At 34.8% G+C, this 144,179-nt stretch overlaps 3 protein-coding genes across 3 annotated transcripts in view; 1 reads left to right on the top strand and 2 right to left on the bottom strand.

Annotated features, from left to right (window-relative positions):
• The window catches only part of SPATA48 (spermatogenesis associated 48), a 74,982-nt gene extending 72,863 nt beyond the window's left edge, over positions 1-2,119 (bottom strand). The window contains exon 1 of the mRNA XM_044656897.1: positions 1,567-2,119. Within this exon, the coding sequence (XP_044512832.1) occupies positions 1,567-2,119 (553 nt within the window). The remainder of the gene's footprint in view (positions 1-1,566) is intronic.
• A 13,209-nt stretch (positions 2,120-15,328) lies between these two features.
• On the top strand, positions 15,329-110,593 carry LOC123230741 (zona pellucida binding protein). The gene is made up of 8 exons (XM_044656899.1): positions 15,329-15,440; positions 26,433-26,519; positions 32,886-33,011; positions 57,047-57,196; positions 64,266-64,484; positions 69,293-69,372; positions 81,802-81,979; positions 110,502-110,593. Exons 1-8 carry the CDS (start codon positions 15,329-15,331, stop codon positions 110,591-110,593), a joined length of 1,044 nt encoding a protein of 347 aa, XP_044512834.1.
• Positions 110,594-140,697: 30,104 nt separating this feature from the next.
• The window catches only part of VWC2 (von Willebrand factor C domain containing 2), a 191,842-nt gene continuing 188,360 nt past the window's right edge, over positions 140,698-144,179 (bottom strand). The window contains exon 3 of the mRNA XM_044656900.1: positions 140,698-140,849. Within this exon, the coding sequence (XP_044512835.1) occupies positions 140,698-140,849 (152 nt within the window). The remainder of the gene's footprint in view (positions 140,850-144,179) is intronic.

Below are 144,179 nucleotides of genomic sequence, written 5' to 3' on the forward strand. Positions count from 1 at the left end.
TAACAAAACTGAACAACATAAAGTGTGTCTGACAGTAGGTGAAATATTCCATATCTGTAATCCCCCTCTCTGAAATGAAGAGATGTGCCTTAAATACAGTTCTGTTAGTCAATAAAATATTTACTAGGTGGTTATTCTGTACCAGGAACTCTATGCTTAGTGCTAGCAAAACAAGACAAGAGAAAAGACAGTCCTTGAGCTCAAGGAGTTCATAGTCTAATGTAGAAGAAAAAAATGAAAACAATCATATATAAACAAGATGTATATCAGATGCATTGGACATAATCAACAGAAGGGAAAGCACTAGTATTAAGGAAGATTGGGAAAGGCTTGTTATAGAAAAAAGGATTTTAGCCAGGTCTTGAAAGAAGCCACAGAAGATAGAAGGTATAGATAGGGAGGGAAACAATTCTAGCCATGGGGTACAGCCAGTGAAAATATTTAGGGTATGGAAGAGATGCATGAGGAACAGCAAGGAACACTATACCATTGGATTTTGGAGTACCTGGGCAGAATGAGGAGTGCAAGGTAAGATCGAAAAGTAAGGGTATAAAGGAGTTTGAATGCTATTCTGACAATTTTTTATTTGATCCTTGAGGTGACGGGAGTCATGGTAAAGAATTAAGGAATTGGGGAGGGAGGGGAGTGTGACATAGACAGACCTGTGTTTTAGGAAAACCACTTTGGTGGCCAAACTGAGGATGGTCTGGAGTGGGGAGAGATTTGAGGCAGACAGACCACCCAGTAGGTTATTGCAATAGTCCAGGTTTCAGGTGATGAGAATCAGTACCAGGGAGATGACGATGTCTAATGAGACAAGGGGTCTTATTAAGGGGATGTTACAAAAGTCAAGTCTTCAAGTTTAAAAATGTTTCATCAAAGTCTATAAAAAGGCTCTATAAGATAGTTTAAATCTGGGTGTAACTCTTCTATCTTGATATTAAAAAGCAATTGTCCAATTGTCTGAAATTAGGTAGGAAAGTTATATAGGGAAGTATTTTTATAACAAAGATTGTATATAGGAATATACATATGTATAATCTATCTCTCTATACATCTAGTATCTATCTATCTATAATTCTATATAGGAAAAATGATTACTTAATCTCTTTCCCTAAGGGAACTTTAAAATATAAGGCAATCACTTGTGTCCAGTATGGTTAAAATATATTTGTACGTGCCCCTTTGACTCCTAGTAATATCCCACTGATATTTCAACATCATAGCTAGATCTAAGTAATAAGTTATATCAATATTATTATGTGAAATAGGACAAAAATAGGCCAAATTGATTAAGAAGTTAGGAAGTGTATTTTAAATTAGTAACCAATTTCTTCTTTGGTGATAAGTATAATATAGGTGGTCTCATATCCTTTTGATATTGAACACTTTTAATAATAACATAATTACATATGTTTGATAAAATAGAGCCAGCTATTTTATCACTGATTTTATAGTCCACAGTGAAATATTTTGAGCTATATTTTACTTAATTTCTGAATATTTTATGCACATATCTTTTTCTCATTCTGTAGTTAAATAAGAACTTTATATCTTTTTATTTACCTCCAAGTTTAGCTCTGATGGCAGCATCAGGTACTTTCCTGGAATTCCACCTTCGGTCCTCATTTAACTCTTCTAATAGTATTGTTCGCCTCTTAACGTCTGTCTGCAGTCCATAGGCTGGCATAGGAATTCGCTGTTGAGGCTTCACATCACAGTAATTCACTAGGTTTGGGATCTGTCTGCCAACTCCAGGCAGCAATTCAGCATCTCCTCCTGGACTAATAAACCCTGAACAAGGATCATTCAATGGCACATCATCTCGAAGTGGAAATAAAGGATAGTCTTTCCCAGGAGGTGGGGGATAAGGATGGTATAGATGATAGTCTGGCTGCTCAAGAGAAGGATAAGGGTGATATTTAAGAAAAGCCTGACTGTTCTTCTCTTCAAAACTACCAAAGTCGTGTCTATCCTCATTTCCTCTCACAAAAGGCATATCCATTTTTCTTAGGAGACGACAGTAGTTTTGGTAATCCATTTTCTTCGTTGGTATTTTTGCTTCATCGATGGGATGCTGAGGGACAACGAATTGTCCAAATTTATGATCTGATATCATTTTGGTTTTTCTAATGTTTTAATGATCACAAATTAAAATAAAAACATCAAAAACTCTTTTCCATCAAATAGAAATTAGTTTGTCTAGAATAAAAAAAAATTGTTCAAACCTCTAACCCACAGTGTAGTTTAAATTGCTTTCAAAAGGGGAAAAAAAATTGACCTCTTTTCACTGTTCCCAAAAGACAGTTAAGTAGCTAAAGAACATGGCTGCAGAAAGAATGAGTTACTTTGTTGCTTGGCAACAATAAACCATTGAGTACTGAAATATGGAATTTTCAGCATCATAATATAATTTCATGGGGGGAGGGGAGACAATTAGCCTTAGTAAATAATACTCTGAGATAATTTTTTTACTAGAACCCATGAAGGTGTTTTCCTTTTTTTTTAAAATTTAGTTTAATTGTAATTACTTATAGCTTATTTACTAATATTCCATGAGAAAATATACATCAAAATGGGCAATTTAACTGTTAGTTTAAATATAAATAAAAAATATTCCAAACATCTATTTGTTTCAGTGGACAGAATTTTGGACTTGGAATCTAGAAGACCTGAAAACCTTGCTTCAGATACATACTAATTGTGTAAGCCTAGGCAAATCTTTTAATCTTATCTGCCTCATTTTCCTCATCTCTAAAAGATGGGTAATAATATCACCTGTCTCTGTAACAGGTTTTGAAGATAAAATGAGATATTCTCTGTAAAGTGTTTGCTACTCTTAAAGTAATATGTAAGTGCTAGCTATCTTGTTAGCTATTAAGTTCTGTACCAATATATAATAAGCTTTGAAAAGGTATGCTTGATTTGCTCGGGAGAAAAATTGAGATGATTTCTTAACTCATTTAAAGATTTATTTTCTTGCTTACCCTAAATGGCATTCAATCCTGCTTACAACTGAATATATTCTTGTAGGGTTTGGCTTAGAGACACACCTTCATGTCACACTGATCTAGAAAGGAGAATGGAAGTTAGTGAAATTCAGAAAAAAATGGAAGTATGAGAGATTACAGAAGAGCTAAGGTTCACATTGCAGTAGAACCATCTTGGTAGATAGGCTAACCTAGAATGAGGGTAACCTGACAGGTCTCAAAATCACCTGTGAGTTAAGGGGATGTCTACCCGCTGAGTATGTGAAAACTTTTGTCAGCTGAATGGGTGGATGAGAATAATTTTTCCTGTGTCCATGAAAGTGGCTGAAGCAGGTGCTATGGAGTGCTTAGAGCTTGGTCAGACATCGAAAACACCAAGTTATCCACTGAAAGCTGGGCCATCACCAAGCATTTTGACTTTTGTCCTGCCACTGCAGGATGCAGGATAACTTTGCCTCATTGAAATCCAATTCTTGCTCAAATAAAGACATCATCCCTTACCCACTATTTTATCTCAACCTTGTGATGTTATTGGTCTTCTTTAAACATGAATGTCAGAGCCACCCTTCCCAATCCTTGAGATTTACCACCAGGAGTCCTCTCCTCCTCACTCTCTCCTCTCCCACATCCACTCTGTTGCCAAGACCTACAGATTTCACCTTTGCAATGACATTGCCACACCTCTAAGTACAAGTCCTTATTTATACCTTCTACCTGGACTGCTGCTGGTGGGTCTGCCTGCCTCAAGTATCTCTCCACTCTAATTCATTCTCTATTCAGCCACTAAAACGATTTTCCTAAAGCACAATCAGACCATGTCATTCTCCTCCCTCCACCACTCAATAAACTCCAGGGGCTCTGATTGCCTCAGATCTGTCAACCTAAAATAAGGAGGGCTACCAAAGAAGCAACAAGGGTCTTTAATCCAGGCAAGGGAATTGCAGCGCAGTATTTATGTAGCCTGGGAGGTACTGAAGTACCCCAGAAGGACAGAAGAAGCAGGTTTTAAATACACTTCAACTGGGAGGAGTGCTTGTGAGAGGCCTAAAGAGAGAAAGTTGAATTGTTTTACAAAATAGCTGAGGAGGCTTGGGGAGTGGTGAGGAAAAGTAAATAGTGCAAGGGTCCAGGAACAGATAAGGGCTCCAACTGGTTTGAACCTATTCTAACCATGGGGTCAGGGTCAGGTAACCCCTCTGATGGCATTCAACAGATCAAATAAAATAAATTCTGGTATCTGAAGTCCTTAATAATCTAGCTCCCTCCTACTTTTTCCAGGCTTCTTATACCTTACTGTCAAATATGTACTTCATGATCCTGTGACACTGATTTCTTGGCTGTTCCCTAAAAATAAACTCTTATTTCTTGGCTCTGGGACTTTTCTCTGGTTGTCCTCCATTCCTGGAATTCTTTCCCTTTCCTATTTCATCTACTGATCTCCCTGATTTCCTTTAAGGCCCAACTAAAATACCATCTTTTATTGGAAATTTTCCCTAATCCTGCTTACTTTTAATGTCCTCATACTGTTATTTCCTATTGCTTTGTACATATTTATTTATATGGTGTATTCCCAAATTGACTGTAAGCTCCTTGAGGGCAGAAAGTGTCTTTTGCTTCTTTGCTTCCCCAGTGTTTACAGTGGTCGGCACATACTTGATAAATGCTAAATGATTAATTGAAAAAGTAAATCAAATCAGTAAAAATAATGTATAAGATGGAATAATGACGGTAATGAGTGAGTTCAAGAAGTCACAAGATAAAATGATAATGTAAATATTTGAAAATGTGGAAAATAAATGGATTGAATGAAAAATAAAAGTCTTTTATTAGTGTAGAATAGCAGAAATAGTAGAGAAATCCTCTTTTAACATAGAAAATAATCTTAAAGAAAAATGTCTTAAAATTAGAGGAATTTATTGAGAGAGTAAAGTTAAGTATGCACAAGGAACCAAGTCCCTGCCAGCAGGAGAAAAATTGTCTTCCTGGTGAGCAATTCCTGAAGAGGTTAGGATGGCCAATCTGGAGAAGGGATTAGGAGTTATCAGCTGTAAAGGGAAATGAAAGCCAGGATGTCTTGCTCTCTTTGCTCATCTGGCCTAGCTGTTTAGTAGCTTTCCTGCCTAGCTGTTTACATTCTTTTAGCATCTTATTTGAACTATGAGGCAGTCCATTGGCTAGTTAGAAATCTTGAGTGGCCAATTAATAAATTAACTTAAATTTAATATATATATGGCCTCCAGAGAATTTCATTTGTTCCAAGTGGTTATGTTGGCAATGATGTATAAAGCACACTTTAAGTGTCATTGCTTTCTCTGTCAAAAAAAAAAAAAAAGAATGAATTGACCATTAGTAAATATTATCTATAATGGGGATAAGCCAGAAGCTTTTTCTGTGAGATCAGGAATGAAGCAAGGATGCTCATTATCACCACTACTATTCAATATTGTACTAGATATGTGAGTTCTAGCAATATGAGAAGAGAAGAAGTGGACAGAATTAGAATAGGTAATAAGGAAATACAGCTATCACTCTTTGCAGGTGTTATGATACACTTAAAAAAATCAACTAAAAAACTAATCAAAACAATTAATAACTTTAGCAGAATTGCAGGATATAAAATAAACCCACATAAATCATCAGCATTTCTTTATATTCTCAAAAAATGTCTAAGAGCAAAATATAGAAATCCCATTTAAAGTAACTGTACCCATTGCCTACCCTTATCACACTTCTGCCTTGTATTGACTCTAAGATGGAAGGTAAGGGTTTAAATAAATAAATAAATAAATAAATAAATAAAGTAACTGTAGACAATACAAAATACCTGGGATTCTACTGAAGAAGAAGGCTTGTAAAAACAGCCTCAGAGCCACACTCCCTCTCCGCCCACAGTTCACCTTTAGTACTACTACACAAGCCACTTGCTGTCCCATCACATATATCTCCCTCGCCCCCTCATTTCCCCTGACTGTGTCCTGGCCTAGAATCCCAGGTCCATTGCCTCCTCCTGCTTCTGATTATGTTTTGTGTAGTTTTGAAAAAATCTTGAACCCTTTGACTTCATCTCCCAGAATTCTTTCCTCGTCCCAAAATTCCTTTTCACTTTTCCTTCACATGCACTGGATGAACAGTGTTTGTTCGTTTGGCCCCACGACTTGGGCTACGCGGTCTGAGTGGGTCCCATTCTAACTCTTGGTCCCTACATGTAGCATAAAAGTGGGTTTGCTAACCCCAATGATGCCTGGGGCACTCTTAGTTAAGTTGGACTCAAGCGCCTGAGAAGGACACAACAGGAAGGCATGTGAGTGGTCCTGGTAATGGGGCTCCCCATCTTGATCTGTCCTGACCATTGTTCACAATGGGTGAGACTTCCTCAAAACCAACTGTGCTCTCTTGTATGCTCCAGAACTTTAAGCAGGGGTTTTCTGACCAAGATGGGGTTAAGATGACCCCAGGCCGCCTTCACACTCTGTGTGAGTTGGAATGGCCAACTTTTGGTGTAGGCTGGCCCCTCGAGGGGTCCCTAGACCTGGAATTGGTGAGGGCTGTCTGACCGGTGGTAACAGGTACCCCCTGGCATCCTGACCAATTCCCTTATATCTATTCTTGGCTCTATATTATGATCTGGAGTTGTGTCTGTTTAGGGAGAAATGCTAGGTGAAATCCTTTCAAACCAGTTCCCTTGCAGCTACCCCTCAGAGAGAAAGGCAGCTTCTTCCTACTCAGAAACCCCAGAGGAACCCCCACTGCCACCTCTGTCTCCACCCATACTCCCAGATGACCCAGAAGAATCCCTGCTGCTGTTCTCCTATCTGTCCCCTCTGCTGTACCCCCAGCTCCTGGAGCCAGAAGTCTTGGACACCCCTCCACCTTCAATTTCACCAGGCCCAGCACCCCTGTCACCACCAGCCCCCTGCCCTCGGCCATCTATCCCACCAGGGCCAGTCTCCTGTGAGTGAAAAATCCCTACCCCCTTACATGAAGATCTGATTTTAATGTTAGCAGTAGTATTAAATTAATTATAAATTGTAATTCTAAGATAGGTAAGTCATGTTAGCATAAGTGATGATTTTAGTAGGCCTTTTGTGATTATTTTTGTATAAGTTTTAAAGCAAGATAACTGCATGAAAATAGTTAATCTTTGTTAACATGGGCTTCAGTTTTAGCCATAGCCTTGGGGAAGAGAACTTCTCTCTATTAATGTCACTTTGTTCTATCACCTCTCAAAGATCTGAAGGTCTTTTACCACCGAGACGGGCAGGTATAGACAAACCCTTAGAGGAAGGAAGTTGAAATCAAAGAGATGGGAAACTGATCCCCCAGGCGGTGCCTAGGAAATTAAGAAACTGTGGTTGGTTCCTGAGATGTGATCAGGGAGAGCTAGTGGGTAGAGAAAACTGCTTATGAAGTCATACCCAGCAGGAAGGGAGAGTCTTGGAGCTAGAGCTGGGAACCTGAAGGAACCCATGTCAGTGGTGAGCTTTAATCTATCAAGGCGGCAACAGAGTAGTAAACTAAGCTACTCTCTATCTCTTTCCTACATTTTCCTCCCTTTACTATCACTATTTTGGTGTAATAAAGTTATTAAAGCTACTAGCAGCCTCATAATTTAATTTTAACTATTACAGCCTTTAACTTGCTATATCATGCTCCCTCAGCATTCATAGTCTTGAACTTGGGCCTGGGTCTTCATTAGCATATAGGCTTTTGCCTTGGTCAGAAGCCTGGTGACACTCTTTCACCGTTGTATAATACATCATCAGGCTTTTGCCCAGCTTGGGGGCCTGGTACCTCCTCCTTACCCTGGTCATCTTAGAATATACATCATCCTTGACATCATTAGTCTCAGAAAGTAGGGTTCAGGCTCCCCCACTCCCCCTTGTTTATCAAGTGACTTCTTCTACCAGTGAGAAGTATTTCCTGATTACTTCAAACAATCCACATCTCTATTTTTATCACTGTTTTGGATTATTTCATAAATTGTGATATTCTTGGGATATAAAAGAAGTCCTCTCACAAGGCTTGGAGTCTTTTGGTCTTGACCAGAAGTCCGGTTTTATTGTGAGACTGGCCATCTCCCAATAAACCTATTTCTTTATGGCGTGGAGACTTAGTTTCCCTTATTTGCATTCCTGTGGTTAAAAAATAAGCAACATTCCTCCTGTACCAGGTGCCTGGGCCAGTGGGGAACACACATTGCTCCTAGTGACTCTGCCCTCCAGATGCCTCTCTGTGAAACTCAGGGCCCAGTCCTGATAGGGGATGATGGGACTGTCCAACCAGGCAGGCCAATTCTGTATTAAGTTCTGTTTTCTACCACTGACCTGCTGAATTGGAAGCATCCCACTCCCTCCTACTCTTGAGAAGCCCCAAGCCAGGATAGATCTCCTAGAATCCATCTTTGAGACATACAGGCCCACCTAGAATGACTGTAGGTAGCTCCTCCTTACCCTTTTCAATACTAAGGAGTGCTGCTGGATTGTGGTTGAAGTTTGGAAATGGGCTCATAATAATAATCCTGAGGCTTGGGCCTGGGACACAGTTGCAGACACTTCCTAAATGGGACTTTCTTTCTTTCCTTCTTTCCTTCCTTCCTTTCTCTCTCTCTCTCCCTTTGATTTCTTCCTTTCTCTCTCTCTCCCTTTTCTTTCTTCCTTTCTCTCTCTCCCTTTTCTTCCTTCCTTCCTTCATTTTTCTTTCCTTCCTTTCTTTCCTTCCTTTCTTTCCTTCCTTTCTTTCCTTCCTTCCCTTCTTACCTTCCTTCCTTCCTTTCTTCCTACTTTTCCCTTACATCTTAGAATCAAAACTAAGGGCTAGGCAATGGGGGTTAAGTGACTTGCCCAGGGTCACACAGCCAAGAAGAGTCTGAGGCCATATTTAAGCCTAGGACCTCTTGTCTCTAGGACTGGTTGTCAATCCACTGAGCCACCAAGCTGCTCCCTCTGACTAGGATTTTAATAATGAGGACGGGTGGGCAGCCCTCTTGAGATACTGGGAAGCCCTGCTCTGAAGGATTAGGAAATTAGGAAAGGAGGGAGGCACCCTACAAACATGAACAAACCATTGTCCAGAAGTAGGATCCAGGCAACTTCCTTTAGAGAATTTATGAAGCTTACTGTCTTTATACCCTGTTGGACCTGGAGGCCCTGAAAACCAGAGGCTGGTTAATGCCACTTTCCTCTCCCAATCAACCTCTGACATTTGGAAAAAAGATTCAGACGATGGAAGGCTTTGTGGGCATGAAAATCAACCAACTTCTCAAGATAGCTGACAAGGTGTTCTGAAACTGTGATGAAGTAGCAGAAAAGGAGGCTTGAAAATGTGAAAAGCATCAAGTAGTGCTCCTGGAAGCTACAGTTGGGACCTGTCTCAAAACAGGGGAGCCCAAGGTAGGGATCAAAAGCCAAAACTGGGCCGTGACCAGTGCATCTTCTGTAAGAGATTTGGCCATTGGAAAAATGAACGCCAAATCTGGAAAGCCTTCCCTGGTAACAGAGGCCAGTATTCCCTTGAGCCCAAGAATAAGGTTCTGAGTCTCTCCCCAACTAACTCTGATTAGGACAGACCAGGCTTTTTTTTTCACCACTCCCATGAGCCCATGGTCAAAGTAGATGTAGGAGGCCAACCTGTGACATTCATAGTAGTTACCAGTGACTTTTCTGCAGTCACATCCTCTGTAGCCCCCCTGAGTGGCCATGCTACCAAGATTGTGGGTGCCATAGGAGACTGATCTCTTGACCAGCCCTTCTGTGCAACTCAAACCTGCATGTTAGGAGGCCATCAGGTAAACCATAAATTAGGGGAGTACAAAACAGTGTACTCAATCAGGCCTTTGGATAAAGGAAGAATTTATAACCAAACAATAATAAAACAAAAAATAACCAAACAAAACAATACATAGGGAATTTTACAAGATGTTAAATAGGTCACTTAGACTATGTTAAATGTAAGAGGTTTGCACAAACAAAACCAGGACTAGAAGGAAAACAACAAACTGGGAAAACATTTTTAGAACAAGTGTCTCTGCTGAAGGTCTCATTTCTCAAATACAGAAAGAACTGAATCAAATTTATAAGAATGTAATTCACCAATTGACAAATGGCCAAAAGATATAAATAGGCAGTTCTCAAATGAAGAAATTAAAACTTTTAGTAGTATGAAAAAATGATCCAACTCACTATTGGAGAAATGCAACTTAAAACAACTCTGAGTTACCATCTCACACTTATAGACTAGTAAATATGACAAAAAAGGAAAACAATAAATGTTAGTAGGGTAGTGGTAAAATTGGGGCACTAATACACTGTTGGTGGAGCTATGAACTGAAATAATCATTCCAGTCAGTGGTTTAGAACCATGCCCAAAGGTCCATAAAACCATGCTTATCCTTTGGCCTAGCAATACCACTCTTAAGTCTATATCCCAAAGAGATAAAAAAAAAGAAAAGAAAAGAAGACAAGAGAAGAGGAAAGAAAAGAAAAGAAAAGAAAGGAAAGGAAAGGAAAGGAAAGGAAAGGAAAGAAAAGAAAAGAAAAGAAAAGAAAAGAAAAGAAAAGAAAAGGAAAGGAAAGGAAAGAAAAGAAAAGAAAAAAAAGGACCTATATGCTCTTTTTGTGATGGAAAAGAATTGGAAACTGAAGGGATGCCCATCAAATGGAGAATGTCTGAACAATTTGTGATATATGATTGTGATAGAATACAATTATGTTATAAGAAATGATGAGTAGAATACTTTCAAAAAATTTGGAAAGGCTTAAATGAACTGATGTAAAATGAAATGAGCTATATACATTAGTAGTAATATTGTACAATGATCAATTGTGAATTACTTAAAAATTCTAAGCAATATAAGGATCCAAGAATTCCAAAGGACATATGATGAAAAGTGCTATCTATCTCCAGAGAAAGAACTAATGGAGTTTCAATGCCGATAGTATTCAAAAGGTAATGGAGAAACACTGAGCTTGTGGTACTGATAATAGAAGGGGCTGTGTCTCTCCCAGCCTGACAGACTCTACTGGACAGAGTCTGCCGTGTTGTCTCTTTTAACAGTTGCCTAAGCAAACAGTGAGAAGTTGCGTGTGTGTTGCCAACTTCTCTAGCTCTCGACTTGGGGTTGGGTTTGTTGTTGATGTGGGCTAGTATTAATATGCTAGTTGGCTAACGCTAAGATTCCAACTGTGTGAAACAAATTCCCCTTCCTAAAAGCTTTAGATGTTTCACTAATTAGGAAAGAGACTCCATTCTTTGGTTTGAACTTATTAACAGAATTTATTTCTTACTTAACAAGGGGTTAGGAACAAGGAAGTAGGAAAATGGGTTTGGAAGTACTAAGCTAGATCTAAATAAATAGAGGTGAATTGAAATCAATTGGATGATAGGTTTGGTAATAGACTGGAGCTATCTTCTCCCTCTCATAATCCCTGGCTCAGCCAGGCCATGGCACAAGCCAAAGGATAGGGAAGGTTAGTGATCTACTTCTTGTTGGTTGTGATGATGTTTCTCTCAGCTCTATTAATTAGCAGGTGATTGTGTGGCAACTAGATATAGATGCTGGATTGCAGGTCTGGGCCTACCCTCCCTCCAAACCACCCTCCTCCCAAGAAATTCTCCAAATGAGACCCAGGGTGCTGTTGCCCCTGGGTATTTATAGGGTGGTTCCAACTGTCTTCTGGCCCTGGCTCATGCCACCCTGGGCACATTCCAAGGTCTTCAACCAACATTCTTGTCACTCAAGGTGTCCTCCATCTTGTCCCAGAAGTTCCTTATTACAATAGAAGCATACTATTTTTACTTTATTTTATTTTTTTGAGAGGGGAGGGGGGTCTGTTTTCTTTCACAACATGACTGATATAGAAATGTTTTGTATCACTGCACATATATAAGCTATATCAAACTGTTTGCGTTCTCCATGAGGAAGAAAAGAAGGGAGGGAAGGAATTTGGAACTCAAAAAAAAAAAAATGTTAAAAATTGTTTGTACATGTAATTGAAAAAAAAAAAGGATTTTAAAAGGAATAAAATCCCATTTAGATGATCTCTAAAATTCCTTCCAATTGTGATTCTGGAACCTTTATTGCTCAGTCACCTCTAAAGCAAGGGTTTCTCTTAGAAGTTCCATCAGTTCCCATTGGGGAAGGGGGTGTTTCGCAAGGAGGTAGCTTCCCTTAACTGTATGTTTGTCAAATCCTTTCCTATCCAAAGTATATATATTCATAAAGTCAAAATAATACTAAAATATTTTAATTTTTTACCAAATAAATGTCAAAGGGGAGAGGTTACATAAACAAAAGTTCTTGGAAGGGTCACGGTTTCTCAATTTTTTAAGAGTGTAAGGGGTCTGGAGACTAAAAAAAATTGAGAAATGCTATTCTAGGCAACTCTAAGATTAAAAATTGCAGAGAAGTTACTGATGTGCACTGGTAGATGGAATTTTCTCAGAATGGTTTCCCTAACCAATGAAATCACAGGTTGAGACTGTATCCCAAATACTATTTTTAAGGAACCACATGCACAAAAGGAAAAAAAAAAAAACAATCACCCTAGTACCTTGCCTCAAACAGTTTTGAAGCCCTACTGGGGGTAATATAGTACAAAAGGTAAGAATATTCATGATAAATAATGGAGTTTATCCCTAGGTAATAATCAATCAATAAACAATGCCCAAGACAGCCAGGGGATGCCAGGTTTGGAGTCAGGAAGGTTTGTTTTCCTGAGTTCAAATCTGGCCTAAGATACTGGATGTATAACCCTGGGCAAGTTACTTAACCCTATACCTCAGTTTCCTCATCTGTAAAATGAGCTGGAGGAGGAAATGGCAAGGAAATGACAAGCTACCACAATTCTTTGCCAAGAAAACCCCAAATTAGGTCATGAAGTGTCAGATACAGCTGAATAATTCAACAACAATGTGCCAGACACTATGCTAAACACTAAAAATAGCATGGTATTGTATTATGTCATGTCACATCATGCTATATCATTGTTATATCAATTATTTAATAGCTATTATTTATGTAGAAATTTAAGATGATGTTAAATCATTTAATCATCATAACAATGCTGATAAGGTAAGTACTATTTATTACCCCATTTTACTAATGAAGTAACTATAGCTAAGAGAGGTTAAATAACTTGCCCAGATAATAAGTGTATGAGGCAGAATTTGAACTAAGCTCTACCTTACTCCAAGCCCTGTTCCTTAGCTTCTCCTATGCAGGTTAGAAGTGAATTATTAATTATTAATCCATGTATATAGGAAAGTACATACATTAATCTATCAGCCATTCAACAAATGTTTACTATGTTTCTAAACTGTTCTAAGTGATGGAGATACAAAGGAAAAGCAACAAAATAGTCTTTGTTGTAAGGAGCTTACATTCTAATGGGAAAGATGACATGGTCATAGCTAGGCCTACATATGCAGAGAGCAGATAGAAAGTAATTTTCAAGAAACTGCAATATGTGACAAACAGTTAAGTATATACATGATAAAATGGAGAAGCCAATATAACTGGGGGCTCTGCATAAACTTCCTATGGGATAATAGTTGGCATATGGAACCAAGTCTTGAAGAAAGCTATAGATGCTAAGATGTGATGGGAAAGGATACTTTCCAGCCAAGCCAAACCAAAGAAATTGCTTGGAAAGGACTGCTCAGGTGGGAGCTGGGAGGCTTTAGAACCATAAGATTTAGAGCTAGGAGGGATCTTAGAGGATATTTATTCCAATCCCTTCATTTAACAGATGAAGAAACTGAAATCAGAAAAATGTTATATCATTGTCCAAGGTTATACAGGCACTAAAATGCAGCTGCAGCTGAAACTCAGGTACTCAAACCCCTCTAACTCCAAATCCAATGTCTTTACATTTTTCACAAGTTTACCTTGACCTCCATTTTCCCTACTTTAAAATGAGAGTACTGCTGTATGGTTGCATTATTCTAAGGTGTCCGCTGTCTTATTTGTTTTCCTACTAAGTCTATGGTCCTCTCTCTCCTCCAAATCTCTTTATATCAAATAAGCACACACACAAAAATAGTACAATGAATGGTAGCAACTATTTCATTTTTGTTTTATTTTTCAGTTGTCAAGTTTTGTTCTTACCTTCCTATCAATCTCTAATATGCCTCTTTAACTCTTCAGACATTGCCACGACCCTGATGTAGCCCTTCATCACCTCATGCTTAAATGATCGCAATAACCTGTTGGCCTTTCCCCCTGCCTCAAGTCTCTCTCCACTCCTGTCCATCCTCCACTCAACTGTCAAATTGAACTATATAAAGTACAGATCAGTCCAAGTCACTCTACTACTCAATAAACTTCAGTTTATTGAACCCCAGTGGCCCCCTATTATCTCCAGGATTAAATATAAAACCCTTTTTTTTAGCTTTCAAAATCATTCATAACCCCTTCCCCTTCTACCTTTCCAATCTTCTAACTTTATTCCCTCCAAGTACTCTAAGATCCAGTGATTCTGACCTCTATTGCTCTTCTCAAATGACTCATCAGAGATTTCTCTCCCTCCTTATCTCTGTTTTCTAGCTTCCCTCAACCTTTCAGTCTCAGTTAAAAAAATCCACCTTTTGCAAGAAGCCTTTCTCAGTACCTTTAAATCTTAGTGCCCACCCTTTGAGACTACCCCAATTTGTATGTATCATATATATCTTATTTGCCTATTTTTTTGTATATATTTATTTGCATATAACTTGAATATATTTATAAATATCACATTTGTACACAGTCGTTTTCTTGTCCTACCTTGCACATACCTCCCATCTTCCCATTAAGTTGTGAGTTCCTGGAGGACAGGAATTTTTGTTTTGTTTTGGGTTGGGTTTCATATTTTGACCACTGTGCTTAGCATCATGCCTGACAAATAGATACTTAATAGATACTTGCTAATTTCTATTTTCCTAAGGTGATTACATTTAGGCAGTTCATCAAAACAATGCCACTTTTTTTTTTTCGTTATCCCTTAGAGGTGAGTCCATTAAGTGAGTGATATAGCCCATCGAGAAGCTTAGGCACTTCCAAATTCCTACTTCTTCCCTATTTCTCCTTTGTTCAGTTTTCCGAAAAGGCCCTTCCCATTGCAAAGGTCAACCCCCCTACTTCTGCTCTTCCCCTTACCCCTTCCTTTCTCTTGCGGGAATTTGGCCCCTTATTCTTTCTCTTTCCCATCTTTAGTTTTCCAGAGGCCACGCCCCCTCCCGCTCCTTGCGCCTGCGCACTGTGCATTCCAGGGGGCGCAGTCGCATACGAGTTGCGAGGCCGTGTTCAGTTCAAGCTCCATAGTAACGATGTCCTCCGGCCAGGGCTAGCAGAGGGTGCTGCTGGGATGGAGAATGCCCCTCGGGTCTGGTTGTGGCGAGATCGGGAATACGGCTCCCAGTTTTTCCCTCCCTTTTCCCTTCTTCTCTTCTTCTTGCTTCTCCAAAAACCCCCTTCAAGTAAGGAGCCCCCTACACATCGTCCCTTTGGCTCCGGGAGAGACAGTCCAGTCCCTGGGAGGAGGAAGGCAGCCCCGGAGGGAAAGAGAAGGGTGGGGGAGGGGAGGAGCGGGCTTTCTAGGCCAGAAAAACTCTAGAAAGGAAAATGAGAAGGAACTGGGAGGGTGTGAATCTATAGGGAAACGCCCTGGGGCGGTGATGGATCCTGACGGGTTTAGTCAGAACAATTAAAGTTCTGTTGAAAGGTAGTGTGGGGCTAGAGAATGTGTGAGGGACCTGGAGTGTATGTCCCTGTAGTTCGAATCCTCCCAGCTCCATATCTATCTTGACTACTTAGAGCTCAATTTTCTCATTTTTAAAAAGAGACTATTTTGACCTAGATGGCCTCTGAAGTTTATTCTGCCTTATAAGTTTGTCATCTTATGTGTAACAGAGTTACTAAATGTATACCCTTTGTAAACCTTAAAGGGCTCTAAAAATGTGAGTTGTTTTTGCAAATTCCAGTATTTTGCTTAATTTAAAAAAATAATCATTACCAATAAAATAATGTTTTTTAAGAGGAAAATTAAGCTGCTCTTTTATTTTTTTCTTTTTTTTCAAAAGTTACTTAAGCTCTCAGAGAGAGTTAGATTTGATTGGTTGCTAAGATCTCTTTCAACTCTAAATCTATCATTTTATGAGAATACCATTTTCTTATGCATACTAAAATTTTGGGTTAAACGTTAATAGTGCTAATACTTAATTGAAAGGGTAGCTAGGAGGCATAGAGTGCCAGACATGGAGTCATCAAAATCTATTTGAATGTTTCATCAGATTCTTTCTAGTGTATGTAACATGTAGGCAAGTCACTGGGACCTATCTGGGCCTGGGTTTTATCATTTGTGAAATGAGGGGCTTGGACTTGATTTCTAAGTTCCCTTCCAGCTTTAAATCTGTGATCCTATAATGTTTTATAAAACTTTCCCAAAGTAGATTTCTACATTTTTATCCATCTCGTGTATAACAACCCAGCTATCTTATTGTTGGAATTTATGTTCTTTTGAACATATATTGATTATTCAGTCACTCCTACAGCTAGATTTCACTTAGAAGTTTAACTGTCATCTCCTATGGATTCAAATGCCTTCTCTTGAGGTGATTCTTACATCCATATATCTAGCACTAATCATTCTCCTGAATGCTGATTATGGCTGTCTTCTGTATATCTCCTACTAGATGTATCTTAAACTTAATCCTTCCAAAATGGGACTCATAATTTCTTGTGTACTCAAAATATGCCAGTCTTCCAAATTTTCCTATTTTCATGAGGGTAATAGCAAGAAACTCAGTTTTATAACCTTGGAATCCTTCTTTCTTTTTTAAAAAACCCTTACCTTCCATTTTGGAATCAATACTGTGGATTGGTTCCAAGGCAGAAGACTTGTAAGAGGTAGGTAATGGAGGTTAAGTGACCTACTCAGGGTCATTCAACTAGGAAGTATCTGAGGTCAAATTTGAACCCAGAACCTCCAGTCTCTGGCTTTCAGTCCACTTAGCCTCCACCAGTTTGGAGTCTTTATTCTTACTGATCTCCTATAAGATCATTTTGCCAAATCTTGTCAGCTGTTTACCTCTATATCTCTTACAACTGTTCTGTCTCTTTCTTTCTATTTGCATGTCTACTAATTGCAGTTCAGGCCCTCATCACCTTGTTGCTACAATTCTATAATATCTTCTTACATGGTTTCTCAGCTTCTGATCTCTCTTTTCCCAACCATTTTCTACTTAGTTTCCAAAATAATATTTGCTAAGTGATTATTACTTGTTAAGAAGTTGACTTATCATTGCTTGCTGGGTAAAATACAAACTCATTACCTTGACTTGTAAGATTCTCCATGTTCTTGTTCCTGCTACTTTTCAGGCTTATTTTGTATAGTAACTCTTCAGTACCAATACATTTCTGCCAAACTCTACTACTAAATGTTTCCTGAGCTTGATAGTCTATCAATCATTTGGGGGCATTTGCACAAGCCTATTAAAACCAGATCCTTTTCCCACATCTTCATCTCCACAAATCCTTGTCTTTCTTCAAGGATCAACTTAGGTACCACCTTCTTATCCCTTGTGCCACTAGTTGTGGTAGTAGCTCCTTTCCTCCCACAATTTCCTTGTACATACTTATGTGATCATATTTTGTGTCCCCCAGTAGAATGTAAAACTCTTGGGGACAGAGATTCTTGTTTTTACCATTGTATTCCTAGTGCCTAGAACAGATCAAAACTTTGAATAAATGTTTGTTGAATTTACTTCTCACTCTAAATTTGGGAAGGAAGAAGAGATTTGAGACTAGAATTTTCTAGGTTTAATTTACTTTCTTTGCTATTCAGTTCTTAAGTTATATTCTTAAACTTTGCCCATATGTAGCTATTTTTGTTTAATAAAATGTTATGTTTAACATTATTTGTCACCTTGTTACCTTAAAAAACATTAATGATACGAGAGCTCCATCTGTAGGTTTAAGGTGTATACAGCAGGAGTTTTGTTGACAAAATATTTGTGTTTTGGTGAACTTGACTCTCACTTTAAACTCTTAAATTGATGCCTTTCTATTAGTTGGAATCATCTCTCCAGTTTCTTTCTAAGATGGAAAATAACCCAAATAATTTAGAAATACTTATTGTATATTTCAGTAAATAAAGCTGACTAGCAAATCATAGAAAGAGGTTTAAATTTAAATGCTTTGCTTTTTAACTCAAAAGGTATCCTCTAACTGAGAAGACTCTATCTGTATTATTCCTTATTGTCTTATTTTGTTTTTAGACAAATTTTTACAAAAAAGACTACAAAAGCATATTACTAAAATACTTTTGTTGTTATGTTCAATCATTTTCAATTGTGTCTGACTCTTTTTGTCCCCATATGGAGTTTTCTTGGCAGAGATTCTGGATTGGTTTGTCATTTCCTTCTCTATCTCATTTTACAGATGAGAAAATTGAAGAAAACAGGGTTAAGTGACTTGCCCAGGGTCACACAGCTAGTGTCTGAGGCCAGAATTGAAGTCGGGAAGACCATTCTTCCTTACTCCAGCCCTGGCATTCTACTGCTCTACCACTAAAATGCGTCTGAGGAGTTTATTTAAAATAGAAACATTGGTTAAGGTGAGAAAAGTAGTCATCTGGTAGAAGTGTAGATTCAGAATGGTTAGATAGAAAAAATAAACTAATATAATAGGTGCTCCCATATCCTTATGAACCAAAGTTAGACAAAAATCCATTGGTGGCTCTTCCACTATTAGTACCAAAACCATCGATCTTTCTTGACTACATATTAGTATTATTTGTATAATTTCTTCATCACCAGGTCAACATATTCATAAATGGCTTTCTTTGGACTTCCTTATTCTTTAAATGGCACCACCATTAACTTAGTTACCTATATTCAAAACCTCTTTGTATTTTTGTTTCCCTTACTTCTCATTTCCAAACATAAGTTACTAAGTTACTAAGACTTATTGCTTATAAATGCAGATTCTCCATATTTATGTGGTGTACACAGAATGGACAGCATCCTAATTGATTATCCTACCTACTGTCCATTCTTCACACTATTTTATGGTCTTTATATTTTCCTCAGCACTTAGTACAGTACATTGACATATCCTTTAAACATTTTTTTATATTCCTACTGTCATCAGATGGCCCTAGGTTGGGGGAAATAAAGAGTTAAAATATGATATAATGATAGTCTTCATGGTCTTTCAGGTCTTATGAATTAAATCTTTAGGAAACAAACAGTTATTGAAGTGTTTTTGGCAGTGGGTTCAATGATGGGGAGTATTTTTTATTAGACTTGGCTACTGCTCTTATACTCTCTATAAATTAGATAGAGAAATGAAGCTCTATATAAGATACAAAAAGCAATAAATAGACAACACAGACTTTGGAATAATACATTTATGTAGCCCTTAGAAGTTTTAAAAGTATTTAACATATAGCATCATAGTTTACCTTGACAATAATAGTAATAGCTAGCATTTATATGGCACTTTAAGGTTTGCATGCCTTATCGCACTTGATCCTCACAAGGACCCTGTGATGCAGATGCTATTATTATTCCCATATTATAGATGAGGAAACTAAGGTAGAGAAGTTAAACAAATTGCTCAGTCACACAGTAAGTAAGGGAGGATTTGGACTCGGGTCTTGAAGACTCAAAGTTGGTATTAATAAACATTATTTTCCCCATTGAGGAAACTGAAGCTAATAAAAGACCGATAAAAATGTAGCTGACATTATTTTGCACATTTAGGTTTCCAAAATATTTTAACATCTCATTTGATCTTCACAATCCTATGAGGTAGTTACTACAGATACTGTTTTCTCCACTTGGGAAACTGAATTTTAGAGCAGATAAGTAACTTTCCAGGGTCACACAGATAGTGTCAAGGGACTTCAACCCAAATTTTCATGATTCCAGGCTTAGCATTCAATTCACTACACCACATATTTAAAAAGAATTGTTTGGGTATAATTAAACCTTTGGGGGTTGTTGGATAGATTTTGGTTGGGCTGAGAAGACATGATGGGAAGTAATTTATTTTTGGAAGAAAGCTAGCAGACTCTTCTAGGCATGGGAAGTAGCTTTGCAAAGAGTTGGATTCTAGAAAAGGAATAATATATAGGTTTGTCTAACCAGATTAGAGTGCTTGAGTGAAAATGATTATGAATCAGAAGATGATTGCTCTTAGGCAAGATGGGGAAAGGACTTAGACTGGAATGAATTTGTACTAGGTGTTATTAATAGTATGGGCTTGATAAATGTTTATTGAATTCATCATCATCATTTTTGTTGCTATTATTTTAAAATGAATTTTATTGCTGTCTTTTGTTTTTATATCTCAGTCATTTATGGATATTCTTTCCCCCTCACATTCATAATTGAACCTCCCTTCTAACAAAGAAAAACAGCTAAGCAAAATCAACCTCTTTGCCAGGAGTTGTAAGTTGTTTCATTATGTGTTGAATTTGTGTTTAAATTGATATCTTGGGTATTAGAAATTATAGAAACATTTTGAGAAGGGATGTGACCAAATCTTTATATTTTATGAGTGTCAATTAATATACTCTTTTTGTCGTATCAAGATGACCTTGCATTTTTCAGGTGTGGAGTTTCAGTTATTTTCTAGTAGTGAGATAGATGTATTCAATTTACTAAACATTTACTAAGCACCTATGCTGTACCAAGTCCTGTGCCAAATAATGGGGGTAAAAAGACAAAAGAACCCATCTCCTTTCTCCTGGGAACTTTTATTCTGGGTGTGTGTGGAGAGCAAGAGGATATTGTCTGTGTTGAGAAAAGAAAGGGTGAAAGAAGAGAGGAGACAAATTGCATTAAGAATATTTGAGGAGATAGGGAGCACAGCACTAGAGGAATAATAATGGAGGAAGGTGGTATTGGAACCTAGCCTTGAAGGAAGATAAAGTATCTAAATAGCAATGAAGAATATATACATTCCCTGCATTTGGGATTAACCTTTTCAAATGCAAAGGTGGTGAGGGCTGTCAGGTGTCTAATTTGCTTAAAGCATAGCTTAAGAGTAATGTAGAACAATTGAGGTAAATTGGACTCCAGTTGTGAAAGCTCTTGAAAGGCAATATGAGGAATTTATATTTTAATCCTAAAGTTTCTAGGGAACCATTAAAGGATTTTGCGTAAGAAAGTGACATAATCAAGGCTTTGCCTTAGTAGATGATTTTGGCAGCTATCTGGAGGATGAGGGGAGGGACTCAAGCCAAAGGATACCAAGTGGGAGATCATTATAGTCCATATATATATAGATCTGGGGCTTCAAGGCACCTTAGGCATCTGGTCCAGCCTCCTCATTTTGAAGTTAAGGAAACTGAAGATTCTGACTTGTTCAAGGTCTCACATAAGTAAAGCATCAGAAGTGGGATTTGAACCTAGTCCTTGTGACTCCAAGGCTAATGCTGGTTATACTATTCGTGAATTAGGATCATGTCAGTGGAAATGAAGAGAAGAGAGGACAGATGTGAGAAATGTTTTGGAGGTGGAATTGATATGAATTTGCTACTGATTGGATGTTGATTGTGAGGGAAGGAATATGAATCTTGGAGATAGGGAGGATAATGAAGCTCTCATACAGGGTTTTTGGGGAAATGTTGACTTTAAATTTTGAACATGTCAGGTTTGTTGAGGCCATTGATTTATTTTGGCTAAAAATTAAAATAATTAGGGAGTAGTCAAGAATTGGTGTAGGTCCAAGGACATAAAATCTGATAATAATGATGATGACTTAATCTGTAAGGGCTGTTCTTTTCTCTACCAAAGTTTTGTTTGGGGAAAGATTGGTGACTGGTTTTTCAGAAAATAGAATAGCGAGAAAGAGAAAAAAAAAAAAGAAAATGAACAATAACTAGTTATTGCCAAGAGATATGAATTGAAGGGGGCATTGAAAACATAACTGAATTCCATTTAAGGGGTAGCAAGAAGAGAGGTATACTAAATATGTCTCATGTTCAAATGCTGCATGTAAGCGAAAATCATTCCTCATATCTTTTAATTAGAGCTATCTAGATAGAGTACTTAGGAATATCTAGATTTCCTTTCACTTCCTATGAGGCTTTGAAAGACCATGATGGAAAGAGGCTTGTAGAACATTAGATGGGACATTCAAGTGGAAGAGATTACCTCATTGGAATTGTTCATGAAGGAGATTAATGCTGAATTATTTATGCAGAGGTGAAAATTAAACATCTTCTAAAGAATTAGCTCATAGAGTGTAGAATATAGAAAAAAATCTAGAACAGAGCTTAAAGAAAACTCATATTTGAGCATAGATGGGTTTGAGGCCTTCGGTTACCCTTCACCTGGTTTAGCTTGTCTGCCAACATGGTTTTACCATGGTGTGGTAGCTATCTGTGCCATAGCTTCTTGGAGTCACCGAGGTCAGCTGGGTGACAGGAAGACACCAAAGGCAGAAGAGCAGCCCTGAGAAGGGCCTAGTAAGCCTGCACTCCAAGAAGTGTTCATCCTCCCTGAACACCCCATACACTCCAGGGAGAGGGGATGGAAGAAGCCAGGGCCCTGACTGTGGACTTCCTAAGAGTGAACAGTTAAAGGAATGAGACATGTAGGACTTTAGTTCAAGGTGATGGCAAGGCTGATGGAAGACTTATTTGGAAGAGTGAAGACAAGAGAATATAGTTCTGGGGAAGAAGCCATTAGATTAAAGATGAAGAGAGTAGGAATGATCGAGAGCGCAAGGTTTCAAAGAAGGTGGGAAGGGTTTGAGCCTTCCAACGGGTGAAAAGTCTCTGTTTCTGCTCATGTTAGAGCAAAGGAGGTGAAGAATGGAAGAGGTTGTGAAGTGTGGATTAAAGGATATATAATTTTGAATGGTTGGAGGGGGTGTTCAGTAGGAACAGAGATCATCTTCTGCGGAAAGAGAGAACTAGAGCCTTAGAGGACCTGAGAAGGTTTGGAACAGTAAAGCTGTTACAGGAAATGTGATAGAGAGTTACTGAAAAGATGAATAGGAGGGGCTTGCTATACTTCAGTGTGGGTGAGGTTAATGGTAACTTGTGAGTGGATCCAAATGCTAACCAGTAGCATCTCACAGTTTGGGAGGAGAATTGGTGAAGGCAGAAAATGGAAATCATGGGGGATTGGCAAGATATAAACAATGAAATGACAAAGATGCAGTGAATCAAAGGGTAGGACAGTATCTGCTTGAAGGAGATAGCTAGATTCAGTCTGGAATTAGGTGAGACCAGAACAAGAAAGGATAGAGTGAGTGGAAGATGTCAGAAAAACAGAGCTAAGGAAGAGACAGAAGAATAGGAAATTGTGATCAGAGAGAATTTCAGAATTAAAGAATTTGGGGGTAGAATAATTTGGGTGATGGTGAGATTGAGACTGACCACACCTTTGGTGATGGAAGCCAAGATAGAGGTGAGCTAGTATTCCTGGGAATTAAGGAGGTTGATAAAACCAGAGGCCTTGATGTTCAGAGGGTCATGAATGTGAATACTGAGATCTTTAAGGATGATGGCAGGAGTCTGAGAAGAGACTGTGGGAGACTAGACTATAGAGTGTATAGGACCTTAGCCTTGAGTTCAGAAAGCTAAGCATTTGAATTCTGACTCAGATACAAGGTGTGTGAGCCTAAGCAAGGCATTTAGCCTTTCTGTGCCTTATTTCCTCATAGGTAAAGTGAAGAGTTTGAATTAGGTGGCTTCTAAGGTCTCTTCTTGCTCTAAAACCATGATGGCGAACCTATGGCACACCTGCCAAAGATGGCATGCAAATATCTCTCATTGGGCACATGCAGGCCCCTGGCTAGGCTTGACTGGGAGGCTGGACCAGCCCCCAAATGCAGGAGCTGGGCCATTCTAGCCTCTCATCACTGTTGCAGGGGCTGAGAGCCCATCAGTCCACCTATATCCTTCCCAACCCCTCCTCCCCCCCCCCACAGGCTCAGGCCACTCCCCTCAGATTGGTGATTGATTCTACCCACCAATCACCAGGCAAAAGGTACAAAGTCCTTTTAGTCTTTGTGGACACCCTAACTGGATGAATAGAACAGGTAACAGGCCTGCTTTTGTAAGAAAGATTTGATTGGGTCCAGGCCCCCCTGATTGCACTGACCCTAATTTAAAAAAAAACCCTGAGCAAATCTAGGGCTTAGCCCTATTCACCAAGCCCTAAGGGAATATGCTAAACACATCCTCCCAGATTCTTCAAAGGAGAATGGAGAGGAAGTCCCACACCCAGCCCAAACTGAGGGATCCAACCAGCTAACACCTTAATGGGAGGCTCCCCATCCTATCCACCCCCATGTCTAAAACTGGAAGGGCAGAATACAAGGACTCATGTCTCTCACATTAAACCCTTTATTCCCCCAGAAACAGGTGGTTGAAGTGGAGGTGGGGACACCTGTAAGTGGAAGAATTCAAATATCTCTTTCACAGCAGATAAAAACCTCTGCAGGACACTTTGGAATAAGTAGTCCCCTCCCTCTCTCTCTTTGTTATCTTAATCCCTGTTGCTTTAACTCTTAACTCCCAGACCCCATGACTATTCCTCTCCTTACATTCTAGGTGTTTTCTTGGGTTTTGAACTATGTGCACCCAACTACCTGGGCAGATAACTCCCTAATTTAACTGGGGAAGCTGTAGCTAAACTGGTCCCTCCAAGTGTTGGGTATGCATGAAATGTCCACAAATCAAAGAAAATCCTCCCCCCTAAAGCTCCTGGTCTCAGGGCCTCAGAGGCCTATCAAATGCCTAAGGCTTCCAGGAAATTCCATCTACTATGTTCTAGCTGCCCCTCTGTGGGATATCTTAGAGAAGGCCCCTGCTTTCTCATAGGGCTGCCTTTCTCTCTTCCTGAATCCCCCCAGGCCCAGCACCAGGGAATGATGCTCATTCAGCATGGACACTTTCATCAAGACCCCCTCTGGTATAAGTGCTTTGATAAGGGTTTGGGTCACTCTCCTTTTCCTTTTAATATGACTCATGCACTGCGGAGAAATTGCACCTGGAACCAGTCACCTGCAGGAAGGGAATGGCGAGGTATTGCTCTAATTGTACACACTGGTATCCTAACATAACATAGGCCATAGGTGGCCCTCAGGGGGTGAAGCAGGCACTCTGGGGGAGGGTGGGTGGGGCATGGCATGAGGTCCCTAAAAAGTTCCACAAGATTCCCCATTAGTAGTAATAGGAGAGAAGGATGGAACAGCCATAGACTAATTTGATTAGAAATCTGGTTTCTGTGGCAATGGTTTCATTTGTGTGGAGCACCCATAATTGATCTGAATCGGGAATGAGAGGTTCAGTGGCTACTAAGTTTACTTGGGGAAGAAGGGCTGAGCTGTCATTCTGATTTATCTATGCACATACATGCTCTTTGATTCAACACACACACATTTGCAAAACAACTAGTTATGAAGATTTTAGCAGAAATAGAAATTCATGGAATTACCCTCAATTTATGTCTTCTTGCTCTCTTCTCCATTCCTCAGCCCTTATCTATTTGTTGGTAAACTGGGTTCTCTGCCAAATGATATTTGACACTACACTTGGAGATTTATGCAAATTCAACTGATATAGCACTTGTTGGGAGGAATGGAAGTGAAAAAGAGTCTCTGAAACTCTTTGGTGTCTACAATCAGAGAAATAATTCCTTTTCATAGACATTTAAAAATACATATTTCTTTGTTTTTGTAATCCCTAGTGCCTAGTACAGTGCATCGAACATAGTAAATACTTTATAAATGTTGATTTTTTAAAAAATATAGTGATTCCAGATTTTTTCAAGTTGTAATAACCTGTATTTTTGAGAATTGATATATGTTTATTTTAAAATCTTCACCTTATTTTGGGGAACTTCAGCAAATAGTTAGATAGCACAGTACGTAGAGTGCTGATCTTGGATTCAGGAAAACCTAAATTCAAATCCAGCCTTGGACATTTTTCATTGTATGACCCTGGGTAAGTCATTTAATTTCCCTCATCTTCACTTTCCTCATCTGTAAGATGGAAGTAATAGTAGCTCTTTCACAAGGCTATTGTGAAAATAAATCGATATATTTGTAAAGTCCTTTGCAGAACTTGAAGCACTATCTAAATGCTAACTTAATATTATTTCTTAAAAAATTACTAACCCCATCTATTATATTCACCTATAAAAATTCTCTTTTTAAGGTTTTTCTATATGGGCAGAGGGAAACTACTTTAAAAGGAGTTTATTTAAATCCCTGAGGAATCTAAGTTTCCATCTAAGATGTTATAAGGTAATTAGTCAGCCTGATGTAGAGGGAAAGACACTATTTCTCTGAACATTTGATAATGTCTTCTTAACACAAACACTACTAGTTTCAGTGCTACTTTGCAATTTAACAACTGATATAAAATATACTAATAATTTAATTTAGACAACTTGATCTATCTTTTCTACTCTCACCTAAATCACTGTGAATTTCTTTTGAAGTTGGATATCCCTATTCTGAACGGTCCTCAAGACAGACCACTGGGAATACAGACATAGTGAAAGTAGTAGGATCAACAGACACTCCAGGTATTCATAAATTAAATAATAAATAATCTATGCTTTTGAGAAAGTAATATGAATATGTATTATTAAAGACTTTTAGCCTTTGATATTAGAAGGTAGTGATGACTCTTCAAGTTGTCAGGATTATTTTTACCATATGGTGGAGTACATTCAAGTTCAACCTTACTTGCTATATGTACGTATGTGTAGCATCTGGGCAATTAATCCTTTCTCAAAGTTAATTTGAGCACTTAAGGGTCATATATAATACTATAAACTCTATTACAATGTATATAATACAACTATATTACATTATAAAATACAATACAATTATATTACAGTGTTACTTAAATCATTAGACTGTACAGCTAATATATTACATGGACACATACTTCAGCTCCTGTATAAAAATTAGGGATATATTTAATCTCACATTTGAATTAATCTAGCAAATTGCAAATGATAAAAGTTTTACTTAGATATCCACAGAATTTAATTTTAATGAGATTAAGAAAACTAGTGGGAACAACTTTTAAATTTATTTACATATGCTATTTTTTTTGTTAAAAGTAGGCTTCCATTGAAATAATGAATGTTTATTCATTATGAATAATGAAATAATGAAAGTTTAAGTTAATAAATGTTTCCAACCATTTGTGGTTCTTCAAACTTCTTTTTGTGTGATATAACAGATTGATTAAATTACTTGGACTCTGATTTTTGTCAAAATATTTGGTATCTTTTTTTCTTTCTGCCTTTTCAAGCTTCATATTAATACTGTACTACTTTGACTTTTTCCCTGACTTTAATCTCCTGGGTTTTCCAAGGTATAGATTCTTATTGTTCAGTACTTCAAATTTCTTAGATGTCTTAAAGTTAAGAGAGATTGCTACTATATTGGTTAACAGAATCACTATCAAAAAAAATGTTTTGAAGGGTTAGAATTATGGCTTGAATCGAGTAAGATGAAATTTCATAGAGACAAATGTGGTTTGACACATGCATTCAAAAGAGCAGCTTCCCAGGTACATAATAGGGGAGGCATGGCTAGTCATTAGTTCATCTGATAAAGGTCAGAGATTTTTAGTGGGTTTCAAGAGAGAAGAGGGTTTGACATCACAGCCAAAAAATATAATTATATATGTGAGAGTTTGAGTTTCCAAAATCATGTGGGTGATAGCATAACTCTTCTCTTCCTAGGACAAATAATATTTGGAATATTGTTTAGTTCTGGAGGATGACTAGAGGAGAACAGATAGTTTGTGAAAAATCTTAAGATCATGCCAAAGGAAGATTGGTTGAAGGAACTGTAGATGTTAAATCTAGAGAAGTTGCTTTTTTTGTGCATGTGGTGAGTGGGTAGGGAAGAGGCAATGTTTATTTTAATGCTTGTAATTTCAAAGAAACATTAGACCTAATCTCAGACAACCAAACTAGGAGCACTAGGTAGAAGTTATAGTCACACAATTGGGCTTAATATAAGGAAAACATTTTAATAAATAGTGCCGTTCCATGGTGGAATGACCATAGGAGGTAGCCAGTTTCTCTTTTCTTGAGATTTTTAAGCAAAGCCTGATTAATCACTCATTGGGTATTTTGTAGAAAGTGTTCTTATCCAAGTTGAGGTTGGGTTAGATGGCTCCAGAAGTCCCTTCATTTCTTGTGCTGCTCTAAAGAAACTTTAGAAATCATCTAATTCAACTTCCTTATTTTTACAGTTGGTGAAACTGAAGCTTAATAGGGGTTGTTTGACTTGCCACAGATCACAACTAGAAATCTCTTATTTTTGTAGTTCCTTTTGAAGCTTTGTTTTAAGCTCTAGCAAAATACATGTATATATGTGAATTAATATTTTTTACTTGTTTAAATATTTTTGCTTCTTAAATATGGAACACAATATATGGCATGTTGCCAATAGGTATGAATAGCAGCTTACATTATGCATATTTGTTGGGGGAGGAAACTTTTGACTTCAACCCTGTTTTTGTCTCATATTGACCTATTTTGTTCTTCTGGTTTTGACACTTTACTATTGAGGCAAGAGATTCTTAGGAGTAATTATCTATGATATCTCTGTATTTCTGCTGATGTATGTTATGTGTGTTTGCATGTTTATGCATATATGTATGCAAGGCCACTTCCTGGTACAGGCTAGTAAGCATCTAAATGAAAAACTACTGGCAACCTATGATTTTTTTTCTTGGAGACTCAAGGGAATGATTTATTCTTTTTTATTTAATATTTTATTTTTTCTCAATTAACAATAAAAATAATTTTTAACATTTTTAAAATGAGTTCCAAATTCTCTTCTCCCCTTCTTTTTTCCCCTTTCCCTTTTCTGAGACATTAATATATATTTTACATGTGCAACCATGTAAAGCATTTTTCCGTATTAGTCACTTTGTGGAAAAGATCTTGAACAAAAAAAGGAGAGTAAAATATATTTTGGTCTGCATTCAGACTCTATCAGTTCTTTCTTTGGAGATGGATGGCATTTTTCATCATGAGTCTTTGTGTTCATCTTGGATGACTATTGCTAAGAAGATTTAGGTCATTCACACTTGTCTATCAAACAATATTGCTCTTATTATGTACATTGTTCTTCTGGTTCTGCTTATTTCACTTTGCATCAGTTCATTTGAGTACAAGTTTTTCTAAGATCATCCTATGTATAATTTCTTATACTACAATAGTATCTATTACAGTAGTTTATGTTGTTAGTGTTTATTATTGTTAGCCTTAACTGATGGACATTCCCTCAATTTTCAAGTCTTTACTACCACAAAAAAGAACTCCTATAAATATTTTTGTACAAATAGGTCCATTTCTCCTGTTTTGGATCTCTTTGGGACACAGATCTAGTAGTGGTATTGCTGGATTAAAGAAAGGGTAAGCACAGTTTTAGAGCCCTTTTGCCATACTTTCAAATTTTTCCCTAGAGTGATTAGATCAGATCACAATTTTATCATCAGTGTCCCAATTTTTCCATATCCCCTCCAACATTTATCATTTCCCTTTTCTGTTATATTGACCAATCTGATAGCTATGAAGTGGTATCTCAGAGCAGTTTTTATTTGCATTTCTCTAATTAAGAGTGATTTAGAGCATTTTTTCATATGACTGTAGATAGTTTAGATTTCTTCATCTGAAAATTGCCTATTCATATCCTTTGACCATTTAAATAGGAGAATGCATTATATTTTTATAAATTTGGCTCAGTTCTTTACATATTTGAGAAATGAGAGCTTTATCAAAGATACTTCCTATAAAATTTCCACCCCTGCCCCCACTTTCTACTTTCCTTCTAATTTTGGTTGCATTGGTTTTGTTTGTAAAAAATATTTAAAATTTAAATTGGTCAAAAGTATCAAATTTGTATCCTATAATGCTCTCTATCTCTTGTTTGGTCCTAAATTCTTTTGTTATCCATAGATATGTCAGGCAAACTATTCCATGCTCTCTAAATTTGCTTATGCTATCACTCTTTATATCTAAGCCAAGTACCCATGTTGACTTATCTTGTTATATAGTTTGAGATTTTGCCTATCTCTAGGCCCCACCTCACCATTTCCAAGCTTTCAAAACAGTTTTTGTCAAATAGTGAGTTTTTGTACCCAAAACTTGGATCTTTTGACTTATCAGAAACTGAATATATTGTTATATATTGTGCATCTAATCTACTCTACCAATCTACCATTCTATTTCTTAGACAGTACTAGACTATTTTGATGATTACTGCTTTATAATGCAGTTTGAGATCTGGTATTACTAAGCTATTGTCCTTCAAATTTTTTTCATTGATTCCCTTGATATTCTTGACCTTTAGCTCTTCAAGATGAATTTTATTATCTTTTTTTCTAGCTTTATAAAATATTCTTTTGGGCAGTTTGGGCAATATGCTACTGAATAAGTAGAGTAGAATTGTAATCTTTATCACATGACTTGGCCTGCCCACAAGCAATTAGTATTTTCTAGTTGTTTAGATCTGACTTTATTTTGTGAAAAGTGTTTTGTAATTGTGTTCATTTAGTCCTGGGTTTATCTTGGCGGGTAGACTCCTAAGTATTTTATATTATCTATAGTTAACTAAAATGGAATTTTTTTTATCTCTTGTTGCAGGGATTTGTTGATAATATGTAGAAATGCTGATGATTTACATGGATTTATTTTATATCCTGCAACTTTGCTGAAGTTGTTAATTATTTCAGCTAATATTCTAGTTTACTCTCTAGGATTCTCTAAGTGTACCATCATATCATCTGCAAAGAGTGATAGTTTAGTTTCCTCACTGCCCATTCTAATTCCTTCAATTTATTTTTCTCCTCTTATTGCTATAGGTAGCATTTCTAGAACAATGTTAAATAATAGTGGTGATAATGTGCATTCTTGCTTCTCTCCTGATCTTATTGGGAAGGCTTCTAGCTTGTTCCCATTACAGATTGTGCTTGCTGATGGTTTTAGAGGAATACTACTTATCATTTTAAGGAAAGATCCATTTATTCCTATGTTATCTATCTTTTAAAAAATATAAATGGGTATTATATTTTGTCAAAAGCTTTTCCTTCATCTGTTGATATAATTAATTGATTTCTGTTGGTTTTGTTATTGATAGGATCAGTTATGCTGATACTTTTCCTAATATTGAACCAATTCTATATTCTTAGTACAAATCCCACTTGGTCATAGTGAATGATCCTTGTTATATATTGCTGTAATTTCCTTGCTAGGGTTTTGTTTACATTTTTTGCATCAATATTCATTAGGGAAATTGGTCTATGGTTTTCTTTCTTTGTTTTTGCTCTTGGTTTAGGTATATACCATTAGCATCATATATTTATGTCATAAAAGGAATTTGGTAGGACTCCTCCTGGCCCTATTTTCCCAAATAGTTTATATAGTATTGGGATTAATTGTTCTTTTAATGTTTAGTAGAATTCACTTGTGAATCCATCTGGCCCTGGGAATTTTTTCTTGGAGAGTTCATTGATGGCTTGGTCGATTGTGATTCTTAACATTAATGTGTATTTCTGGCATGAGGAATCTACAGTTAGAACAGAGGTTAGACACATTGCTTCTAAAATGTTGATTGTTCCTTTGGGTTAAATGGTTGAAAAAAATCATGTAAAAACACTTCAAAGAGGTCGATATATGTTCCATAGAGGAAAGTAATATCCTTGAAACTTTCTGAAGAGGCAACCCGAAGATAAATTTAATCAGATTGTGTTATGTAGGAAGCAATAGGGTATGAGGGAAAGAGGATTGTCCTGGGAAATAAAAGTTAGTAAGTCAGTCAACCACTGAGCACTAGGGATGAGAAGAAAGAAAAACTTTGTTCTTTCCCTAGAGGTGTTCATATTTCAATAAGGGATGTTAACTTGTAATTACTATGTATGTATAAGTATGTATCTGCTGCTTATTACCCTGTTTTTATGTGACTTTGGGCAAGCCATTTAAATTTTTGAATCTAACTTCAAAATGAGAAGGTTATACAAATGATCTCTAATATTCGTTGTTCACAATTAAACATGGAGGGAGAAAGACTATATCTCTTCTGTCCAAGGACATTGTTAACTGTTTAACCTTAGGCAAATTAATCAGATTCTCTTAACCTTGGTTTCCTCATATATAAAATGAGAAGATTAGCCTACAGGACAATATAATCTCAAAGGGTCCAACCAACTCTCAATCTATAATCTTATGTTCTGATGAATAGGAAAATCATCTATGATCCTTAAAAATGACAGATTATTTCTAAATTCTCTTCAGCTCATAAATAATCCAATTGTACAAGTTGGAAATAATCCTTCTTTGATAACTAAGGAAGCAAAGTGCCTTTGTGGGCACTACTATTTGGCTATATGTTTTCTCACAATTTGATTTTTTATTACTTTATATAGAAAATTAAGCTACACAGATGCCTTTGTTACCTATGAATGTTTTTTATTTGCTTTTCAGTACCATGAATTCCCTTCAGTTTATAAATAGTATTTAGAAATGGAATAATAGAACAAAGTTTAGACAGCAATCTGTGTTGTAATTTCTAATTAAAGAAATTCTCTTTTAAAAAACCATGAGTTATGGTAGGTAAGTAAAATTATTTTTGAATAATAGACAAATTTATTAGAAACATTGAAGGAAATTAGTGGAAAAAGGAAAAAAAACTTTCTACTTAGTTAAATTATTTTTTCTAAATTCATAAGCCAAAACTAAATCATATTTTTCTCTTCCTAGAAATAAGGGCAATTATTATGGAATTAAAGTAACTTTAAAAGACTACAAGAGCTAACACCTTTATTTTTATGGGGGAAGTTTTATAATGCTAATATATGTAGTATGGAAAAATTAATTAATGTAGAAATGTAATCGACATTCTTGAATATTATATTTCAGTTAAAATTTATGTCATGGTGAATCACGTCAGTCCTCATTTACTATGTATAAACAAAAGGCTGCGCAATTTAGAGTTGATAGACCCAGTTTTCCACTGGATTGGACCAAGTGGTAAAACCATCTCAGGTAAGATTTTGTAGTTTTTATTTTAATCACTGGGAGTCATACTTAATGTGCTCAGTAGGGAAGGTTATAGTATGTGCCTCATAAATGAATTTATCCCTTAGCTTCATGTTTTCATTTAATTTTGGTATGAGGTTTTAAAGAATTTTAGAGTATAGGATTTTAGTGACTATTTTCTAAGGAAGATGAATTTGAAGTAAGGAAATGCCGACAGAGCATAAATCACTGAGCCATTTGAGAGAGTTAATGACCTTTAAATATTCCAAAGGAAATTCTTTCCATATTGATTGAAATATGCAGTTTATTTATCTAGCTAAGATTATTTTGTGACCTCATTTTTTGACAATTTTACATATTTTGAGAAGCAGATTTGATCTTTGGTGTCTAAAGAAAATGTAAATATGTATTTAGAAATATTCATAATATTTAGAAATATATTTAGAAAATTCATTCTAAATATCAATATATTTAGAAATATTCATAAATATAGAATCTTATCTTACTTGAATAGGCACATCCAGTAAAGCTGTTAGAGAATCAATTCATAATCACTTATTCTAAAAATATTTTAGCGAATGAGATTTTGGATATAACATACTATTATATTTGTCCTTTTAATTTTTATTATTCACTGAATTATAGTATTCAGTATAATATACAGTATTTCTAAGTATTAAAATTATGCTTTTAAGAATTAATTCCCCACCACATTGATTATATATTAATACCTAGAAGTTCATTTGATTAAGCAGCTCTCTTCTGTGTCCTTGTTCCATTTGCCATCCTTTTATGTTTTATATCTTCAGTCTCTTTTTCTCTGATAACTCCTTCCCTACTGTTTAAAAACATATTCAGATCTTCTATCTCCAAATGTTTTTCTTTTGATCTTATTATTTTCTCAAATTATCATCCTTTCTTTTTTTTCTTTCACTATCAAACTTTTCAAAAGGATAATTTATGCTTGCTGCCTCAACTGTGTCATCTATGCATCCTCAATTTCTTGCAGTCCAATCTTAATTTTATCCTTAACATTTTATTATGGTTTCTCCAAGATAGCAGATACCCTCTTTACTGTTAAAGCTTGTAACTTTTTTCAGTCCTCCTATTTGACCTTCAGTCTGTAATACTGCTGCCTCACCTTTTCCTTGATACTCTCCCTTTTTCTGACTTCTAAATTGGTCCATTTCCTTCCATCTTCTACCTCATAGACATTAAATATGGATTAAATGACGATCTGCTTTTTTAAAACATTTATTGATATTTATTTTTTAGAAAAGTTAACATGGTTACATAATTCATGCTCTTATTTTCCCCTTCACCTCCCTACTTCCCTCCCCCCCATGTCTGATGAGTATTTCCACTGGTTTTAACATGTGTCATTGATCAAGACCTATTTCCAAATTGTTGATAGTTGCATTGGTGTGATAGTTTTGAGTCTACATCCCAAATCATGTCTGCCTCAACCCATGTGGTCAAACAGTTGTTTTTCTTCTGTTTCCACTCCTATAGTTCTTCCTCTGAATGTGGGTAGCAATCTTTTCCATAAATCCCTCAGAATTGTCCTGGGTCATTGCATTGCTGCTAGTACAGAAGTCCATTACATTCTATTTTACCACAGTGTATTGGTCTCTGTGTACAATGTTCTTCTGGCTCTGCTCCTTTCACTCTGCATCAATTCCTGGAGGTCTTTCCAGTTCACATGGAATTCCTCTGGTTTATTATTCCTTTGAGCACAATAATATTCCATCACCAGCATATACCACAATTTGTTCAGTCATTCCCCAATTGAAGGGCATACCCTCATTTTCCAGTTTTTTGCCACCACAAAAAGCACAGCTATAAATATTTTCATACAAGTCTGTTTATCTATGATCTCTTTGGGGTACAATCCCAACAAAGGTATGGCTGGATCAAAGGGCAGGCATTCTTTTATAGCCCTTTGAGCATAGTTCCAAATTGCCATCCAGAAAGGTTGGATCAGTTCACAATTCCACCAACAGTGCATTAATGTCCCAGTTTTGCCACATCCCCTCCAGCATTCATTACTATCCCCTTCTTTCATTTTAGCCAATCTGCTAGGTGTGAGGTGATACCTCAGAGTTGTTTTAATTTGCATTTCTCTAATTATTAGAGATTTAGAGCACTTTCTCATGTGCTTATTGATACTTTAGATTTCTTTATCTGAAAATTGCCTGTTCATGTCTCTTGCTCATTTATCAATTGGGGAATGGCTGGATTTTTTATACAATTGGTTTAACTCCTTGTATATTTGAGTAATTAGACCCCTGTCAGAGTTTTTGTTATAAAGATTTTTTCCCAATTTGTTGTTTCCCTTCTGATTTTGGCTGCATTGTTTTTGTTTGTACAAAAGCTTTTTAGTTTGATATAATCAAAATAATTTATTTTACATTTTGTAATTTTCTCTAACTCTTGCTTGGTTTTAAAATCTTTCCTTTCCAAGAGATCTGACAAGTAAACTATTCTATGTTCACTTAACTTATTTATAGTTTCTCTCTTTATATTCAAGTCATTCACCCATTCTGAATTTATCTTGGTGTAGAGTGTGAGATGTTGATCTAAACCTATTCTCTCCCATATTGTTTTCCAAATTTCCCAGCAGTTTTTGTCAAAGAGTGGATTTTTGTCCCCAAAGTTGGGCTCTTTGGGTTTATCATACACTGTCTTGCTGATGTCACTTACCCCAAGTCTATTCCACTGATCCTCCCTTCTGTCTCTTAGCCAGTACCATACCGTTTTGATGACCACTGTTTTATAGTATAGTTTAATATCTGGTACTGCTAGGCCCCCTTCCTTCACATTTTTTTTTCATTATTTCCCTTGATATTCTTGATCTTTTGTTATTCCAGATGAACTTTGTTATAGTTTTTCCTAATTCAGTAAAAAAGTTTTTTTCGTAGTTTGATAGGTATGGCGCTAAACAGTTAAATTAATTTGGGTAGAATTGTCATTTTTATTATGTTAGCTTGTCCTACCCATGAGCAATCAATATTTTTCCAATTGTTTAGATCTAGTTTTAATTGTTTGGAAAGTGTTTGGTAGTTGTTTTTGTATAATTCCTGTGTTTGTTTTGGTAGATAGATTCCTAAGTATTTTATATTGTCTAGGGTGATTTTGAATGGTGTTTCTCTTTCTACTTCTTGCTGCTCTAGTGTGTTGGAAATGTATAGAAATGCTGATGATTTATGTGCATTTATTTTGTATCCTGCAACTTTGCTAAAGTTGTTGATTATTTCTACAAGCTTCTTAGTTGATTCTCTAGGATTTTTTTAAGTAGACCATCATATCATCTGCAAAGAGTGATAGCTTAGTCTCCTCTTGGAATATGATATTCAGAAAGGCAAGAGAACTGGGTCTACAACCAAGGATCACCTACCCATCAAAACTAACCTTATACTTCCAAGGGAATGTTTGGGCATTCAGCAAGATAGAAGATTTCCAAGTATTTGCACAGAAAAGACCAGGACTAACTGGAAAGTTCGATATCCAACCACAAAAATCAAGAGAAACATGAAAAGGTAAATAAGAAACAGAGGGGAAAGAAAGAAAACTTGTATTTTTTAAATTTGCCCCTTTAAGGGCTTCAATATGATCTAATTATTGGTATTCCTATGTGGAGAAATGTTATGTATAATTCTATTTAAGGAACTCTATTCACTGTTATAGTATTCACTATTATAGTAATTAGAAGAATTATTCATAGGGAGAGTTTGGAATACTAAATGGTCTAAGATGATATGGGGGTGGGAAAGGGGGAGGTGAATAGTAGAGGACACCAAGAGAAACTTGAATGAATAAGAAAAATAGGATATTCTATTACACTCAAAGAGGGCATGGGAAGGGGAAGGGATGAATACTATTATAAGAAGGAGAGGAAGAGAGCATTAAGAGGTAATATTTAAACCTTACTCTCAGTGTAATTAACCCTGAGAGGGAAGAGTAGCTTTATCCATTGGCATATAAAACTCTATCTAACTCTACTGAGAAAGTCAGAAGGGATAAACCAAGGGGAGGAGAGGAGTGGGGAGGTCATAAAAGGGAGGGGAGAAGAAGGGGGAGGGAATTCATTAGGCCTTAAAAATAAATAGAGGAGAATAATAAGGGAGGGGGTAGAAAGGGAATTAAATCAAGGGAGGGGACAAGGGTTACTGGCATAAAGCAAACCACTGGTTTAAAAGGAAATAGTGTAAGAAGAAGGGGTAGAACTAGGAGAGAATACCCAAATGTTGGTGAATACACAACTGATAGTTATAACTCTGAATGTGAATGGGATGAACTGGCCCATAAAAAGGAAGCAAATAGCAGAGTGGATTAGAAACCGAAATCCTACCATATGTTGTCTATAAGAAACACATATAAGGCAGGTGGACATACACAGGTTTAAGGTAAAGGGCTTGAGCAAAATCCTTTGGGCCTCAAATGAGAAAAAGAAGAGAAGAGTGGCAATTATGATTTCTGACAAAGCCAAAGTAAAAGTAGATATGATTTAAAAAGACAGGGAAGGTCATTACATCCTGATTAAAGGCAGTATAGACAATAAGGAAATAACATTGCTCAATATGTATGTACCAAATGGCATAATAACCAGATTCACAAAGGAGAAACTGGCAGATCTCAAGAAGGAAATAGATAGTAAAACCATACTAGTGGGAGATTTAAATATCTGTCTTTCAGATCTAGATAAATCAAATCAAAAAAATAAATAGGAAAGAGGTAAGAGAGATGAATTAAGTCCTAGAAAAATTAGATTTAATAGATATGTAGAGAAAAATAAATGAGAACAAAAAGGAATACACCTTCTTTTCAGCTGCACATGGTACATTCACAAAGATTGACCATGTAATAGGGCATAGAAACATTGCAAACAAATGCAAAAGAGTAGAAATAATAAATGTAACCTTCTCAGACCATAATGCAATAAAAATAATAATTAGTAAGGGCACCTGGACAGGCAAATCAAAAACTAATTGGAAATTAAATAATATGATTCTCCAGAACCAGCTAGTTAAAGAAGAAATCATAGAAACAATCAACAATTTCATTGAAGAGAATGACAATGATGAGACATCCTATCAAACTCTGTGGGATGCACCCAAGGCAGTACTCAAGGGGAAATTTATATCCTTGATGCATATATTAACAAATTAGGGAGGGCAGAGATTAATGAATTGGGCATGCAACTTAAAAAATTAGAAAGCGAGCAAATTAAAAATCCCCAGATGGAAACTAAATTAGAAATACTAAAAATCAAGGGAGAAATTAATAAAATCAAAAGGAAAAGAACTATTGAATTAATAAATAAGACTAGAAGCTAGTATTTTGAAAAAAACAGATAAAATAGACAAATTACTGGTCAATCTAATTAAAAAAAAAGGAAAGAAGAAAACCAAATTGACAGTATCAAAGATGAAAAGGGAGACCTCACCTCTAATGAAGGGGAAATTAAGGCAATCATTAAAAACTATTTTGCCCAATTATATGGCAACAAATATAACAATTAAGAGATATGGATGAATATTTACAAAAATACAAATTGCCTAGGTTAACAGCAGAAGAAATAGAATACCTAAATAATCCCATATCACAAAAAGAAATTGAACAAACCATCAAAGAACTCCCTAAGAAAAAATCGTCAGGGCCTGATGGATTCACAAGTGAATTCTATCAGACATTCAAAGAGCAACTAATCCCAATACTATACAAATTATTTGATATAATAAACAAAGAAGGAGTCCTACCAAATTCCTTTTATGACACAAATATGGTACTGATTCCAAAGTCAGGTAGATCAAAAACAGAGAAAGAAAACTACAGACCAATCTCCCTAATGAACATAGATGCAAAAATCTTAAATAGAATACTAGCAAAGAGACTCCAGCAAGTGATCAAGATGATCATCCACCATGATCAGGTGGGATTTATACCAGGAATGCAAGGATGGTTCAACATTATGAAAACCATCCACATAATTGACCATATCAACAATCTAACAAACAAAAATCACATGATTATCTCAATAGATGCTGAAAAAGCCTTTGACAAAATATAGCACCCATTCCTATTGAAAACCCTGGAAAGTATAGGAATAGAAGGACCTTTCCTAAAAATAATAAACAGTATATACCTAAAACCATCAACAAGCATCATATGCAATGGGGAAAAATTAGAAGCCTTTCTAATCAGATCAGGAGTGAAACAAGGATGCCCACTATCACCTCTATTATTCAACATTGTACTAGAAACATTAGCAGTAGCAATTAGATGATTTGTTTTTAATGTTGTTCTTGGCCTTGCTTTTCCTTCTGCTTTTCTTGTAGATAGGGACCTTTTTTGTTTCTTTTTTTTAACTCATTGCATTAAGCATTTAATAAATTCTTTTTTTCTTCTAATTTTTCAGCTATTTTAGTTATTACCAGAGTGAGGCCAAATTTAAACTGCTTCTTTTGACCTTTGCCCAAAATACTAGTTCTTTAATTCATAATGTCTGTTGGGTATCTTCACCTCCTAACATGAAACACTCAATTTATTCAGAAGCAAGCTAATCATTTTTCCTCTATAACTTGCCATTCTACCTACCTGTTCTATTTCTGTTGATGCTACTGTTGCCTTAGCTTGCTCAAAACCTGTGCTCAAAATATTGCATTCAACTTTTACTTTTTCCCTCTAGTACCATATTCTTTTAGTTGTTAAGTATAACATATCTTACTGTCTCAGCAGCTCTTAAATTTATTCCTTGAGATTCCCACTTCAATTACCCTAGTAGTTAGAGCCTTTATCATTCTTCAACTGGTGTCTCTTTAAGTCTCCTAACTGTTCTTTCCTCCAGCCTCTTTCCTTCTTCAGTACTACTTCATTTACTTCTGTCCTGCTAATCTTCCTAATGTATGCAACACTGATTACATTATTCTTCTACTTAGATACTTTTTAGTATCTCCTTATCACTGATTTAGTAAAGTATAACTTCTTGTTTTTGTGTCTCTACAATTCCCGCTTCAACTTGTTTCTGGCATTTTCTCTCATTCCTTCTCATCACAGTCTACACTATAGCGAAATATACCACTGTATCCTTTTAGTTTCTGCCCTTGCCTGTGCTTTTTTCTTTGTTCACACCATCCCCAAAGACTTGGACAGATTTTTCCCTCCTTCAAGATCCAAATCATATACTACCTCCTTAATGAAGATTTTTTCTAATTCTCAATTGAAAGTGATGACTGCTTTCTCATATTTCTTGTAGCAGTTTTATCAGGATTTTTCTTTTCACCTAACATTCTGCCTTCTGGTAGTTTTTTGTTTGTTAATGTCTTTTTTTCTCCCTCTTCTAACCCCTACACTCCCACCATTCATTGATAAGTTTCTTGAGGGAAGGAGTTATATCTTATTTCATCTTTGTATGAGGAGCAATTTTTAGAGTATTTCGTATATTATAGACACTATTTAAATGTTTGTTTAGTTGAATGGAAAAGTGCGTTTAATTGTTGCCTATACACATAAAGAATGGATTTGAGTCAGACCTGGATGATAGAATATATTACCAATTTAAATGAATAAATATAAAAAGAATGTTTCTATATTCATTAATATTTATTTTTTACAAATGTATTTTCTCTATTCTTTCTCATTCTCTGTTGTATTTCTTAAAAAATATTTTGTTTTTGCTTTTCATTTAGTAAAATATATATATGTACATATATTTTTTTACCATGTAAAGAAATCCAAATTAACATAGCTGTTTTTGTGTTCAGGCCTGCCACAAATCCAGATTGATGTGTTGTGCTCCTTATGACCTGTTGGCAGAAGCATCCAATCATCATCTCATTGCCTCTGGGGAAGAGGTTTTATTTTTACTGCTCTATTCACCACTTTTTTTCTTACCCTGTTGGCATTGTGAGATTGTGCCTAAGGATAAACATTTCTTCTTACCTGTAAGTTTATCTTATTATCTTTAATGAAGGAAAACAAGAGAGAAAAGCAACATATGTAAATGTGTGCTAAAATCACAGCAAACATGTGTTTTGAGAAATAAAAAGGCTAGTTCACATTCTTACATAACTACAGAAACCCATAATTCTATATACTAGAGTTGGAATTCTTAGACTATAAAATGTCACAAGCACTGAAGAATGTGCTATATACCAGATCAGACCATTGTTCATTAAATCCATTCTTTTAAGAAGTGTTAACTGCCTGCTAACTACAAATCTTTCTGAGGAATACAAAGCTGAGAAAGACATGATCTTTCCCCTCAGTAGCCACTTGAGTAGCACTGACAATCTTATCTCATAACTCTTTTTATACTGTCAATTAGATATCTATTCTGTTCCAGTTTATTATATTTGTTTAGGTATTCATCTCATTCTCCCTACTAGATTAGAAGCTGCCTGAGGTTTGGGACTATGTGCAATGGAATTTTAGGGGAGCTTGCACCCCCAGAAATCACTCTAACTAGCAGACAGGAGACTTGATAAGATGCTGGCAGAGGAAAAAGTGGCTTTATTTGGAGAAAACAGTGGACAGCAGGGAAAGGATGGTGGGGGAAGGGAAGGGAAGGAAAAGGGATTCTGCCCACACAAGCTGCTTGCTCAGGCAAAAGTGTCCTCTCTCCTTCTGTCTATTAGCATAGACTTTTATAATAATCTTGAAGCAAGATTCTCCTTCTGCCTTCAGTCCAATCCCATGGAGAAGGGCGTGATTGTGATGTTCACAGTCTTTGAGTGTGTGATTTTCAACATTACATACCCCTAAAGACCCCCATGATCAAAAAACTGGTGACTATAATGGGTTTTTCAGCCTAGGACAGTAAAGATACAATTGAAATTCGCTGTTCTTTTCTCCTTCAGCCTGTCTCATAGTTGGCATTCCTCCCAGGCTACAGATAGACTCTTCTCAAGGTTTTTGAAAATAGATCAGGAAAACTAGAAATTTTATGGGGTGGGTGGGTAGTTTTAGTCCAAGGAATAGTAATACTAAGGGTTCTTGAAAACTGGGGTTACACACCAAATACTACTCTGAGAATTACACACTGAATCTCATCCCACAAAAGACTGTTATCTTATTTTTGTTTGTATGTTCCCCTCCTCCCCTACAATATCTACGATATCTATTGTATTTGTTGTATTTAGTATGTTTTGAACAAATATTTGTTTTTTCCATAAAAGGCCCCTATCTCCATAGGGCATCATAGCATTCTTTTAGTTTTACATTGCTATATGTATAACACTTTACAGGAAAGAAAAAGTTTTTCTTCCTGTTATTAGCTTATGTTCTGTAGTTAAGATTGTTCATATCAGGCACTAAACAGTATCTGTCCTGTTTAAAATATTTAGTGACAATAGATTACTTATAGTTAAAAGTTATTTCCACCTCAAAAAGTAGTTTGGTGCCATAATAAAATAGGCAATTTCCCCCAAATGGGCAGAAAATTTAACTGTGAAAAGTACCTTTTTCCAGGTTCAGAGGAATCATGTTTTTTTCTCTTAGAAACACACAAATTCCTAAAAGGAAATCAGTATTTTAAAATATCAAGTTTGTTAAAGTCCAAGGGTACCTCTACTGCATGAAATTACAACTAAAAAAGGTAATTCAGGTTGTTAATACTTTTATAATACCTTGTGTTATATTAAAATTAGAGATTCTTATCAGACCCCTAAGGAAAGAAATCCAGGTGTATAAAAGAAATGCAAGAAAATTAGATTCTCATTGAAATAAAGTCTGCTATTTATCCTGTTGAAGCTCTGTCACCAGTTTCTGCACCAATCTGTTTGAAATTTAATCTTTTATTTTCTCTCGTTATTATCTTTACTTGATAATAAGAATAGTAAATAACATTTACATGGTTTTTGGAAAGCTCTTTATATCTACTCTCTGATTTGAGGCTCACAACACTCCAAAAGTAGCTATTATAGGTCTTCATTTTGAAGATGAGGAAATTGAAGTTTAGAGATCATGATCATAGAGTTACTACATGTCAGAAGTGGGTGGAATTCCAGTCTTCTTGACTGTAAACCTATCACTCTATCAACTATACCACATTATCAGAAAGATAATTTTATTAAATATCTATGATTAGGTATTCATGCCATACATATAGACCACTACACATATATCTGAATATCATGGTATATTTCATCTCCTTTACTCCTTATAACAAACAATGGTTATTTTCCATTCTACTTAATAGATGAGGAAAATGATTACTCTGATTTTAAAGCTCTTTATTTTTAGTTATAGACATAATATTTCTCTACTACCTTATAATAATGTTAATTATTACTGAAAATGGAAAAATAACTTGAAAAGACTGTATTAATCTAGGTTTCCTTGATTTATTCATCAAACATTTTTTGAGTTCTTCCATAATACAGTGTAACATTTATGCTAGATGCTCATTCAATTTTAACAATCAAGTAGGGAAAGGATATAACAAATGAAACTATTAGAAAACCATTGTGGGAAGCAGTGAATGTTAAGTGGACACAGGTTAAGGGAATTATGATTGGAAGAAAGAGAGAAGAATTCTTGGAAAGACTTCAAATTTTGAATTAACCTGTGGTATATAGTCTGGATAAAGGATCATAGAGAAGAGAAAGTAAAACATAGGGGAGCACAGTGGGGATTACAATGTTTGCATTGGGGAGCAATTAATTATTCAAAGATGTTGAATGTCATATATTGTAATATGACATACTTATGAGCAGTCAGAAAAAGAAGTGCAATAATTGGATGGTTGAGCTTGACTTTGACTAGGTATTGAAGCATAAATTGCTTTTAGATAAATGTTTGAAGTACATATTGGGGAATAAATGATATCTGTTATCTGGGATCCTTTGTTTTATGGCTCTCCATAGCTTATTTCCCATCCTCTGCACTTTTCCAGCCTTCTTGCATTTTACACTCTCCCAACCATTTGTCCTTTCAGTCCAGTGACATTGGCCTGGCTGTTCCTTGAACAAGACTCCATTTCTTGGTTCTGGGAATGATTGCTGGCTATCACACATGCTTGGAATTCTCTCCTACAACACTAACTCCTGATTTCCCTGACTTCTTTCAGACTCCAGCTAGAATCTCACTTTCTAAGGGAAACCTTTTCTAATATCTTAATTCTAGTGCTTTTCATCAGTTGATTATTTCCAATTTATCCCGAATAGTGTTTGATTATACATAGTTATTGTCATATTGTCTCTCCCATTAGATTATGAGCTCCTTAAGAACAAAGACTATCTTTTGCCTTTTTGGATTCTCAGCACTTAGCCTGGCACATAGTAGGTACTCGATAAATGTTTATAAACTAACTGGAGTTTTATAATCTGTTTGAGAAAACTTTTCTGAAAAATAAATATATAACCTTAAGAAATAGATACATATTAGTTCAAGTAAATTTCCATAAATACAAATAACTAAACATGTAGCTTCTTGGAAGTGGTCTTGAGCTGCAATTTAAAGTGGAGAATGATGTGCTTTTTTGGGTAAGAAAAGAGGAAGTTATTTTGTGTGCAGAAGATTGTAGAGAACACAAAGATTTGGGAAAGGAGATCAGGATGGAAGAATAGGCTATTGAATAGGACTACAACATAGCTGGCTAGACTGAGATGAATTATTCAGGGAATGATATAGTGAGAAATAATATATAAATAGGATTTAGTTAAACTAATCAAAAACTATGGAGGTAGTAGAGATACATTTATATTTGATAATAATTTTGATAGAAAATCATTGGATAGTTTTAATAGTTACATACTCAAATCATTAATTATGGAAAATGACCTTACTTTATATTATTTTATGTATTATATATTATCTTACATATAATATATAGATAAAATGTAGTAATATATACAATATAATATGAAATATATATAATTTGTATATTATACTTTATATAATAAATAACTGCATCACAATTTTATGTAGTTAGTGTACCTTAAAAGCACTAATTAGTAGAATTTTCATTGGAAATTAAAGCCATTAGTATAAATATTCATATATTTACTGATCATAAGAGAAGATAAATTGGAAAAAGGTCATAAATAGTACTGAGACATACACACATATTAAAGAAGATAGGATGAGGAACTGATAATAAAACAGATTTAATGTAATGAGATTAATATAATTTGAGATGTCATTAAAACTTGCTGAGTTAAGATTTAGATCTAGAATTTGAAAGTTGGAGGATACATTTTATTTATAATAAGTAGAACTGAAAGAAGGGACAGGTCCAATTTAGCTCAGTTTACTTCAAATGAATCCAAGTAAATTGAACAAAAAAATTATTAAGCATCTATTATGTGCCACTGAGAGGATCCAGAGAGGGGTAATCATAGTGCAGAGAAAGCATCTTGTGAGAGTGTGAAAAGAGAAAAAAAACAGAAGCAATATCATTTTGGGGTTATACTATAGAATTACCACCCAGATGATGGAGAAGAAGTATTTTGAATTTCTGATAAGATAAATATTATACTTGTTGAGTGATATAATGACAAATGTTATCCTCAGAAACTGTGCTTAGACCTCTGCTGTGCAGTGTCGGTTAAGATAAAGAAATATTGAAAGAATTGCATTGACTTCAAACTCCAATCTGCCAGAAGTGCTATTTAACTGAAAGCATTTTATCTAACAAACTCCTGACTCTTAACATTTCATCTTTTAGAAGCTGGGGAAGCAATGAGGAGAAAAGTTACTCTGGACCTTAATTTTGCCTAATGAAGGAGAACTAGTTGATGGAGTAAAAGTGAGAGGAACCTTAGGAAAACTAATCATGTTTTATTAGAGTTCATGATGACCAAAGAGGGGAAGTTGAAGTACAGGCAGACACATGATGTTTAGGCACCTCTTCTTTTTAAGAAAGAAAATTTCAAAAATTCCCTTATCAGAAGTGATAAGTATAATTCTGTTATCTTTACCAAAAGGGAAGAGAACTCAGTATGCATCTTAAGAGCCTCTGAGAAAAATGAACATTTGCGAATACAGTTGTGAATATCCTAATAAGGAAGAAAAAGAAAAGGCATTCAGAAATTGATTAGACTTCAGATGAAAGTCTGATTTTAAAGGTACATGTACAAAAGATATAAAGAGAGTATTACAAAAAAAATTACAACATGGTGCTTGATGTTTATACACAGATCTATGTAAAAGATTTGATTTTTACAAGGCTCCTGTCAGTCAAATAATGTAAGGACTGTCTCCATTTTACATGTGAAGAAATAGGATCAAAGGTTATGCTGCCCAAGGTCAAATAACTGGTGGAACCAGGACACAGACCAAGATCTTCTGCTTCCTCTTTTATTTTACTTCCTAGTATGCCACAAAAGGTGGCATTGATCTTTAACATTGAGGAGGGTTAAAAAGGCTTAAAATACAACAGGAATTGAGACTTGGGAAAGATGGATACCAAAAATGGCTTTTGTAGATGTGTTTAGTACATGGAATGTCAGATAGAAGAGAAATCTGATCCTGATTTATTCTTAAGAGGCAGAAAACAGAACTATCTAACTTCTATTTTGCTTATATTTTCACTGTAATTGAAAAATGTCACATTTGAAAGGCTAAAACATTTATCCAAAAGGAATTGAAGGTTTGTGAGAAGATAACAGTATGTTATCTCTCATAAGCAACCTTCCACTGCTATCTGTACCATGTACCATGCTATTACCCCAAAGAAAGAATCATCTTTATTCTCCCACCCAACCCATATATCCATAAATGGATGTCTGCAGCCCTATGGTGACTTGGGAGAGTCATGTACAGAGAGTGGAGCTCACCCTAAAGACTTTGAGATGATCTCAAAAAATCCAGGCCTGAGCTCCAAGTTTCCCAGGCCCAGCCACCCAGCCTTCCCTATATCAATAACTGGTAGCTTAAGCCCAATGAGGTAGTAGTGGCCTTGAGACATTCCCAGAAGGTCTAGCACTTTCAGAAGCATCCTGAGCCTGGCCCAGGCCCAGTAAGATATAGGGCAATACAGGTAAAATACAGGTAAGTCCTAGTGGCCCCAGTCAAGCAGAAAGAGAAAGGCCCGACACAAGATTTCAGTGACCAGTTTCTGAAGTGTGTGATGGGAGCCTAGAACTAGAGGGGAAGGACCCTAGTTGGAACCTACATTAGGAGAAGTCCTGGAGCCCTGTGTCAAGATGAAGCATCCAAGTAGAGCCAAAAATGAGTTCCTTGAAGAGGGGACCATCTTACAGTTCTAAGGAGATATTTTATAACTCTAAACTCTCTCATTAACAAAAGAAAAAGGAATAAGTCAATGAATTGGTCAAGCAGTAAAAAAAGATAAAAAACAAATCAGAAATCCCAAACTAAATAAAAATAATTAAAATGGAATAAGAAATAAATAAAATTTAAAGCAAAAGAGCCATTAAATTGATACACTAAACCAGGAGGTATTTTTTTAATAACCAAGAAACATAGATGTTTAAAAGAGAGAGGAAAACCAAATTGTGTCAAAAATGAAAAAAAACAGTTGAGGAAATAGAGGAAATTATTAAATTGATTTGCCCAGGTATATGCTAAAAAACCTGATTAACTCAGAGGAACAAAGAGAAGGAAGCATGTCAGGATGGAAGAAGAGGCTATTGTAGAGGGCTGCAACATAGCTGGCTAGACTCAAATGGGATCACAAAAGAATTAGACATGTCTGAAAAGTGACTGAACAACAATAACAATTGTTTTGTGTGTGTACTATTTTCCCAGTTAGATTGTAAGCCTCTTATGGGCAGCCACTCTTAAATGATTCACAGATAGATAAGCATTTATTAATAAACACTGACTACAAGTTGGGAATACAAATCCTATCAAGAAGGAAGAGTTCTTAACTTTAAGAAGCCTACATTCTTATAAAGGCAAACAACTCATAAAAGGCAACTAAAAAGCTAGAGTGAAAGAAGCTGCTCAAGCAAGGAAAAGGTAGAAAAGTCTGTAAAGTTAGGAGCAGAGCTGAGAAAACTATGAGTATGGCTGGCCTGGGCATTTCAACAGATGGAAGTTCTAGGTAGAAATTTGTCAATCTGATGAATAGGTTTGTAGAGGAAGAAGCGTCTCTAGGGGAGAAGTGTGCTGATATAGAAGTAGGACAGGCTGGAGAATTAAGAGCAAAGCTCGAAGAAAGGTGAGTGAGGTTGACACGATCCCTTCTTTAGATTGTTATACCTCTCTTAAGTCTCCCATCTATTGTTTCACCTAGCATGTTCAATACATAGAGATTTATTGATACCACTGAATAGAATGTGTTATGGACAGGATAATCTAAACTTCTAATATTATGTCTTCAGGACTAATTTTTTCTTTTTTTTTTACATATATTTCCAAATGACCTTGCTGGTGATATGGGATAGATTTGGATTGTGACATTTGCATTCTAGGAGTAGGAAAAATTGCCTAGGTTTTCTCAGACTCCTGAAGGGTCATCAGAAGATTCCTTTTAACTAAAAACATTTTAGAAGTTTTCTTTAAGGTTTATAACCAGTACTCTATTATATAGACTTTGTTTAAACCAGTAGGAGAAGGATTGTAAAAAACACTTGAAATCAAATATATTTATATAGTAAAGTTTGTTCCCCTGAAAAAGGGAACAAGCATTTATTAAGGACCTACTAAGTGTTTTACAAATATCTCATTTGATCCAACAACTCCTCTGTGATAGAGGTAAGATTTTTGCCCATTTTTCAGTTGGGGAAATTTTCATAATTTAGTAAGGAGTTTCAAATATTTTGATTGTCTGATGAGCAGTCTTCTGTTACTGAGCCTTTCCAAACTTTATCAGATGTCATAAGTGATAGATAATAAGCACAAACCGCTTCTGGCTTTATTACTTAGAGTTTTCAAGTATAGATCATGAAAGAACTAGTGTCTGTCCCCTTGGACAGAGCTTTTGGGAACTCATGATTAAGGACCGAAGATGAAGACTTCGATATATTAATATTTCTTTTGGGCAGCATTAATATAAAAGAAACCAACACCATTCTTATTTGACTTATTGATGTATATTAAGCAAAGTTTAAGCCAGGATACCTTCATCTATAGGTATTTTGAAATTGGTATATTGATTGATATACTCTTTTTGTTTGTCTTGACATAGGTATACTATCTTTGACTTCACTAGATATTTGCCTTGCTTTGATTATGTAGACTAGTTAGTAAGGAGCCAAGAGCAAGGATGGAGAGCAGAAACATCACTGAAATAGGATAGAGAAGCTCTGATGTTGCAAAAGTGGCCAATTCTTTTGGCATTTCTGAGTCTTTTATTTTGTTAGGTCAAGGCCTTCTGTGATTTGACACCAAATCTACTTTTCCAATTTTCTCATTCACTGTTCCCTTTTATACATTTTTTAATATAGCCCAAGAGGACAATATATTATTTCCTAAATTTACCCCATAGTTTCCTGCCTTTATGCCTTTGTTAACATTATTTCCACTGTCTTAAATATGGTTTGCTTAATGTACTATTTCTCTTTTTCCATTGCTCAAAATCTACCTGTTCAATTCCTTCCTGTCTTTCAAATGCTCATTTCAAAATCCATTTATTTCATGAAGCCTTTCTCTTTCCTACAGGCTAGAAAATTTCTGCTTCTCTTTTAAATGAACACAAAATGGGACAAACTGGATTTTCACATTCCTTGTTTCACAGCAACTCTCATGAAGTGCCTACCTTAGTGTTTTGCATATAGTATACATTCAGCAAATCCATATTTGTTGAATATAAAAGTGACTAGGACTATAGAAATGAGTTGCTAAAATTCTGAGTGGAATATCAATTGCCCGAGTGCTCTGAGTTTTATTTCTCTTGTAAATCACTTTCAGAAATGATCTGCTGTTCACATTTCTTGGTTTTTGTATAGACTAATTTATATTAGAAAATGTTTACTTAAACATGTTTTCCATAAGAAACTATATTTGAGGTCGTCTTAGACTAGTCTTTCTTTTCCGGTTAGGTTTATTGGTGAAATGATTTTTATTCTTTCTCAAGCAGAAGTGTTTATTTCAAAGAACAAAACTAAAATATTTACTTTGATGGCATTTATGTGAACTGTGTGATCTCTAGTACTATCTTCCATATTTATTCCTTTCATCTACTCTACCACTTGAATCAGTGTGGAAAGAGAAGGATACCACACTGGTCCAAGGACCATTTTTTTTCTGCTTTGTTTCATAGGTTGTCATTACCAAAGTAAGTTATCACTTAGTGTCCTTCTTGGTAAGCAAAATCTCTATACTTACCTGTTTTGGTTTATGGATGGCATAAACTCATTTAGTTGCTGGAACTGTAATAGAAACTGTTTTAGCATGGTAGAAACTGCCAGAATTTATACTTTGTTGGCATATCCTTTTAGAACACAGGAAGACTTTAATTTCATGTCAAGGCCTGAAAGTAGAGTTTTTTTATATAGCATTTAATATTGCTAAGCTCTTCCCTTGCACAAAAACTCATTTTTCTAATATTAATATTTTCTGAGAAAAGCTGTATGAATGAGTATTAAAATACCAGCCTCCAAATAATCACATTTGCTGGTGACCCAAAGGACAAAGGAGAGCATACATGGTGAGCAAAAGTAGGCTATAGTATTGTGCTAATGCAGATTTATGCAGAAGAAGCTCAGAAAAGGAGAATCAGTCATGTAAAAGAAGCTCAAATATCACATCATTACCTACAGATTGTAAAAAGACCTAAAGAATGGTCTCAAGAACATTGGGAAGATTCATCTGGACGAAATATGAGAACACGGACAAAAATTAAGGAAAAATATGAGTTGCTGCAATCTGCACCAATGCAGGGAATACCTGTATCAGTGAAATCACAGAACTATTTGAATTATTAACATAAGAATTAACTTATGAAGTCAATGCAAGTTTTTTATAGTTTTCTTAGTTTATGGCTAATATAATTTCAGTTTCATGTAATTTAATTTTCTATTTGTGATTTATTTGTTAATAGATAGAGCTTATGTACGTGACACAGTAAGGTAGAATAACAGGATTGAGTTAGGAAAACTCATCTTAATGAGTTAAAATCTGGCTTTAGATACTTATTAGCAGTATGACCCTGGGCTACTGACTCCACTCAGTTTGCTTCAGTTTCCTCATCTGTAAAATGAACTGGAGAAGGAAATGGCAAATCACAATAGTATAATTACCAACAGTACTTCAAATAGGATCACAAAGAGTCAGATACAACTGAAAAATGACTCAACAATAAAATAGCTTTTGTATATTATGTGCTTAAATTAGGGTTTGTGGATATCTAACAAAATAACAGTATTTTGCAAATATTGATATCAAATTTGACAGTATGTAAATAAATTTATAAATTAATTAGACTATAATTGAATGTGGAAGAAATTTCTATCATGGAAAATGACTAGATTCTTGACATGTTTTCACAGTCTTAAAATTATCAAGCTTTGGTTCTGATTTGGATTAATGTAATGCTCTGATCTGGTTTGATGATTCTTATATTTCAAAAATGGCTATGTGTTTAATTTTTGGCCATTCTGATTTCTCTTGATAATTAGTTTTATTTGACTAGATATTCCTTACCACAAAGGCTCTTAAATGAATTTATTGTTCAAGGACTAAATTTGTTTGGGGAGTGTGATTTGTGTATTTTAAAAGTAGCTCTCAACATCCTTCACCATTTTTAAAGACACACAATGAGGCACAAATGAATTTGTGGGCTGGTATAAATACATACTCTACAGCTAAATCCTCTGATTGGATACCTTTGCCGACAGGTCATCTATATGATAACCAATCAGTCTGGATTTGTAGCATCTCATAAAACAAGAAAAGGTAAGAAATGACTTTTAATTTTAACATATGTTACTGAAATTATCTTGGTATTTTAAGAATTATTTTGGGGTTAATTTTTTAACATATCTTTATAGTTCTAGAGAATAAATCATAGTCTCTAGCCTTGATGTGAACCTATTGTTGAAGTAAATATATATTCTACCTGCTCATAGATATAAAATTTTTAAGTAAGTTACCAAAGGGAATACCACACATTCTGTTGTATTCTCAATAACAATAGTTTGAAATTTTTAAAAGTAAAAATACTGTTAATACTACATATATGTAAATATACATATATATGTGTGTATATATACATTTCCATTTGAAGCTTCATTTTTTTCCCATTAATATATACAGGTATGTATATTATACTATATTCGGCTTTATCCCAATTAGTGCAAATATCAAAACTTTGAAATGGTTGCATGTATTTAGAGTCTCACTATTTGAAATTATAATTATGTAAACTATTGTAGTTGTTTCTAACCCAGTGTGAATTCAATTAATGCGGCCACTTCATGGGGTTCATTATTCATATTAGTTAAGACCTAGTTCTAGAACCCCTTCTCCCCCATCCCAACGCAATTAAATAGAGTTGATAGACAGCTGGCCTCAGAATCAAAATCTGGGTTCAAGTATTGTTCTTGTCATGTACAGGTTGTGACCCTAGGCTAGTTACCTAACTGCTTAATACCTTGGGCATTGGTAGAGTAAGTTTCCTAGGTCAGTGAATCCATAGTCCCAGTAAGAAGAAACAGGAGTCATTTATGGGATGAGTTGGCAAAGATATTGTAAAGTAAGTTAAGAGTATCAGAGTATAGGGTTTTTTTCTAGATAAGAAGAAAAATTTTAGTTGGACATGTCACTTAAGTAGAGAACATTTCTCTTGCAACCTCAACTATTTGGAATCTACTTATGAACTAGAAAGTAAGCAAAATAAATCTTAAAGCACCTTCTCTGTGTGTATGTATGTTTGTATCTTATGTGTATATATATAGACACATGTATATAAATACCCTACCAAAAAAAAAAAAGCTCAATCTCTTCAAAGACTAGAAATTTTTATTTTAGTCACAGTTTTTATAGGTCTTATAAGAAATGCCAACTCAAAGCATATGAAGGAAGTTAGAAAGGAGAATATAAAGATAAAAACCTTTAGCGGATATTAGATATCAGACAGGTAAATCTCTAGCTGTTTCATGATGGAACAAGCAACCCTACATACCCGAAATCTTTGGAGGCCATCATTCATTTATAGCATAGTTTGTCCTTCATTTTCAAAGCGGACTAATCACCTCATAGATTAATGTTTTGGCCTAAGCCTTGAACTGGATTTGTGAGGCAGAGTTGTGCAAAGTCATCAGCCTCTCTTTTCTCTCAAGAGCTGTTGAAGTCCAGTGGCAAGACAAAAGTCAGAATGAGTAGCAGTGGCCCAGGAAGCAGTGGATGACCTTGACATCTTCAATGTTTGACCAAGTTCTAAGCACTTCATAGCACTTGCTCCTGCTGCCTTCATGGCCTTTGGAACAAATTGTTTTTATCTATTTATTCCACCACCAGAATAAAGTCTTCACATGCTTGCGTAGACATTCCTCTAAATGACCAATGAGTTTGAGGTCTGTTGGCTATCTTTAACCTGTTTTAGCAAATCTGAATACTCTTTACACCCTGGGCTCCTACTTAGTTAGCAAGTTAAAGTTCCTGTCAAATAAACAGAAAATCCTGGGTTCAAATCCTTTAGCATGTAGTAGCATGATACTATTATGAGTGTTCATAATGATGACCCTGAGTCACTAAGAAAAAATTTTTATCATGCCCAGGATATTTTGTTCAACAAACATTTGCCAAAATTATTATTTTGGGCATTATGGCATTATGCTGGAAGTTGTTAAGATGGGAGACTGTCTCTTAAAACAAATGTGTTGGTGCTTCTAAATTGTTTAAATTCATGTTTGAAAAACAGCTGATGATGCCAGGAGCATATTACTCTAATTTAAAATTTTGGTATTTTTTCCCCTTTTTTCATATTAAAGTAAGATAATGTACATCATGATGGCAGACTTGAGTGACTTCCTGAATGAATGCATTAAAGAACAAGTATAGAAGGGACATTTACATCAAATAGAAAAATTCTGAAACAAAATCCTAAAATTTAAGGATTGCAACTAAAGTAGTTGCATGATTGAAAAAATTATCTTTTAAAAATACATCCCTAAAATAGGAAAAGTAAGAAATGATTAACCAAGTATGCAATTAAAAATGAGATAACCAACATATACATAAATTGAAAGAGAAATTGGTTCAATGGAAAGCAAAAAGATGATAATAATGATAAACAAAATGAAGTTGGTCTTTTAAAAGACTAACAGTGGATTAGATTTCAGTAAATCTGATTAAAAGAAGAGTGAATAATATCAAATTAATAGAATAAAAACCAATGAGAAGTCACAGCAAACAGAAAAGAAATAAAAATGATTACCTGAACCTACTGCACAAATGCAGCAAAACTGATTAATTTTTTAAAATATTTAAAAATATTTTATTATTATTGTTATTATAAATATATTAAAAATATTTAAAAAATTAAAAAAACCAAAAATATAAAGTAGCTAAATTAACAGCATGAAAACAAGCAGCAAATCTCTGAAGCTGAAATTGAACACTATAAAGTAAGTAAGAAATGGGGTCAAAGGGAGAAAAACCTAGTCTGAACATTTACAGATGAATATTATCAAATGTTAAAAGTGCTATGAATACCTATACTACACAGATTATTTAAAGAAAATTCATTCTACTATTTTTTTAACAAGTAAAGTTTTAATATCAAAACTAGGGAAGGATAAAGTAAAATGAGAACTACATACCAATATCATTAATGAATATTGATAGAGAACTTTTAAATAAAAATCTTATGTAAAGATATCTTAAAAACTACCCACTGTGACCAACTTAAATTAAAAAATACCAAAAACCAAAACCAAAACCTAACAACCACCAAAAAAACTTGTCCTATGTTTCTTTCATATGCCTGGGAGATCAATATTATACTTCTAAGTAAGTTTTATTTTTTTTCTCATTTTAAATAATTTTTAGGACCTTTTCATCCTAGACTCTGATTCTGAAAATAGTTATTTTTCAAATTCTAGGAATATTAATTCCTTACTTCCTTGCTTCTACTCAACAGATGTTTCATACTTGGATTTAACCATTCTTATACTAACTATTGGCCTATAGCTAGTCTTAGAATCTCTTTCTTTACTACTCTTTAATAATAAAGATAAAATCTTTAGAAGTTTTCTTAGAAATTTTATTTTTAGACATTAGATATGACAGAAGAGATTAAGGAATCAGCAGATAGTAGAAGTTTCCTAGTCCATCTAGAATAGAGCTTAGTCTATGGTAGACTCTCAATAAAGGCCTCAATAATCAACTTGTAATTACATCAGTAAGACAGTAGGCTAAGACTAGCAAGCCCAGTTTAGCTTTCACTTGAAAATCCTGAGTAAGTATATCAACTCTACTTCCTAACATGTTTACAGTTGAAACTTTTAAGTTCAAAATTATTAAATAGTGCTAAACTTTTTTCTGCTGTATTAGTTGTAATGAAAAAAGGTTACTTTACGCTATCAGATTTTCTATTTATCTCTCAAGTAAGTTAAAAAATGCTTTTTCTAGTAAGAAAAAGAAAGTTTAAAAATCCAACCAAATCTCTAATAATTTGGAGTACTGAACTTAAACAAATTTTGAGAGAAATATTGTATTATTTAGAGATAGGTTTCCAAAATAACACTAGAATGTAGATATATGTATAAAAACAGCAAAATAAATTAATGTTTTAAGCAGTTTTTACTCTTTACTTTCATGGCCTTTGGTTGATTTAACCAGTCCAGAGAGTCCAGCAGAAAAAAATTTCTTCCTGTTTATCTTCTTCCACCAGGAGAAAAATTCTTGGTGTACCAATGTTCAGAAATTCTTTTAAGTTGTCAGTGCTTTCTTCTCTTTATGGAAATCTTGCACTGAGTTAGGCTTCAACTGTAACAAGTTTGCATCTATATACTGGAGATATTATCTATTCCTTTTTGATTTGAAAGGAGTTTTAACTTTTTTTTGTGTGGCCTGTAGACACTGGTTTTCTCCCAAATTAGGGAGTTTTTGGAAACTTTGAGAGGTTTAGTGACCTGGTGATCAAAAGCTAGTATGTGTCAGATGCAGGAATTGAACCCATGTTTTCTTGATTCTAAGGCTGACTTTCTACCCCCTAAACTTTGATACTTCTCTTAAAATTTATTATGAAATAATTTTCAAAGTAGAATCACAATATTTTTTAAGTATCATTTTTGATGAATTCTAAGTTAAAATTTTGGGTGTGATATAGTAAATTAATATATAAGCATTTTATTACCAAAAATATTTAAGGAGTGTTACTTATTTCCATATTGAAGTTCAATATAGTGATTATATATATTTGGAAGAGACTTTATAGATTATAAAACCCTTGCTCCCTCAAAATATTGAAACCATTTTAATAACAATTCTGTGTCATCTAGCCTCTCTGAAAATATGCTGTGGCATGAGTTTACTATCCCATGAGATAACCCATTCCATTATTGTATAGCCCTAGTGGTTAGGAAAGTATTTCCTTTTTCTTTTTAAACCCTTACCTTCCACCTTGAAGCCAATACACAAGTGGTAAGGGCTAGGCATTGGGGGTTAAGTGACTTGCCCAGGGTCACACAGCTAGGAAGTGTCTGAGGCCAAATTTGAACCTAGGACCTGGCTCTCAATACACTGAGCTACCCAGCTGCCCCCAAGTATTTCTTTTTTTATTGTAAATTGGAGTATGTTATTTATTAACTTTTAAATGTACATATTTTTTCCCCAACTAGGCTACAAATTTATTTAGGACAGGGATTAGGTCTTCAATTTTCTTAGCATATAATAGGAGTTTGTTAAATACTTAATTAATTGATCTTTTCCTCTAATACCCAAAGAGCTATTTGGCTAATAAAATTGCACTGTGAGGACTTTTCCTAGAAACTAGATCCTCTTATCTGATAGACCTCACACTTAGTCCCTCTCCTTCTTTTACCTTCTGATATCCACTCCAGTGATAAAATCTTTGCAGTTGAATGTTGACAGTTTTGGTTTGGTTGGAATTTTACTTTAAAGTAATTTATCCTAAGAAACCAGAATAAAATTCAGTGATTAAGAACTGTATTTTATTTCTTTATTAGAAAACTCCTATCTAAAAATAACAACAACAGGAAGCCTTATATTCTATAACTTCAAAAAAGATATGAGTGGAGTTTATACTTGCTCCCTTTCATATAAACTTACAGTAGAAGACATGGAAAAAACTGTTCAACTAAAATACACTATATATGGTAAGAAGAACATTTCTTTTTTGCCTTCAATTTTTCCCTTAAAACTGTTTAATTTCTTTAATTTTTTTAACAAAGGTTATCTAACCGGATAGCACACTCAATCCCAATATCCTCCTTTCTGGCTGAGTTAATAATAGTACTATAATTAAACAAATGGAAAACATAATACTGAGTATTAAGACATGACATCAAACTAGTAACATTTGCTCAGCAATTGGATGATTATATATTGAGAATTTGGATAAAGTGTTTAGTGAGATATATAGTTTAACTGTGTAGTAATAATAATCCGTGTACATTAAGATATCCTCTAGGTATCACTGGATAGTTGTGGGTAGGAATGATGGATATGAAGATTTAACTTTCAAGATCCATCTGCAAAAAATACAATCAAGGATTCAATTTCCAATGCCAAGAATTTATTTGCACAAAATATTGCTTTGTGAAATTCATTTGGACAATATTTTTTTTAGAAAAGTATTTTTATGAAGTGCAGTCTTCACATTTAGGTTCATTGTGAAGGTGTTTTTTTCCTTCATGGACACTAGTAACATTATGTTACTACTGGTGAATAGAAATGCCTTGATTATGATATCATGGCTCAACATGTGTTCCCTGGTCTTTTTAAACTAGAGAATAGCATCTTTTGTTTCACTTGTCCATTTGTTAAGAAAACAAATATAGAACTCATTATTAGAATACATGTATTAACATGCATTAGATTAAGCATGTAAATCATTATATTCGTATGAAAATAAAATTGTATACCTTAGAACAAAATGTATCGAAATATGAAGAGCTCAATAAAATTATAGTAACTTTCTCTTTATTCCTTAATTCTTGATTAATCTAACCCTTAATGCAATTCATAGAATCCTACTCCATTGCTCTATTCATCAAGGTAGCCTGAAGTTCTGAAATCCTGGGCAGAAAGCCACTTTTACCATGGTAGGAAGGCTGCAAGTATAGTTTTGACAATGGGCTTAGATTGCTTCTAGGCTCAGCTTATAGCCACGTGGTGGTGATTTACTTGTCCATGGACATCCATGAAAAAAGAAAAGTCCAAAATGGCTCCTCCTCAGAACTTTGTGGTCTCTTTCTGCTTCTGCAGTTGGTATGACAGAGTGGCAGAAGAGGCAGAGGAGCTAAGAATCACAATTTTTAGACTCTCTATAAACTTTACCTTGACTATTGCTATTTGAAATGTTTATTGTATATATTTAAAATCCCTTATAGTGATAAAATAGAAATTTCTCAAGGAACTACAACATATCACCCTTAATATTCTTTCCATAAATGAAACTAGAAGAAATAAGGAAGTTGAAACTAAGTAGGAAGGATAGCTCATAGATATTGCAAGTCCCTGGCATATAGTAGGGATTTAATACGTTTAATAACTGGTTGGTTGACCTAGGAGAGACAAAGAAAGGAATTGAGAGAATCAGATTTCTAGTATGCGTGAATACAACAAGAAACGTTATTTCATGGGACATTTGGTAATCTTGTATTCCAGTACTCATGATAAAGTATTTATGAAGAAGTCCGCAATGAAAATAATTGCAGCTTATACACAAACATTGGTTGCAGAGGATAAAATAGAGAAATATACGAAGAATTCATTAAAACGATCCAAATGAAATCTACATACATTATATTTGGTGACTTTAATACAAAGGTATAGTACAAATAGGTGAGAGTGGTATCAGAAAGTATGGGTGTGAAAGAAAGAATGAGAGAGGCCAAAGACTTGCAGGTTACATAGCAGCCTTGTGACTCTGTATCATAAATACTTTATTTGAGAAAAGAAAAAATAGGTGCTGAATATGGTGAGCATGAAATGACATAATAAAAATGAATTTGATTATATTTTGATATACTGTCACTGATGTGGCCATTATCCATGAATCATCTATCTGTATGTAGTCAGACTTAATAGGCCTACTTTGCCATATACATAGGATCTTAATGAGAGTGTTATTAGGGGATAGGCAGGATTTTGTTAGTGATATTCTTCAGTAAGGCATGTGTTTTAAAAATAAAATTTTATCAATATCTTTGTATTTTTACATGATCAAAACTTCCAGTATTTCTCCCTCCTCCTCCACAGAGAGACATCTCATATGACAAATAATATTTTTAAAGAAAAAAGACGAGAAAAAAATTTTAACAAACTGATAAATCAAAAAAAGTTTGAAAATATATGCAGTTCACAACATTCATGGACCTCCCATCTCTGCAAAAAGTAGAATGGGGTTATCTTCTCATATCTCTTCTTTAAAGGCATGCTTATTCTTTGTAATTTTGCAAAATTATTTTATTAAAAAAACAATTCTTACCTTCTGTCTTAGTGTCAGTTCCAAGGTAGAAGAGCAATAAGAACTGGGCAATTGGGGTTAAGGAACTTGCCCAGGGTCACACAACAATTATCTGAAGCCAGATTTGCCATCTCCAGTATGACTCTTCATTCACTGAACCACCTAGCTGCCCTTACAATATTATTTTTTAACAAACAGTATTTTTAAAAGACTAAAAAAAAGGAAGAGGAAAAATTTGGCACAACCAAGCAATACCTTAAAAAAAAGTCTGAAAACATATGACATTCTTTTTTTTTCTTTTTTTAGTTCTTTCCATTAACAATGTTGTAATCATTGTATATGTTGCTTCTTTGGCTCTGCTTTTTTTGCTCTGCTTTAGATTATGTTACTATTTCCATTTTATTTTTTCACCATATTTTTTATTTCTTATAGCATGACAGAAATATTCCATTGAATGTATGTTTCATGATTTGTTTAGCTGTTCTTTAATTGATGGGCATCTACTTTCTTTCTAATTCTTTGCTATCATAAAAATGCTGCTGTAAATATTTTGGCATATGGAGAGTTTATTCTTTTAAATGACTTCCTTGGGGTAAAAAGCCTAGTAGTGGTAGCTATTAGCCATTTTATTTGCTTAATTCGAAATTGCTTTCTAAAATAGTTGTACTGATTCAAAGCTCCATTAATAATACTTTATATCTTTACTATTTTGAAATCGAATGATGTAGTGACTAGAAAATCCCACTATGCTTATTGTTTGTTGATTATGAAAAATCATTTAATTTGGTAGAACAAAGCAACAGCTTACAGACTTTATTCCAACAAACTGTCTTTATTCAAGAATCCTTGAAAGCTATAATAATAGCAATAACCCTTTTTTAGTGATCCTCTGAAAATAAACTTTTGCAGACTACAAATATATATATATATGCATATATATATATATGTCAGATGTATGCTAACTGCTTTAGAGAAGATCCAGCATTACCTGTGAATGATGATATCCTCCATATTCTCCTGTTTGCTGAGGACATTGTGCTGAGTACATTAGGCCTTGGAAGAGTACAGAACCTCCTTAAAGCGATATGTAAATACTTAAAAATTCAACCTGATTATCTACATGGGAATGGTCAAATGGATGAAGAATGTTTGTTTCTTAGATTTCAACATGCAGTTCAACCCACAGAGCTTGTCCATCTGTGTGTGTGTATACTTAGGTATATATGTATGCATATATACTTATCTTTGTATGTAGATATATCTGGAACATAGAATATAAAAGGGCAAAGAATTGGTTTCCAAATGAGAAGGAAGAGTGGGTTAGATTGTCTTCAGGAAATTTCAAAGCCCCTTGAATGATCCCGAAGTTTTCCTGGAAACAGTAACTCATCTTTTTTATACAAATATTCTTCTAGTACTGTTGTGTCAGTACGAGACCATGGAACTTAGAAATCTCTGAATAATTAAAAAGTGAGTATCATACAGAGTGTAGTGGGTGGGCCATGATGGATATAAACAAGATGCAACATATAAATGATTAAAAACTTTGAACAAGAACAAGAGAAAAAGATGTTACAGAAATGTGTGATAGGAAGGAAAGTGGCCTTTTTCCATGGAGAGGACAAGGAATGACAGGAATACAGCCTAGGTGCTCTCTTGAATATTCTTGTCATATCAGAAGAAAGCAAGGAATATCTTCAATAGACTGGGTGTAAGGAGTACATGGAAAAATCATACAAGATAAAAGATGGGCAAATATAAATTGGTTGTGTTTTCCAACATTGGAATGAATGCCTAAATTGATGAGACCACAGATCTATTTGAATACAATATAACTGGTTTTCCTTCTAGACTTGAGTATAACACCTTTTTAAATAATTCTCCCTGAACCTTTTCTGCAGTTGAGATTTCTGGTGAGTTGTCCTTTAAACCTTCTAAATACTAGTCGATCAAAAAATAATTGACTTTTCAAATTTATTAATTGGACATGTTGAGTTGCTTTCATAATATTTCCAAACAAGTTTTGTAAGCTAATAATTACTGCATCTTTTTCTCCTATGAGTATGGTCAGAAAACCTGGAAGCCATTGTTTTTGTCATTTTTCATTTATTGCCCTACGCAGTCATGAGTGACAACTTTAAAGTTATGCTTCTGTGATCAGTAATGCAACTAGTTTAAATTTTTTAATGTTTTGATTTTTTTCTATGCCTTTGATTTCTTCCTGTCATATAAATACTCTGTGAATCAATCCCTCAATATCTTCCTTCTATGGTGATGTAGAAACAGTGATAGTTTTAGAATTAGAGGATCAGAGTTCAAATCCTGGCTCTATCACATGTGAGGGGCAAAGCCAACATAGTGGCTTAGTAGCAACAAAAGCTGGAACCATTCAGATAATCTTCTCAAATCAGTCTTAAAATAACACTGAAAATTAACTAAAGTCACAGAACCAACAAGGTGACAGAGTGAGGGGGCTCCTAAGGAGAAAACAAACTGAAAGGTAGGCACAGTGAATTGATTTTCACTGGACAAAGGGAGTAGGAATTAAAACTGCACACAGAGGAGTATGGGCCAACCCCTCCCCCCCTACTGTACCAGGTTCTGAGCCTGGGCATAGACCAAATTTGGGATCTTGGGACCCTGCTTAAGCAAACAACAGAGCACCCCACACCTACCTCTTGAAGTCCCAAGCCCTAGCACCAGCCTGCAGTGAGTCCCCAAAGTCCATAGCACTTCGCCCTTTCAAGCCTGCAGTGAAGCCTCTAGCCCTAGGCAAAATAATTTATAGTGCTCCAAGTCTTGCAAACCATCAGGAAAGGAGACAGAATAATAAGTTTTGAGAACTCCCAGTCCACAGGCCAAAAAAAAAAAAAAAAAACTGCCTGGGAACGAGCAAACAGCAAAAAAAAAAAAAAAAACAAAAAACAAAAACACCTAACTATAGAAAATTTTTATGGAGACAAAGAAGAGCAAGGCACAGATTCCTTAGGGGATGATAAGATCAAAGCAACCACATGCAAAACTTCAAAGAAAAATGGGAATTGGTCTCTGGCACTGGAAAAGCTCAAAAAGGAATTAAAAAATCAAATAAGAGAAGTGGAAGAAAAATGGGAAAAAGAAAGTAATGCAAAAAGAAAATAACAGCTTAAGAAGCAAAATTGGTCAAGTGGAAAAAAAGGCACAAAAATCCAATGAAGAAGAGTTACATGAAAAGTAGAACTGGCCAAATCATGGAAGAAAATATCACGTGTAATTCAACAAACATTTATCATGCATGTACTATATGCTAAAGTGCTGGGTATACAAGGAAAGCTAATAAGGTCTCTGCTTTCAAAAAGCTCATAGTCTAATGGAAAGAAACTGTGCTAGCAACTTTATACAAACAAGACCTATAAAGAATAACTTGATAATCAAAAGAAGTAAGAAGACCAGGAAATGCTTCATGTAGAAAGTTGGATTTTGGTGGGTCTTTGAAGGAAGCAAAGGAAGTGAGTAGATGGAGATGAGGCAAGAAAATTCCAGGCATGTGATATATCTATATCTTTATTTACACACACACAAACACATACATAATATACTTTCCTTCTCTCTCCTCCTGTTTTCCCCATGAATTAGCATAAACTATTTTATCTCTTTTAGTCTCAGTTTTTCCCATCTGGAAAATGAAGAGATTGAAATTGTATGACTTTTAAGTTTCCTTACAGTTTTAAAATCTCTGTTCCTTTGACTATTCAGGGGCTATTCCAATCTTTAAAAATATTAAAATGTGAAATTGTATTTTTTCAAATTGATTTTTTATTTTTATTAAATAAATTTTTTTTCAATTCTATTTTTTTTACATTAAACAGAAAATTGTAACATCTTTTTAATAAAAACTTGGGGTTCTAAGATCTCTCCCTTTCATCTTTTCCTTACCCTTCCTTGATAAGGCAAGCAAATTGATAGAGATGATACATGTGTAGTCATGCGGAACATTTCCATATTAGCCATGTGTCAAAAGAAAATGTAGGCCCCTCCACAAGAATAATAAAGAAAGTAAAAAGAAAAGTATGCTTTAGTCTACATTCAGACTCCATCAGGTTCCTTCTCTGCAGGTGGATAGCATTTTTCATCAGGAGCCCTTTGGAATTGTCTTGGATCATTGTATTGCTGAGAATAGCTAAGACATTCACAGGTAATCATCTTACGATATTGCTGTTATTGTATAGAATGTTCTCCTGGTTCTTCCCATTTCACTTTTTATCAGTTCCTGTAAGTCTTCTCAGGTTTTTCTAGAAGTATCCTGCTTGTCATTACCTATAGCATGATAATATTTTGTCACAGTTATATGCCACAACTTATTCAGCTATTCCCCTATTGATAGACATTCTCTCAGTTTTCAATTCTTTACCACCACAGAAAGGTACTGTAAATATTTTTGTATAAATAGATCCATTTCCTCCTTTTGGGGGTATAGGCCTACTAGTGGTATTACTGAGTCAAAGGGGGGTTATGCCATTATTAAGTTCAATATCGAGTGCATATGGAAACATACATATATAATGCACATATGTTTATAGTTACATGTAAACTGCTCTTAGATTTTTGATGGAGACTGTATATAGAATTTTGTTTACATGTAAACAATGAACTTTTGTTTTTGAATGATTCTTAAATAATTTAAATATTTTAATTAGAACCTATAAATTATTTAGTGAAAATGCTAATTTTGTTTTTATCTATACAATAAATCTTATGTTTTATTTGTTTTGCAGCTTATATAGCTTCTAATTTTTACTACGAGTTCACAGCTCGATATCATTCTGCACCATGCCATAATATTTATAATACAGCTTTTGAGAAGAAGTTGCTTCAGATTTTGAGTAAATTAATTGCAGATCTTTCCTGTGAAGTAACATTAGTCAAGTCTGAATGTCATCATGTTAAAATGCAGAGAGCTGGTATACAAAACGAATTGTTCTTCACATTTTCAGGTAGATATTATTCATCTTTTTAAGGATTCCTAACATGCTTAGGAAACAATTTACTCCGTTTCATAAGTAAAAAATTTTGAGATTGTAGAATTTAACATTTTAATGCATTGCATTTGCATTTTATGACTTAGCTCTACCAATATGGAAACAATCTCAAGGAATGGCATTCTTCCCAGGCAACCCAAAATCCACAGGAACTCTTTTTTTTCCCTTCCATGTTATCAAACCTTGGGGAATCCCTTCTGGTTTTTTCCCCTTCCATTTCTAGACTGATAGAATGTTACTGAAGCTTCTTATAGGCCTTGAAGTCCTACTTGACTCAATCAAAAAACATTTATTAAATTCTTATTTTATGCCTGACACTATGCTGCTGAAAGATAATTTGCAGTTGATTTTTGGAGTTGGAAAGAATGCTTGAAGTATTTCAACTTGTTTTGAAAAAAGAAATAGATGGAAGAAAAGGAAGACAAATCTCCACATTATTTTCATCTTTAAATTCTACAACTCCATTAATACCTCATCTCCAGTATCTATTATATTTTCTATTAGCCCTCATTCTCAAATCCCCAAAGTCCATTTACATAGGATTAAAAATTGAGAGCAGGAAGAAATCTTTGAATCAATAAGTGTTATGAAATCAAGCATTTTATCAAGTGCTAATTAATATGTGTCAGGAACTGTGCTAAGTGTTGGGGATACAAGAAAAGACAAAAGCATTCCTTAAAGTTCAACCCCCTAATTGGTGGAGGGGAAGACAACATGTAGATAACTATGTACATATGAAACATATGCAGAGTTACTTGAAAGTAATATCTGAGAGAAAAGCAGTAGCATTAAGCAGTACTAGGAAAAAACTTCTTACAGAAAGAATGAGGGTCAGTCATTGAAAAGGCATGAAATCAATGGATGGAGCATCCTGTTCAAGGAATATCAAAGAGGCCACTGTCACTAGTTTGTGGGGTTTGTGGAGCAGGGCTGGGGAGGGGTACATAAAGTTTAAGAAAACTGAATAGATAGTGAAGGACTTTAAAAGCCAAAGAGGGGATTTTATATTTGATCGTGGAAGTGATAGAGCACCCCTAGATTTTATTGAGTAGGCAGTGACTTGGTTAGATCTATACTTTGTCAAGATCACTTTCACAGTTGAGTGGAAAATGAACTAGTATAAGAAAAGCTTGTACAGTAGTCCAGGAATGAGATAATATCAGCCTGACCCAGAATGGTGACTATGAGGAGAAAATGGCACATTTATGAGAGAGATAGCAAAAGTACAGACCTCCTTATTTGACAGACGAGAGAAACGAGACCCAGATATGTTAAATGAGTTACCTAAGATCACATGGGAAGTGAGAGAGATAGAATTAAATAGTCATCATAGGATCTCAGAATTTCAGAACTGGAAGGAACCTAAGTAGTCTATATCTCAATAAGATCCATTAAAACATGTCCAACCTGTACAGCCTTTGTTTAGAGATCTTCAGTCCTGAGGCAACACATCCCATTTTTGAAAAGCTGTAACTGTGAGGGCATTTTTCCTTATATCCTATCTAAATACGTCTCTGAAACTTTTGCTTACTGCTTCTATTTCTGCCTTCTAAGTACAAGTAGAATAAAATTTCTAGTCCCTCTTCTATATGCTAGCTCTTTAGAAACTTAAAGATAGCTATCATATCTTTCCTCTTTTCCTTATTAAAATTATCCACTTCCTTCAGCCAATCTTCATATGATATGAACTCTTCATCCTTCCTATTGTCTTCCACAAGCTTCGCAGCTTATCAGTATCTTTCCTAACATGGTTCCAGAACTATACATAATGCCCTATATGACCTCCTCACAGGACACCATACAGAAGGATTATCACCCCTTCATTCCTGAAAGCCTCGCTTACTATAGCCTGATTGTATTTGTTTTTCTGGGTTGTACTCACAGAGATTACAGTCCAGTAACTCAGAACTTTTTCGGACATATCTTTGTGTAGTTATCTCTCTCATATCTTATGTTTGCGAAGTTGACTTTTAAAAACTCAATATTTATTCCTATTCAATGTTATTTTCCTAGATTTGTCTTAAAGTTCTAGCCTTCAAAGTCATTTTGAAGTCTGATACTGTCATCCATTGTGGTTACTATTCTTCCTCATATCTGTCAATTTGATCAGCATGTCATTTGTTCCTTTGTCTGGGTCACTGATCACAGATATTATATAGAATAGGACCAGTGCATATCCTCAATCATTCCACTCGATTTCTCCCTGATTGCATAGACTCAGCTTAAAAGAATTCTACCTTAGATCTCTATTGAAATGGTTTTCTCCAGTCCTCTTTTGATTCTGTAGTCATATCTGTCAGTTATTTCAAAACCCAAGGGTATAATTTATTTGGTTTAGGTAACTCATATTAAGAACAGCTTGGTATTCTTGTGCATCAGTTCCCTGTTAGTCACTGTCAGTTAATACAGAAGAAAAGTAAGAGTTTAACAGTTCTGTTCTCTCTCTTTTGTCAGTTATCAAACTCATCTTTTAGTAGCTTAAATCCCCAAATATCTTTTTGTTGTCTAGCTTCTTTTGCCTTTTTCATTTCACCCTGAACTTTAGTACTCTTGACACTATTTTGACAGGATGGAGTCAAGTTCATATAGTTACCACCTAATTAACTATTCTAGGGAATATGGTCTATATGTCTTTTAAAAATAAAACTTGGGAGGACAGCTGGGTAGCTCAGTGGATTGAGAGCCAGGCCTACAGATGGGAGGTCCTAGTTTCAAATCTGGCCTTAGATACTTCCCAGCTGTGTGGCCCTGGGCAAGTCAGTTAACCCCCATTGCCACTCTTCTGCCCCCATTACCACTCTTCTACTTTGGAACCAATACACAGTAGTGTAAGAGTTTTAAAAAATAATAATAAATAAATAAAATAAAACAGTATAGTTTTTTGAGGAGACTAAAAGAAATGCATAGGGAGCTCACCAGTTGGTGAATGCATCCACATTGACTTCTTTCAACAACTTTTGTTTTTTCTCTTTACCCTAATTATTTCTCTTTAAGTCTTTAGAATTTAGTATCCTAGAGTTATTTCTCCCATATAATTTTAAGGCAAAGAAGTTTAACTCTTTCTTCTTATGAATTCTTTAAAATCTGTTCTCCCCATTTCAGGTATATGTCAAACATCCATCCTTTTTTTTTTTTTTTTTAACCACAAATTCTAAGATGAAATAGTCACTTCCTTCCAAGGTTCCTGGTTTTTTTTTTTTTTTTTTTTTTGTTGTTGTTGTTGTTGTTGTTGTTGTTTTGTTTTTTGCATTTAGCTAGGTGATGTAGTGGATAGGGCACCAATCTTGGATTCAGGAAGACTCATCTTCTCCTGAGTTCAAATGAGGCTGCACACATTTGCTAGCTGTGTGCCTGTGGGAAAGTCACTTAACCCTTTTTGCTTCAGTTCTTTACCTGTAAAATGAGCTCGAGAAGGAAATGACAAACCACTCCAGCATCTTTACCAAGAGTCAGATGCCAGTGAAAAGACTAAATAACAACAATGAAACTACTTACTCCTGAGACAATTTCATTCAGAATGGATTTCTCTTGATTGCTTTCTCTAACTTTTGAACAAGGAAATGGCAAGATATTAGAAATTTAATTCTACTTTTAACAGATATTTCGAGCAAGGGTCTGGATAATTAAGGTCCTCTGCCATTATGACAATATCATCTCTCTGGGCTAGGATTTTGAACTGTTTCCTTAATTTTTGTCTTTTTAATGGTCCCATAACCTATTATGGTGAAAAAATATTTTTCTAGTTGATATTCACATAAATTCTTTCCAGTAGCCTTTGTCCTCTACCCTCTGTTTCCTGCTTTTCCTTACATGAATATTCTTGATATACAACACTCTCCATCTTTATCACCCTTTACCTGTCCTGTTTCTTTTGAATGTTATGTCACCAGAGCCATATTCTGGTCATGAGTCTTATCCCACCAAGTTTTAGTAGTACCTGTGAGGTCAAATTTGATTCCTCTAGTTTATTAAACTCATTTCTTATAATTTGTGCATTTGTACATAGATTTTAGAAACTGAATTTTACTAATGGCTAATTTCTTGTACTTTTTGTTCTTGCGTCCTGAGTATCTCAACTGTTACTCCTTTTCTTATAACTACATTCTGTGATTTCTATCTTGATAGCTATGTGTAGGCCACTTTATTCTTCACTTTCTTTTTTAATTTAAAGTTCTTTTTATTAGAGTTGCAACTACTTTTTGCAGCAAACCTGTTTTAAGCCATGAAATCAGAAATTCAAATTTTACTGTTAATCTATGACAAAGGCAAATTAAAGGAGCACCTAGCTTCCATTGAACTAACTTGTCAGCTGCCCCTGACAGACTTATGTTCGTGGTCCTGAAAAAACTGGCAGATGTGATTGCTGAGAAATAATTTCATAAAGGAAACAGGAAGCAAGAACTTGAAATGATTTGTTAGATTAAATCTAAAAATGCTGCATTTGAGAAAAAAAGCTTGGGGTTTTTGTTGCACCCAAATTATTCAAATCAGCAGTTTGTTATGAGTAATTCTTATAGTGAAGTTGATTAATTCTTAAATGTATTGAGTGTATATAGTCTAACATATCCCTAACAAAATTCCTTCTTATGCTTGTTTATGAAGACAGTGGTGTGGTAATAGGTAAGATTTGTTATAGTTAACTTAGTTGTTAAGAAGGCAACATCATAGGCATGCTATATGTGTTATTTTTTAATTTGAAATGCCCTTTTAATGCATATTAGTGGTGCTTTAGACCCTTGATATAATGTTACACATTCTTTCAGTTATCGCCATAGAAAAGGGAACAAAAGGAACTGATGCATGCACAGATTCTTCTTGTGAGCCTACTAAAAGACTAAATAAGGTATGGTATGTGAAAGGGAGGAAAAGGTTGGAACAAATGTGTAATCCTGGTGTTAGAGACTCTTAATGTTATGAGAGTCTCTATATAAAATATATAAATTCTAAAAAATTGAATCTTCTCTACTATGAAATCTTTACTGGTTAAGTAAAGTGACCTAAAATCTATACTTTTTAATATTCTGAATTAAAAAAGAGACCTTATAATGTTGCTAAATAAAAGCATACTTAACTCTTGGCTTGATAGTTGTGAACCTTGTTGTGTGAATTTGATAGGTTTAAATCAGATTTTTAGTTACTAAGTATACTTATAGAGTTTTTTAATTCTACACAATTTTGCAAAGGATTTAATTAAAAAAACCAAAATACCATTTAAAAAATATACCTTGTATAAATCTGCTAAATGCCAAGCAATTATTTGGTCATTTTTAGGGATTTAAGTAAAGATTGCATTTTATGATCATGCTTTTTTTAGTAATATAATTTTAGGGATTTTTCTGTTTTAATTTTATTGTGCCAAAATACTTTTTACTTTATTATATTATATAATATTATACAAAGGATCTATCAACATAGTCTGATCTTGTCTTTTCATTCATATGAATATATTTAATACCCTGAAATTCTAGTATCTTGAGGGTAGGACAAGGACACTGAAGAATAGTGATACTGTGGACACTTTGTGGGCAGTATTTAATAGACATCTTTCTCATATGTTCCTTTTTTTCTTTTCTATACATCTACCATCTTGATTAAGGCCCTTATCATCTTTTGCTTGGTTATTTTTCAATAGCTTACTAATTGATCTCCCTTCCTCTAGATCCCAGCCACTCCAATTTATCTTCCACAGAGCTGCCAAAGTTATATTCTTAATGCACAGATTTAATCATAACATTTTTTTCCTGTTCGACATACTCTTTATTGTCTCTATACTAAAATTTAATCTCCTCTGTTTGACAACTAATTCTTTTTACAATTTTATTTCAATCTACATCTCCAGCTTCTTGGTTGTTTGGTGTCCTTCTTACTAGAAGAGGGCCAAGATGAAATCTGCATGTCAAAGTCAACGTACAGTGGCTGCTCAGAAGGCTCTAACATAGATTGGGCCTACATAAACATTTGGGATAGAAATATCTGTAAATTTGCATATCTCATGTTTCTTTTTAGCTATTGTAATTCTGCTTTGGTCATAGAGCAAGCGCAGTGCCTTCTTTGATATGGGCATCTTTGACATGGATCATTCTATGCCAGCATCTCCCATGTCTCCTAATCAATATGAAGTTCTTTTGGAGAGACTTGAAAATCTTCTTGTTTCATTTTGTCTGACCTTTGTGTGAATGAATACTTTGTGTGAGTTCTCCACAAAATAATCTTTTAGGCAAAGATACATTTGGCATTTGAATGTGGCTAGGCTAGCCCATCAGAGCTGTGTTCTCTGCAGTAGAATCTAAATACTTTGCAGTTCAATCAAAGAAAGGATTTCAGTGTCCAGTACCTTTTCTTTCCAGATGATTATCAGAATCTTCCCAAGACAATTCAAATGGAAGTGATTCAAGTTTCTGGCATAGTGCTGGCATATTATCCAGGTATTGTGGCATATACTATTCCCTTCTCATCTCTGTGCCTTTGTACAAGCCATACTCCATAATTAGAATGCACTTCCTCCTTACTTCTACCTCTTAAACTCCCTCGTATTTTTCATTACCCAAGTCAAATTCCTTGTCCTCCATGAGGCCTCTTCCAGGTCTTAGTGCCTCCTCTTTCCCAGCATTACCTTTTATTTTGTGCATACTCCTATGTATTGAATTATCTTGGGAAGATTCAAATGATCACATGGCAAAAAAAAGGTACTGAACACTGAAATCCATTCTTTGGTTGAAATGCAAAGTATTCAGATTCTACTGCAGAGAACATAGCTCTGATGGGCTGGCCACGTTGTTGCTCTATGGAAAGAATATAACTCTTTTTGAGGTCTGGGACTATTGCACTTTTGTCTTTATCCCCAGTGCCAACCAAAATGCCTGGTACATAATAAGCACTTAATAGATACTTGTTATTGATTCATTTATTTAAGGAGATGGAGAAGTTCTTGAGCAGAATGAGGAACTGAGAAAGAGGGGAAGAAATCCTGGAGGAGGAGAACCTGAGAAAGAGAATTTAGGGAGGAGATATGGGAAAAAAAGGGGGAGGATCAAGAAATTGGATATGGCTATCAAAGTGAAAACTTAGAGGTGAGAGTACTTTTAGGAAGTTAGCACACCAAGAATTTAAAAAAAAAGTTGAGGATACAAATTCCAGAAAGTATGGAGAATTAGGGTTCTTCATAATGTGCATATGATGTTTATTGGTTATGGCCAAATAATTGTTTCCAAAGTCAGAATTCAGGTTGCTTTTCTTGATGGGTCCTGATTATGAGGGGAAATAGTTTTCTTTAAAAATTAAAATAAGAAGACAAAAAAGAAAGAGAATCTAAAAAAGTTCCTAATCTGGAAGTTGGAGCATAAGCGTATGAAACACAGAGGAAGAAAGGAGGAAAGACTATGAACACTTAGAACTAAGTAACAAATATTAAGCACTTTCCCAGGTATAGAATCTGGATCTTTTTAAGAGAAATTTGCTGCTTATACTCTAAAGTATGATGATGTAAAACGTAACTTTTTTCAGGGACGAGACTATCTCACATTTGTCTTGGTTATCCCCATCACTTAGCACACCATCTGTCTGTCATATAATGAGTGCATAATTCCTGTTTGGTCATTATTTGATTAATGTGAATCCATAGATACTATTAGGGAAGAGATCATCCAGTAAGGGTCAGAGGAAGAAAAGAGTGTGTGGTTTGTAGCTCTTTTGCCACAAAGTACTGAAAAAACATTTTTTGGAATAATTATGGTGATGATGACAATAATGAATATGATGATAATGATGATAATGACACTGATGATGTCTGCTGCCTTCTTCAGGGTTTGTTTTCCAGGTTGTGAATGAGAATGTCCACCATTATCAAGTATGATGACTATATCCATTTCTGGTAATTTAATACAAATTAGATTTCCAGATTATGAGACACTGGCCACAAATCTGAATGACACGGTAGGATCACAAGTGATAATTTCATCACTACTTCAAAAGAGAAAAGCAGGGGCAGCTGGGTAGTTCAGTGGATTGAGAGCCAGGCCTAGAGATGACGGGAGGTCCTAGGTTTAAATCTGGCCTCAGACACTTCCCAGCTGTGTGACCCTGGGCAGGTCACTTAACCTCCATTGCCTACCCTTACCACTCTTCTGCCTTGGAGCCAATATACAGTATTGACTCCAAGACGGAAGGTAAGGATCTTAAAATTTTTTTTAATTGAAAAGCAGATTTGGAAGATAAACAGTTTAGATGGTATCTAAAAATGAGTGTAGATTTCTAGATCTTGGCTTAAAATAAAGGATTCGTGGATTCCTGGCCAAAGATGAAGTGCACACAACAAAGGATGATACAAATGTATTTAATTAAAGTCTTACAAATAAAAACAAAATTTTTTTTCAATCTAAAAAACTTTTTCAGTCTGGAAAAAGTAATCTGTATATGCATATCCATCAAGTTAGATAATACACAGAGTAGTCAAAATTTAGAAAGAAAAATAGTTGAACCAGAATTCACAAAACAAAATCTAAGGGAATGAAACTCAAAAGACCATATATTTATATACAACCTCACAACAAAAAGGTATACTAGAAATCCCAAACCAAGAGTCACATTTGAACTTCTAGGTATCATTGAGATCCCTATATGATATTCCAGTAGACTAAAACTAGAGATTATGGTTTTGAGGTGAATATTGAGCTCAATATTGTTAAGAGAACATCATCATGTATATTAATGTATGGGCAATATTTTGAGATTTTTAGACTTTGAAACATAGATTGAACTTGAAAAAGGAGATACAGTTAATTGGATATTGATTGGCAGTTCACAGGAGGACCAGTTGCTATAGACAGAATGAACCTCAAACGATGACAGCTTTTTTTAAAAAAATATTTTATTGATATATTTTCTGTTTATATTGTCTGGTTTCCCCCTTTTTTATACCTCCCTCTCCCAGAGAACCAACCATATGCAACAAGTATAATAACTATTTTTAAATTAAGCAAAAGGGGAAGAAAAATCATATTAAAATGTGACATTTTATGCTGTTTTTCACACCTTTGGATCTCAGTTTCTGCAAAGAATGGAGGTGAGTTAAGAATGAGAATTTATTGAATGACAATGGCTCCAGGAAGATTAAGAAGTTCCTCTGGAGAACAAGGAATATGCCAATTCCCCCTCTTAATATCCAGTGCATTGGAGGAATTGAAATAATTAACTTTGGAGAGGATGACTATGCCTTTTCTTGCAGAGAGCGCCAAATTTCTTTGCGTTCAGGAAGATGTAAAGATTATAAAAAGAAAAGCCCAATGGTGAAAAGAGACTTTTTAAAATCATTTTTCCAAGCAATCTTAAGGATACAGTGGAATGAAAGAAAAAGGGGAAAAAAAGACCTGAGGATTGATTTCACTCAACTGAATGGGAATTAGAATAGAGTTATTAAAAAATCATAGGATGAGATTTTTCACTCTGGGAAATAGTTACTCTGAACCTTCTAGAGGAGGGGATAAAGATCTTGTAGCTATAAGCCTGGTATATACCAGATAATTAGGTCTTCATTTTAAGGATCTTCTGATGATAGGGAAGTATCATTGGTGTTTATTCTTCAGTCATCAGGTAATTAGGAATGATGATGGTAAGAAGGCCAGGAAATAAGATGTGTGTGTATATATTTATTACAAAATAAATATTCAAAGAGCATAAAATGCTATGATATTAGGTAAGAGAAATAACTTCCATTTGGAAAGATGAAATAAAGTAACAATAAAGATATCACTAATAATATTCCTGAAATAGGTCTGACTGACCTAGTCAAAAGTTTCCGACCCAGATTCATCCTGGAGTATTAGGTTTTCTCTTTCTTTTTTCTAGTTTCCTCTGACCTTCTCTCTTTTACCTCACAGAGTAATACTTGAAGGAAATCTCTAAAACAAAAGCTTAGCTATGTCTCAAGTCTAAGATCTCCCAAAAATATGGAGAAGAGCATCCTTTCTAGAAAAGGAATTCATTGTGCAATGTGCATATCAGGTGTAGGATAAGTTTGTTTCTACCATCTAAAAACTAGTTAAGGAACAAAAAAACTCATTAATGCATATTAACACATATAAATTATAAAACAATACCCTTTATTAAAGTCTTTTGAGGAAGAGGAAGAAAGCTTTGAGAAATGGAAACGTCATTCACAATAACTACAAAATTCATAAAACATTTGGAAATCAATGTGCCAAAGCACACAAAATGCTAGTATAGCTTGCTTGCCATTCTCCACATACAGCATTCTCTCTTCCAACTTCCTGCTTTCATTGGCTGTCAACTCATATCTGGAATGCTGTTCTTTCTCATCTCTATTTATATGAATAACTGGCTCCTTTCAAGATTCAGCTCAAGTGTTGCCTTCTTAGAATAATTTAAATATCAGGAGGAATATTCAGTTACATGCCTGGGCTGTGCCAAGATAATAAAAAGTGACAACACTACCAAAGTAAATTAACAATATCATTTAAAAGTAAGGATGTTTTGCAAAACTTGATTAAATTTGTTCAAAGTAACAAAAGACCTAGAATATTAAGGGGAATAATGAAAAAAGGTAGGAAGGAAGAGAAAATATCATTTCTAGATCTTGGACTATTATAAAGAAACAGTTATTAAAAGTTTTTGGTATGTATGGAATAATAGAAAAGTAGATCATTAACTCATTCTTCCTATTATTATTTGATACAATTCTGGAAATCCTAGCAATATAAATAAGATGAAAAAAATTAAGGTAATAAGGATAGATGAAAAAGTATGTAAAATTATCCTTAATACTGATGATTTGATGGTATAATTGGAAAATCCTAGAGAATCAGTAAAGATATAAATCAAGAAAATTATTATCTTTTAAAAAAACTTTTATTTTTTTTTCTTCGAATCAATACTGTATATTAGTTCCAAGGCAGAAGAGCTGGTAATGGCTAGGTAATGGGAGTTAAGTGACCTGTCCAAGGTTACACAGCTAGGATGTCAGATTTGAACCCAGGACCTCCCATATCTGAGCCTGGCTCTCAATATACTGAGCCACCTTGGTAACCCCAAGATAATTGTTATCTTTAGTATATTTGTAGGCTGTAAAATAAACCCTTGGAAATCAACTGCAATTCTACATGAAAATAATAAATCCAAGAGACAATAATAGAAATGGAAATCCCATTCCAAATGACTACAAAGTGCTTAAAATTTTTGGGGCTAAATCTTCCAAAACACACAAAAGATTTGTAAAGAATCATTTACAAAATAGGCCTTATAGAACTAGAGAGCAATTAAAATAGGTGAAAGATTATTCAGAACTCATGACTAAGCTGTGTCAGTATAGTAGAAATGACAATGCTACCAAAGTTAATTTGTATTTTTAATGCTATATCATCCAAATTATCAAAGGCATATTTTATAAACTTGATTAAATACTATAATTCGTTTGAAAAAAAATACCTAGAACATCAAGGGAAATGATAAAAAGCAGTGGAAATGAAGGGAGAATACTACTTTTAGACCTCAAACTGTATTATAGAATTGCAGTCATTAAAATTGTCTGGTATTGGTTAAAAAATATATCAATGGAATAGACCACACAAAGGCAAATCAGCCACAGTGGACAATAACCCAATGTTTGATAAAGTGAAAAACATAAATTACTTAGGAAAAAACTCCATATGTGATAAAAATAAAAAGTACCACTAGGAATATTGGAAGCAACTTGGCAGAAATTAGGCAAAATTGAGTACCTAGCATCATATCCTACACTGCCTTCAGTGTTTACAAGGGGCCTTACAATTAAAGATCACATTATTAAAACAATTAGAAGAGAAGCAAATCACTTGAGAGAACTCTCTTAGCTATGGTTAGTATATATATTCTTAACCAAACAAGAAATGGAAACAATTACAAAAAATAAAATAAATAGCATTACGTGAAACTTCAAAGTTTCTGAACAGACAAAATTAATACATGTAGGAGAAGGAAAGTGGTCAAATATGAAAAACAAAAAAAAACAGTGTGCACTGAATTACTCTGAATTTTTGGCATCCAGTCCTTATAAACAATTAACATATTTAAAAACAACAGCCATTTCACAAATGACAAATGGCTAAAAAGTATAAAGTTTAAAAATTGTAAATTATTAATAAATTTACAAAATTTTTTCCAAAGTACCAATAATAGAAATGCTAACCAAAACAATCATGAGGTTTTACTTCACATTCTGCGGATTGGCAAAGGTAACAAAAAGTGGCAATAGTCAGTGTTGTAGTTGTGGAATGTAGGGGTTGTGGAATGATAGATTAATAAATTGTTGGTGTAGTGGTGAATTGGTATAATCATTTTTATTTTTTAATATTTTTTACCAATTACATGTAATAACAAATTTCCACACAAGTTTTCCTAAGTTGTATGACTGAATTTATCTCCCTCAGTCCCTTCTACTTCCCCTCCCAGTTGGGGCAACTGATTCGATCTGAGTTATACATATATTATTATGCAAAACATTTCCATATTGATCATTTTTGTAAGTGAGTAATCTTATAAAACCAAAACCCCCAAACTTAAACCCAAATAAACAATTAAAAAATCTTATGCTTTCATCAGCATTTTGACTCAAAAACTTCTTTCTCTGGAAGTGGTTAGTATTCTTTTTCATAAGTCCCTCAGAATTGTCCTGGTTGTAAAAAGGAATTCTTTATTCTTTTTTTAATTTAACAGGGGATCTAGAGTTCCTCTTACCATAGAGATGTGTAACCATTACCTGTTCCACAGTGATAGGAAGTAGAAACCATAGAGACAGGAAGGAGGAACCAGAGAGACAGGAAGTAAGGTAGGGAAAAAGGGTATTAAAGGGGCCAGCATCAGTTGGTTCGGCTGTCAGTTGCTGACAGTCAGGACTTGTAGTTAGAGGGAAGTTGGCTGCTGGGTGTGTGTTGGGTAGGTGGTTGGTGTTTAGTTGCTGGAATATAAAAGACAGGCCTGAGCTTACTGAGAGGGCTTTTTGGCTTTAGTCGTTAGAGTGCTTTTTGGCATTTGGTTTTTTCTTTTGGTTTGGGCTATTAGGTTTTTTTTCTTCCTTGAACTTTTTGAAAGGTGGTAGGTCTTCGTTGACAGACCTAATTGGGGTTTGATTAAACATTGATTGGGTTGGTTTTGATTGGGCTGGAACTTTGTGGGGTGGTTGCTATTAGCAGTTGTTATAGGCAGTTATAGGTAGATGTAGGCAGTTTTAGGTAGTAGTTATATTATAGGTAGTTATAGAATAACTTGTATAGACATTAGAAAATTTTCTTTCTCTACCTCTTTCCTATATTTCCTTTATTATATTCTTTTACTCTCTTTATTTTAATTAAACTAAATTGTTAATTGTTAAAAGCTGCTGGAAGCTTTCTTTTCTGGCTTAAAGGGATAATATTAATTTATAACTCTATTATCATTAAAACTTAAATTATTAAAAACTGCTCTCTTACTTTGTCAAAACTCCCAATATAATCCTTACAGTCCTAAATCATGCTATTGCCAATAATAGCTAAGTTTATCACAGTTGATCATTTCACAATATTGCTGTCACTGTGTTTTTTCTGGTTCTAATTATTTTACTCTGCATTAGTCCATAAAGGTCTTTCCAACTCTTTCTGAAATCATCCTGTTCATTCTTCCTTATAGCACAATAATATTACATTACCAACATGCATCACAATTTCTTTAGCCATTCCCCAATTGATGGGACATTGTTTTAATTTCCAATTCTTTGCTACCACAAAAGAGGAACTATAAATATTTTTGTATAAATAGGCCCTCCCCTCACTTTTAAAAATCTCTGCAGGAAACAGATCTAGTGGTGGTATTATTGGATCAAAGGGTAAGTATTGTTTTATAGCCCTTTGAGAATAGTTCCAAATTGCCCTCTGGAATGGTTGGGTCAGTTCATGGCTCTCCCAGTAATTCATTACTTTTCTCAGTTTTGCCACATCCCCTCCAACATTTATTATTTTCCTTTACTATCATATTGGCCAATCTGAGAGGTATGAAGTCTTACTTTAGAGTTATTTGATTTGTATTTTTCTAATCAAGAGGGCTTTAGAACATTTTTTCATATAATTATTGATAGCTTGATTTCTTCTTAAAATAGCTTATTCGTATCATATTTTATATTTGCCAATTGAGGAATGACTTGCATACTTATAACTTTGATTTTGTTCTTTGTATATTGGAGAAATGAGACCTTTATCAAAGAAATTTGTTATAAAAGGCATAACCATTTTAGAAAGCAATTTGTAATTATGCAAACAAAGTGACTAAAATGCTTCTACACTTTGTCACTGAGAGCCTTTAACTGGGCTATTCTTCAAGAAAGCCATTGATAAAAAGAAAATACCTATATATTCCAAAATATTTATAGCAGCACCTTTTTTGATAGCAAAGAATTAGAAATAAAGTAGATGTACATTGACTAAAGAATAACTAAATAGTGGTACACTAATGTAATGGAATATTATACTTTAAGAAGTAATAAATATTATGAATAGAGAATCGTGGAAAGATCTACATGAACTTGTGCAAAGTGAAATAAACAGCCAAGAAAACAATATACACAAAGATTATAAAGGAAAACAGTTTGTTTATATCCTTTGGCCACTTTTTTTTTTAATTTTAAACCCTTAACTTCTGTGTATTGACTTATAGGTGGAAAATTGGTAAGGGTAGGCAATAGGGGTCAAGTGACTGCCCAGGGTCACACAGCTGGGAAGTATCTGAGGCTGGATTTGAACCTAGGACCTCCTGTCTCTAGGCCTGGCTCTCAATCCACTGAGCTACCCAGCTGCCCCATTGGCCACTTTTTTTTTTGTGTGGAATGACTGTTATTTTTATATATGTCAATTGTTTATAAGGACTACATACCAATCTCTTAGAGGAATTTGATACAAAGATTTTTTTTCCCATTTAACCACTTTTCTTCTCATTCATGCATTATAAAGGAAAGAACAATCACAATAAAAAAATGATTTTTGCACATTTTCGGACTTTTTCAGAGTATTGATTGATTCTGCTGATTTTTCTTTTTTTTTCTTTAAAAATTCTCTTTCTTATATAGGATAACTGGAAATGAGATACAGAAGGATACAGTGCTAACTATGATGAATTTTAAAGAAAGATATTAGTAAAAACTTATTTTTAAAAAAGTAGGTCACTGGAATAGATTAAATAAGGAGGACAAATCAGAAATAATTGATTTCAATAATTGTGTCTGATAAACACAAGAACATAAATTACTTGGTAAAGAACATCCTACTTGATTAAAAAAATAAAAACGTAAACTAGTGGGAAAACTTGAAAGCATCTGTCAGAAATTAGGCTCCAACCAATACTTTACATCATATTCCACAATAAATTCAAAGTGAATATGCAACTCGAATACTAAGAAATCATACTTAAAAAAAATCAGTAGAACCAGAGCATACACCTTCCAAAGCTATGAAGAGATATATTCTTAATCAAAGAAGAAATGGGGACAATTACAAAAGATAATTTTGATTATTTGAAATAAAAAAAAGCTTTGGCATAAACCAAATTAATAGTCTCAGATAAAATGAGAAGTAGTCACATGAGGAAAAAATTATTTGTATCAAATTTATTGGATAAGGGATTGACATCCAAAGTATATAAACAGATAGCAAATACATAAGACCAAAGAGATTAAAAAAATTGGAAACTGGAAACCCAGAGATCTCCATCTTAACATGGTTAATTTCTTAAGTAGCTAAATTGTGGTACATGAATATATTAAAATACTACTATGCCAGCAATGGCAAACCAATAGCACGGGTGCCAAAGTTGACATACAGAGAATCTCTCTATGGGCATTTGGCTGCCCTTCCCTTCCCCCTCCCCAATAGTTCATTACTAGGAAGGCAGAGGAACTTGGGTGGAGCTGTTCACTTCCCCCTTTCCACCATCCCTGATGACATTATTTCACTTCGCCCACCCTTCTGCCCAACAGCCAAATGGAGTGCGCAGGGAGTAAGGTGGGTGGCTCACAGGTGGCAGAATTGGAGGGGAACAGAGAGCTTGGACCCCTTCCCTCCTCCTCTCTACACTTGCTGAGGACATTTCTCACTTCACCCTCCCCTATGCCAAGAAGCCTAATAGGAGCACTTCCTCCCTCCTCTTTGTGGGGTAAGGAGAGGCACTGCATGTTGTCTCTGGTGGGGGCCAGCATGGCACTTGGTCTGGGGGTGGGGTGGGGGCAGGGCCCAGCACTCCATCTCTAAAAGGTTTGCTATCACTTTACTATGTTGTAAGAAACAATGATTGTAATGAATGCAAAAAAGAATAATGCAAAGCAAAGCAAGCAGAGCCAAAAAAAATATACTCTTTGGCTACAACAATGAAAATAATTTTTTTTAATCCCAAACCAATGGAAATAAATGTTCCAAGATTACAAAGAAAAATCTTGTCCCCCAAAAAGGGATATGACAAGATGATTCTCCTAATTCTTTTAGAGAGTTGGCAGGAACTATGTGTTATTGAGTTGGGTCTTCCAAGGGTATTGATCAGTACATATTGTCAGATTCTAAAGTATTTTTATCTTTTTTTTTCTATTCCTCTTTTAAAAAACAAAACAAAACACTTTTGTTGTATGGAATGGCTCTCAGGAGAAATCTCAGTGATATGAAAACAAAATATCTATATTTATGTATTTAATTGAAGACATATTGAAATTAGTAATTTAATAAGATCTTGCTGGATGATCTCTATCTCAGTAAGTACTAAAGAATAAGAGGGCTCTAGATTTTAAAATTAATATCTAATATCTCCAAGTTTAATATTTATAAAGTTTATTATTAAAACTAGAGAGAGCTCACCTAAGCCACTCACTTTGAAAAAAGGGAGCAAGGGGGAGGAGAAACCGAAACTATATACAGAGAATGTAACAGAGCTAATGTAAACAAAAGGGAAAAAAGAATTGTTGGGAAACGTAGTCCAAGAGTTCAAGATTCTAATTAATACAGGACTAGGATGGAATTGGAGCTGTGAATTAAAGAAAGAGGAGTAATTTGGGATACAAGAATGAGAATTGATAAATGATAAATAAAAGAATGTTGAGGGTCCTGAGCCTGTGTGGCATACATAATAATTAACTATTTAGTATTATATAGGAACATCTAAAAATGCAAACTGCACTCTGAACTTTTCTTTTTTCCAAACTGCAAACAAATAAATTCCATTTTAGATGTAATATACAACTAACTTTTAAAAAATCTATATATTGTTAATTTTTTAGGCTCAAAATCTCATAAAGAGGTTTTTTGTCCATCAAGTAGAAGTTCTGGAAAAGCGTTCAGAGCCACTTCCTGAGATATACTTTATTGAAGGTACTCTGCAAATGGTGGGGATTGATCGTTGCAATCCAGGATATGGAATAAATGCTTTGACGCATCCAGATTGCGCTGATTGTTGTGGTATGTAATTAGTTGAATGTTATTAAAATAGCATTTTCTTAGTTTTTTAAGATTATAATGACACTTGCTCTTTTATTTGAAATTGCTATTTAATCACATATTTAATTTAAGTGCAATTATACATTTTGAGATAAGACAGAAAACTTGAGAAAGAAAATGATGGAATTGATAATCAAAGTAGATCTTGGTGTTAAAATAGGTAGCAGTGGGGCCATGGAAGTGGCAGCTGGAGAATCAAGAATGCAGTAACAGAATTGTGGTTATTTATACTTAGAATTAGAGAATTTAAGAGTTAGAAGGAAGTTCAACAGCTATCTTTTTCAAAATTCATACACAAAAAGGATTCTCCCCTATATAACACCAGCCTCTGCTTAAAGACCTCTAAAGAAATCGAATGTATATCTTCTTCTACAACTCCTTTCCTTTTTTTAGATAGCTCTAATTGTTAGCAAGATTTTACTGGTATTGAGCCTAAATTACAGCATTTGTCCATTACTCCATTACTCTTTGCATCTTCAGTCTAATATTGCTGAGTTTACACTTTGCACATGAGTTCCACTTGTGCATGGCAACCCTTCACTTCATATATTTGAAGTCAGATACCATGTGATCCATAAGGCTTCTCTTCTTCTTGTCAGCCATGCTCAATTCCTTTCACCAATACTCATATGACATGGAGTCAATGCTTATTTTAGTTGCTGTCCTTTGGACACTTGTCAGATTATTAATCTCAAATTTTGGCACTTAGATTTTAGTACAATACTCCAGATGAAGTCTGACAAGGGCAAAGAACAGTAGGAGTATTATTTCGCCATTTTTGGAAGCTACACCTTTTAAAAAATTTTTATTTTTATTGTCATTCAAAATAAATTTCCATGTTGACCATTGTTGTGAGAGCACACTCATACATAACCAAAACCCCCAAATCAAACCAGAAACACACTGATGTGAAAGATAGTTTGCTTTGATCCTCATCCATCTGACTCCAACGGTTCTTTCTCTGGAAGCAGACAGCATTCCCCATCTTAAGTCTTTCAGGACTGTACCAGATCATTGCATTGCTGAAAGTAGCCATGTTTTCACAGATAATTATTATACAATATTTTAGTTACTGTGTACCATAGTTCTTGTATTGATTCCAGGGTAGAAGAGTGGTAATGGCTAGGCAATGGGGATTAAGTGACTTGCCCAGGGTCACACAGCTAGGAAGTGCCTGAGGCCACATTTGAAACTAGGACATCCCACCTCTAGGCTTGGCTCTCAATCCACTGAGCCACTTAGCTGCCCCCCTGATCTGTTCTTAATGAAGCTATTTTCTTTGCAATCACCTTTTCACTTTCCAGATATTGGCAGCCTCCTCTTTAATAATCTATTCTAGAATTTCCCCAGGAATAAATACAGGACAACTTTGCAGAACTATATTTTGCAGACCATTTTATCCTATTTTTGGATTATTTGGTTATTTTATTTTCCTCTAATCTTGTGGTAACTCTTCTTTTTTCTATGATATTCAAATTTCATAGTGTCTTAGCTTTCATATCTTCCAGTTCTTTATAGTAAGGCCTCTTGGATGTAGTTTAAATGGGCCAGGCAACCTGACCTTGCCTAAGGCAGTTAGGTGTTAGTCCTTGACTATTTATTATCTTGGTTATCAACTCTCAGTTTGTCATTTTTGTTCTATTATTTCTAGCATAAATGTCATTTTCTTTTGCAGAAAAAAAATCACAAAAGAAATGGAGCCACATTCTATCTTTGTCAGTTGTCATTTTTTTGTGCATGCCCAAGCTAAGGTCTTACTCTCTTTGATTCTTCTCTTTCTCTCAATACAACTAAACAAAACCCTTTTTTTGAAATCCTGACCTTCCTTCCCCAGCCTCATGTATTCTGAGTTTGGGCATTCTTGACCCTTTTTTTTTAATAGGGCCAGGCCATGCTCTTATGTTTTTGTTTTTTTTTTACCTTGCTTTGCTTCTCTCTTTTTTCTATTTCTTTTAAAAATCTAAGTTTTTATCAACATAATTCTCTTCAAACAAATATTGTTTTTTACTCCTAGTTGGCATGGTTTCCTTATTTGTTTTTATAATTTGATTCATCTTCCGTCCTGCTTGGGCTAACTTCTTCTGAAGCATTTTAGTCCAGGAGATTCTATATATTTCTCTTCTGAACTCTTCTTTCCCCCATGTCTATGGTACGTGTCAGACTATGCCAAGACTTATTCTTCAATATCATAAATCAAGGATGGAATATACATTTTTTCTCCCAATCTTTATTTTCACCCTAGCAACTAGTTTCTCTTTATCAATGAGAATCAGATCTAGAATACAATTTCCCTTTGTTAGTTCTGTAACTTTTTGAAACTATATTATCCATAATGCAAATCAAGAATTTATTAGTTGCTCTAAATTTAGCAGATAGCTTTGACCTATGTGTGAAAAATTGAGGGCCTTTATCATTCCTGTGTCATGCCTCTGTCAGACATGATCTATTTCTAAAAGTCCTAATCTGTTTCCCCTTTTTGTCTGTATGGGACAAAAATAGTTTTGTTTCTCTTTTCTTTAATCTTTCCCAGATATTCTCTGTCATGCTTCCTCCTTCTAGTTCCTAGATTCCCTCACAGAAGTCTTTTTTTCTTAATATAAAAATGCCATTTCACTCTACTTTTCTGTATTCTGTTTCTTTTAAGTATTCTTGTCCTGTGCCATAGTCCATTCAAGTATATCAACCCATCAAGTGTTAGCAATAACTAGGGAGCCAACATTGTCCACTTGAGTTAGGACCGTTCCTTCCTCTTTGTTGCCTAATTTTTGAGCATATGCATTCAGACATTTGGGCTATAGCTTTTACTACTGGCTCTTTCCTTAGTTTTTGTCTCTTGTGTATTTCTCAGAATGTGAGCTTCTATTTTTCCTTCTTTCCTACTAAAAATAGTAAAAGAAGAAAGAAAAAAGAAGGAAAGAAAGATATCTTTCCTAACCTACACAAAATCAAAACTCATTCCCATTGGTTTTAATTACTTTATTTAATGTTATCTTTGAATTTTTACAGTCAGTCCTCTCATTTCAATGCTCTTTTGGTATTTCTTTTCTTTTTCCTTTTAAGATGGAAAGTATGAATCATTCTTTTATCTGATTTTATATTCCATAAGCTAAAAAGTACAGTTTCCCAAGAATGGATGTGGGTTGTGTGTAGATGTATAGGTGAGTTTAAAGGCATTAACCTTCCATATTTCACATAATAATATAGAATTGTCTTGGAAAATTATTTTTCAATCTTTGCTAAAAAAAAAAGAGGCTTGTCAATAAGTTTTCTTCCTGTTCTACTCCATATTACATGCCAAAGCCAGAGCTTAGCTCTGATTGTATTACTACTGCAAAAAAAAAAATGTTACCTTTGTGAACTACCAAAGAGTTTAAAATCCTTACCTTGTCAGGAGAGACCTTCTACAATCTAATTCTAACCTACATTTCCAGCTTCATCTAATACCATTTTCCTTCTGGACAAAATGATTTATTTATTGCTTCCTGAGCACCTTTGTGTTTTCCTGCTCTGCCATTGCTTACACTATTCTCAGTACCTAAATACTTTTCATGTTGGAAAACCATCCATCTTTCATTGATAAACTACTTCTACATAAAACCTTATTTCCCATATCCAGTAGTGACTTATCCCTTTTCCGAACCCCTATAGAACTTAGTAATCTTTTAAAGTAACTAATATTCTATTTATTTGTAAACATGTCTTTTCATTCAAAATAATTATTTTAACATTTATTTAACTCAGATACAGTTTTTTTTCAGTGAAATGACTATAAAACGATTTAAATACTATTTTATAGTATTATATAGTATGAGGGCAAGATGCTGCAGCTAGATGGCCAGTGCCAAGCCTGGAGTCAGGAAGACTCATCTTCCTGAGTTCAAATCTTACCTCACAAACTTGCTGTCTGTGTCTGGGGAAGTCCCTTAAGTCTGTCTCAGTAATAATCTGGAGAAGGAAATGACATATTGCTCTCATATCTTTGCCAAGAAAACTGCATATGGGGCCACAGCAAGACAGATAAAATTGTAAATGGCAGAACAACAAAATGAGGGCAAGGCTTAATGTTTGATTTATCTTTGCATGTCTCTTTATATCTCATTAAATGTTTTGTACCTGGTATGATCTAAAGGAATATTGCCTTGAATTTTAACTTGTTGAATAAATTATCACCATTAAAGAATAGCAATTACAAGCATTTCATGTGATTTTTTCTCCTTTAGGACCAATTGTTGAGTAAACTTCTTTATTTTTTTATAAGATATAGTTTTTGATAGACCTTTCTGCTATTTGTTACATTATGCTGTGCATTTTTGTCATCTTATCCTCATGCATTAACACTAAGTGTATGGCTTAAAATTGAATTAATATACCAAAAGGTATGAGAAATAAGATGAAACACATAGAAACATAGCATATCTCAACATTTCCTTGCTTCCATATATTTGCAACATTTTGTGGTCATGTAGCATATCTATAAGGACTATTTAAAATCCTTGAAACAGTATGAATATTTAGTAGATTCACAAAATATTTATCTCCTGTTTCTTGACTCTTTGGGATAAGAAAAGTTTAGTATATTTTTAAAAGATATTAAGCATGGTCCTTTCAAATTACATCACTTGCCATCTAAAATATGTAAATAATTCATTTTTTACTATTTTCTCTTCATTTTGCTATATAAAAATTAAGAAGTAAAATTATATTGTCTGCTTCATTTTATAAATACAAAAGAAATTTATGCATCATGATTTTTCCAGTTCATCACAGAATGATCACATTTAATTCTATTGTTTTGGAATGTAGTATTGTGTATCTGTTACCATGTACCTGAGTGGATATAAGTGAAGAACCATGTAAATTGCTAAGATCTCTTTTAGCCCTAAAACACTATGATTCTTTCTCTAAGATATGGTCCCTGACTGCAAGAAATTTATTATCAAGTTGAGGAGATGGCATTCATATCTGAAATAATTAGCAACAAAACAGTATATTGTCAAGTGTCCAGTTACATCTAAAATTTAAAAAAGACAATTTATAAGAAGAATATAGTCGTATAAGTCACATGCTTCATAAGGAAGAGAGAATTGTCGAGAAGTGTCCTGGATAAGTTGGAGTGAGCTAGCTTTTAAAGAGTGGTAATACTGAAAAGAGCAGGGCTACAACATTAGCAGGAGAAAGCATGAATACGAAAGGGATACGAGACAGTGCAGCAGAAATGAAGCAAGATGATCCGCTCAACTGATGATTCTATGAAGTGTGATGGATGGCGTAGCTTGGACTGGCATTGTGTAGAGCCTTCGAATGCAAGTATGGAAGTTTGGCATGGCATGGTAAGCAGGCAAGTGCTATTGTAGGTTTATAAAAGTATCAGCATTTTAATAGCACCCTTGTTTATGACCAGAGCCCTTCTTGCCTTGCTAGTCTTTTTCATGCCATCACCTGCTCTTCAGGACTTCCTTTATCACACTACCCTAATAATCCTAATGGATAGCTTTAGTCAGAGACAGCTAAGGGGCTAAGTGGAACATCGGGCGTGGCATCAGGAAGACCTGAGGCCAAATGCCATCTCAGACACACTCGCTGGGTAAGTCACTTACCCTGTATTTGCCTTAGCCCATTTGAGCAGGGGAGGGTAAAGCACTCCAGTATCCTTGCCAAAAAATACCCATGGACAATATTAGTATGCCATGGTCCTTGGGGATGCAAAGATTTGGACATGATTGAATAACTGAACAGCAGCTTTATTCATATGACACGTAAGTGTAGATCTTGCTTCAGATGTTTGCGAGTGGTATGACTCTGGACAAGTCTTTTGATCACTTTCTACCTCAGTTTCCTTCTTTGTAAAAGAGGGAAAATAGGAACACCTACCTCATAATGTTATTTTGAGAATGAATTATAAAGTGCTTTGCATATCTTAAAGTGTTATATAAATGTAAGTTATTTTTGTCATCGTCATCATCATCTCAAAAATTCAGTTGCTTCCTGATTTTTACATTATAATAAATTATAAAATTTTCCTGTTGGCATCCAAGATCCTCCAAAAATGGAACCTATTTTTCAGGTGCCCTCCAAGACTGGTCCCTTTAAAATTGCCTTCATTATTACCATCGCAGATTATTCTCTCACCTCTTCTTGTTCTGACCTTTTCCCAATCCATGCCATAGGCTACGCCGCCTCTCAGGTCTGGACTAGTCTCTTCTCTACAAAGTATATTCGTTAAGTCTCTCTATTTCTTCAAGGCCACGTGCTGTTTCATCCATGGTATCTTCTCGAGTCCTCCCCCAATTCTGTGTATCGAAGCATTTTGCCTGGACCTTTCCTTGCATTTCTTTTTCTATCCCATGTATTATTGTCATTTGTCTATATGTCTTTTTCTCTTTTTAAATTGTAAATTCTTTGAGAACAGAGTTTGGACCATATCTATATGTCCTGAGCACGTAGCACAATACTCACAGGTTATACATTTAATAAACTTTTCTTAACTTTCTTCAATAGATTTAACAATTAATGTTAATAATTTCTTAGAGTGGGTACTTTTCTTAATTGATTAACTCTTTTTCCTATGTGTTAAAGCAGTGATGGGCAAACTTTTTAAAGAGGGGGTTAAAGGAAAGGAAATGCTCATCTGTCAGTTGTGTTATTTGGAATTTTTGGGGTTCCATTGAGTGGTATTTGGGGCTCATTTGAGTTTTAAATATTTAGATATATGACAAACTTCCTGTGGACATTTAGGGGGCTTGGAAACTACATTTCCCATGATTCCTCTTGTAATGGAGGTAGACAGGAAGTGTGATTACATAAACAGAAGCCTATAAGATTCCTGGGGTCATTGGAGGCACTCTCTTTTTGGTACCTGAGCTCTTTGGTCCCGAAGGAGCCAGGCGCCTGGTCTATGGGGAGAAGGCATGGCGTGGACTTTGAAATAGATCTCAGCAGGCACGTGGTCAGTCTTTATTTTACCAACATGGCCTTAATTGAAATATTAATACTTCTTTTAATATCAGTCTATATTTATTATAATTACAGCACAGTCTGTTTCTAAGGCAATTCTTTCGAAGTTTCATTGTATTGTATCCTACTCGTATGCGTCAGATTAGGAATAATGTCCCCTGGATAGAACATTTCAGGGGCCGCATCTGGCCCTCAGGCCGTGGTTTGCCCATCACTGTGCTAAAGTATCATGCAATTCCCTGATTGAACCAGAGTTTATTGAGTACTTTGCTGTTTCTTGTACAAAGTAGTAGCAGTCTAAAAACTGAAAAGAGAACACTCTACTCAAGAAGATATTTAAGTAATCCTCTAAATTGGAACATAGTAGAAAATATGACCATAATAACACTAGACACAAGAACAAATTAACATACAAAGTGCACTTAAAATCCACTGAGGTGTGAAATGGCATTCTGGATAGGAGCACATAAAATATATGAGGGAGAGTTTTGTGAAAATAACTTTATTTGCCAAATGAAGGTGCAACACTAGGAGTTGATGCTCAATAAAGAAGATTGAGACAACTGATGTTTATTGAGTAAAGGATATTTACTTTCTCGGCAGTAGGTTAAGTAAACACTGGGTTTTCTATTTACTTTACTGTTTCTAAACTTTCCCCTAGATGGCAGACCAGGATTGGCTGCAGAAAGATTACTTGCATATAAAAAATTCTACACACATTATTACATATGATTTCTCCTATATTTAGCAATTTATTATGTTGATTTCAATTGTTAAAGCCTTCTGGATGATTTCAGAAGTATCAGATGGAAATGCTTTATTTTTGATGTAATTATGTAGTCACCATAGGAAGAGTAACTTTTGTATTAAATACTTATCAAATCTTTTTTCCCTATATTTATAATTTGAAACACAAAACCATCATCAGAGATCTGACAAATCATAGATTAGTGTATCCAGTATTTTTTTTGTTAAAATGCAGATTATGCTTATTATACTGCTTCTTTAATCCCATACATAGTACTATAAAATATTTCTTTTACAAAGAGAGCAATTATAAATCACCTTTAAATGATCATCATAAATAATGACTAAAATTTTCACTGGGTGTTATCCTTTCCAATTAATAAAGATTTACATCTTTCATCTTTTCATATATAACTCTGACATTTGATTAGAAGAGCAGGGATAACATTTTCCCCATTTGATCTGTTTTGAATTTCCCCCATTTTTCTGTTTTGAAAACGTTGCTAGTAAGACCTTTTTTAATGTACACCGTACTTATGTAGAATAATAATACTAATATAATTTACTAATATTAGCTAACATTTATATATTGATTTAAGGCTTGCAAAGCCCTCAATATAATGTCATTATATCCTCACAACAACCCTCAGATGTAGGTGCTGCTATTATCCCCATTTCCAGATGGGGAGACTGAGTCTGGGAGGTTAAGTTACCGCCCAGGGTCAAAATAAATAACTATTACTCACATTACTTTGTCACTTAACTGCCATCGCAACAGTGAGCAGCAAATTGAGACTGTAACAACTTTCTGTCTTTTCTTTTCCAGGACCAAATAAGTTTATACATATTCAACATTTAACATGTGAAAGAAAGGATAATCATTAATGCGTAAATGCTTTCTTCTGGCAACATAGAAGTTTATTTGTTTCAGTTTAATTGTTATAAACATGTATATACATATGTATAATTAACATGTTCTTTAAGACAAGATTCAGAAGGTGCTGGGAAAAGTGAGCACCAAATAATATCACCAAAAGGAAAAATATTTCATAATAAAATTATTTCATCCATTATATTTGTAGCCCAGTAGCTAGCATAATACCCTAATATATAGTAGGAGCTTAATAAATGTTTATATAATGATAGAGAATTACAAATTGTAAAGTGCTTAGCATAGTGCCTTGTATATAATTAACACCACACAAGTGTTATTATTGTTAATTATTACTTTTGTGAAAGTCATTTCTTTTCAGCTATCTACATATAGTCAGCACATTGAGTTAGAGCAAACTTCAAAGTAAATACTAAATTAAAAGTACAAAAATAAAAGTAACTATGACCTGATATGTTTAAAACAAAGTTTAATGTGAAAAACAGATAATGGATGAAAGAGCAAACATGGAAGCAGATTATTGCCATTTTCCTAAAGAAGTATTGCCCATATAAATTATTTCCACAATGAGTAGACCAGAAGAGCTTAGAAACTGCCTTGATCTTCTTGCTAATTGGTGAGAAAGCAAAAACAGTTTGGAATATAAATTCTTTTTTCAAATCTTACAAAAAAGAATAGCAGAAGATTGTTGGCAGTATCACCTCACACAAGAGGAGAAATTAGTGGAAGGATAAATATGTGCAAAGAAACCTTGGTGAGAGATTCAGTTAAGATGCATCATCTTGAGATCAGTTAAGGATTAAAGTGGAAGAACGGCAAACATGAAAACTGGAAAATATATGCAAATGATCCTGTAACAAGTAATTTTCTCTATAAAGGACAATATTGCCATCACACTTGAATTCAAACATCACAGACCCTGCATGATGATGTAGATATTTCACTAACGTAAACAAGGATGGGAAGAGCAGCAGTATACTCAGATGAGATTTATGCTGAAGATGACACAATTTTAAGGATACTGAAGAATTGAACAGCAAGGTATATGAAAAGGAGGGAAAAACCAAGTAATTTGGAAAAATCACAAATTGTAATATTTTAAAAAGATAATTCAGAGATCAATAATTGCTGACCTATATTTCTTCTTTCCCATCACTATGAAATTTTAAAAATACATTTAATTATTAATTTAATAAATATTATCATCTAAATTTCTGTATCCCTTCCTTTCTGAAAGAAATGACCATTTTTTTAAAAGATGAGAAATAAAAAATTAAGCAAAATTAATCAATACATTAAAAAAATCAACAAAAGGTTCCACACCTCCAAAATCTCTCCTCCACTTCCTAAATAGGGGAGAGATGTGAGGATATTGCTTGTCATACCTCTTCTTCGAGGCCAGGCTTGTTCTTGCAAACTTTTGTTTGTTCTTTTGCAAACTTTATTTCAGTTGTTTTGCCATAGTTGGTATTTCCATTTATTTTGTTATATTGTATATGTTGTTTTCTTGGCTCTTCTTTCTTCATCTTGCATCAGTGCATATATGTCTTTTATAGTTCCCCATATTCATCATACTTCTTGTTTCTTAGAGCACATTAATTAATATTCCATTGCATTCATGTACCACAATTTATTTAGCCACTCCCCAGTCAGTGGATACATATTTGTTTTCAGTTCTTTTCTGTCACAAAAAGTACTACTATAAATATTTTGGTGTAAATGGTGTTTTTATTTTTTAATCAGTGAACTTCTTCCTGTAAGTATAAGCTGGGAAGTAGAAGTCTTAGTCAAAATCTGGACATCTGTAAGAATTGAAATTCTTGGATAGGTTATATTTATTAATTTAAACTTAATTTATTAATCAACTACTTAATACAATCTATTGACACCCTCCACAATCTGAATGAGGACCCAAAAGCATGAATGGGGCAAAAGAGTGGGACCAAAGAAAGCAGGAGAGTTCTTCTACAGGCCAATAGTATCCCCTGTGACCTCATTACCCAGTCCTTCCCCTGGACTTCCCAAGACATCTCTGATTGGTAAATAGCCACTGAGGAAATGGACTTAGAGACCCCCAACTCCTTCCTCATTACTTCATCACAGAGGGTGGTAGGTCTTTGTTCAGGGAGGAAGGATGCCACCATACCCTTTCCTTCTTGCCACATGCCTGGCTCATTATAGTCCTACAAGGAAGCTAGAGCTTACTAACTTTTTTTAACCTAAGAGAGTTCTTATTTACAGGTAAATAAGAAAAAGAACTCTACCAAGCCTCTAACGAAAGCTAGCCCATGAGATGCCTTGAAGGCTGGGAGAAAATGACTAGCTTGGAAGGTGGCTGACCTTCAAAACTAGAGGTTTAAGAAAGGTTTCACATAAAAATGTTTACAATTCAATATTAATTTTCTTTACATTTTAGCCACTTTTTACAAAATCCCAAATTTCTGTTCAAAACATCTGTGCTAATTCACATCTCTCTCAATGTTGCATTCATCTTTCCATACCCTTCCAATGTGAACCATTGCCTTCTTTTGTCATCCTAATATTCTGAGTGTGAGATGAAACCCCAGAGTTGTTTTGAGTTCCTTTTTTTTAAACCCTTACCTTATGTCTTAGAATCACTATTGTGTATTGGTTTTAAGGCAGAAGAGTTGTAAGGGCTAAGCAATGGGGGTTAAGTGACTTGCTCAGGGTCACACAGCAAGGAAGTGTCTGAGTACAGATTTGAACCTAGGACCTCCTGTTTTTAGATCTGGTTCTCAATCCACTGAACCACTCAGCCCTTCACTCCCCCCCCTTTTTTTCTTATTAGCCATTTGGAGCTTCATTTATATATTGTTAACAATTTGCAATTCTTTTGTGAATTTTTTGTTCATATCCTTTGATCACTTATCTTTTGGGGAATGACTTATTTTAGATTTTTATAAGAATAATCTTAACTTTGATGCAATCAAGTATGAAAAGGAAACAGGCAAATCATAAATATTCTATAGTACCTCACATATTTATAATTAGACAACTGACTTAAAAATACGAAGAATGTAAGAACACACCATGCTTTTATTAATTTACTTAGCAAAAAAACTTTTTATTTGAACATTTGAAAATAAAATGAAAATTTATTTGAAAAAACCCATAAGGGTTCTCCTCCAGTAAGGTTTTTCCAATGAAAATTTAAAAGCAATGAGATTCCTCAAAAGATTTATTTAAGAAAAAAAATAGATATTTTCAGTTCCCTGCTGATATTTAATATGAAAGGCATAAAACAGGGAGGTATCTGCTTAACAAAAAGTGTCTTTATTTCTTGTATAATATCAATTTCTGAATCAAAATGGGATGAGACAGGGAAATCCCTTTTAAGTAATAAGATACTCTGAATCCTCCTGTTTGTTTATGACAGTGATGGGCAAACTTTTTAAAAAGGGGAGAAAGGAAAGGAAATGCTCATCTGTCAGTCTGTTTCTAAGGCCACTCTTTCAAAGTTTCATTGTATTGTATCCTACTCATTGTATTCCTCAGATTAGGAATAATGTCTGGCAGCTGGAGAGAACATTTCAGGGGGGCCGCATCTGGCCCATCGCTGGCTTATGACATAATGCTGGTTACGTCACACCCTAGAACATTGCAGAGGCTCACAAATCCAATTCGTTATCCATAATAAATGGTTTGGCATAACTGTCTACATGGCAGAAAGGATGGTTCAAGAACAGCTGTGGATTCAACAGTGATAGGCATTCAAGTGATCAAATCATAGAATTAGCCCTTCAGTATGTATTTTGGACAGAAACCGGGCCCAAAATTTTGAAAATGGAGTAATGTATTCTAGAACTCCCCCCCCCCCCCAAAGAAAAATCTATATTTTCAGCACTGCAACAGTTCCAAAATCTCCTTTACAAAGAAATGATTGACTTTGAGAAATAGAAAATGGACAGAGGAGGATTTGTATTCCAATTATTTCTATTTCCTAAAGAAATTTAACCAATAAAAGGAGTTATTTTTAGGAATAACTATTGACTAGAGAGTCGTGAAACGCTGAAGGTACACAAAGGGTAGGTATTAGTTCACCAGACTGGCATGGGGAAATGAGAACAGGCCCGAGGCATGTAGCGCAGCTCCCGGGCACTCTCCCTAATCTTATCAGCAGTCATTCATGGGATCGCACGTGTGTGTGTTTGTGTGTCGACTTGTTTCCCCATCAAAACTCCAAGCAACACACCGAAGGGGCAATGAAAATTAAAGGCGTAAAGTGCCCTTTTGTCTTGGACGATGGATCTTCAGTAATAGTTTCATTTCTGTGATTTTATGAAAGGCACTTGAAAAAGAAACCTTAGAGCCAGTGCCAAGGCTAGAGTGAGAAGCAATATTTGGGCTTCATCAGTGTAAGCCTCGCCTTCCCTAAAGAATTTGTAGATGTCAGCAGGAAAGTAAAATGATTTTTTATACAGACCTGGCAAACACCTCCAGTCTATGAGCACAGATTGGAACCAAATCCACTGAGTTTGAAGTATTCACGGACTACCTACCGCAGGCAGTGACATGAGGGTCCAATGTCTGAAGACTCAGACAGGCCATGCCTCTTCTGTGGAAGTTCATAGGAGCCGCTGGGGACAGCCGTAGGAAGGCACGGACTTGTCCATTTTGAGATGGGATCAAAAGGGAGGTGGAACCCAGATGGTGGAATGATGCTAGCATTTTTGGTGAGCTCTCCCAATACATTTTCTCTACCACAGTTGTTTAAAATGTGCCAAACTGAATTCTGAGCAGCAAGGTCAAGAAAAAAAGTCACACTGAATCATTTTTTCCAGCTTAGGTCAGGTTAGGAATATGGAGAGATCTGTGTGGGTAGTGTTAATGGCATCAGAAAAAGTCCAGGACCCAGAAATGATAACAGAACTGAACATCTGATTGGAAAGAGATCTCAAGGAATTCTTATAATAGCATTGGGAACAGGAATAGGTGCCATCTGGCAGCTCTTTAACCTATTATCCAGGCTGGGGTCATGGTTCCAGGGCAGAGACATAAAATCTGTCATAACGTTGGCGGAGATTTTGTCCTCACTTGGCTATTTATTTTTGAAATAGATAAGGCTTAAACTAGAAAGTATATGATAATTTGTTAGTTTGGCTCTTACTATTATTATAAATTATGGGAAAGAAGAATTTTGTATTAATGTCTAGTCATGAAAAATATCTTATCGTGCTATCAGTTATATGTCTATGTATGTAAACAAACTTGTCTGACTGTCGGATCTGAGTATTTAAATTGTTTCAGAGATTTGTGTGCACAAAACTTAGATTTAAAAAGAAAATCTCCAGGTGTCTTGTGATCTGTGCTCTGTATGGTGAATTTTGAGTTGATGTTCTTTAAAAATTTGAATTAAGAGGTCAACTGAAATGTAAGGGATTTTTATTGGGATACAATTAGAGACTTTGCAAAATTGAAGTAAAATAGAAAACATACATGAATTGGTTTTAAAGTTAGAAACTATGCAGCAAATCATATGACTCTTACCCACTTTAATATTTGTCATGTATTTGAATCCTTAAGAATTATTATTTTTTGCCCTCCCCTCAACAAATAAAGTGAAGTTTAAGTAAGCAACTAGAATGTAAAATTGTAAAATTGTGCTGAGGCAAGTAGCTAGAGAGATTCTTTCATTGAATTATTTAACAAAAGCAGTGGCCAACTTCTTGTTGGGAAGTTAGGCTGAGATGGTTTTGTTCCTCTTAAAAGTTCACAAATTGCCTAGATTAAAATATCCTGTGCCTCTTAATTTTCATTCTAATTTCTTTTGTTCTGAGCCAGCCTGATTTTGGGGGGTGAAGCTACAGTTTGTTTTTCCTTAGCAACAGCTCTTTCAGTGGACACTGAAAGAATTGATTAGGCCTTTGGGGTGGAGACTAAAACTTGATCTAGCTCTTTAAAAGAAAATAGGGATAAAGTTATGGGGAAATGGGGCATTTTAAAATTGAATATTTATAAAAATGACTTTTAAAATTCATGACATCAATTTAAAATTTTTTATCCCTTTCTCCAATATAGCTGCTCCATAATTAGAGGGAAAGTTATTGTCAGGAGTCATTAAGATTTTATTTATCTTACAGAACTATTTACTTGTGAATTATGAAATATTTTTTGTGTAATGATTTAATAAGATTGTGATCTGATTTTATAACTGTGCTTGGATAGTTATTTTGAGATGGATTAATTTGGCTAAAGTAACTAGCATCTTATGTATTAGCTGGATAGCAGATGACAAGTTTGTTTAAGGGAAACTACTGAATACTCACCATCTTATTTTTTATCCCATGAATTAACTGAAAAACAGTGGACTTTTGGGGAAGATTCTGTTTAATTGTTGCTCTTAGTATTTCAGCATTTTCGAAACTACTATTCACTGTGAAAGTTTACGTTGTAATTATTCCTATGACAGATCAGTGTATACCCTGATTGATAGATATTGAGACATGAAAAAAAATAGCAATACTTTGATCCTAAGCTGTTTTTTTTTTTTTTGAAATTCGTGGTATTTAATATTCAATTGATAAAATGAATGGCAAAATATGGTAGGGCAAAGAACGTTGTGATTTATCAATCAAATTCATTGTCTATGGAAGTTTCTCCACATGAATCTTCAAAATTATTATCTCTCTAGATAGATAATAATCACACACAAGCACACAAAATATACACACAAGTGTTAAGACTTCATAGGTCATACATTTTTTTTTGAGAAAAAAAAAGATTTTGCTTTTGAGAAAAAAGAATTTTAAGCTGCTATTAAGTTTTGATTTCACATATCAGTATGTAACCCTGCATAAGGCCATCATTAAGGAAAGTGCCATGTTTTCCTGCAGTCCAAGGTCTGCTTCTGGGAAAGTTAAGAGAATGAGAGAGCAGCTGGGTAGCTCAGTGGATTGAGAACGAGGCCTAGAGATGGGAGGTCTTAGGTTCAAATCTGGCCTCAGACACTTCCTACCTGTGTGACCCTGGGCACATTGCTTAGCCCTTACCACTCTTCTCCCTTGGAACAAATACATAGTATTGATTCGAAGACGGAAGGTAAGGGTTTAGAAAAAAAATTTTAAAAATGAAAATGACCTTATGAAGGTGAAGGTTGAATTTTCTTGACTTGATTTCCCTGTCTTGAAAAATAGGGCATTTAAGTGCATCTGAATCTCTCTGTGATTCCCCTTGGTTTCAGGATGAGCCTTTATATTTCATATTTGAATTCAAATAGGACTGAAGGATGAGTTTTGAAGCTGTTTTCATTATATCCCTATTTCTTCCTCTCACAGAACAGTTCTCTTAATCAGAACAATTGATCAGTTAAATATGTGAACAATATATTAATGCTTATCTATTAGTCTAAAGCTAAAACATCTAAGCTATTAGTTTGTAAGATCAAAGCTATTAAACCTGAAGTTATAATTCTTTTCATTCATCTGAACATAATCATATATAGATAAGTATTTGGCCTTGTTAACTGTCATTAATTATTTAAAGTCCTTCAGATAATTTAGAGTAGGATAGGAATGATTAGACAATTAGGCAGTGATCTGGGAACATCTAAACTAGAATATAATTCCATTGTTTGAAAAGGTCATATCAGAGATATTTTTCTATGTGGGGTTAAAATAATTTTGTGCATTTACTTATCTTAGAAAACTATTTTAGAGTCTATCTTTTGTTATCTATAAGTGACATCTAATTCTACTTAACACTTGTTATTTGTTGTGAAACTATCGCTTGTGTATGGGATATACTCTGAAATGCAAGCAGATTACACAAAGATATGGAAAAGATCTAAGAGCCTTACTCTATGTAAATGTAATATTTAGTTTATTTGAGCATAGGTAGAAACTTACTCTATTTCACTATAGACAACTTATTTGACACAATGTAGAATAATTTGCCTAGCTTTTTAATAATCTAATTCTAAGACTTTTGTTATAATAATAAGATAAAACATCTTTTGGATGAATTTGTTCATGTAGCCATTGAGCTTAGGCATAGAAGCCACATGTTTGCAAAGAGCATTGTTGCCTATGGGTTTTGTATAGGATAAAATCCTTAATAGATCTTATCCTCCTGAGAGGGATTGAGAAAATTAAAGTTTGAGAAAGATTAAAGTGAATAAAAAATAATAACAAATAATACAAAATAAGAAATTATTATAATGAAGTAAAATAATTGAAGTGAAAAGACTTTTAAGAATGTAGAAAAGTAAGACAAGCATATATCAAAATGAGTGTTTCTAATTTTTTAAGACATCTGCATTCTAATATCAAGTTTCAGAAGTCATATATGTACATACATTTATATTTATACATATCTTTTTTTTACTATACAAGCTAGCTCTAAAGGTTAAATTCTCATAGATTCTTTTAAATTTCCTTTCAATCTGTTATTGGCAGTTTTCCAAAGCAAGTCTCTAGTTCAGATAAAAATAAATGACAGCTAAAAGTATAGGAAATGAAAATTTCTTAGCACAGAGGTTCATAATTAAATATCCTTTATATTAGTAATTTTAGAATCCTAAGATTTGAGTTAATTCTCATCATCTGACCTAATTAGTGGCAGTACAAAATTTCAGTGATTTAGTGACTGTGTTAAATTGTATTAAGATCTATTTTTTGAGAAAATATAGGGGAAAATGCTATTGGTCACCTGGACCAGGAGAAAACAGATCTTTCAGAGAAACCAGCATGAGTCTGGATGGTAACTTTAGAAGATACCCTCAGGAATCAGGCACCTGCATCATGAAATTCGGAGTTCTTGTACATAACAGATTGGAGGGTGGGGGTTGGGTGATTTACCCTTTTCATACCTCTTCCATGTGCCATTATTTTGTTTGTTTGTAAGACCCTTGTGCCAGAAGAGGAGTGCCCCCAATTGCTGTCAGTGTGCTTATTAAACTCTTTTAACATCATGTTAAGAAACACTCATGTATCATAATTAAGTCTACCATGTAATTTATATTCATCATCACAGTGCTTCATTGGAAAAACTGAGGCCCAGTCTCCATAAGAAACGATGGGGTAATTATGAGAATTTTTCATAAACCCTATTAATTTCTCTATGAGTGTTGTGGTTTGCAAAGATTTACTATATATTTCTCTTTCTGGGTTCTTGATCAAAGACTGCTTTTTACATGTACTTTGAACTTAAGAAACCCAATGAATGTCCCCCTTTTAACAAAATTTGTTTAATAGTAAAGTGAGACAAGCATTCACTTTCTTGTCTATGTGACCCTCATCTCAGTAAGGGTTGATAGCTTGATGGACCACCTTATAATTAGCTATTTTCTAATTAGAGATGTCTTAGAATGTTCAAGAGAAGAGCTGACTAATAAGCTCCTAAAACTCTATTTATATATCTACTTAATGGAGTTTGGGGTCTTTGGTCATTGAAGGGGGCTTCTGACTTTTCACTTTGTTGGTTATAATACTCGCCCAGTAAATAAATTGACATTCTTCCCAAAACCAGTCTCTGGAAATAATTTTAATCATAACAGGGCTTTTGTATACTCTTTCCCACTTGGCCATTTCTACTTTTTAAAAAGTTATTTTCTTCAGTGAATTTTTGTACATTTTCCCATTTGACCATTCTTCTTTTTCAGAAGTTCTTCTCTAAATTTTTGGACATCTTTTTCCATTCATTCTTCTTTTTTTTAAGGCATTATTTTCCTAAGTATTTCTTTGTGCTTCCTTTATAAAGCTGTTGGCTTTTTACCATCCCCCCCTCGCAAATATTTTCTTCCATCCTCATTTCTTTTTCCAGTTTTTCCTCTCCTCTTACTTGATTTTTTAAAATTCATTTTGAGCTCTCCTAGTAATTCTTTTTGATCCTGAGATCAAAGCACATTGTCTTTGAGGCCTTGGTTGTAACTAATTTGACTTTGCTGTCTTCTGAGTTTTTTTTATCCTCCCTATTACCATCATGCTTTCTATGGTCAGGTTATTATTATTATTGTTGTTGTTTGCTTATTTTCCAGCCTATTTCTTGACTTTTAAGTTTATGTTAAGGTTGGGCTCTGCTCTGGTGGTGGAAGAGGCATTGTTCCAAGCTACAGGCTTCTGGGGCAGCTGTTTTCAGAGTTGGTTCGGGGAGGGTCTATAAGTTTTCAGTTCTTCCAAGGTAGTATGATCTAAAGAGAGGTGTAGACACTGCTGTCCAGACCTGTTCTTTGATCTGTGAATGACAATAAAAATTTTTCTGCTCTGGAACTGTGACCAGATTCCATGCTCTCCTGTGGCTGCATATTTTAGTGTGCTATTGCTCCTCCTCACCTTGGTATTGCAACCCGGAAACATAGATTTATAGATATATAGATAATGCAATAAAGTCCTACACCCAGAGACAGCAAAGAACCCAGTATATGACTCCTTTACCCTCTGTGGGATAAAAACTTTGGAAGCTGCTACTGTCATTCAGTATCCATCAAGGTTTGCTGCTGGTTTGCTGGAGTACAAGCTGCACTGGACTCCCTGCAATGAGACAGATCTTTCCTGCCTATATTCTAAGTTGTCTTGGGGAGGAAAATTGTTTTACCTCTTCTTTTTGTTGGTCCTGCCATTCCAGAATTCATTTGGAGGTGTTTTTTTTAAGTTCTTTATCTTTATTTATTTATTTTATTCTGGGTTATACATGTGTTGTCATGCAAAATATATATTTTATTATTCATTTTAAGTGAATAATCTTGTAAAACCAAACCACCAAATCATATACCCAAATAAACAAGTGATAAACCATATGTTTTCATCTGCATTTCTACCACAGTAGTTCTTTCTCTAGAGGTGGTTAGCATTCTTTTTCAGAAGTCCCTCAGAATTTTCCTGGATCATTGTATTGCTGTTAGTAATCTATCACATTTGATCATTCCACAATATCCAAGTTACTGTGTATAATGTTCTCCTGGTTCTGCTTATTTCACTCTGCATCAATTCACTTAGGTCTTCCCAGTTCTTTCTGAAATCATTTTGTTCATCATTCCTTATGGAAAAATTGTATTCCATCACCATCATATACCACAATTTGTTCAGCCATTCCCCATTTGAGGGACATCCTTTTAGTTTCCAATTCTTTACCACTATAAAAAGCACAGCTATAAATATTTTTGTACAAACAGGTTTTTTCCCATTTTATTTTTTATCTTTTTGGGATACACAATTAATAGTGATATTACTGGATCAAAAGGTATGCATTCTTTTATAGCCCATTTGGGAATAATTTCAAATTGCCCTCCAGAATGGTGGATCAGTTCACAACTCCACCAGCAATGCTTTAGTGTCCCATTTTGACACATTCCCATGAACATTTATCATTTTCCTTTACTGTCATATTGGCCAATCTGATAGATGTGAGCTGGAACCTCAGAGTTGTTTTAATCTGTATTTCCTTAATCAAGAGTGATTTAGAACATTTTTTCATATGATTATTGATAGCTTTGATTTCTTCTTTTGAAAACTGCCTATTCATATCCTTTTATCATCTATTAATTGGGGAATGACTTGGATTCTAATAAATTTGACTTAGTTCTTTATATATTTGAGAAATGAGACCTTCATTAGAGAAATTTATTATAAAAATTTTCCCAAAGTTTGTTGCTTTTCTTCTAATCTTGGTTGCATTGGTTTTGTTTGTAAAAAAGCTTTTTAATTTAATATAATCAAAATTATTCATTTTATGTCTTGTAATGTTTTCTATTTCTTGTTTGGTCATAAATTCTTCCTTTTTCCTATGGATGTGACAGGTAAGTTATTCTACATTCCCCAAATTTATTTATAATATTGCTATATTTAAATCATATAGCCATTTTGACCTTATGTTGGCACAGGGTGTGAGATTCTGATCTAAACCTAATTTTTGCCATATTGTTTTCTAATTTTCCCAACAGTTTTTGTCAAATAGTGAGTTCTTATCCCCAAAGCTGGGATCTTTGGGTTTATTGAACACTAGCTTTCTGAGGTCATTTGGCCTTAGTCTAGTCCATTGATCCACCCTTCTATTTCTTATCCAGTACCAGATTGTTTTGATGATTACTGCTTTAAGGTACAGTTTAAGATCTTGGACTGCTAGGCTACCATCTTTCTCATTTAAAAAAAATTGATTCCCTTGATATTCTTGACCTTTTGTTCTTCCAGAAGAGTTTTATTGTTATTTTTTCTAGTTCTATAGAATAGTTTTTTGGCAGTTTGATAGGTATGGCATTGAATAAATAAATTACTTTAGGTAGGATTGTCATTTTTATTATATTAACTCAGTCTATCCATGAGCAATTAATGTTTTTATAATTATTTAGATCTAATTTTATTTGTGTAAAAAATATTTTGTAATTGTATTCAAATAATTCCTACATTTGTCTTGGCAACTATATTCCTCAAATATTTTATATTGTCTATAGTAATTTTGTTTAATTTATTTTATTCTATTTATTTATTTATAAACCCTTACTTTCTCTCTTTGAGCCAAGGCAGAAGAGTGGTAAGGGCTAGACAATGGGGGTCAAGTGACTTGCCCAGTGTCACCCAGCGAGGAAGTGTCTGAGGTCAGATTTGAACCCAGGACCTCCCATCTCTAGGCCTGGCTCTCAATACACTGAGCTACCCAGCTGCCCCCTGTCTATAGTAATTTTAAAAGGAGTTTCTCTTTCTAACTCTAGCTGTTGAGTTTTGTTGGAAATATATAGAAATGCTGATGATTTATGTGGGTTTATTTTGTATCCTACAACTTTGCTAAAGTTATTATTTCAACTGGTTTTTTAGTTAATTTTCTAGTATTCTCTAAATATACCAACATATCATTCATAAAGAGTGATAATTTAGTTTCCTCATTGCCTACTTTAACTCCTTCAATTTTCTCTTTCTTCTCTAATTGCTAAAGCTAGCATTTCTTGTACGGTATTAAATAATACTGGTGATAATGGACATCCTTGCTTCACTCCTGATCTAGGAGTTATTGGAGGGAAATTTGATAAAGCTCAGGAAGTCCCTACCTTTTTGCTGCCATCTTGGCTCTGCTTTCTACTCCGATGTTTTCTAATGGGTATAGAATAGTCTTGTGTTGTTTGAATTTCCTTTCCTTTATATTTAAGGGTATTTCTTCTGATTGCTTGCACAATTTGTTTCTGAATTGTATTATTACATTTAATCACTATGTGTTTGTCTTGGAGTTTGTAGCTTTGGGCATTTTTTTGAAGAGATCTTTGAATTCTTTTTCATTGGTAATCCATTTTCTATTTTCAGACGTTCTGGGTAGTTCTCTTCTACTATTTCCATCATTATGGTGTTAAGGTTTTTTGTCCTGTCATGTTCCCTTGGGAGATCTATGATCTTTAGGTTGTCTACGTCCTGTCTTTGTGAATGGCATGTTTTTATTATCCAGTGAACATAATTTCTTTTAATGTTATTTTTTTCCCTTCTCTTCTAGAATGTCCTTCATTTCTATGTCTTTGTATTCCCAATCCATTGTTCTCTCTTGTTTCTGAGGCTTGTCATTACAGATTCCGGTTTTTCTATTCTTCCCATTATTTTTGTTTATAAGCCAAAAAATTTGCTCTCATTATTCTCATTTCCCTTTTAAATCACTCTGAAATAGTGTGTTGTGGGTGCCATGTTCTCCTCAAATTTCACAGGTTGCTCTATTTCCTCGTGTTGATTGTTTTTCCTTGTTTTGCAGTATTTATTCATAGATACCTGAACTCATTTAATAGATCTGGGAGTCATATTTCCTTCTGGTGTTAATGTCTTCCTTGTTCAATTTTTTGCTTATGTTCAAGGTCTTTGGGTTTTCTTTTTCCTTATATTTTGGATAATTTCAGGATTTTCTTCCCTTTGTTTCCCCCTACAATGTCTGCCTCTCTTCCCTCTGATGGTGGTTTCCTTCGGCTCTGAATCTCAAATTTTGTCAGGCTTTTCCCACTATGATCAATTCATGGTTCAGCAGCTTGAGCTCTATCACTAATGACTTTTGGGGAGATAAGACTTATCCCAGCTAGAGGTGAGTTCTTTTAGGTTTAGTGGAGTGCCGCCCATACCCTTCCATTTGTCTTCCTCCCACACCCCCTGACTATGTTCCAAAGTTCTCTGACCTGACACTAATAATTCAGAGAGCTGCTGCTTTGCTGGTACTACAGGGTTGTTTTCTGTAGTTCTGAGCCCAGACATGTATCCTGCTTCTTTCTCTCTGTTCCTGCAAAGATCTTTTGCAACACAGATGTGACTATTTTCTCTCCATATGTCTGATTCTCTGTCTTTGTCTCTCTCTATGCTTTGATCTCTCTTGCTTTTCCTCTGCCTCTCACCTCCTCAGGTAGGAGCTGCTACAACTTCTGGAAAATTGCTCTGGAGCTACAAGGCTATCATAACTGAGCAAAATTCTATAACTGGAAGCTGGGATCTCCATGGCCCTCGAGAGAGAGGGGGACCACCGAGATATGGCATTAGTTTTGTTGGGAGCTTGTATGTCTGTCTTTGTCCTTGGGCCAGCTAAGTGCAGCCTCACAGCCAGTATCTCAGAAGGTTAGGGAGGAGCGTCCATTGTGCTCACTGTTGAAGTCAGTTCATGGGTCTGCTTTCTTTTCCTTTTAGCCTTCTTTTGGATTCAGCTGAATCATGGAGACAGCTGAAGTAGTTTACCTTTGATTTATAATTTCTATTTTAGAGAAGTTTGAGAGGTTGGCAGGATAATAGAAAAATATTGAGTCCTCTATTTTGTTAATTTTGTAACACAGATGTCTTTGCCTATTTTTACTAGTTGTCAAGAAAAGCAAAAAATCTACAACTTATATTCTCATAATAATTTGAATCCCTTAAATGGTGATCTGTTCCAGTAATCTAAATCATCAGTCATAAAATGTATAGTCTTTTATTGGCTCTAACAGAACATCCCCTCTATTTGTTGGAAGCTCTAAGACTAGTCATGGCCACACATGCTGTTTTAAGCCTTTTAGTTCTGTGTGTGTGTGTGTGTGTGTGTGTGTGTGTGTGTGTGTGTGTGTGCCATCTTTTGTATATATATTCTGCCTCTAACTTTTTGCAAACTTTTAATTCCTATTCTCTTCTCCCATGACACTTGCATAACCTCACCCTCATTCCATGAAAAAACCGTCTGTTAAAATGCATCGTACTCTTCTCACATCATAAATATGTTATAGCACCTACCAGGAAAATTATACATACTGCATCTAAATTCATACATTTTCTACCAAAGGACACAGAATGATTTCATCCCATTGTTCATGTTCTCTACTCATCTTAGGTTTCAAAAGCAATACTTTCCCCCCCAACATCAATTTCTCATTGATTCTTTAACCTATTACTAAAAGCTTCTGTTCCAAACCTTCATCCTTTCACTCAAGCTTCAAACCCCTACATCATCTTATGTTCCAACCTTTGGAAAATGACTTTGTTTCCTATTTTATTAAGAACAGAGACCATGAGGTATAGAACTCATCAGCACACTTTGCTGTCCATCTCAGAATATTCATTAACCTCTGGCCAACCTTTCATTATCCTTTTCCCAAGGAAAATATGTTTTTTGCTGCTTTTCAAAAATTATTCTTCCACTTGTGCTCTTGGTCCTATCTCTTCAAACTCTGACTTTCTACCAAAATTTTTTACTTAATGTGAAATCTTCAGTTTCTCCTTTGTATATACACATTTCAAATATCATGGCAGTACATTTTATTTGACCTCCTCCTTTTAGATAAAATTCAATTTCATTTTCTAGTAAATGATCTATATTCATGACTTCATTTGAACACTATCCAATTGAACATATATTCTCAGATCTCTTATTCCATGGTAAATTGTAACCTTCTGTGTTCTGAAATATTAGGATATTCTTGATGGTTGGTGTTAGTAATGGTAAGATACCAAGGTTTAGTTGGTTCCTTGGTAACCTACAGAGAAGGCCTCCTCCCAGTGACCAGTGTGCCCCAAACTACCAGACTGAGTTCAAAATAGGACAGGGTTTATTTTAAAAACATAGTTTGATGGAGGGGTGGATTAATGAAATAGGGCACCCTAACACTAAGGGGTCTAGCTATATTCCCCACCTTCTATAACCCTCGCATCAGGGTATCTTCTTTTTCTTCCAAGCTCCCTAGACACTCTGTCTAAATTTCCCCAAGCTATCTGACTACCTGACTGTTACTCCTCTAAAAGTACTTCGGTAAGGAATATAGTTTTTCAGGGAGGTTTAGGTTGAATCTTTTATGGCAGGGTTCAACCCTAGCAAGGTTAGGCCCAAGATGGCTTCAGGCCTTTCCACCACAGACAGGTATACTGGCTTGCTGGCACAGAACTTCAAATCAACTGGGAACACTCAGAAGGCAAGAAACACTTTTGACTATAAATGACTGAAGGATTTCTCCAAGCAGGAACACCAAAGTGGCTAACTTTGGCTCCAGGGGATAGGAACAAACCAAACCTCTTCAGCTCACAGACAATGAGAGCAGGCCATTTCCTCAACAGGAAGTCCAAAAAGCCCCCAGCAACTCCTGATGTCCACCTTGCGTTCCAGGTGTTCCCTGTGTTCCAGAATTCACATCATCAGTTCCACAGCATGCGATCTGATCCAGCACACTGCTTTCTTTGCAAACTTATACCTGTTTGCAACCCATTTATGTTCTTCCCTCATTACAGTTCTAAAGATCTTTCTGATGCCGAGTTTCTTTAAATGCCTACTCACTGTTTGCTTGCTTGTTTTTGCCATTACTTTCACCTCCATACTTGTCCCTTAGTAATGTCAGTATTTTTTATCTTACCCTGCAATTTATGAAAGATTTAAAAAAAAATTTGGATCAGTTGTATGGGAAGGCCAGAGGCAACTTTTATCAGGTTGAGAAGCAACAACATGTAATAAAAAGAACACTAGAAGAAAGGCAAAAAAAAAAAAATTCTGGGTTCCACTATGATAATTACCCACATGATTCTGATTATCTCTGGGCCTTTCTTAACTAACCTGTAAGACATGAATGACACCACCTGCCCAACCTACTTCACAGAGTTGTGAGGATATAAATCTGTGGTCATATGTGTGCATATATATTTTTGATAAGTGCCATTCAGATGGAAATAGTGTTTATTGTCTTAACATGGAAGTCAAGATCATTGTCAACTTTCAGAGTACTTATTGGAAGGAGGAATGAGATCCTTCCCACTTTCTCTCCCTCACTCCTTCCCATCCCTCCACTTCCCCAAGATGGTAAGCAATCTGATATGGATTTTACATGTATAATCATGTAAAACATTTTTATATATTAGTCATTTTGTGGAAGAGATGTCAAAAGAAAAAAAGAAGAGGAAGAGAAGGAAGAGGGGAAGGAGGAGGAGAAGAAATATTTTATCATATCATGTGTTTTGGTCTACATTCATAGTCCAGTTTTTTCTTGGGAGGGCAGATGGCATTTTTCATCATGAGTCTCTGAGATACTCTTAGATCACTGCTTTGCTGAGAATGTCATTCACAATTCTTCATCAAAGAATATTGCTAGCACAGTGTACAATTTATCCCTGGTTCAGCTCACTTCACTTTGCATTAGGTCATGTAAGTTTTCCCAGTTTTTCCAGAATCATTCCATTGATCATTTCTTATAACAGTAATATTCCATCAAAATCATATACCACAACTTGTTCAGCCATTCCCCAGTTGATGGACAATCCCATAATTTCTAGTCCTTTGCTACCACAAAAAGAAGTGCAATAAATATTTTTGTACAAATTGATCTTTTTCCTTTTTTTAATTCTGATCTCTTTGGGATACAGACCTAGTATTGGTTGGTATTGGTGAGTCACATCATATGCACAGTTTTAGATCCCTCTGATCTTTGTTTCAAATTGCTCTCTAGAACAGTTGGATCAGATTACAACTCTACTTACAGTGTACTAGTATGCCAATTTTCCTGCATCTTTTCCAACATTTATCATTTTTCTTTTTTGTCATCTTGTCATACCTACTGATAGGTATGAGGTGATACCTCAGAGATGCTTTAATTTGTACTTCTCAAAGATTGATTTAGAGAATTTTTTTACATGACTAAATTGGCTTTGATTTCTTCATCTGAAAACTGCCTATTCTTATCTTTTGACTAGTTATCAATTGGAGAATGACTTATATTTTTGTAAATTTGACTTAGTTCTCTATATATTTGAAAATTTTTTTATCAAAGAAACTTCCTATAAATAATTTCCTGTATCTTTCTACTTTCCTTCTAATCTTGGTTTTGTTTTTACAGAATCTTTTTAAATTTAACATAATTAAAATGATCCATTTTGCATCCTATAATGTTTTTTATCTCTTGTTTGACTCTGTGCTTCCCTCATCCATGTAAACTATTCCATTTTCCCTTAATTTGCTTGTGGTATCACCTTTTATGTCTTAGTCATGTATCCATGTTGACTTATCTTGGTGTATGGTAGAAGATATTGAACTTTTTCCAGATTCTGCCATATCATTTTCCAATTTTTCTAATCGTTTTTGTCATATAGTTCTTATTCCAAAAGCTCTTGATTTATCAAATACTAAATTACTGTGGTCATATGTTACTAGTTATAAGTAAAGCGTGTGCAGAGGATTCAGAGAAATGGGAAAGCAGGAGTAAGAATTCTAGAATTCTGCTGGAGGGAGTCAGTTAGCTTATGCTGGAGGATTCATTCTCTCTTTACCTGAAGAGAGGACTGAATTGCCTTCCTTTGCTGGCTTTGGTATATCTGGACTTCTCCATCCTAACTGCTTCCCTGTTACCTGAGTGAATCATCTTGTGAGCTCCCTGTGTTATCCTGTACAGTTGAGCCATCTCAAGTCTCTGAGACTCTGGTTGGGATCCTTTCTGGTTCAAACCATCCCCTTGGGCCCTGTCCTGCCTAGCTGCTTAACTACCTCTATTATCAACAAAGGAGGTTTGTTTTGGGTTAGTTTAGGATATTTATCTTAGGGTCTAGGTCTCTAAATTGATAGGTGAGCTCAGTGTAGGAAATCCACAAAGACTCCTGGTACCAGGACCTGTAGATCTTGTGGGTTTAGGTAGAAATCTGTAGTGTTAGTTGATCCAATTACTTTTTACTTTTCCCTTATTTAAACAAACACCTTTTTTACATTTTGGCTAAGTGGGTGTTTGTGTGCCATCTCAGAGTCTGACTTTGTTAGCCCTGTACTTGGGCGGTCTTCCCAAACACAGTATAATCTTCTGATACTGGCCTGTATCCCATACCAAACCCACCTGTTCTTTCAGTTACTTAATTCAATACCTAATCTATTTCACTGATCCATCACTCTATTTCTTAATCAGGACCAGATTGTTTTAATGATTATTGCTTTATAACATACTTTAAGATCCAGTACTGCAAGACTATTTCCCTTCACATTTTTTTCATTGATTTCTCCTGATATTCATGACCTTTGTTCTTCCAAATGAATTCTGTTATTATTTTCCCTAGCTCCATAAAATACTTTTTGGGCAGTTTGACTGGTATGGCACTGAATAGGTTGATGAATTTAGGTAAAATTATCATTTTTATTATTTTTGACCAGTCTATCCATAAACATATAATATTTTTCTAACTATTTAGAACTGACTTTATTAGTGTGAAAAGCATTTTGTTATTGAGTTCATATAGTTTCTGGATTTGTCTTAGTAGAGAGACTTCCAAGTATTTTATATCATTTAACTTTAATTTAACTGGATTTTTTTCTACCTCTTGATGCTGGGCTTTGTTGGCAATATATAGAAATGCTGATAATTTATATCAGTTTTTTCTATCCTGTAACTTTGGTGAAGTTAATTATTTCAACTAATTTTTTAAGTTAATTCTCTAAGTATAACATCATATCAACACAGATTACCTTTTTAAGAGATCCTTTATTTATTAGCTTATTCTTTATTTACAGTGATCTGCGCCCCTGGAACTTTTAACCCCCGCATTGGAATTCACTGCCTTCAGTGCAACAGGAGCCATGCATTTGGAGCAACAAAATGCTAAAGTACCATTATTTATGCTTCTTAACACTTTAATAAATTTTAAAAGTTAAAATATTTCCAGTACTTTGCATAAGTAAAATACGTTTATTTAAAAAAAGAATGTGAGTCATCATTTTAATCAAGTGTTTCAATATGGAAATGCTCTACTAAGACTGGAAAGACCAAAGTTCCCAATTTATTAATATAATTTATTTATTTTAGACTTAAGCATAAAATGTATCCACCCCATGTCCTGCATCACTGTGATTCAAAAATATACTAGAATATGTTATATTCTCCATTTATCCCTGACATGAAAATAGGCTAACAGGGTTTAAAAATTTTGGCACAAAAATATTGTGAATGAAGAATAAATTTTAATTCAGATCTGAATTTTTGTCCTGTTACTGCCATCTACTGGCTGTGTGAACTTTGAGCAAATTCCTTCATCTTTCTGGCCTTTGGTCTCTTAATCTGCGAAATGAAAGGGTTAATTTGGATGAGCTCATCCTTTGCAACTCTAATTCCAAAGCTCTGATGTGACCTCCCTATCTGGGCCCCAGGTTATTTCATTTTTCATATACATTCTCTTCATTGAGGATTCCTTCATTGCTTCAAAGGCTTCCCACGAAATTATATTAATCTAACCCCTATTACACAGGAAGAAACTGTATGCACTATATCTAGTGGATTTTATTGAGGACAATTCTAGTATATTCACTGCAGGTCTTAGTGTGCCAAATATAGTGTGGCAATGGTTTTTTAATATATTTGTGTTTAGTAAGTGGCTCTATTAATAGAGTGGAATAACATGTTTCTATTTTGCTAATGTAGAATGAAACTAAGACTTTTCCATCTCTAATAGTTATCATTTTTAGAAAAAAAATCACTACATTTCTTTGTAGTCTCATTCCCTCAACTGTTAAAAATGACTCAATAATGATCTGTTTCACAGGTTGTTATATGTGGTTATATATGCATGCCAAAATGTTAAATTCTCTATATAAATATTGTGAAAAATAAATTTATAGCTTGAAAAACATTAGTTTAACAGAATTCTTTGTGTCCAGAAAAATGTTTTGATTCATGTCTGCATTTACCAATTCTATTCTTTGCTATATTAGCTATTACCTCTTCCTCCATCTCTAGCTTCTATTCCTCATATGACTAGTCATAAAAAACATGCATCTGCCTTAGTAAATACAGACAAAATTGAGTCTGAATCAACAATACAATTCGCTTAAAAATAAAAATTAATTTAATCTACCAAATTTCAATTTTAAACAAATTATTTTGTTATGTGACAGAATTGACTGGCCCAGTAGGTAAAAATTGCTTTGGGATTCTCGTGCAAATACATATTCCTTTGAATAACAAATAAAAAGGAATAGAAATGAAATAAACTATATATTAAATTTAAAGTCCACCCTAATTTCTCTGTGGTTCTTTGGACTTTAATAGAAAATCATTAATTGTATCCATATATGATTATGTTTTTCCAGTGTTTATTTCTTCTCAGTAATGGTTGAGTTGTTTGAGTAGTATAACCTTCTCCAATATATAAAATTTATTTTTTGAGGAGCAACTATTAATGATGAGAAAAGTATCAACAAAACATTTTCCCCACTAAACCTGAAGTACATTCTCCCATAAAAAACACATACTATCAATGGAACGAGTAACTGTGGAAGGATATATTTGTAGAGGAGCAAATGTAAGAAACACGTATGGACAAGATACATTGTGGAATGGCAACTCATACCTTTGACAGTACAGGATTGTTGATATTTTCTGATGCTGTAACACTACTGCTTATACTAGATCTTTTCCCCATTGAGCTTGTGTGGCATACAGTTGACATCTGACTAACATTGTCTGCCAGATAAATACAGGCTAGAGTAGGGATACATATTCAAACTTATGTGTGCTATGCCCTCTATTAGAACAAAAACGTTTCTGTCATCACTAGTTTAAATCCCAAAGGTTTTTTTCTGTTACAGTCCTTATAGAAAAATCAGAATCTTGGCCCATCTAATCATAGGAATAGGTGGGGAAAACAACCTCATTGAATTTCTTCCATATTGGATTTGTTTCCTGAACTTTTGGTAGCTTGAATGAATGCTTCACATCTAGTAAAGGAAGTTAGTCCTTGCCCCAGATGTTACAATTCTTCTGAACACAGTATATAGCCCCAGTTATCTCATAACTTTAGGTTTAAATAGAATTTTAAACCCTATTCTCTTTTTGAGGTTTGCACTTCTACATCTCATCTCCTTTCTCTCCTCTTCCTTTTCCTGTTCCTCCTTCTCCTCCTCATCTAGAATAAGTGTTTAACATTGTCTTTCCCTTCTATTTTGGTATTTTTTTATTTTTTTATTCTCAATATGCTTTCTCTCTCAACTTCTGTTTCTTCAAAGAGAATCTCCATTAAAAAAAGAGAATCTTCATTGTGTACCTTATTTGTTTTTAGTTTTGCCTTTTTATGTTTTGCATTATGAAGGGACTCACTTTCTGACAATCTCTTTCCTATTATTTTTGTTTGCCATTTTTATTTCTCTTTTGGATGTTTGAACTTGCTATTTTTCCATCATTTTTGTATAGTCTGAAGAATTCTTTTGGATAAGAAATGTTAGTTTATTTTCCTTCAGATTATGCTTGTTGATCTCCTTTTGACTTTGTGATTATTCTTTGTGTTTTTGGCTCTTTTGTTAATTTATCTGCTTCTATTATTCTCAGACCTTTTCCCTTGGACTTTTAGTCTTTTAAACCTTGTCACATATCCTAATTTGCTTGTCTCTGGTTTCCCTCTTTACACATTGGCTTTTTCTATTTCCACTATTGCACACATTTCCTCAAATCTCTATTTACATAGATCTCCAATGTTGGAGGGCATGTGAGGACTATAGTAAACCCTTAGGGATGAGGACTGATCTCAGTTGGGTTTCCAGTTGACTCTCCCTTGAGCACAGAAACTCTTCCCATCTAATGTACTCTTTGGTACTGTGTCTTCCACATTTTCCTCTAGTTGTTTTCTGTTTACTTTATATGGTTGAGCAGCTTCAGTTCTGCCATGTCTTGTAAAGTGGAGGAATTTACAGATAAGTCACTACCATGGGTAAACCAGTCAGAGAATATTGCTATGCCCCAGTGTTGGAACCATATCTGGATGGAGGCTGAGCCAATAGCATTGGGAGAAAAATAGCCTGCTTTCCAAGGGGGTGCCTCTAGAAATTTTAGGGGCAGATATAATAGGGTATAAGGGGAACAAGGTCAGTGTTATAGTGATATATCCAAGATTTGAAACCAAGCACTCTGATCCTAAATCTAGCATTCTTTCTACATTACCACATTGCAGTTGAAATCCCTGATCTAGAATTTGTGCTATTTTTCTATCCTATTTTTTGTCTAATCTTATAATTCATCTCCAAGATTTTGAAAGTGGGTTTGATAGTCACATCTAAGTCACACAAATTCCTTCACTATGCTGGGAGGCAGTTTGTTCAGGGGAGATACTTTGAATCATTTTGGGGAATAGGTGCTCTCTTACTATCTTCATATTTATCTTGGGTTTTCATTTCCTTAAAAAAAACCATAATCCTTAGTTTCTATCTTAGTAGCTACTCTAAGACAAAAGGGCAAGGCCTGATACTCTATCCACAGTGCCATCTAGCTGCTTCTTTGTTTCCTCTTAAATATTTGCTACCCTGAAAAGGTAGATTTGAAAAACTGAAAAATTTGAAGATCATTATCATAGACTAAAATAATTCAAGAGAAAACAGAAATAAATGGGAATTGAGCCATTATGCTTTCTGCTTAGCTATCTGTACATTAAACCTATCTCCTCTTTATAAGTGACTCCCTACCCTTATTTCTCAAGCGTACTGCCAACTCATCTCTACCTTCTAGAATTCTTAACTTCCTTTAAAGCGCAGCTCAATTGCTATCCCTGCCACAAGGACTTTCTTATCTTCTGTAAAGTTAGTAGTACTCTTTTCCTTAATTTTACTGGAATACTTCACATTCACTTATTCTTATAGATGTTATTTCCACCAGTAAACTATAAGTTCCTTGAGGATAGGAACTTTTTGGTCTTTGCATTCCAAGGACTGAAGGCCTTGTAAATAAAAATTGCAGGATAAATGTTTATTGAATAAAACTGCTTCAAATTGGTACTCAGTAATCAGCTCTCATGTAATAACCACTAAATACTATCCTAGTAATTAACAAGCCATTGCAGTTTCTTTTTGAAAAATCCCATTTTTCTAGGCTTAGTAATAAAATATTGACATAGAGTTTTGCTGAGGAAGTTACAATTATTAATATTTGGAAAGATATTAGGGAGAAATACACAAAATGCATTACTTCAGTTCTTAGGAGAAAGAACTTTCTAGTTTTTCTTAAACTATATAATATACCAGAACAAATGATGTGTTGAGTAATGAGAAGCATTGTAGAATCCTTCTATTCTAATTTCTGCTTCAATAAATCAATCATTTTGGCATTTCTCCTCAAGTTTGTGTATATATTCCTATGGGATTTAACCTTAAAAATGTGGAGAAAGGTCACTTGCTTCAGAACACTCCTGAGATAGCAAATAAAAGTGTTTTGTTTTATTGGACAACAGAGAATAGGTCAATGGATCTGAAATGTTTTTCTTTTTTTGTTTTCATGATAAACCTGGTGGAGAATAAAGAACATGGTAAATCACTCACCTAATCTATTCCTTTATGCCTCAGAAAAAGAGCGATTTAAATTAATTAGAACAGTAACATTATTTTGGGTAAGCTATCGTTACATTAAGTAAGGGCATAACTCATGCAAACAACACTGTCATATTATAATCATTAATGCCAAAGGAAATAGTGCTTAGATAACCTAGTGAACACTCACATTCCATTATGTGTCTCCAAGTAATTTATTAAGTAGCACTGCATTAGGTAAGGAAATATAATTTGTTTTAGTAACCCATTTCTTTGTTATTGCAGAGTAATTTTTTCTTTAGGTTACTATAAATTAAACATGTTAAATTTTTCCACCAAGAAACAAATGAATGACAAGTGATCTTAGTGAGAAACTTAGATTTCATAAGAATTTTAATACTCCTCTCCTTCTTCTAACCCAAAATAAACACAGTTTTTCCTACCATTAATTCTGATCCCAGATACAGATGCCAAAAAATATTATTCACAAATTGAGACTGACCCTCTGTATTGTAGTACTTAAGTTAGGATTTCAGAGATCCCTAATTTTGTTCATAAATATATTCTCAAATGGTGAATATTATTATTTCTTTGTAATTTACCAGTTGCTCTTTGTCATTTGCCATATTTGGATGGGTGAAATCTGGACATATATGAAAATATTAGGGGAAAAATAGTAGATAGGGTTTGGTTGATGATGACAAATCAAAGGAATGTCAAAGCTTTTGATTAAGAAAATAGAAAACTTATTGGTAATGGTGAGATTCAAGCTGTGACCATTCCTGAATGTGGTTGAGGTTGAATTTAGGGACAGGATATAAGATTTGGATATTGGATATTGAGGTAGTTTTGAGCAAGCATTAGTATGAAAGTTGAAGTCCCCTAGTATTAGGGCAAGTGTTGGGGGTGAGAAGTTGGCATAAAAAGGAGGACTAATAATCCTGGGGACCTATATTCAATAGCCACAGTGCTCTAAATAGCATAAAATAACTAAAAGAATAAATTTCAAAGATGGAGAGCAAATTAAGAATCTCCAAATGGTTGTGAGGATCAAAGAATACACCAGCTTCCCTTCCAGAATTGGGATGAGTGAATATAAATGAAGATGTAGCCAGCACTGGAGATGATAGCTAAGGATGGGGTATTGTCTGGGGGAAGCTAGGTCTTGGTGAGATCAAATAGGTATAAGATGTATTAGAGGAAGAGGCACATTCTATTTCCCAAACTATATATTACTTTCCCCATTGGATAGAAATTGAGTTACTGACATTACCATTAGTTATTACTCATTTAGCAGTAATACTAAAGGACACAAGTTGTCTGAACAAGTTAATGCAAATATCAATGCTTTCAAACTATGGAATCATACCCTGGAAGGTGCTGTTTGGATAATATTATTTTTAGCCTATCTACATTTATTTCTTGCTTCCTTTTTTCTTTGTGATAGCATGCAATTCAATGGTATCTTTACAACATGAAGTTGTATTTATTCTGAGAAATTTCTTTCTTTCTATTTTTTTTCTTAACAGATATGCCCCACATTTCTTTTAAACATTTTCAAAGCTCAGTGGAATATAAAAAGTTATGTAATCTATAATCTGCATTTTAAGAAGCCAGCATTTCATAGAATCAGAGAATCTCACAGGCAGAATAGAGTTTAGAGGGCAGTGAGTTCTCATTTGGAAGAAATCCTTATTTAGCTTTCCTTTCCTATTGAGTTTGGGATAGGACTGTTTTCCTGCATCTTTGTTTCAGTTCCATTTTTAAAAAAGAAACTTGAATTTAGGACACTTTTTCTTTTCCTAACAAGAAAGGCTATGTAGATAGGTAACTCAGCAGTATCAGATTTCTGGAAATCCAAAACCTAGCAGTAACCAAGAAAAAAAAAAAGAATAAAGTATACATTATACATTACTTGGGGGTATATGAAATATTGGCTATGTTGGTTTCATTTTAAAAGCAAGAAGTTAGGGGGCAGCTGGGTAGTTCAGTGGAGTGAGAGTCAGGCCTAGAGACAGGAGGTCCTAGGTTCAAACCTGGCCTCAGCCACTTCCCAGCTGTGTGACCCTGGGCAAGTCACTTGACCCCCATTGCCCACCCTTACCACTCTTCCACCTATGAGACAATACACCGAAGTACAAGGGTTTAAAAAAAATAAAAGAATTTAAAAAAAATTAAAAAAAAGAAGTTAACTTAATTTTTTAACACTCTAGAATTATAGTAAGGGGGCATCTGGGTGGCTCAGTGGATTGAGAGCTAGACCTAAAGACAGGAAGTCCTAGGTTCAAATCTGGCCTCAGATACTTCCTAGCTGTGTGACCCTGGGCAAGTCTCTTAACACCCATTGCCTACCCTTACCACTCTTCTGCCTTAGAACCAATACACAGTATTGATTCTAAAATGGAAGGTAAGTGTTTAAAAAAATTACAGTAAAATTAATTGGGCATGTGTCCTATTCATTGTTCATTTTCTTTGACAACTATATTGAATTTCTTACCTTCTTAGTGGAGTTTAGGTGGCAGTGAGTTCTCATTTGGAAGGAATCCTTATTTAGCCCCCCTTCCCTATTGAGTTTGGGATGAGGCAGTTTTCCTGTGTCTTTTCTCTGAGGTAAGGAGAGAACATAAAACTCAAAATTAAGCAAAAAAAAAAGGATGTTAAAAAATTTAAATAATTATATTAAAAAGCTTTCATATAAAAAAATCCTACTAGATGTAACTTGCCTGGTAAAAAGAAACACTACAATTGAAATATATAAGTAAGTGATCATTTTTAGAATAATTCAACACAAAATAGTTTTTATCTAACTTCAAATTCCTTCCAATCAAAGGAAATCCCCTATATTTTTAGAATATAGCAATTGTAGATAGGCTACTAGCAGTATCTTTGAGCAGTATGGCATATTGATTCATATAATGTTTGAGCTGAAGGCATTTTAGTTATCATCTGGTCAAACTCCCTTATTTTCCATACAAATAGGAACAAAGAGAATGCCCATTCCCCTCTTCCTCCTGCTCTCCTGCCCTAGAAGGATTATACTCAGTTTTGTTGGGCAGGTGATTCTTGGTTGCATTTTTAGTTTCTTTGCCTTCTGGAATATTATATTACAGGCCCTCTAATCCTTTAATATAGCAGCTGCTAAATCTTTCCTTTTCACCTAAATGCAGCTCCAAAAATATTCAAATTACTTCTTTTTTGGCTGCTTGCAATATTTTTCTCCCTGACCTGGTAGTTCTGGAATTTGGCTATAATATTCCTGGGAGTTTTCTTTTTGGAGCTCTTTCAAGAAGCGATTGGTGGATTCTTTACATTTCTATTTTACTCTCTGATTCTAGAGTATCAGGGCAGTTTTCTTTGATAATTTCCTGAAAGATGATGCATAGGCTCTTTTTATGATCATGGTTTTCAGGTAGTCCAATAATTTTACATTATCTTTCTTAGGTCTGTTTTCCAGATCAGTTGTTTTTCTAATAATATATTTCACATTTTCTTCTATTATTCATTTAAAATTTTTCTTTTATTGTTTCTTGATGCTTCATGGAATCACTAGCTACTACTTGCCTAATTCTGACTTATTTTTTTTTTCTTTAGTAAGCTTTTTATAACTCCTTTTCTATTTGGATAATTAAACTTTTTAAAAGAATTCTTTTCTTCAGTGAATTTTTATATGTCATTTTCCATGTGGTCAATTCTGCCTTTTAAGAAATTTTTCTCTTTAGTAAAATTTTTGTGTATCCTTTTCCATTTGATAAATAATTCTTTTGAAAGAGTTCTTCTCTTCAGAAGATTTTTGAACCTCTTTTTTATCAATTGGTCTATTCTGTTCTTAAAGTACTATTTTCTTCAGTATTTTTATGTGCCTCCTTTACCAAGGTTTTGATTTTTTTATGATTCTCCTGTCTATCATTTCTTTCCTCAATTTTCTTCTACTTCTCTTATTTGTTTTTAAAATCCTTTTTGAGCTCCTCTAGAAATTCTTTTTGAACTTGAGACAAAGTCACACTTTTCTTTTAGGCTTTCAATGCAGTGGTTTTGACTTTGTTGTCTTCTGAATTTTTGTTTTGGTCTTCCTCATCACTAAACTAACGGCCTATACTGAATTTCTTTTTTTTTTTAACTTTAAAAAACTATTAATGTTGGGCTCAGTTCCTGTAGTGAAGGAGGCAATGTCTCTTTGTGCAGCTCCTTTCAGAGGTAACTCCAGAGATCTATAAGTTTTCAGTTCTTTCAAAGTTACAATCTAAGATAAAGTATGTTTAATATTCTCCTGGCTTGTGTTTCCATTCTGTGACCAGGGTCCCTTGCTCCCCTGTAGCTGCAAACCCTGATCTACTAATGCATTTCCTCACCCTGTTATGGTGACCCAGGACTGTGATCTCAAACAGTGTATGGGCAATGCAACAGAGCCCTGCACTCTGAGCCAACAAAGAGATCCCTGGAATCTCCTTCTGACTAGTTTTCTCACCCCTTTGCCATTAGTGGGTTGAGAGATCCCAAAGCCATTGCTCCTTTGCTGATCCCAAGGCTTGTGCTGGCTTGTGGCAGGACCTGATTTGGCTCCCCATTAGGTCTCCACTCCCATCCTGGCATGATAGACATTTACTGTGGACTCCCTAAGTTGCTTTGGACTGAAAAATTGTTTCATCCTGTCTTTTTTGTGGCTCTTCTGTTCCAGGATTTGTCTTGAGGCATAAGTATCAAAGTCATTTGGAGAGTAATTTAGGATAGATCAGGAGGGACCTTGTTCCTTTTATGTCACCTTGGTGCCACCCACTTAAAATAATTTCTTTTAAAAGGAATTTCCATTTAAAAATAAGATTATGGAAATATTTTGAATAGTGATTACAAAAATCTACCTTCAAATGACAGATCGTATTTATGAAGTGATCATATTTGAATTATTCCTGGTTTCCATGAGGGAAAGAACAAGTTGCAAAACTCATGCTGTGTATGCACATGTGATGTCAATGTTGCAATGATTTGGAGTAATGTACAGAAATGCATTTTTGTTATAAATAGCCACTCAGACCTACATTAACATTAATTTGATTTGCCTGTGACTAATATGTTAGATAAATATGGCAATTATTGCTTTAATAAAGATATGTACATATAACATATTTATATATTTTTATGCATAAGGTTTATATGTGTGTGTGATTTTATATATGATTCATAGCCAAGATGTAGTATGTTGTGTCTTAACAATAGCAAGGTCTATTTGAGTGAAGATAAATAATGTCTGCTAAACTGGGGAAAGAATTATTAGTTGGAAATTGGGACACAGTATTTTTGTTATCTCTGTTTGTTGTTGTTGTAAAAGGCAGTTGCCTGCCAGCTATTGTGAGCTAAGGCTCTGTATAACTGTTGGGCCTAGTCAGATTATGGCTGAGTAAAACTACTTGGAGACAGATTAACAAAACCTATTTATAATTCTTGAAAGGATTAAGGTAGGAAAGGAAAGGTAAATAAAGGATAGGATTTATTCCCTAATCTAAAAAGAAACTAAACTTAACCCATTAATATTACTCTTAGCTGTTTGTGGACCATGCATTAGTTAGTGAAAAGACTTGAAACAGAGAGGTCAGTTTGAGCTTAATGCAGTAGTTCAGCTTTGAATTATGAAAAATGGTTATATGAATGGAGAAGGAAGGATGGACACAAGATGTTGCAGAGATAAATTAATTTATTAATCCCTTAATCTCTTCCTTTTTTTCAAATTAAGTTACAGCCTTGGATATATATATATATATATATATATATATATATATATACAATATTTTTGCATCTTATAGACAGAACCTCTCTGGCTAGTATAATAGAAATAATTTTTCCAAGAAGTTTGTTACCTCAGAAGGTTTCTTTTCCTTATTAATAATTGTCTCTGTATTTTGTCATCTTGTCAGATTTCTTCTAAAAGGGCTCTCTGATTCATAATCTAATTTATTAAGTCCACTTATAGTCATATTTCTTAATATTTTAAAACCTTTTAATGTGCTATTTTTGGTTCGTTATTGACTCAATTGCAAATTTCCTCCTGATGCATTTTTCTTCCTATGCCCAAGATAATTAAATATTGCATTCCTGCTGAATTTACTTTCCCATCCTATTCTAATATTTTAATGTTTTCTTCATAATTCAGATTTCCTGATACAGCATGAAAATGATGGGTGCAGGGAAGATCTATTTCCAGAATTTCAGCCGTGATGACAGTAACAGAATTAAGCAGACTAACTAAAAAGATGGATTGTTAATGGCCCTTTGAATTATAATCCTCCTCCTTATCACCCTGTATAACCTTGAAACTCTTAGGCTTTTTCTATATTGGTTATTTTTGCATGCATCCACAGACATGGTTTGTTAGTAGCAGCCATTACAGTAGCACAATTAGCTTAGCACTTTACAATTTACAGAGTACTTGGGCAGGCATTAGGTTATTTGATTCACAGAACCACATGTGAGGTAGGTAATGTAAGTTATTAGCTCCACTCTATGGATAAGGATCTGCATCTCAGAAAGTAACTTGCCTAAAAACACACATCTTTCAGCATATCTAGACCTCAAACCTTGGGACTTTGGATCATCTCCATTTCTTGAGTTATAAAATGAGGAATTTAACCTGATGGTGCCAGTGGTCCCTTCCCACTCCAACTCTGATCCTAGTTACATACATAAGTATATACCAGATAATATAAAGAAAGAGGGCATTAACCTGGAGGATAGTGAGTGTAGTCAGGGAAGGCTCAGCTAAAAGGAAGACTAAATAGAAGTTTATTGAAATAATCTGGGTTAAGTTCATGAGAACTTGAATTAAGGTACTGGCTTTGTGAGTGGAGAGAAGGGGAAGATGTGAGAGAGATTAAGGAGGTAAAATTTGATTACAAATATATGTTAGAGATCTAATTATTATCTAATAAACAAGTCAAGAATTTATTAAGCACATACCAGTTTCACATAAAGGATTTTTCCAATACACCAGTATGTGTCCATCAAAACCATGATGCAAAAATCCTCATTTCTGCATTTTGTCATAGAATCATTTAATATAGAGTTAAAAAACCTCAGAGGATCATCTGGTTCAGTCCTCAACTAAACCATGAATCCCTTCTACAATATCTCACACATTTGTCAGGTTCACCAGTTAGAAAGATCTCTGTCCTATTTTGCTGTAACTTCCTTCAGAATTATAGAACCATACATTTGTATAGAACCATATATTTAGGGAAAAGAATGATTTTTCATTTTAAAAAGCTGATTTCTCATCTACATAGTGTATACCAGTTCAGTGATTCTTGTTTCCTCATTCCTATTTATAACATAATCATAATAATAATTATTATGAATAGAGAATAAATAGCATAAGAATCATTGGCAGGCTGAATATGTTTCAGCAGGTGGACTTATGAAGGGAAGTTTCATATACAAATTCTTTTTCCTCTCCAATTCCTATTGTATGTGAGCAGCATAATGTAGCATGAAGAATACTGGTCCAGGACTCAGAAGGGATGGTTTGATTCTCTGAACTTGCATCTTTGGCACATAGTAGGTGCTTAATACATACTGATTGATTATTTTTCTGATTTGATCACAGACCATGGATAAGTCACAGTATCTCTCTGGGCCTCTGTTTTTTAATTCGTACGAAGGTCTTGGACTAGATGAGAATTTTCTAATTCTATGAGATCCCTTTGTGGAAGGAGAGATGGAGACAGAGAGAGAAGGAGGGAAAGACAGAGAGAAAGAGAAGAGAGACTAGAGAGACGGGAAAAGAGAGAAGAGATAGAGATGGAGAGAGGGAGAGGGAGAGAAGACAGAGAGAGGTGACAGAGAGGAGACAGGGGAGGGGAGAGAAAGAGGAGGATGTTTGTAGCAATGACTTTATTCTGGACTGTATTTTCTGAGGTTGGATCGACCTCCTAAAGTCCTAGCCACTCTGTTACCACTCCTATTGCAGTCATTACTGCTATTACTACAGCAGCAAATATATAGTTTCTAAGGCAATTTTTATTATTTCTATTTCATCCCACATGAATGCTATACTTATGAAATCCTGTAGCTCTGTTTTATCAGGGGATAGGTATAATGTGTTTTCATTTTATTATACCTCTACAGATTATGGTTGTAGGAACTATTCAAATATTAAATGGAATATATGATCTTCCAATTTCTTTTTTTAATTTAATCATTATAAAATTTGTAGGAAAACAGTTACATAATATATTTGAGGCTATCCATTCTTGTCAGTTTAGAAAAAAATTTAACTCACCAGATTTTTGGCTTAATTATCTCTACTGATTGTGGCTCTAATAAATTCAATGAATGATTAATTGTCCTTTTATTTTGAGTGTGAAAATTAGGTAATATGAGGTTTTCTGTTTTGTCCATTTTCCACATTTAGAATTCGAATATACTCTATATCATCAATATATTTTCAATACCATATATACATCGAGATGGTAACTAAAAAGAAAAACAGTGACAATGAAAAGATATTATAAAGGTAATGGAGCTACACTGAGAAGTATTATTATAACATAAGAGAGAGAATAGTTTTAGAACCTGTTGTATTACTTTTCATTTAGAATTGATGCTTTCATTGACAAAAGTTCTATTTCCACTGATTTCAACTCAGTTCAACAAACACTTATAAGGCATTATGCTAGATGCCAGAAGCAAAACAAAAACTTTTTTTTCCTTTCCAGGCTTCCATTTCTTTGGAGATAAAATGAGGGAATTTAACCTGATAACTTCTGAGGTCCCCTTCCACTCCAACTCTAATCCCCATTACACAAATAAGTATCTGTAAGACAGTTTAAAGGGAGCCAGGAAACATGGAAGAGGGTGGAGTGGGCAGAGAAGGCTTCAGGAAACAGGAAGATCTATTAGAAGTCTTTTATAGTAATTCAGGTTAAAGCTTATGAGATCCTGAACTAGGGTACTGACTCATGAATGGAAAGTAGGAGAATGACATGAGAGAGATTAGGGAGGTAAAATTTGATTGCAAATATTTGTTTTCTCTCCACATCTTAGTAGATTGATGGGTTCACCAATTTCTGCAGCTGATGATCTGTGATGAATCTTCCCAAATTTAGCTGACTGGTCCTCAGAAAACTGATATGCAGTCTGTCACATCCCATAATCAAAGCCTTTACACTTTGATAGAACTTATTAGAGCTTATGTTACTATGACATAGACTTTGATCCAGGGTGATGAGCACAGTTACTTCCTAGCTACAGAGAATACTAGATTAGGTTTTAGGGGAAATATTATTTATTATAGTAATTTAATCACATGTACCTTTTCTGCCAAGAATGTTTATATTCCTACATATAAGGTAAGTCCTAAATAGTTGTGCAACTTCCACATATGTGTATGTTCTTTTATTTTTTAAATCCTTACCTTCTATTTTAGAATTAATACTAAGTATTGGTTCCAATGCAGAAGAGTGGTAGGGGCTAGGCAATGAGGCTTAAGTGACTTGCCCAAGGTCACACAGTTAGAAAGTGTCTGAGACCAAATTTAAACCTAGAACCTCCCATCTCAAGGCCTGGCTTTCAACCACCTGGTTAGACCATCTGTGTATATTCTTGAGGAGGATATGTCTTCCATATTGCTGTGTTTGAGTTCTTCCTATTGCCAATGTTCTAAATACTATCTGGTATCAATATTCAGCAAGTAATTAGGATAAACTACATAGAACAAAACAGGATTCATCTCTTTCCTCCCCCAGCCTATCCCTTCCTTAAACTTCCATATTTCTTTTTTCTAATTAATTAGTTAATTAAATTCATATTTCTTTTGAAGGTGCCATCATCCCACAACTCTTCAAGGTTTTCAAACCTTTAAGTCACCCACAACTTTTCAAATATATTTGTAGGCTAATCTGAAAACCTTAAATCACCACATAAACATGTATAAACACATACATGTTAGCTATTATTTTCTCCTCTTGAGACATAGTATTGCCTATAATTGTAAAGACTGTAAATTGCAAAGAAGACACTAGCCTCAACTGTTAGAAAGAATTTCTTCATTCCATATTTGTTTATATTAGTGAAATCACATGTGTAGTCCCTAGTTGCCTAAGGCCATTGAGTTCACGTTGATGACAAGGTTACACGTGGACCCTGAAATCTGCAAGGCAAGATTTACAGTAGGATGGATTTCTACCTAGGCCTCCCTGTGTGACTCTTTTCTTATTAACACTCCCTATTTAATCATTAGTATCCCTACTAAGTCCCAGGGAAATACAGAAGAACACTATAGGCGATTATTAGAACCCTTACAAGCCCCCTACAAACTCCTAGGAAAAGCCTCACCTTTATATGTAATAATACAGAAATCCCCCTATAACAAACCAGCAAATAATGAGTTAATGTTAAAGATTTAAAAACCCTAACTTAGATACACAGGTGCCTGCAAAAACAGGCCAAGTTTACCCCCTCCCTGATCCCTGATTTGGTAGTTAACAATTGATGATAAATGGAGAAATTACCCTCAAAGATTGGTACGTCTTATTCCACTGACTGGACTGCTTTCTCCACCCCATAGGCAAGGAGACAAGTAAACACACCTTGAAAAATATTGGAAGTTACTGGGGAATAAAAAAGTTGTTAGTAACAAGGTTGTTGGTAACAAGGTTGTTGGTAACAAGGTTGGTGTATGATTTGTTCACTATCTCCAAGATAAGGCATATGTTGATTATGGAATATCTATAACAAACCTGTATGTAATATTAAAGAAAAGGTATAAATAAAAGAAGTCAGCAGATGGCAGTAGGACAGCCTCTGTGAATACCATCTGAATCTCTGGTTGGGCTCATTCAACTGCACTGATGCTGCCAAGCCCCCAAAGATCCCTGTCCTACAAAAGCAGGTCTTTCACACACAGCTGAGTCCTTGTCCTCCTTGTCACACTTCAGATCCAACATCCCCCACAATTATACTGTGACCTCCTTGAACCTAAATGGGTTCAGAGATAATGTGTTATTTGGGCACTGACTACCTTTTATCCTTCTCTTATCATGACCATTGCCACAGTATGCTATCATCCATTTCTAGCAGAATCTTTTTTATCCTTTCTGCCATACACATTTTTTAGATTTTATTCACAAGAGAATGAATAGCATAAATAAATATAAAAAACAAGGTTTCAGATAATTTAATGAGTATATAAAATAAAAACTTCCCTTTTAGAGGAAGTTAAAATCTAACATTTGTTTTTTAGCCAATGCCTAGATTAGCCCTATGCCTTTTAGCCCTTGGGTCTATGTAATAGCACACATGACAGATCTTATTCTGGTCTGCCTGAAGAGCGGCAAATTTTGCACCAGAATACTGTCTAGAAGATTTGGGATTCCTTTCAATGGGAGTTTTGGACCAAGTTATTCAGTAGTTTTGGGTTCAATTAATAAGCCTCCTGATTGGTTCTAGAGTTTTGTTGTTCTATCCAGATTTCTACTGTGTAATTAGAATCTGTTACCCTAAAAACTATGATTCCCAGCACCCCACTTTCCTTTTCATGTTACATGCTGACATAGGGAGGATATAAGTTTTGTGTAGCCTTGCCTCTCACTCCTTTTGGTAATTACAGTGGCTGCCAGTGGTTTTTTTAAATAGGCAGGAGAATTTAGTCATGTGGTCTCATTTTGTTGGATACTTGCCTTTTTATTTCTTTACTAATAGTGATTAATAATAAAATTTATAAAATATAATACTTGGAGTATTGGACATTAATTTAAATCCTACATTTTTAGCGACCTGAAGTCTGGAACTTAGAACCTTTACTCCTATTTAAATGAGTAGATAAAACCCTTTTTCTTTCCTGCTCTGGCTTGTCCCTTGGGGCACTCTCTTCAGAGCTCCCTGGTAGGGGGAACCACCCATGATAGGAACTAGGTAGTGGCATCTCCACCCATCTGCTTTGCTTTTTCTTGTGGGACTAAACCTGGGGCTCTTGGCCAAAAGGGATAAGCCACTTCTTGCTGTATCCTGCCCACACCTATCTGCTTGCTCCCATCTGCTTGAGCCACCATTCCTCCCTGCTGTCCCGGATTACTGTGGATTCCCTTAGCATGGAAGGTGAGAAACTAAGTAGCTGGCCCCCTGCCAGCCCAGAAACATACCCTCCCCCCCCAAGTGAGTCTCAAGCATGCACTAGCCACTTGAATTTCCAGCTTGGAGCTGAAAGGGCTTTAGCAGCTCAGTGTGGACACATACCAAGCAGGAATTCCTGGGCCTCTTTCATTCTGCCTACCCCCAATTACTCTCACCCCCATTAAGCTCCCAGCTTGATTTTAAACTAAGCCAGGGAGGCTTCTGTGCTCTGGCTGTGAGAGTGGGGAAAAAACATTTATTTATTTTACCTAAAGCCTTTTAGTTACCCTATATTTTTTAAATTAGCTAAGAGGGGCATGTCTAAGAATGGTATTTCAAATCATGTTGGCAATGAGGGACTAGTTTTCCCTAAAATTAAAAAAAAAGATTGTCTTCCCAGAGAATTTTACTGAGTTCAAAATGTTCAAAATTTCAGAATGGTCTTATTTAGCACTTTCTGGGATGGCTCTTATAACATATTTTCTCAAGAAAAATCAACATGGGGGCAGCTGGGTAGCTCAGTGGATTGAGAGCCAGGCCTAGAGACAGGAGGTCCTAGGTTCAAATATGATCTCAGACACTTCCTAGCTGTGTGATCCTGGGCAACTAACTTGACCCCCATTGCCTAGCCCTTACCACTCTTCTGCCTTGGAGCTCCTAGATGGAAGATGAGAGTTTAAAGAAAAAAAGAAAAATCAACACAAGATTTCTTTGATTAAACTACAGACTCAAATAGACAACATTGAGAAACACTTGAATAATTTTAAAACTCAGAAGGAAGATTCTCCTTCATTCAAACCTGCCCAGCCCATGCCTCAAGCTGATTTCCTCTTATCTCCTCTTGTTCAGCTTTTGGAAGCTCATGGCCTGACCTCCTTGACCCCTTGATTGACTTCTTCTGTCTCCTCTACCCACTCTCCTTCTCCCCACCCAGCCCCTGCCTCTCTCTCTTTTCCTCTCACCACTTCTGCCTCTGCTAGATCTCCCTTCGCCTTCCCTCTTCCTATTTTTCCCCCTGTCCCATCCCCTCCCCTGCCCCCTTTCTCCAACCCCACCTCCATTCCTCCAACCCTGCCTCCCCATCCCCAGACCAACCCTTCCCTCTTAGCTCACCCACTCCTCCCCCCTTCCCTCACCTGCTCCATGCAACCCAAACATCCAGCCAAGAGACAAATCACAAATAATTCAGTTAAAGGCCTAGTCATCTTAAAAGATGTATCCACCTTCAATAAAAATGGAGAGGTGGTGCCTTCAAACAACATTTTACCCCTTTCACCCCCTAGATATTGGGAGATTCAAGCAAAATATTCCTTCCTTTGAAGATGATCCTATTGTAGTTATTAAAAAAATCAAAGATATCTGTAAAACATATGATCCTGTATGGCAAGACCCAGAGAATTTATTCTAGACTTTCTTGACAGAAAGAGAGAAAAATAACATCATCTCTCTTACTGATGAGGTCCAAGGAAGGAGAGCAGTTCATTGGCCCTGGGAGGATCCTAAATGGAATTTGAATACAGAGGAAGGTTACTTAAAACTATGCCAAGCTAGAGATGCATTGCTTACAGCAATGAGAGATTGCTCTGATAGGTCCGGTATATGGGCAAAAATGAGGAAAATCCCTCCCAGTTTATGGACAGACTTATTGAGCTGGGAAGTAGACATATAGACTTGGATCTGTCCAGAGAAAGGGATGTTAGAAAAATACATGGGAAATTAATTAAAAAGTGTTGTAAAGTGGTTAGAGACTATTTTAAAACTAGCTGTCTGAGTTGGAACTCTATGGATGTTGAAGAATTGAAGAGGGTAGCAGTCTATGTGTTTAAGGGTTATGAACAGAAAGATGAGGAGAACAATGACTTAGTGGAGAACTTAAGGAAAGAAACAAAACTTTTAAAGGAGGAAATTAAAAAAGAAAAAATCATAGAGTGCCCATAGCCCCTTTGCAGGAATCCACAAATCAATCATGGCTAGCCCCTTGCATAACTACTATAGCTTCTAAAGTGTGTATAGCCTGCCCTACCTGCCAAGCATTCAATCAGCACTCCTTTTGTGGCAAAGCTTTTGGTGGGTGTCCTCTGGCTTACACATCTTTTGAATACCTGTAAATTGATTTTATCACTATGCCAAAGGCTGGACAGTATAAATTTTGTCTAGTCATAGTGGATCAACTGACCAGATGGCTGGCAACCTTTCTAATCACCCAAGTCACAGAGGCTTTTGTTGCCAAGGTGCTCTTAAAAGAGATTATTCCTCACTTTGGCCTGTCTGCATATGTTGATTCAGACAGAAGAACTCATTTTATTGATTCAGTTCTATCTCAGGTATATTCTTGTTAGGGGACAGCTCCCAAATTCCATGTACCATATCATCTCCAGAGTTCAGGTCAAGTTGAGAGACAGAATAAAGACCTTAAAACCACGACTGGCAAATTGTGTGCAGAGACTTATTTAAAATGGCCTGAAATTCTCCCTTTGGCCCAGTTTTATCTTAGAAACAGGCCTGGGGGAGATCTACACATCTCACCATATGAAATGCTTTTTGGACATCCCCCTATGCAGGCTAAGCCTTTCTCTCTGGCATATACATCATTGATAGGGGGAGACACTTTTATTGCCTCATATATACAAGATTTACAAATCAAATTGTGGGAACTCCATGAATCTGGAACTGCTGTTCAAGCATATCCTATAGACTTCTCACTCCATGACCTACACCCAGGAGACAGGTATATATACAGAACTTCCAGTGCACTGGGGCTACTCAGCTTGCCTGGAAAGGTCCATTTCATGTCCCAACAACCACTCCAACAGTGATCAAAATTGGAGAAAAGGACTCTTGGATCCATTGCTCTCATGTAAAGAGAATAACTTCTACTAACACTGAGTGTCTATATCCTGTAACATATCTTTTATTTGCTAATTCTTTGTTTTAAGATTTAATTTTGTTTTTTGAGTTCACATATCAAGTTAATCAAATATATTCTGTTACACTAAGGCACTTTAAGTTACTGTGTTTTGGCTATTAGCTCTATATCCTGTTACACTGTTTTTATTTGCACTGTCCTACTATCTTTATTTGTACTGTCCTTTGCCTGGACGGGAGATGAGATGTTTTCTTAGTGAAAATCATTTGCACTTAGTGAAAATCATGGCCATGTTAAAAAGGAAATGTGCCAGGAGCCCCTTAGAGAAATGAGTTTCCAGGGTCCATTGAGTCAATGTAAACGGCAAAGCCTTACATTGATCCCTATTGTCTGAAAATCAGGCCACTGGAAAGATGGATACCCAATCACACCACTTTGTGTGACTCCCTTCTGGTCAACATTTCTTATTAAATTGATTATAATCTATATTTTTAGGATAGCCTCAAGTTTGTGGTATAGATACAAAATTTCTTTATAAAATCCAATTATAGAACTTTCTTATAGAATTCCTTTGTATACTCCATAATCAACCATCATTTATTTAATGACTTAATAACTATACACTCAGTAAAATAACAGGAGCTGCTTCAATTTCTCTCAGACCTTGAAGGCCACACGATGGCAAAATCAAAACATCATACATTCTCACTTCATTTTCTCATGCTGAATTGAACCCTATGAAACCAAAACATTCTTACACTTTACTACTTTCCCACGTTAGACTTGTCCCCCTGAATTTGGGGATTCTCACACTCTAATCCAATTTTCAAATATATTGAAGGCTCTTTTTATAAAAATAAAACTTAGATAACATAAGGCCTTGGTATCCTTGAGGACTGCTTAGACTAGTTAAAGGTAGAAATAGGTTTTGCGTGCCAAAATTTTATGTAACTAAGTGTAATCTTGATTTTCTTTTCTCTGTTTTGAATTTGAAATGTAAATTTTCCAAGCATTTGTGTGACTGTGAGAGAAAGGTATAAAATAAAGATTCTACAGGAAGTAGAACAGAACAGTTTCCAGAAAACCTACTGTGTCATTGACTCTCTTTATTCCTCCCTCTTGGCTAAACCACCATACCTCTCAAGATAACTGGAAACTGCTGGCTGGCTTCCAGAGAAATGGATCTCAATTTTGGGTGAGAAACCTTTGTATTTTGCCTCTCCTTGGGCAAACACAATGTGTCACTGATTGTGAAGTATAACATTTGATTTTCTTAAATTTTATTATTGTTTTTCCTTGTATGTGCAATAGAGTATTTGAGTTTTCTTTTTTCTCTCATTTTTGTACTTAAAGCACTTGTTACTAGTATTACTAATTTTTTGATTTTTGCACTAATATAAGTTTACAATATCCATTAGTCCTAATATTAATGCAGGCCCAAAAGCTTTAGACTATAAAAACTTGCCATTTATTGTTGAATATTATGGGATTTTGAGTAATGATTGTGTCTGATTCCAGGAGAAGGGATCACAAAAGAGCCATCATGCAGTGCCGAGAAGCACTAAGTCAAGGAGACCAACCAATTCCAGTGGGATTGATGAGAATCTGTGCCAAGACAGAGGATTTGTTTTGGGGTTTGAGGAAGTGGCTGTTTGACAACGTCAGATACAGGATTTCCCTGTGCCAATTTCAGACAAAGTACCTGGGTTTAGCTATAATTCTGGCTCCCCTATCCCTGAGAGTGAAGGTAAAATCAGACCAAGGAATTATATTTCCCATTTACTGCAAAAATCTAGTCCCTTTTCTGTCTTTCATAAGTATGGCAATTTTCTGTAGTCCTGACTGCTAATTGGGTTAGTGCATATTGCTGCAATTGTCCTACAGGCCTGTGGAACATAAATCACTGTATTAGGCCCTGATTGTAGGAACTATTATGGGCTCATTCTTGCTTACTCAGAATTTTAATATACTGTTTAATTTTTATTTTTTTTCCTCTTCTCTCTCTTTTTCATTTATTTATGTTTTTGACTTCCTTTTAACAATTGATTCACATACCTCATAACTCAGCCATGTATCTCAGGATGATCTAAGTGCTGGTCAACACCCTCCTCAGGGGGATTATATAATTTTCACATAATTTTAGATTTATAAAACTTTTTCTTGTTTGAGAGTAATTTTAGGGTAAGAAACTTGCTACCTCCCCGAATCTAGAAAGTAAAAAGTTTGGAGAAGGTGTCATGGAGATGCTTGAAGAAACCTCACACTATACCAAAAGATCCAGAATGAACTTTGGGATGCAGTCCCCCTTTGCATAAGAGTGTACATTCAAAATAAATGCATTCAACCCCCCATTTATTTTTAAGGTACACTCTTATGCCAAGGAGAACTGCTTTCTAATTGTTTTTTTTTGTCAATACTCCCAGTAATCAAGTGGTTCTTTTTTCTTTTTTACTTCCCTCTTATCCCCAAATTATTGTAATTTCCCTTTAGAAAGTGCAATATTGTATGTAACTCTAGTTAAAGATATTTTAGAGACATAAGTTGGTTATGTGTACTGTTCCATGGGGGAAACTAGGCATATAAATCTGGGAGATTTCTACATTCTCATTTCTCATGGGAATCATAGGGGGAGTTGTGTAAGTAGAATCTATTACTCTAAAAACCATCATTCACAGCACACTTCACTTCCTTCTCACGTTACCTACTGATGTAGGGAGGATATAAGTTTTGTGTAGCCCCACCTCTCGCTCTCTTCTTCCTGTAATCGCAGTGACTGCCAGCATTTTTTTTTAAATAGCCAGGAGAATTTAGTCACGTGGTCTTATTTTGTTAGATAATTACCTTTTTATTCCTTTACTTCTAGTGATTATGAATGAACTTTATAAAATATAATAATTGGAGTATTGGACATTAATTTAAATCCTACATTACTTAATTACTGTCTATGTATCTCAAATGGGTATGGGAAAATAACCCATAAAACATATAACTGCATTTGTACCTAATCACCCCCACTCTTGAAAAAAAAAGACAACACCTAGTCAATTGATGAAATTCACAAAGTAGACTTCACTTTGAAGAGCCATGTAAGTAATGGATAGTGGATATTTTTTTAATCTTTTGACTATACAGAAAAATTGAAATTATGTAGCATAATTCTGTACTGAATACCATGAGAGTAACCAACTACATTTCTTAAAAAAAATGTCTCTAAGGGGCAGCTAAATGGCTCAGGGAAATAAGAGCCAGGGCTAGCGACAGGAGGACCTGAGTTCAAATGTGACCTCAGACAGTTCCTCACTGTGTGACTTTGTTTGCCTAGATTTTATCCTTCTGTCTTAAAGTTCTTACTAAGATAGAATATAAAAGTTTAAAAATTTTGCCTTTAAAGATTATGACTTGAGGTATGCATTAATATAATCAAACAAATGACAAAGTGATCCCAGGTTTATGTCTCATAAATAATGAAAATGGGTTAATAGAAATCTTGAAAATATTTATTCTAAAACGGTTCTGCTTAAAATTTGAATACCAGCAAGTGTTTAAATATTATGACTTAAAAAGTGAGAAATGTTTACATTTTCTGGAAAAATTAAATACATGAAAGGTGATCTGCAATATTTAGGACAGCTTCCAGCATACTGTCAGTCTTAATTATATACAGTAAATGTTGAAGGCAGGATTCTATATTTGAATTGTACATTAATGACTTTAGATTATCAGTACCCACATAATTTTCCAGCTTTACAATTGTATTTTTCCCCTTTGAACTTACCAATAGGAATGATTAAACAGTATACTTTTAACAATTCATAAAACTGTCTATTTTTGAAACATTTTTTGTAGACATTTCTATTTTTTAAATTATCTTAATTTCCTTGAAATCTCGGATGAGCACTTCTCAGTATGACAGTCTGTACAACTGGATGTACTGTGAGCTTCATTCATTAAAAAACTATGCATTTGGACTTCGTGTCTGTTTTTTGCAGAAGTTTAGCGGCAGGTGGTATTTTGTGATTCAAAAAGGACTATCATATTGACACAGTGGGGGAATTTAGAAAACCATAAATTTTTATGAAGTTTAAAACAGTGGGAAAATCTTTTTTTTTGGGAAACTTTTCATTTCACTAACTTGTTTATAGAATCATTGGTTCATTGGCCCTTACAAGTCCTCTAGTTCTCTTTATATGGCCTAACAAGAACACCTTCCCTTCCTCAACCTAGCATCTTAGCATATAGAATCTGTTTGAAAACCTCTATTGATGGGGAATTCACTGGCTCATGGGACAGGCCATTCCAGGTTTGAACAGTGTTAATTGTTAGAATTTCTTTCTATTGTGTAGAAATCTATCTTTGTTCAACTTCCACTCACTACATCTAGTCTGTCCTTTGGGACAGACTAATAAAAAATGATAATCTTTTTTGCACATGAAACCCTTCCTATGCTTGAAGAGAATTATTGTTTTTCCTGTAAGTCTTCTCTCTTTCAGGCTAAATATCCCCAGGTCCTTCAGTTTTCATAGGACAAGAATCCAGTTCTTTTGCCATTCTGATTTCCCTCCTCCTGATATAATCCAATTTACCTCTAAACTTCTTAAGATGTGATGCCTAGAATTAAAAACAGTAAACAGATGTGGTCTGACCAGGCCACAGTAGAATATGTTTATACTACCTTTATTTTGTATGCATAGCTTCAATCAATGAAGCCTAATTTATATAATTAACTTTTTTTTAAACCTTCACCTTCCATCTTAGAATCAATACTGAGTATTGGTTCCAAGACAGAAGAGTGATAAGGGCTAGGCAATGGAGGTTAAGTGACTTACATGGGTAGGATGTGTCCAAGGCCAGATTTGAACCCAGGTCCTTCCATTTCTAGGCCTAGCTTTCTATCCACTTAGCCACCCAGCTGCCTCTTAGCTTTTTGATGCCTTATCATATTACAAACTCGTATTTAAGTTTCAGTTCATTAAGATCTCTGCATCTTTCCCAAAAAAACTCTTGTAGACAGAGGTAGGCTTCCTTGACCTAAGCTTGTGCAGTTGGTTTTTTGGAACCTAAGTATAGGATTTTAATATATTAATTTCATTATATTAAATTAATTTGTTATATATTTTAAAGTGATGGTAAAACATGTAGGGAAATAAAATTTGAAGCAATAGTAAAGAAAATTAGTTTTATAAGTATACCTAGAATATCAATTGTATTTGATCAAATTTGGTCAAAATTTTTTTTGGGGGATAGAATGAGAAAGGGGAGAGAATACAGTGAACATTGTGCTATTAGTTGGCAAATCCCAGCCATGTTTCTCACAACAATAAGCTTCCAATGTCGGAAGCTTTTATAAAGGAAAAGAAAACTAAAAACTCTTCATCTGCATGTTTAGAATATTATCAGCAATTGTACCATAGTTCATCTTAGTTTACATACCAATAGGCTATACAATTAAAATATAGGTTTTCCGGATATTTGTATCTCAGATTCTCTCTGTTTGAAATAAAACCAAAAATAGATCCTGTAAATATTTTAATGATGCCATCTGCAACTGCTCCTCTTATAAACATTTCCCAGATGGCTTCATTGTAGATGAAGTGGTCGTCAGGGCATAGACCAAGTGTTTTTCAATAATTTCATTTTAATTTAATGGATATATTTATAAATAAAGATATTCATTAATTTCACATAAATATATACATATGTAAGCATACATTCATATGTATATAAATGCTGGATGACCTTGGTCAAGTTAATTAAACCCCAAGTGCTCTAAGCAACTCTAAGGCTTTAAGTTGTAGACGTGATGACTTTTATTGGTAGAAAGAGTTTACTGATCTAGGAAATGCCCTTCCAGTGGAATCACACATCCAGTCCCTATTCCTATCTTCATGTGATGTGTATATAGATGAGAGGCCATGTAGCCTAGTGGCCAGCTGATTTAAAGTCAGGAAGACCTGTTTTCAAGTCCTGCCTCTGACATTCTACCTCTATTACTAGAAGCAGGTCCCTTAGCCTCTCGGTAGTCTCATGTTAATAACACTAAAGTGTCAAATTTCAGATGATTTGCTAATTTCCATTGTTAGTAGGAGCTTCCATATCGACTAGCCACCTTCCCCACCTGCCCAACAACAAGAGATTCTCTCTTCTTTTTTGTAGGTGCATATGTATATACACATATATGTATTGTATATCTATACATATGTGTGTATGCGAACATGAACTAAATTATATCATTTTATACCAAATTATGTATTATACAAGATATAAAAATTATATCTTTTATAATTAGTTATATAAGATATAAAAATTACATCTTTTCTAATGAATTACATAAAATATAAAATTATATCATTTTAAATGAATTATATAAGATATTAAATTATATCTTATATAATGAATTATATATTATACAATAATACTCTGCAAAATTACATGCACACGCATACATATACAGAGATAAATATATGTATGAGTATACACACATATGTGTATATATATAGTTTCTGTACCAGGAATCATCTTCCTCCCATTCCCCACTGAAGAATGGATTTTCTATTTAGATTTTATGTGGAAAATACCTCTCCTCTCTTTCTGTACAGGCATGTATAATATCTAATGGAGAGAGATATAAAGGATATTAAAAAAAAGATATAAAGAATCTGTTCTTGGTGGGAGGAGAGATAGAGAGAGAGAGAAAGAGAGAGACACAGAGACAGAGACAGAGAGACAGAGATGGCTTCTGTGGGGAGAACTTCTGCCATGGAAACTTGTCCATCCATGTGGTTGCTATGTGTATGTATGGCTTGTTAGCTATCACCTCTCTTTCCATCTATCTAATCTATCTGTCCATCATCTAGCTCTCTATTACTTCATTTGTAATCTATGGAAATGAGATCATCTATGTACTTTTTTAGGAAACAAAAAAGTGTTAGGGATTATTGCCAATTAAGAAAAGAGTGTATGTGTATATATTTATAAATATATACATATATATGTATATAAAAGCAAACCATAAAGTTGCAAATCCTTCTCATTTTTATTTCAGCCCTGCCACCAAAACATGACCTTAGAAAAACCATTTTTCTTCTGTGAGACTGTTTCCTCATAGGTAAAAGGTGATGATTTATATAGTTCCTTCTAACTCTCATATTTTATGACTCCATAATGTTAGTAAAAGGAACACATATCATTTATTAGAGGTATACAGGTTGCATCTGTCAAATCACTCAGATGCTTCCCCTACCAATATGCATCATTTCAATATACCCAAACTGAGCTAAGGCTAGATTAATTTTATCCAAGCTCTTATTTCAATCAAATGTAGCAGAAGTAATGATAATGGAATTTGAGTCAATTAACATTAGGCTTTGACTATGTCTGCATAAGGTTAAAACAATTGATTAAAAAGTGAAAAGTTTATTTTGATAGCTGTCTAGTCTATACATCAACACTCAGATTTGATGGGATTTTTGAGTGAATTTGCCAGTTTTAATATTGCATAAAAAATGACCATGACTTATAGAGATGAAGAATTCTCAGGTGGTTCAGAGCTCAGTATGAAATGCTGTCTTAAGGAATTCTTTGATGTCCTTGGAAATGTAAGGAGGAGAATGTATTCCATCTATACAGTACTGAGTCTATACAGTATGTTCATAATGGTACAATATTAAGGAATGCCTTTTTTAAAATTTATATAAAAGAACAGTATCTTGAACGTGTAATTACTTAATAAATGTTTTTTCAAATTGATGATAAAAAAGCAAAATATCACTCTTCTCAAGATAAACTCTGATGAGAATTTTAAAGTCAGTACTGAAAGCTCCTGTCATCATGAATAAATCAAATTTCAAAATTTGCAAATTTTCACCCAACTTGAGCATTCTTGTTGGATATTGACCATAAAGGTCATTTGGAAAAAAAAATTGTTTAGAGTCTTCAGGTCTTTTACATCAATATAAAAGGAATTCATTGAATATAATTTTAAATATTATTTGAAAGACATGATAGGCCATTTGGAATGTAAGATTTTTATAATCAAATACTATAGCTTTTAGAAGATTTTTTTTCCTGAGATCTGAGGAACTTCACAAGAAATCAGATTTTTTTTTAAGTCTAGAAATCCTATACCTCAGCCATGATCAAGAGCTTGACTAAGTCAGTTTATGGAGGCAGATAGCTTCAAATCCAAGAAAGAAACAATCTAACTTTTGAGTTTCTGAATGTTTTTGATGAGTGTAATACACAGAAAATAATACACCTCATTGCTGAATAAACTATACCTTTTTTTAAAAAAGAAAATTATGAGTGATATGTGTGTATGCTGCCTATGTTTGCATGTGTATAGTATTTATTTTTATAGAAATATTCAAGCCAATATCAAGAATTAACCATCAAAAAATAACAGAAGCTTCAGCTATACAAAAGCAAACAATACTATTTTACATTAAGGCAAGTATTCGCAAACATTAATCAAAGCCCTAGCTTCAATTCTGGTTTACACGTAGCTCCTGGATAACTAGGAAAATGAGTTCTGCAGCTTGAGGACATTAAAGGGTGAGGAAAGGGAGAAGATGTGTACTTAAATTCTAGAGGAAAAAAGGAAGGTTCTTCTCTGGTTCTATCCGATCTATTCAATTTCATCTCCTGGAATTAACCCCTGGAAGATTCAGATGTGAGCATCAACTTGGTTTACATTTTGACACTGTCTGATCAACTTCAATCCCATTTGAAACTTCACCAGAAGAGTTTCTGTTGCAGTAAATACATACCCTTCAAAAATGGATATGGGGCCATGAAAACTAGCTCTAATCTGACAGTTTCTATCCTAGGGCCATGGTCTCCTTTGCAAACTCATTAGAAATCTTAGTGAATCATCCTGTTGGAAAACATCTTAGAGGTCACCTCTTCCCCCCACTCAACATGGTGGGCATGGGGCTACATAGGTATGGAATACTCTACTAAAATGTGTGTAGTCACCTCCCATGGGTTTCTGGGGACTGTAAACTTCTCAAGGGCAGGGCCATTCCCCCCCACCCCTTATATCCTTGTACTTACCATAGTGCCTCGAACACAGGAGGCACTTAATACATGTTTCTTGCTTTGGAATGAATTGGTTATATTGGCTTTTTTCTTCCTAAGGAGTATTATGGAAGTGATTTAGAACTGGTATTTGGATGCAACTTTTAAGTTTTAATGTATACTTATTTTACATCTGTTTTTATTGAATTTAGCATAATTGGGATAAGGAACAGTACAACAGCTGCATAGTGTTATAATGCCAGCTTGTCTTTTTTTTGGGGGGGAAGATATGCTCCAATTTGTCTTATTTTTAATATCTACAACAAAACATGTTAGGCCATATTTTGTTTTCAACTAAACTCTAAAGCATGTGAGGGCTATTATTTTTTTCTTTTATTCAATAAAATTATCTTATTCTTATATTCATATATGTGATTTAAGTATTAAAATAATGTATGGTCATTAAAGGCAAGGATAGTTTAAGTTTTGTTTTATATTTCCTGCACCTAGCATAGAGCCTAGCATAGAGTAGGCGCTTAATAAATGTTTGTGGCATCAAATTAAAGACTGTTGATTTTCTCCTTGTTGTTCTCCACATCTTAGCATTATAAAAAAATAATAAAAGAATTCCACCCTTCCTACCCACCCTAACCATCTTGGTTGATGCTTTTAAGTTAATAGAAAATCTGGTTATGCTTGAAAACAAATTGAATCCTCAAGATTAAGACTAAAGTCCCTTTAAGAGCTTTGAGACTATGAAGGTTTCTCAGATGTCCTGAAATTGAATAGCATTTTGTAATTTCTGTACCTCAATTTCCCAAAAGATAAAGAAAATGTTAAAAGCAGCAAAATATTGTAAGAAGGAAATGTTTCATGGATGTGACTGAAAATTGCTCTTTAGATGATAAACATTAGAAATGTGAATGTTAAAAGAAAGAATGTGATTGTTTCTCTTAGAATAGGTTTCCAGCTGAATAATTCAAAGTCCTGCTAACTTATGTCATTTTCTGACTCCCCAATCACCACATATGTTGGAGTGTTATCAGTAATAAAAGTGCCCATTTGATCAAATATGTATGCGGATGCACAGTAGGGACAGTTAACAATACTGCTTTTTAATCTGTATCTATAGAAAACATTTAATATAAGCTCTAATGGGATTATAGAAATACATTAATATTTAATAGTGTACTTTAGTGTACTCACTGTGAAAATAGCACATTTATTTAGACAGGAATTTTATGTCAAAAGTTTTTTTTCCTTTTAAATATCTTCATTTCTTTGATCTGCAGTAATTATGTTCCTAAGAAAACCAAAATACCAGTGTTTTTACATTATTTCTCATCAAAAATCTTCTCATTTTTATTCATATTTCCGAGGATCATCTGAAGTGAAATTTTTTTTTGTAAAAAAAAAAAAGACATCAGAGTACTTGGATTTGTAAATTCTCTACATTTTCTTGCATTCGTGTCTAGTGCACATCGCTTGCCGTTCAATTCTCCAAGTGCCTTCTTCATAAGTACAGTGGCATATAGTGCACTCATCTGTCTTCACCTCTCTTCCAGCAGGGATGACAGTGGTTTCTGCAAAACAGTTTGGGCCTGAAATACAGTAAAGCAATTATACGTTATAGCCATGCGGTAGATGAATTTATACGTAATATATACTGTCCCTTCTGGAGGATTCAGTAAAAAAATACAAACACAGAACATTTCACTGTGGATAGGGAAAGTCCTTTCATTGTGAAAAAGTGAGGAAAATTGTGTTTTACAATAATTCCAGTTGTAGAAAGTTATGACAAGAATGGGCCTTTCCAGTTATCTAGTGCAAATCCTTAATTTTTCAGATGAAGAAAATGAGGGCCAGAGTTGAAATGACTTGTCCAAAGTAAGTGGCTGGGATGGAATTTAAATCCATTAAAAGGTCTTTAGAGGTCGTTATTCTAAAACTGTATGACCTATTGTCAGGATAATGGATCAAGTCAGGATAATGGATACTCAGAAATAAAGAAGGGGATACAGAATAATTGCTGGACTGCATCCTTAGGTAATTTCCTTATCAAAGACAAGACTGACCTTGACATATGTTAGCTATGATAATAAACTATTATAACTAATAACAAGGAATGAAATATTATAATTAATTATAATCATTAAAGTATATTAATTAGCATTAACTAATCATGCTAATGAACATATGATTAAAGACTCCAATTTGACTGAATTGGAGGATATTTACAGGGGAGTCATGAAGAAATGAAATTGGATAGGTATGGTAGGGCCAGATTGTAAAGGGCTTTGACAGCTGGTAACAGGAAGTCACAGTAGATTACAAAATAAGTAAATAACGCAATGGAAATGATGTTTTAAGGAAACCTATTTTGTGGCAATATGGACGATGGATTGGGAGTTGAAGACTAAGAAACCTAAAGCAAAGAGGCTTTTAAGTATACTAGGTATGAATGTAAAATAGATTTAGTCTGAAAATAAAGCACAGAGTAAATTGAAGAGTGTTTTTGAAGGAAGAACTTGGGGATGGATTAGTTGAGAAAAGAAATGAAGGAAAAAAGATAATTACATGATGCCTAGGCAAGGAGATTAATAGAATGATGTTCACTCTAAAAGAAATGAGACAGCGAGGAGAGGAAACAGTTCGGAGGAAGATGCTATGAAGAACGTAGGACATCTTCATAGAGATAGCCTGTAGGTAGTTGAACATATAGGGCTGGTCTAGAAATTAAAATATGGCCCCAATACACATAAAAGATAAAATTTGATGGTATGGACTAGATGAGTTCTGAGAACTAAATCTAGAAAGGGAAGAGTAGAAGGATAAATTTCAGGATTTTAACACCAGTCAATATTTTATTACATCATACAAAAAGCAAAACCAGAGACACTGTCTCCCTTATATTATTTTGGTTCCTATAATCTCCCATAAAAATCTATTAAAAGATGTAATATCCTAGAAAATCAACTATAAAGCTAGTGGGAATAATAAATAACTTTAGCAAAGTTGCAGGGTACAAAACAAACTCACATTCATCATCAGCATTTCTATATATTTCCAACAAAAAAACAACAGTAAGAGATAGAAAGAGAAACTCCATTTTAAAATGATCTAGAAAATATAAAATATTTGGGAATCTATTTGCCAAGACAAACTCAGGAATTATTAAACACAACTACAAAACACTTTTCACACAAGTAAAACTAGATCTAAACAATTAGAAAAACATTAATTGCTCATGGGTAGGATGAGCTAATATAATAAAAATGACAATCCTATTTAAATTAATTTGCTTATTCAGTGACAGTACCTATCAAAATACCAAAAAACTTTTTTATAGGATTAGAAAACATTATAACAAAGTTCATCTCAAAAAAACAAAAGGTCAAGTGTATCAAGGGAACTAATAAAAAAATATGAAGGATGGAGAACTAGAGGTACCAGATCTTTAACTTTACTATAAAGCAGTAATCATTAAAACTATATGGTACTGGGGGCAGCTGGGTAGCTTAGTGGAGTGAGAGTCAGGCCTAGAGACAGGAGGTCCTAGGTTCAAACCTGGCCTCAGCCACTTCCCAGCTGTGTGACCCTGGGCAAGTCACTTGACCCCCATTGCCCACCCTTACCAATCTTCCACCTATGAGACAATACACCCAAGTACAAGGGTTAAAAAAAAACAACTATATGGTACTAAGAGATAGAAGGGTGTATCAATGGAATAGACTTGGGGTAAATGACCTCAGCAAGCTAGTGTTTGAGAACTCCAAAGATCCCAACTTTCTGGCACAAGAACCTGCTATTTGATGAAAAACTGCTGGGAAAATTGGAAAATAGTACGGTAAAAATTAGTTTTACATAAACATCTCACACTCTATAGCAAGATAAATTCAAAATGGGTAAATGATTTAAATATAAAGAAGGAAACTATAAGTAAATTAGGTGAACATTATTATATTTCTTCAGATACATGGGAAAGGAAAGAATATAAGACCAAGCAAAAGAGAGAACATTACAAAATGTGAAATGAATAATTTTGATTATATGAAATTAAAAAGGTTTTGTACAAACAGAACCAATGCAACCAAAATTAGAAGGGTAGCAACAAACTGAGAAAAAATTTTTATAACAAAAATCTCTGACAAAGGTCTAGTTTCTCAAATTTATAAGGAACTACATCAGATTGATAAGAAATCAAGCCTTTCCCCAATTGACAAATGGTCAAGGGACACGAATAGACAGTTTTCAGATGAAGAAATCAAAACTATCAATAATCACATGAAAAAGTGCTCTAAATCTCTTATAATTAGAGAAATGCAAATCAAAACAACTCTGAGGTACCAACTCACATGTAGCAGATTGGCTAATATGACAGTAAGGGAAAGTGATAAATATTGGAGAGAATATGGCAAAATTGGGAAACTATTACATTGCTAGTAGAGTTGTGAATGGCTCCAACCATTCTGGAAGGCAATTTGGAATTATGCCCAAAGGACTTTAAAAGAATGCATGCTCTGTGATCCAGCAATACCACTACTGGGTTTCCCATACAGATAATAAAAATGAGTTGTATAAAAATATTCATAGTTACACTTTTTTGTGGTGGCAAAAATTGGAAAATAAGGGGGTGTCCCTCAATTGGGGAATGGCTAAATAAATTGTGGTATATAATGGTGATGGAATACTATTTTACTGTAAGGAATGATGAACTGGAAGATTTCTATGAACTAGAAAGACCTCCAGGAATTGGTGCAGAGTGAAATGAGCAGAACTAGGAGAATACTGTACACAGAGAGTGAAATGTGACCATGATTTATCACTTTAAAAGATCACCCTATTACAAATATGAATAATATAGAAATAGGTTTTGAGCAATAAAACATGTATAATCCAGTATTTGATTGTCAGCTCTGGGAGGGGAAAAG

The sequence above is a fragment of the Gracilinanus agilis genome, chromosome 1 (assembly GCF_016433145.1).
Source record: "Gracilinanus agilis isolate LMUSP501 chromosome 1, AgileGrace, whole genome shotgun sequence".
Lineage (NCBI taxonomy): Eukaryota > Metazoa > Chordata > Mammalia > Didelphimorphia > Didelphidae > Gracilinanus > Gracilinanus agilis.

Coding starts and splice junctions, on each gene's coding strand:
- LOC123230741 (XM_044656899.1), top strand. CDS start 15,329: ATGGAGAATGCCCCTCGGGTCTGGTTGTGGCGAGATCGGGAATACGGC. Junction 69,373..81,801: donor CTACTAAAAGACTAAATAAG/GTATGGTATGTG, acceptor TTAATTTTTTAG/GCTCAAAATCTCATAAAGAG. Junction 81,980..110,501: donor AGATTGCGCTGATTGTTGTG/GTATGTAATTAG, acceptor CTTTATTTACAG/TGATCTGCGCCCCTGGAACT.